The following is a 134048-nucleotide window of genomic DNA, read 5'->3' on the forward strand; positions in this document are numbered from 1 at the left end:
TTAAAACAAAAGTATTTTACTTTTAACTAACAACATGTTTTCTTTGTATTAATCTGCATTTTAACTGTAACACTTAATGTACTTACATTATCATTATCATGATCAAGGTTTTTTAACCTTGCTTTGTGTGTTCACATGAAATATGTCAATACACTAGAACTTGAAGAAAGAATAAGATAACATTACTTCCTTCTATAACAATAGTCCTTAAATTTGCTCAATGAGTCTCTCAGGAGGCTTCACGTGTCTTGAGGATTTTCTGATTGATTGTCCTTGAATCTGAGTTGTTGCCTCAGATGATTGGTTCTCAGCTGTGTGATCAGGTTGTTCAACAGTATCAGTCTCTTGACCTGCTGTGGCTGGTCCCATGAGAAGATCTCGACGATTTCTTAGAACAGCACCCTCATCTGTCTGAATGGTGTATGATCTTGGTTGAACTTCACTCAGGACAGTTCCCTTCTGAGTCCATGTGTTTGTTTTGTCTTTGAACCTTACTTGGTCACCAGTGTGGAGTTCAGGTAGGTTTTGTGTTCCTCTGTCATAGTAGTACTTTTGCTTTTCTTTCTGTTCTTTGAACTTCCTCACTTTCTCCCCCTCTTTTGTTTTCAGGAGGTTCTCCGGGATGGGTAGGTTTGACCTTAGCCGACGTCCCATCAGGAGTTGGGCTGGTGACATACCACACTCGAGTGGCATTGTGCGGTATACAAGCATGCTCTGGTAGAAGTCAGTTCCACTGTCTTTTGCCTTGTACATCAGTCTTTTCACTGTCTGGACCGATTTTTCCACTAGTCCATTGGACTGTGGAAAGTGAGGACTTGACGTTGTGTGGACAAAGTCCCACTCTTTGGCAAAGTGTCGGAAACTTGCATTGTAAAACTGAGGTCCGTTGTCTGTGAAGACCTCGCTTGCCACGCCATGTCTGGAGAATATGGCTTTCATACATGTTATCACAGCATCTGCAGTGGTGGTGTGCAGCCTACAAACCTCTGGATACAGGGAGTAATAGTCTGTGACTACAAGATAGTCCTTCGAATAGGTCAGCGCCTACCTTCTGGTAAGGTCTGTCTGGTGCTGGGTGTGGCTTTAGTGGTTCTACCGGATTGCTTGCTCGATATTTCAGGCATATTGTGCAGTTTGACACCTCATTTGTCACATCTTGGTTGATTCGTGGCCAGTACATCACCTCTCGTGCTCTTTTCTTACACTTTTCGATTCCCAGATGTCCTCCATGGATCTTTTTTAGCATCTCTCTTCTCAGACTCTTTGGGATAACTATTTTACTTCCTTTGTAGATGATGTCTTCGACCACTGATAGTTCCGCCCTGCAGTTCCAGTACTCTGCTATATCAGGTGAGCAGTCTTGCTTCATGTTGGGCCATCCATCCAAGATGCTTTTTCTCAGTCGTCTCATTGTTTCATCTTTGTTTGTCTCAGTCTTTATGAGCTCCATTTTTGCATCTGCTATGGGCAGTGCACTTGTGATCATGTCCACGTAGGCGTTCACTTTGTCATCCATTGTGGTGTTTGCGGGCTCACTTGGGTCTACCGCTCTGGACAACATGTCTGCTGTATACATCAGCTTACCCGGTGTGTACGCAACATTCAGTGTATAGCGTTGCAGCCTGATCATCATTCTTTGTATTCTAAGCGGACAGCTATTTAGTGGCTTTTGGAACAATGCAATCAAGGGCTTATGGTCAGTCTCTACACTGATTGCTTGTCCTGCCACAAACTGGTGAAATCTTTCACAGGCGTATGTGATGCTGAGCAGCTCCTTTTCTATTTGAGCATATCGCGTCTCCGCGTCTGTCATTGAGCACGATGCATATGCAATAGGTTGCCAGTAGTCATATTGTTGCAGAAGAACGGCACCGAGCCCACTCTGTGATGCATCTGATGATATCTTGATGGGTCTCGCTGGGTCATAAAACCTCAGAACTGGTTCCTCTGTGAGCAGTTTCTTTAGATCGCTCCATGACTTCTCATGCTCATGATTCCATTCCCATTCTATGTTCTTTTCAGTTAGTCTTCTCAGTGGCGCCATCTTTTCTGAGAGGTTGGATATGAATTTCCCCATGTAGTTGATCATTCCATTAAACCTCTGCACGTCCTTTTTGCATTGTGGCTTTGGCATATTCTCAATGGTGGACACCTTTCTGGGATCTGGTCTGATGCCCTCACTGCTAAGGATATCTCCCACGAATGTCAGTTCTGTCACCCCGAGCTGGCATTTCTCTCTATTCAGCTTCAGGTTTGTTTTCCTTGTTGCTTCCAGCACTTTTTTCAGTCTCTCGTCATGCTCAGTTCTCGTGGTTCCCCATACTATGATGTCATCCATTGATGTATCAACTCCCTCCAGGTGCTCATAGATCATATGGATAGTCTTGTGATACACTTCAGGAGCTGAGGCAATGCCAAATGGTAACCTTAGGAATCTGTATCTGCCAAATGGACTGTTGAATGTGCACAGTCTTGAACTTGCTTCGTCCAGCTTCATCTGCCAAAATCCTGATGATGCATCTAACTTGCTGAAATATTTTGCATTTGCAAACTGTGCCATGATTTCCTCACATGTAGGAAGCTTGAAGTGCTCTCTCTTTATTGCTCTGTTTAGATCTCTTGGATCCAGGCAAATTCTGAGCTTTCCATTCTTTTTGTCCACTACGACGAGGGAACTCACCCACTCAGTTGGCTCATCTATCTTCTGAATCGTGTTCAGGCTTTCCATCCTGTCCAACTCTGCCTTCAGTTGCTTTTGAAGAGCAAACGGAACTTTTCTGCATGGATGTATGACCGGTGTCATACTTTTATCTACTCTGATCGTGTGTTCTCCTGGAATGCAGCCTAGACCCTTAAATAGGTCGTTGTACTCTTTCATGAGTTCATCATAGACTGTCGCTCCTTCGCTTTCCACAACGAGGACTCTCTTTACCAGGTTCAGTCTCTCACAGGCTTTTAAACCTAGTATGGCTTGCACATCCTTTGGCACCACGATTAATGCTAGCGTGTGCTCTCTGTCCTTGTGTGTTACTTTGACAATGCATCTTCCTTTCACTGGTATATCAGTACCTGAGTATCCTGTCACTTTCACTTTTATTCCATGTATCTTTGGTCTGGGTCTAATTTTCTTAAAATCAGTCTCTGATATCACATTAACTTGTGCTCCAGTATCCAATTTAAATGGAATGTGTATGTCATTCACTTTTAGTGTCAACATCCAGTCTCTTTCTTCTTTTTTGTTTTCAGACACAACATCTACATAGAACTCCTCTATCTCGCTTTCATCTACTGCATGGACCTTGCTTTGTTGCACTGGTTCTTGCAGCAACGGGCATAATGGTTGTTTTTGTTGCAACTATTGCGTTTTTTACCATATGCTGGACACTTTTTTGGTGTATGCTGTGTACCGCATCGACTACATGACTTTCGATTGTCCCTTTCATTTTCGTTCGCTGGCCACGCCTCTTTTTTCACATTGGCGCTCGTTTTGTTAAACGGTTTGTATCCGTTCTTTCTCACTGCATCCACGTTGCAGCTATTGTCACTGAACAGCTCCTTTGCCTGCAACTTCACAGTCTCTGTAGCCCTACACAGTGCTATGGCTTTTCCCAGGTCTAGATCTTGCTCTCTTAGCAGTCTTTCCCTTAGACCATTATCCGGAATACCACACACCAGTCTGTCTTTTATCAGCGAGTCTGCCAGTCCCCCAAATTCACACGATTTGCTTCTGTTTCTCAGTTCAGTCACATACTGATCAATAGTCTCACCCATTTTCTGTACGCATGTGAAAAATCTGTGCCTCTCAAACGTCACGTTACGTTTAGGTATGCAGTAGGCCTCAAACCATTCCATTATTTTATCTAGCTTCATTTTGTCTCCGTTAGCAGCGAATGTGAAGTTATTATACACCTCCAGCACTTCATCACCCACGACATGTAAGAACAGTGATGATTTCTTTTTATTACTTTTCTCGTCAGCTCCGATTGCCGCTAAATACAATTCCACACGTTGTTTGAATCTCCTCCAATTTTCAGCCACATTACCTGTCAACTGAAGCGTCGCCGGTGGGTGTAAACCTTCCATTTTTTCACTTCGTTAGCTATTCTCTAATGGTAAGCAACGATGTTCTCTTTTGGCTTGCTAATTTGTGGAGAGCTGATTTAACTTCTGATTTTTTCTCTTCATCTCTTTCAGCCACTTCTGACACCATGTATTGATTTCTTTGTGGGTTCAATGATGAGACATTTATGAAAGAGAATGAGTTTTAATCTAAAGTCTGTTCAACTCTTTTATACAGCTTTTACAGGAGACAACAAGCTTGTGATGCATCGAGAACGAAACCGAAACTAAACTAACTGCCTTGCTTCTCTCGGTCACATGCCCTCTGCTGGTCAGGCACAAGCAATCAATACATACAAACATGCTATTAAGGCATCATAATCGAACAGGCAAATACCATCTCTATTTGCTGATATCATTACAAGCCCTACCTGGTTTAATGTAGTTAAGGATGATATTTTCTTATGCAGACACATAACTATTTCAGTTTTGAATGAAATTAGGGTTAGGTTATTCCCTGGAGTTTCTCATCAGACCTCTTGAAATATCATTACTCTGGTACACTCTGCTAACGTCACTGACACCCACACAAACTGCCACAGCTATAAAATAGAATTAGCTGCAATACAGTCAGAGGCATTTTCAAGCTGCACAGCAGTGAGTCGCGCTAACTCAAGTTTCCTCTTGAGTCTAAAGACAGTGTGTGAGTATAAACATCTTCCTGCCTCGTATTCAGCTATTGCGGTTGAGGTTTGTCTGATGTAACCCTTCTGATTTTCTTTCCAGTACTATCCACGCTCTATCATGCTGAAAGTGCAGGTTTTTACTTTCTGTCTAACTGTCTCCCTCGTGACTTTGGTCCATACAATTCCCCTGGAGTCGAAAGATGCTTGGAAATCTTTAGAAAACCCGAGAAACAGGGAGCTGGTAAGAGTTCAATTTTGACCTGGACCCGGTAAAGTGCATGTGTAGGGCCAAGTCTCAGCAACTAAGTAATGTTAGTTTACTCTTTTACACACATTTGGTCTGATTCACTATGGTTTATTTCTGGGATTAAAATAACTTCTCTGTTATTAAGACTGGGGATGTATTCACATATTGTCCACCAGAAATGTTTTACTGTCGAATTATTTTGTTTTTGTTTGCTGAATTGGCATTTTTAGTCAGTTATGTCTGTGTCTGTATTGTGGATGGAAGAAACGGCTGCAGCGTTTATCTAATTCACACACACAATAGCGTTTACTTTGATAGCTGCAAGTTGTGTCGAGTGTCAGTACGGAAGATTTTGAAACTTGACATCTGATAAAGCGCTTTCTACTAAGTGAGAGAAGCTAAATGTCAAGTTTGTGCAAGCCGATCTGAGCTGCATCGACTGATTGAATCCTCAATCCAATTGGCATAACTGCTGTTGCTGTCGGTCTCACGCAGAGGGAGGATATTTCTGTTAGAATACAATTTTGTGACCTTTTATATTTTTACTTACCATCTACCGAACCTCGAGTTACTATATTAAGGTGGTAGGCAGTAGTTATGTATTGGGAGCATGCAAATGCTGTGTGCAATAGACCTGATATAAGGACATCGCTGCCGGTCTCCTACCTAATATATGAGAAGTGTTACGAAGTCTCAGTTAGCTCCTGTTACACAGGTTTGGATGTATCCCGGCAATTGCAACAGGACAATATTTCGTCACTTAATAACAACATTAAAGCATTGCAAACCTATTTCTCACAGGACACTTGTTGAAGGTGCTCCGTTTCATTGCGTTTCGTCCTTTGATGTCGGCAGTTTGTATTTAGATAAGTTTAATTTGTCCGAATTTAACAGACCCACCGATCATTATTTCCTGGTGTAATCTTTGCAATCAGATAAGGCCAGACTACAGTTAATAATAAAACATCTTGCAAACAAACGCATAAGTTAATTGTCTTAAACTGGAGCTTTGGTTCTTTTTCTCTCTCTCTAGTTTTTCCGAACACTTCAGGCTTATTTTTCTGGGCGAGGTGTTGATGTTGGGAAGTTCTCCAAATCTTTCAGGATGGACAACAGGAGACCATTCGGAGCAGCCTCTCTTTACCCGGACCACATCTCCTCTGCCTTTTCAGACTATGAGGGGCAGAAAGATTCCTTTGCAGCGTTCTTGAAAGGATGACTATAATGACGTCCACTAACATCATCTGATTATCTCAGCAGTAGCCTAGAATTAATTCCTCATCAACTCAATAAAGTCACAATCTCCTTAACGTTATGTTCACAGTCTCCTGTTGGCGTCGTCTTTTTCTTTTGTTCCAACATTTTTTTTAAATTACCCTTCGCATTTCACGTAGTACTGAATAGGCCTTACCTACCAAGCGTTGACTTCGAGACGTTACTTTCTGTATGTTTCAATGGTATTTTGCTTTAATTAATGTCCCTTTATTTTCCCTCAAGCGGTCATGTGATGCAAAGTGTGCCTCCTTTCATGGTGACATTTCAATGCAATGAAGACCGGATTTTTATTTGTCCCGCTGTAAATAAATATTAAGCAAAGTTAGGGCAATGTAAATAAATATGTAAAATCATATTAAGTTCGTCCCTGTTCTTTCTTGATCTCTCTTCCATTTCTCTGCGTTGCATCAGACTGGATTTTTTTTTTGAAGGAAACAACGTGCAAGATGTTGACGTGCCGTTAAAATAGCTTGGTGAGGAAGTTAGTGATGACATTACATTTTGAGACATCAGGCATTGTCAGTTTAGAACAGGTTCAAACTATTAAAAGGTAAGGTTAGGACTGATAGCAGAAAGCGTCCACACAAAAAAAATGGCGAAGGGCCTCCTGGAGGGAGTAATGAAGGTGAAATCATTTCAGAACCAATTGGATGCGCAAAAGGGGGCAGGGTCTGGATCGATGAATTTAGATGGGCCCAATGGCCTTCCTTATCGATAACTACCTTATGATCTTTGTGATCTGTAATAAAGTCAATTGAAAGAAGTACTTACATTTGTTGGGGGTGAGAGGAACCCATGGTATTTTAATTCCCTATTTTATTTCGAAATAAATCAATTAAAATAAATTGCCAGCCTTTCCCAGGTTAGAGCGGGAATGCAATGGTTTATGATATAGAACATAAGAACACCAGATGTAGGAGCAGGAGTAGATCATTTGGCCCCTTGAGCCTGCTCCGCCATTCAATAAGATCATGGCTGATCTGATCTTGGCCTCAACTCCATTTCCCTGCCCGCTCCCCATAACACTTGACTCCCTTACCGTTCAAAAATCTGTCTCCACCTTAAATATATTCAATGACCCAGCCTCCACAGCTTGCTGGGGAAGAGAATTCCAAAGATTCATGACCCTCTGAGAGAAGAAATTCCTCCTCATTTCCATTTTAAATGCTCCCTTATTCTGAAATTATACCCCCTAGTTCTAGATTCCCCCAAGAGGGGAAACATCCTCCCTGCATCTACCCTGTCAAGCCCCTTCAGAATCTTATATGTTTGAATAAGATCGCCTCTCATTCTTCTAAACTCCAATGAGTATAGGCCCAACCTGCTCAACCTTTCCTCATAAGACAACCCCTTCATCTCCGGAATCAACCTCGTGAACCTTCTCTGAAATGCCTCCAATGCAAGTATATCCTTCCTTAAATAAGGAGACCAAAACTGTATGCAGTTTTCCAGGTGTGGTCTCACCAACGCCCTGTACAGTTGTAACAGGAATTCTCTGCTTTTATACTCCATTCCCTTTGCAATAAAGGCCAACACTCCATTTAAAATAACAGAAAATGCTGCTCAGCAGGTCAGGCAGCGTCTGTGGAGAGAGAAACAGAGTTAATGTTTCAGGTCAATGACCCTTCGTCAGAACTGGAAAAAGCTGGAGATCGAACAGGTTTTTAAACAAGTGCAGGGCAGGGAAAGGGGGGAGGGGAGGAAAGAACAAAATGAAAGGTCTGTGATAGGATGGAAGGCAGGAGAGATTAAGAGATGGTGCAAGGCAAAAGGAGATGGTAATGGGACAAGTTAAGAAACAGAAGATGGCTCTAGTTGAAGTGTAAATTTTTTTTTTTAATTTAATAAAATGAATGGAAAATAGGGGCAGAGGTTATGGTCTGAAATTGTTGAACTCTATGTTGAGTCCAGAAGGCTGTAAAGTGCCTAATCGAAAGATCAGATGCTAGAAATATAGAAAAATCGGAGCAGGAGTAGGCCATTCGGCCCTTCGAGCCTGCTCTGCCATTCAATATGATCATGGCTGATCCTCTATCTCAATACCATATTCCCGCTCTCTCCCCATATCCCTCGATGCCTTTTGTGCTGTTCCTCTAGCTTACATTGAGCTTCAGTAGAACAGTGTAAGAGGCCAAGGATGGTGAGGTCTGAGTGGGAGTGGAGCAAAGAATTAAAGTGACAGGCGACCGGAAGCTTGGGGTCCCCCTTACGGACTGAACAGAGGTGTTCCGCAAAGTGGTCACCCAATCTGCGTTTGGTCTCCCCAACGTAGAGGAGACCGCATCATGAGCAGCGAATACAGTATACTAAATTGCCAGAAGTACAAGTAAATCGCTGTTTCACCTGGAAGGAGTGTTTGGGGCCCTGGACAGTAGGAAGGGTGGAGGTAAAGGGGCAGGTGTTGCATCTCCTGCGCTTGCACGGGAAGGTGCCGGGCGAAGGGGAAGGGGTGTTGGGGGTGATAGAGGAGTGGACTAGGGTGTCGCAGAGGGAGCAGTCCCTTCAGAATGCTGAAAGGGGAGGTGAGGGGAAGATGTGTTTGGTGGTGGGATCATGCTGGAGGTGGTGGAAATGGCGGAGGATGATCCATTGAATGTGAAGGCTGGTGGGGTGAAAGGTGAGGACAAGGGGAACCCTATTGTGGTTCCAGGAGGGAGGGGAAGGGGTGAGAGCAGAAGTGCGGGAAATGGAATGGACACGGTCAAGGGCCGTGTCAACCATAGTAGTGGGGAATCCTCGATTGAGGAAAAAGGAAGACATGTCGGAAGCACTAGTATGGAAGGTGGCATCATCAGAGCAGATGCGGCGGAGATGGAGAAACTGGGAGAATGGAATGGAATCCTTACAGGAAGCAGGGTGGGAGGAAGTGTCGTCCAGGTAGCTGTGGGAGTCAGTGGGCTTGTAGAGAATATTTGTCAAGAGCCTATCCCCAGAGATGGAGACAGAGAAGTTGAGGAAGGGAAGGGAAGAGTCGGAGATGGACCGTGTGAAGGTGAGGGAAGGGTGGAAATTAGAAGCAAAGTGAATGAAATGTTTTAGTTCAGGGCGAGAGCTGGAAACAGCACTGATCATCAATGTACCAGAAAAAGAGGTGAGGGAGGGGACCTAAGTAGGACTGGAACAAAGAATGTTCCACATATCCCACGAAAAGGCAGGCATAGCTGGGCCCCATGCGGTTTCCCATAACAACACTGTTATGTTCATAAATAAATAGACGTTTTCATTATGAACAGCTAGCTTGAGCTAGTCATTTATTCAGCCATGTGGACTAGTGTACAGGCATCCATCTTGACGACCGCCTTGTGGGTAGCCCCACTACTAAACATACAGCTCCACCTAGTGTACCATTCTAGAATGACATGTTACTGATCATTACATCCCCCTTCCTTAGAGGTTAAACAAAATCAATATCAATCAATCATAACGACATAAACATCTTCACAACAGTCAACACATTTTCAAAGCTTTACTTTATGAACTCTAAGCTTTTCATTCTTTTATTATAGTTTTCTTTGTACTCCAAGATTAAGTCTATCAGGCTTTTTTATTTCACGTGTGGATCTTCTCAGCACAGGTAAGTCTGATGTGTTTTCATGAGAGCTTGTATGTGTGTTTGTGTTAGATTGTTCTGGTGGTGAGTGACAAGATTCAGTTGCGGCATTGTCATCGATTTGCTCTTGGATAGTTTCTTGTGTTTTCAGGAGGGAACGGCGGTTCCTCCTGAGAGTCTGTCCTTCCTCAGTTCTAACAGTGTATGACCATGGTCCTACTTCCTCAAGAACTATAGCTTTCCTGTTCCATGCATCTGGATCCTCAATCCTGACAACATCATCCCTTGTCAATGGTTTCAGAGTTTTGGATGACGTGTCATAGTGTGATTTCTGTTTCAGCTTTAACAGTTGAAGTCTCTGTCTCAGTTCCTTACTCTGCTTTTCTTTTGCACAGCAGGGTAGCGTGGTGCGCAACTTGCGACCCATTAGGAGTTCAGCAGGTGAAGAACCACAGTCTAAAGGGGAGGCTCGGTAGCTCAGCAGGGCGAGATAAGGATCAGACTTGCTTTCTGTTGCTTTCTTCAGTAGCTGTTTGAGAACTTGAACACCTTTCTCTGCCTTACCATTCGACTGAGCATACAGAGGACTGGATGTGATGTGTTGAAAGTCATAATGTGCTGCAAACTATTGCCACTCCTTACAGTTGAAGCACGGACCATTGTCGCTAACGGCAATCCTGGGAATTCCATGTCTGGCGAAGATGGATTTAACATGCATTATGACACTGTTTGCTGATGTGCTTGAGAGCAGCGCCATCTCAGGATAGTTAGAATAGTAGTCAATCACTAATAGATAGTCTTTACCATTCAAATGAAAAAGGTCCATACCAACCTTTTGCCATGGTGCTGTTGGTAAGTCAGCTACTATCATTGGTTCCTTTGCTTGTTTGTTTTGGTGTTTCTGACATGTCTCACATTTGCCTATCATGTTCTCAATGTCCTTACTTATGCCAGGCCAATAAATAGTGTCTCTTGCTCTCCTTTTGCATTTTTCAATTCCGAGGTGTCCCTCATGAATCCTTTTGAGCATGTCTCGACGTAGAGCCTGTGGAATGACTATTCTGTTCTGTTTTAGTAATAGTCCACTTGCGACACTCAACTCTGGCCTGATGTGATAGTACTTTGGACAGGAACCTTTTGGCCAACCATGATGAATGTTCTCTATTACTGTTTGTAACACTGTATCTTTTACTGTTTCTTCTGCTATTTGCTTTGATTTTGTGTCTGACACGGGCAGCGCAGCAGTGACCATACTCACATGAACATCCACGTCTTCCTCAGTAGAGCTCACATGACTCATTGTGGGTGCTCGGGATAGTGCATCTGCTAACACTATGTGTTTGCCTGGTGTGTAGATCAGTTCAAAGTCATATCTTTGCAGCTTCATCATGGGTCATTGAATCCTTGGAGACATCTCATTCAGGTTTTTTTTTTATGATGGCAACCAGTGGGCAGTGGTCTGTCTCAACTGTGAAGGTGGGAAGTCCATATATGTAGCCATGGAACTTTTCTAGTCCAACTACCAAGCCTAGACATTCCTTTTCAATCTGGGCGCATCGACACTCAGAATCAGTCATAGATGTGGAGGCATAGGCAACAGGCTTCCAATCTTCACCCTCTGCTTGTAGCAAGACCACGCCTAGGCCATCTTTTGATGCATCCGTTGACACTTTGATTCTCTTTGTTGGGTCAATGAAGGTGAGTATAGGTGTGGTTGTCAGCACTGTTTTGAGGTTCATCCACTCTTGTTCATGTCTTTCTGTCCATGCGAACTCATTTGTTTTATGTAACAGGTCTTGCAGACAGGCTGTCTTGGCTGACAAGTTAGGAATGAACTTTCCAATGAAGTTTATCATCCCCATGATGCGTAGCACTCCTTTTTTGTCAGTGGGTCGGGGCATTTTGAGTATGGCGTTTACTTTTTCCATATCTGGCTCTATTCCTTTACCAGATAGATTATCTCCTAGGAAAGTGACTTCCTGGACGCCAAACTGACACTTGGCTTTGTTGAGCTTCAGTCCATTCCGGCATATGCTCTGTCGCACTTTAGTCAGTCTCTCATTGGGCCAGAAATTGGTGAACGGGGCTTGCCGCGCGTGCAAGCCCCATATATGCACTTACCCCGCACTACTGCCGATCAGCTCCAGGGACGCCTGGACTTGGTGTTTGAAAAAGAAGAATCCCGGGCAGCGTATGACGTCACGCCTCCCAGGAGTGCAGCCAGCGCGAAGCCAGGAGCGTGCAGTGTAAGTGAGACACGCCCCTTGAGGTCTCAGTTTCACTGGACACGCCCCCAATGTTTCTGTCAAGCTGCTAAGCATTTTTGCATGCAAAGCAGCAGTTTAAATAGGTTTTTGGAAGTTTTTTGAAGATTTTGGTAACTTTTATAAACTTTTTAAAATGTTTACATTATTTTGAGTAATCTGAAGTAGTTTTAAAGAGAAATAAAGCAATTTAAAGACTTTTAAAAGCCCTAAAAGAATTTTTTTAATTCCATTTATTTATTTAGCAATGTCGTCGTCATACGTGTCTTCACACTGTTCCCTTTGGGGAACTGTATGAAGTGGTGGAAGGATTTATGGCCATGATTAACGCTCATTCCGTGACCGTAACCATCTTTGAACCAGCCATTAGGGCGGTTAGTCCTATGGCGGGAGGGTTTTACGGGCTCCCACAAGCTATACAAGGAGGGGGGGCCACCCACACCCACGGACGCAAATATCCCACTGGATGTCAAACCAGAATTTAGAGCCGGAGCTCCGACTCCACTTGCCGGGACTGTCTGGAGCGGGGTTCGAAACCCTACCCTGATCTGGCCCAGCGGCGGGGATCCTACCGCTATGACAAAGGCCCAATCCGATTAGCAACGTGAAATGGCAGCATAGGGCTCCAGTCACGGGGAGGGAAAAGGCGCAGGAAACGTATGGGTGTCACCTTTTGTGCAGAGTGGGCCTTTTGCGTAGCAGTAAGCATCCCCGCCGCTGGGCCAGAAGGAGTAGGGTTTTGAACCCCACTCCAGACAGTCCCGGCAAGTGGAGTCGGAGCTCCAACTTTAAATTCTGGGTGGACATCCAGCGGGATACTTGCGTCCGTGGGTGTTGGTGGCCCCCCCCCCCCCTCAGATGGGTTGTGGGAGCCCGTAAAACCCTCCCGCCATAGGACTAACCACCCTAATGGCTGGTTCAAAGATGGTTACGGTCACGGAATGAGCGTTAATCACGGCCATAAATCCTTCCACCACTTCATACAGTTCCCCAAAGGGAACAGTGTGAGGGTGCAGAGCATTCTGAAGGGGGAGGGGGATCAGCCAGTTGTCGTGGTACATGTAGGTACCAACGATGTAGGTAAAAAGAGGGAGGAGGTCCTACAAGCTGAATTTAGGGAGTTAGGAGCTAAATTGAAAAGTAGGACCTCAAAGGTAGTAATCTCTGGATTGCTACCAGTGCCACGAGCTAATAAGTTTAGAGAGAGTAAGATAGATAAGCTAAATACGTGGCTTGAGCAGTGGTGCAAGGGAGAGGGATTTAAATTCTTGAGGCATTGGAACCAGTTCTTGGGGAGGAGTGACCTGTACCAAGGGGACGGTCTACACCTGAACTGTGAGGGAGCCGATGTCCTCGGGGTAATATTTTCTAGGGCGGTTCGGGAGGATTTAAACTAATTTGGCAGGGGGATGGGAACCTAGGTAGTGGAAAAGAGGGAAGTCATATGAAGTCAGAAATAGATGGTAGAAAGGTGAGAAGCAATAAGCAAAGGAGAGAAACACAAAGGGCCAAACTAATTCATAATGAGAGTGTGAAAAAAGCAAGCCTGAAGGCTTTGTATCTTAATGCTAGAAGCATTAGGAACAAGGTGGATGAATTAGTTGTGGAAATAGAGGTAAACAAGTATGATTTGATTGGGATTACAGAAACGTGGCTGCAGGGTGGGCAAGGCTGGGAACTTAACATCCAGGGATATACAATATTTAGGAAGGATCGGCAAAAAGGTAGGGGAGGTGGGGTAGCATTGCTGGTAAAGGAGGGGATTAATGCAATGGAAAGGAAGGATATTAACTCAGATGAAACGGAATCTGTATGGGTAGAAATGAGAAATAGCAAGGGGAGGAAAACGTTAGTGGGTGTGATATATAGGCCTCCAAATAGTAATATGGAGGTGAGGGAAGGCATAAAAAGGGAAATTAGAGAAGCGTGCGATAAGAGCACAGCTGTCATCATGGGTGACTTTAATTTACATATTGATTGGACTACCCAAATTAGTAAAAATTCTGAGGAGGAGGAATTCCTGGAATGTTTTCGGGACGGTTATCTGGACCAATATGTCGAGGAGCCGACTCGAGATCAGGCCATTTTAGACTGGGTATTGTGCAATGAGAAGGGACTTATCAGCAATCTTCTTGTACGAGGCCCCTTGGGTCAGAGCGATCATAATATGATCGAGCTCTCAGTCGAGATGGAGAGTGAGGAAATTGAATCAGAGACTAAGGTCCAGAACTTAAATAAAGGGAATTACGAGGGTATGAGACGGGAATTGGGTAAGATTGATTGGGTGGTGTTTCTGGGGGGATTGACAGTGGAGAGACAATGGCAAGCATTCAAAGATAGAATGGAAGAATTCCAGAACATGTTTATACCGGTTTGGCATAAAAATAAACCTAAAAAGGTGACTCAACCGTGGATAACGAGGGAAATTAGGGACAGCATAAAATCAAAAAAAAGGGCATATCAACTGGCAAAAAAAAGCACCAGACCGGAAGATTGGGGGCAGTACAAGATACAGCAAAAGAGGACAAAGGGATTAATCAGGAAGGGGAAAATAGAATACGAAAGTAAACTTGCAGCAAACATAAAGACAGACTGCAAAAGCTTTTATCGGTATATCAGGAGGAAAAGACTGGTAAAATCCCAAGTCGGTCCCTTGCAGTCCGATTCGGGAGAATATATAATGGAGAATAAGGAAATGGCAGACCAATTAAACTCATACTTTGGTTCTGTATTCACAAAGGAGGACACAAATAACCTCCCAGGAATATCGGCAAACATAGGGACTAATGAGAGGGAGGAGCTGACAGAAATTAGTATCTCTAGGGATATGGTGTTGGGTAAGTTGAGGGGACTGAAGGCCGACAAATCCCCGGGGCCTGATAAACTACATCCTAGGGTACTTAAGGAGGTGGCCCTGGAGATAGCAGATGCTCTAAGGATCATCTTCCGGAACTCCATTGACTCGGGAACAGTACCCGTGGATTGGAGGGTAGCTAATGTTACCCCAATATTTAAAAAGGGGGGTAGAGAGAAAGCAGGGAATTATAGACCAGTAAGCCTTACATCGGTTGTGGGCAAAATGCTAGAGTCCATTATTAAGGATAAAATAGCGGAGCACTTGACAAATGGGGAAAGGATCGGACAGAGTCAACATGGATTTACAAAGGGTAAATCGTGTTTGACTAATCTGCTGGAATTTTTTGAGGAAGTAACTGGTAAAATAGATGGGGGAGAGCCAGTGGATGTGGTGTACCTTGACTTCCAGAAAGCCTTCGATAAGGTTCCACACAAAAGATTATCATGCAAAATTAAGGCTCATGGGATTGGGGGCAAAGTATTAACGTGGATAGAGAACTGGCTGGCGGATAGAAAACAGAGAGTTGGAATAAACGGCTCGTTTTCGGAGTGGCAGGCAGTGACCAGCGGGGTGCCGCAAGGATCTGTCCTGGGACCCCAGCTGTTCACAATATATATAAATGATCTGGATCAGGGAATTGGATGCAATATTTCCAAATTCGCTGACGACACTAAACTAGGAGGAGGGGTGGGCTCTGATGAGGATGTCAGGAGGCTACAGTGCGATTTGGACAGGTTGGGGGAATGGGCAGATACGTGGCAGATGCACTATAATGTGGATAAATGCGAGGTTATCCACTTTGGGGGTAAAAACAGGAGGGTAGATTATTATCTAAATGGCAATAGATTGGGAGATGGGGAAGTGCAGAGGGACCTGGGTGTTCTTGTGCACCAGTCACTGAAGGAGAGCATGCAGGTGCAACAGGCGATCAAGAAGGCAAATGGTATGTTGGCCTTCATATCAAGGGGGTTCGAGTATAGGAATAGGGATACCTTACTACAGCTGTACAAGGTGCTGGTGAGACCGCATCTGGAGTATTGTGTACAGTTTTGGTCGCCCCATCTGCGGAAGGATGTTCTTGCCATGGAAAGAGTGCAACGGCGATTCACCAGGCTGATACCTGGAATGGCGGGAATGACCTACGAAGAGAGATTAAATAGTTTGGGCTTGTACTCACTGGAGTTTAGAAGATTGAGAGGGGATCTCATCGAAACATATAAAATTATGGCAGGCCTGGACAGGCTGAATTCAGAGAGAATGTTTCCAATGGCCGGGGAGCACAGAACCAGGGGCCACAGTCTAAAAATAGCGGGCAAATCATTTAAAACAGAGATGAGGAAGAATTTCTTCACTCAAAGAGTGGTGAGCCTGTGGAATTCCCTGCCACAGAGGGCTGTGAAGGCTAATTCAATAAATATTTTCAAGAGAGAATTGGATATATTTCTGAAGGCTAAGGGGATTAAGGGTTACGGAGAAAAGGCGGGGACGGGGTACTGAACTGGTAAGATCAGCTATGATCTCAGACGAAGATCAGCCATGATCTCATTGAATGGCGGAGCAGGCTCGAAGGGCCGAATGGCCTACTCCTGTTCCTATCTCTATGTTTCTATGTTTCTATGATACGTAAGATGATGACCTCTTGCGCAATGCACCTCCTTGGACCCTCAGTCGCAGATGCGAGGGGGCAAGTCGTGCAATTGTTAAATTTTTCATTTTATTGACATGTAAAATGTTGGCCCAGTAATTCCCTTCCAAATGCGCGAGTACGGTCGGGGTACTTACGCATCTGGCCGGATGAAATGCCGGTTTTCAGCATGCACAGTGCATGTGGGGAAAACTGGCATTTCCTGTCCTCTGAACGAAGGGGTTCAGAGGCAGAACGCGTGCGACTGCACAGGGAGTGCGTGCGCAGTATAATTCGCCGCTTTCATTAATGCTTTCAGTGAGGTCAAGTCATTACAACTTACACATGAAAAAACCATGGGTACAGTTGCTCCAGAGGCTGCGGAGGAAGATATTTATTATCGTGGAGCTTCTGAAAGTATGTATGTCTGTATATATTCCTTTGCGTGTTATGTATATATTCCTTTACTTATGTGTATGAATGTATTATTTAATTATGACTTTCAGAGAAAGTAACTTATTGGAAAATCATAATTAAAAACATACATTCATACACATTAGTAAAGGAATATAAAACATACATACATATACGTAAAGGAATATATGTGGACATACATACATAACTCATTCTCACATTCCATTCACACAGCCACAATTGCTCCTTCTACCTACCGTTCTGAAAACCCTTTAAAAAAAAAAAAAATTTAAACTTTAAAACCTACTTAAAATTTCTTAAAATAACTTCCCTCCCATTCCCAAACAAAAATATTGCATTTCAGAAGCTCCACGATAAAATATATCTTCCTCCGCAGCCAATGAACAACTTTACACTTGCTTTTTTCAAGTGTAACTTCTAAGGACTTACCCTCACTGAATCCATCATTGAAATCCACAAAGTTCACTGCGCAAGCGCTGCCTGTGCAGTCGCACGCGCTGTGAATAGACCTCGGGTCTGGAAATGCCGGCGTTCCCCGCATGCGCTGTTCCTGCTGAACGCCGGCATTTCCAACGGCCAGATGCGTGAGTACCCCGACCGTACTCACGCTTCTGGCCGCGAATTTCTGGCCCATTGTGTTCTTTCAGTGTGGAGCCCCAGATGATGATGTCATCAACATAGACCCAAACTCCTTCCAGACCTTCAATTATGTGTTCCATCGCTCTATGAAAGATTTCAGATGCAGATATTATCCCGAAACGCATTCTGAGGAAACAATACCTGCCAAATGGTGTGTTGAAGGTACAGTATTTGGTGCTCTCTTCATCCAGTTTTAGTTGCCAAAATCCTTGTGAGGCATCGAGCTTTGTGAAATATCTTGCACCTGACATTTCACTGGTGATTTCTTCTCGCTTGGGAATCTGGTAGTGTTCATGTTTTATGTTTGCATTTAAGTCCTTTGGATCCATGCATACTCTTAGATCATTGTTCTTTTTCTTTACACATACCATGGAGTTAACCCAGTCTGTTGGCTCTTCGACTTTCCTGATGACTCCTAGTGTGGTCATTCTGTCCAGTTCTTTCTTGAGCCGGTCACACAGGGGTGCTGGAACTCTCCGTGGAGAATGTACCACTGGCTGAGCATCCTCCTTTAGCTGGATCTTGTAAGTGAATGGTAGAACTCCAAATCCTTTGAACACATCCTGGAAATTACTCACTACGGAATCCACTGAGTCATCTGGTCTGCTTATGGCACAGTTTATACGGTAGACTCTCTTGACCAGTTCTAAGTCCTCACAAGCTTTGTTACCTAGTAGTGAATCAAGTCCTTCAGCCACAACAGAAAACATGAGATGATGCACTTTGTCTTTGACTGTCACTTTAAGTGTGCATACACCTAAGCTATCTATTTTCTGTCCATTATAGTTATTCAGTAGTACTGACTTTTTCTGTATTTTGGGCTTTTCTTTCATATTTTTAATGTCACTCATACTGGTTAAGTTTGCTTTTGCCCCAGTGTCTAGTTTCAATGTAACTAATGCTCCATTTACCTGCAGTGGCATCATCCATTTGTCCTCTTTTACTGCATTAACTTTATGTTCAGCATTGTCCATTCCTGAGGGCTGCACATTTTCTGTACCCTTTTCTATATTGTCACATGACACCATTCCTACAAAAAATGTCTCACTTAAATCAGTGTGCTCAATCACATTGACTTGTTGCCCTTTCTTTGTTTTTACTTTTGAAACGCATTGTTTGGCAAAGTGATTCTTTCCATTACATTTTGTGCACATTTTTCCAAATGCTGGGCATTGTCTTGACTGGTGCTGGTAACCACAGCGTTTACAATTAAAAATTCCATCCTCCGATTGCTTTGCATTTCTGTTCTGCTCCTGTTTCTTCCCCTTGCAGAACACAGCACCGACAGCATCACAGTCACTTATTCCCCCTGGTACCATGTTATGTTCATAAATAAATAGACGTTTTCATTATGAATAGCTAGCTTGAGCTAGTCATTTATTCAGCCATGTAGACTAGTGTACAGGCATCCATCTTGACTACCGCCTTGTGGGTAGCCCCACTACTAAACATACAGCTCCACCTAGTGTACCATTCTAGAATGACATGTTACTGATCATTACAAACACCTTTAATTTGGAGGAAGTGAGTGGAGTCAAAGGAGAAGTTGTTCAATGTGAGAACAAGTTCAGCCAGGTGGAGGAGGGTGGTGGTGGCTGGGGACTGGTTGGGCCTCTGTCTGTTCAAGGAAGAAGCAGAGCACCCTCAGGCCATCCTGGTGGGGGATGGAGGTGTAGCGGGTTTGGACATCCAACATTCCATTTGCCTTCCTAATTACTTGCTGTACCTGCATGCTAACTTTTTGTGATTCATGTACAAGAACCCCCTGATTAGGCTTATATTTGCTAGAGTTTAGAAGAATGAGAGGGGATCTCATTGAAACTTATAAAATTCTAACAGGACTAGACAGACTAGATGCAGGAAGGATGTTCCCGATGGCGGGGGAGTCCAGAACCAGGGGTCACAGTCTAAGGATAAGGGGTAAGCCATTTAGGACAGAGATGAGGAGGAATTTCTTCACCCAGAGAGTGGTGAACCTGTGGAATTCTCTACCACAGAAGGCAGTTGAGGCCAATTGATTAAATATATTCAAGAAGGAGTTAGATATATTTCTTAAGGCTAAAGGGATCAAGGGATATGGGGAGAAAGCAGGGACAGGGTACTGAATTTGGATGATCAGCCATGATCTAATTAAATGGCGGAACAGGCTCGAGGGGCTGAATGGCCTACTTCTGCTCCTATCTTCTATGTTTCTATGTATCTATCCCTCTGTACCTTAGCATTTTGTAGTCTCTCCCCATTTAAATAATAATTTGCTTTTTTATTTTTCCTATCAAAGTGGATAACCTCGCATTTTTCCACATTATATTCCATCTGCCAGATTTTTGCCCACTCACTTAGCCTATCTATATCCCTTTGGAGATTCTTTGCGTCCTCCACACAATTTGTTTTGCCACCTATCTTTGTATCATCAGCAAATTTGGCTACATTACACTCAGTCCCTTCATCCAAGTCATTCATATAGATTGTAAATAGTTGAGACCCCAGCACTGATCCCTGCGGCACCCCACTAGTTATAGTTTGCCAACCGGAAAATGACCCATTTATCCCAACTCTCTGTTTTCTGTTGGTTAACCAATCCTCTATCCATGCTAATATGTTACCCCCAACCCCTTGTGTAGTAACCTTTTATGTGGCACCTTATCAAATGCCTTTCTGCATTCTAACCCTAACCCCAACCCTAACCCTAACCCTTATCGAATGCCTTCTGGAAATCCAAATACAGGAATCTCTTTGGTATCCGGCACCAGCGGGACCACCGTGTTGCCGGTTGATCAAAAATTCCGGATGACGGAGAGGGTTATGTACCGAGGCTATTTTTAACAAAGAAAAATAAAAAAATCAAGAAATGTGCAGTATACAGTAATTGGGTACTCACCTACAGAATGTTGTGTTAAATGGATGGTGGAAGATGCTTGATTAAGTACAGTACTGCCAGCTGAGGGTAATGCAATGCAATGACTACCAGCAGCGTGGGAGACACACAGTGCTCCTGTAAAATGGCAGATCAGAAGAGACTACTGGCAGCGCGGGAGAGTCAGACTCCTGTTACAGGGGTATTGAGGTGTTCTGACTTCCGACAGCGCCAAGAAGCCGAGTAGTGGCAGTTTGGAGAACTACCCCCACTGACTGACTCGGCCACCGCGGGAGACTCGGACTCGGCAACATTGCCGGTTATTGAGGTGTTGTTTTCGGAGTGAGAATTTTACCGGTTAATAGAGAATTCCGGATATTTAGGTGCCGTTTAAACGAGAGTTTCCTGTACACGACATCTACTGGTTCCCCTTTATCCACCCTGCTTGTTACATCCTCAAAGAACTCCAGCAAATTTGTCAAACATTATTTCCCTTTCATAAAACCATGCTGACTCTGCTTGAATATATTATGATTTTCTAAATGTCCTGCTACAACTTCCTTAATGATGGACGCCAGCATTTTCCCAATGACATGTTAGGCTAACTGGTTGATAGTTGTCTGCTTTCTGTCTCCCTCCTTTCTTAAATAGGGGCACTACATTTACGGTTTTCCAGTCCGTTGGGACCTCTCCAGAATCCAGGGAATTTTGGTAGATTTGGTAGATTTTGGTAGATATAATTGATTCTTACCATATCACCAATTGGCATTACAGTTAATTGTGCTGGTTGTGGCCAATCATCTGTTCCATTCAGCCACTTTCTCCTTCAATTCTTTTCTTCTTCACTTCATGCCAGGTTGGCAATTTACTTTCATGCCTCTACTAAAGCTACTCTGCAATTAACTAGTAGGTAATGCGAAATAATAGCCGAAGGGAGGAACCGCCCTCCAATTTTCCTTCCCTCACTGGAGGGGCAGGGCGGGGCGGGGTGGGGGTTATTCAGCCTTTACTTGGTGCACTGCCACAGTGGCATGGCTGAGACTTGTGCCTCACCATGGTGTGGCGTATTAAGGCTCCAACATTTCGTGCTCCCAGAAACAGAATCACAATACTTGAATCAGAAACCTTTCTTGATCACAGTATTGTATCATGATTATGAACATCATGGTTTCCTTGCTGGCATTAAAAGACATGTTGGAAACAATAAGGGTGACATGCTTACTCATGGGCATTTGTGACTTACAGGTCGTCATGTAAAGGTGTTGCAAAATTAGCATTGCATTCTTCAATACTTAAAGATCAGACTGTTTCATGTATCAAAGATAAAAGTGCTTGGTTTCATGGCCTTAATTATATATCTAAGTTACTATTCGATCTGCTTCCTCCGCTCTTTCAGGCAGTGCATTCGAGATCATAACAACTCGCTTTGTAAAAAAAATTCTCCTCATCTCCCCTCTGGCCCTTTTGCCAATTATCTTAAATCTGTGTCCTCACTGCCAGTGGAAACAGTTTCACCTTATTCACTTTATCAAAACCCCTTATAATTTTGAACAGCTCTATTAAATCTATTAAATAAAATAATGGGGCATCCAAAACTGCACACAATGGCCCGTAATTTCCGATAGGAGGCTTCCTGCGTGCGGATGCCTATCGGAAAAAAATCTACGCACTTGCCTGAGGGCTCCCGAGGTCCGGACACTTCCACTCCTGGGCCTCTCCACAGTCGAAATGCGCAGGGCTCACATATCCCAGGGGCTCAGGCAGTTCACAAGCGTCCCTGGGATCACGTGGGCCAGGTGAGCCAATGAAAGAAGTGAATCTCCCTTCATACTTTTGACAGACGGACCTGTCAAAAGTATGAATGGAGATCACCCCAAAAAGACACTAAAACATTAAATAATTTTTTTTTAAATCACGTTTTTAAAATGAGTTAAAATTACATTAAATTAAATATTTTAAACAAAAATTAAATTTTTTGAAAAAAATAATTAAAGTTTTTTACGGGGCTAAAAATAAACTTACCTTTTTTAAAAGTATTTTAAAATTATAAATGAGTGAATTAAAAAAAAAAACTTTTTAAAACTCTTTTACCAGGCGTAAAATTTCTAAGGGTTTTCAGCGGGCGGAGGTTCTGCAGAAAGCAGAAGTCTCCACCCGCAGAGGCCCTTCTCCAGGGTAGGCGTCCAATCTGTCAAGAGCATTCTTGACAGATCGGAAATGCCGGTTTTCAGCCCATGCACTTCGCATGCCTGAAACAGGCATTCTGATATCCCTACGGGTGTGTACACAGCTCGTATACACCCATAGGCATCGGAAAATACGGGCCATTATTTTAAACTGTGGCCCAACCAATGTTTTGTATAAATGTATTCTTACTTCTTTCTTCTTCTTAGGCAGTCCCTCGGAACCGAGGATGACTTACTTTCACATTAAAAATGAGTTCTCGGGTGACTGATGAGTCCAATGTGGGACCTACAGCCTCTGTCATAGGTGGGGCAGACGGTGGTTGAAGGGACGGGTGGGTGGGGTGCTTGGGTTGACGTGCGCTCCTTGCGCTGCCTGTGCTTGGCTTCTGTTTGCTCCCGGCGAAGAGACTCGAGGTGTTCGGCGCCTTCCCGGATGCTTCTCCTCCACTTTGTGCGGTCTTGGGCCAGGGATTCCCAGGTGTCAGTGGGGATGTTACACTTTTTCAAGGAGGCTTTGAGGGTGTCCTTGAAGCGTTTCCTCTGCCCACCTGGGGCTCTCTTGCCGAGCTGGAGCTCCGAGTAGAGCGCTTGTTTTGGGAGTCTCGTATCGGGCATGCGGACAATGTGATCCATCCATCGGAGCTGATCGAGCGTGGTCAAAGCTTCGATGCTGGAGATGTTGGCCTGAGCGAGAACACTGATGTTGGTGCGCCTATCCTGCCAATGGATTTGCAGGATCTTGCAGAGGCAGCCTTGGTGGTACCTCTCCAGTGCTTTGAGGTGCCTGCTGTACATGGTCCATGTCTCTGAGGCATACAGCAGGGCAGGTATCACTGCTGCTTTGTAGACCATGAGCTTAGTGCCGGGTTTGAGATCCTGGTCTTCAAAAACACTCTCTTCCTCAGGCGACCGAAGGCTGCACTGGCACACTGAAGGCGGTGTTGGACTTCGTCGTCGACATCTGCCCTTGTTGACAGTAGGCTCCCGAGGTATGGAAAGTGGTCCATGTTGTCCAAGGCCTTGTCGTGGATTTTGATAATCGGGGGCAGTATGTGTGGCGGGGGCAGGTTGTTAGAGGACCTTTGACTTACGGATGTTTAGTGTAAGGCCCATGCTCTCGTATGCTTCGGTAAAGGTGTTGACGATGGTTTGGAGTTCGACCTCCAAGTGAGCGCAGACAGAAGCATCGTCTGCATACTGTAATTCAACGACAGAGGATGGGACGACCTTGTTACAGCCTGCTAATCTGAAAATGACCCGTTTATCCCTACTTTCTGTTTTCTGTCTGTTGACCAATCCTTTATCCATGCTATTACCCCCAACCCCATGCCCTTATCTTGCTTAACAACCTTTTATGTGCCACTTTATCGAATGCCTTTTGGAAATCCAAATATGCTACATCCACTGGTTCCCCTTTATCAACCCTGCAAGTTACATCCTCAAAAAACTAATAAATTTGTCAAACATGATTTACCTTTCATAAAACCATGTTGACTTTGCCTAATCATATTATGATTTTCTAAATACCCTGTTTCCACTTCCTTAACAATGAATTCCAGCATTTTCCCTACTGCAGAGGGAGTAACTGGTAGAATAGATGGGGGAGAGCCAGTAGATGTGGTGTACCTGGACTTCCAAAAGGCCTTCGATAAGGTCCCACATAAAAGATTAGCATGGAAAATTGAGGCTCATGGGATAAAGGGGAAAGTTTTGGCGTGGATAGGGAACTGGCTGTCAGATAGAAAACAGAGAGTTGGAATAAACGGCTCATTTTCTGAATGGCAGGCAGTAACAAGTGGGGTACCACAGGGATCTGTCCTGGGCCCCCAGCTGTTCACAATTTACATTAATGACCTGGATCAGGGAGTCGGATGCAGCATTTCCAAATTTGCAGACGACACTAAACTAGGAGGTGGGGTGGGCTCAGAGGAAGAGACCAGGAAGCTCCAGAGCGATTTGGACAGACTGGGCGATTGGGCGGATAAATGGCAGATGCACTATAATGTGGACAAGTGCGAAGTTATCCACCTTGGGTGCAGGAACGGGAGGGCAAATTATTATTTAAATGGCAATAGATTGGGAGAGGGGGAAGTACAGAGAGACCTGGGTGTTCTTGTACACCAGTCACTGAAGGCGAGCATGCAGGTGCAACAGGCGGTCAAGAAGGCAAACGGTATGCTGGCCTTCATAGCAAAAGGGTTAGAATACAGGAACAGGGATACCTTGCTGCAGCTGTACAGGGCACTGGTGAGACCACACCTCGAGTACTGTGTACAGTTTTGGTCGCCTCATCTGAGGAAGGATGTTCTTGCCATGGAGGGGGTGCAGCGGCGATTCACCAGGCTGATACCAGGAATGGCGGGAATGACCTATGAGGAGAGACTATGTAGTTTAGGGATGTACACACTGGAGTTTAGAAGATTGAGAGGGGACCTCATAGAAGTGTATAAAATTCTGACAGGTCTAGACAGACTGGATGCAGAAGGAATGTTTCCCTTGGCGGGTGAGAACAGAACTAGAGGACATAATTTAAGGATAAGGGCTAAACCATTTAGGACAGAGATGAGGGGGAATTTCTTCACTCAGAGAGTGGTGAACCTGTGGAACTCATTGCCACAGAGGGCAGTGTACGCCAGCTCATTAAATATATTTAAGAGGGAATTAGATATATTTCTACGGGCAAAAGGGGTTAAGGGTTACGGAGAGAAGGCGGGGACGGGATACTGAATTAAAGGATCAGCCATGATCTCATCGAATGGCGGAGCAGGCACGAAGGGCCGAATGGCCTACTCCTGCTCCTATCTTCTATGTATCTATGTATCTATGTATCATTAAATAAATTTAAAACAGAAATAGATAGTTTCCTAGAAGTAAAGGGAATTAAGGGTTACGGGGAGCGGGCAGGAAATTGGACATGAGTCTAGGTTCGGAATGGTCATGACCCTGTGGGTAGTGGAGTGGGCCCAGGGGCCGTGTAGCCTTGTTCTGCTCCTACTGTGTTCTAATTCTGTGTTAGATTTCAGGAGATGGTTTTATTCCTGTTCCTGGCTGGGGTGGAGATCGCCTTTACAGAAGGTAAGTACTGTAGAAAATATAGGGACAGAGTGATCTCCTGGAAGAATTTCGATCGCCTAGATGGGTCGGAGAGGAATTTCCCAGATTTTTTTCTCCCAAATTGGCCATTGGGTCTTTATCTGGTTTTTCGCCTCTCCCGGGAGATCACATGGGTTCGGGTGGATGCAGAGTGATAGAAGATTTGAGGTTAGGATCAGATCAGCCATGATCTTATTGAATGGTGGAGCAAGCTCGAGGGGCCGATTGGCCTACTCCTGCTCCTATTTCTTATGTTCTTATGTTCTTATGTAGCGTACACCGTCATTCCGCCATCAAAACTTTGGTATTTGGTGTATGCGCAGGCGCATGCGGAAATGCTGAAGTTGCGGTCTGTCATTAACAGCTCCAAAACAGGCTGCGCTGTCGTCCCCACCGCCACCCCCTCCACAAAGCTGGCAATCTGTGTAATCAGCCAAATCAGGGAAACTGATGATACCATCAGCTCTTCTGCAGTAAGTACGCTGTTAAATTCCCCACTAAAAGTTAGACCCAAAGGGATTAGGTATAACTGGGGTTTTAACAGCGTTATTACTGCTAAACAAATGGTAAGGGCCGGAAAATTAATTTAAATTTTGTGCAGCATGAAATTTGTCTATTTTAATAAAAATTGTCCATTTTTAAACCTTCCAAAAAATTAAAAAAACATTTTTTTAAATCGTTTGTCCATCTTTATTTCCGGTTTGCCTTTTCCCCATGTGAGAGCCCCAATCTTTGTTTTGCTCTCTCTAACATTTGTAAAGTTAGAATTTTAAGAGCTTACTCACTTCCTCATTCGCTGCCTGTGCGAATTCTGCTTTTTGATTGGCTGCTTAGACAACCTATTGATGTCACAGCAGCTCGAACTTGGGGATCCCCATTAACGTCCATTGATTTGAATTGAATGTCAGAAAACCCGAAGTTCTCGACACAGGGATTGCGAGATCTTTGTGCGAGGTATGCTTCAGGGCCAGCAGCGAATGCCTTCGCTTCACTGCTGACTGCAAATTTCAGGCCCAAGTCTAGTCTTCAGGTGTAGCGGGATGTGAGGGAGGGGATAATTGAACCAGGATTCACAAGTGTAATTCAGTTTTCATTTTAAAGTCATAAATTCTGTCCTTATTTTGATATAATACTTTGATTTTATGTGTAATTAGATATCAAAACTGACAGCAGTTTAAGAAACAGAGTTGTGGAGTTATTTGCAGCAAAGGGGTTTCTCACAGTACAGGCGGAGGAGCTGGGAGTTGCGACAGTGCCACCACTGGTGGGAGGGTGTGATTACAATGTGAGAAGTTTCCTGTGGACAATGGAAATTATAGTATTACATAGAATGTACAGCACGGAAACAGGCCATTCGGCCCAACTGGTCCATGCCGGTAGTTATGCTGTACACAAGCTTCCTCTTCATCTAACCATATCAGCATAACCTTCTACAAAAGCAAAATACTGCGGATGCTGGAAATCTGAAATAAAAACAGAAAATGAAAAATAAAAACGAAAACAGAGTCTGTTTCTCTCTCCACAGATGCTGCCTGACCTGCTGAGTATTTCCAGCATTTTCTGTTTTTATTTCAGATTTCCAGCATCCGCAGTATTTTTCAGGTCGATGACCTTTCTTCAGAACTGGAAAAAGATATTAATGGGACAAGTAAAGAAACAAAAGATGGGTCTAGAAGAGATGCAAATGGGTATAGCAGCATCATCAAAAGCTGCCAGCTGAAAAAATAGGGGCAGAGGTTATGATCTGAAATTGTTGAACTCAACGTTGAGTACAGAAGGCTGTGAAGTGCCTATTAGAAAGATGAGGTGCTGTTCCTCGAGCAGCGAATACAGTATACTAAATTGCAAGTAAATCACTGTTTCACCTGGAAGGAGTGTTTGGGGCCCTGGATGGTGGGAAGGGAGGAGGTAAAAGGGCAGGTGTTGCTTCTCCTGCACTTGCATGGGAAGGGGAGGGGGTGTTGGGGGTGATTGAGGAGTGGACCGGGGTGTCATGATGCCATCTCCTCTACACTGGGAAGACCAAACGCAGATTGGGTGACCGCTTTGCGGAACACCTCTCTTCTGTCTGCAAGCATGACCACGAGTTTCCGGTCGCCTGTCACTTTAATTCTCCACTCCTCTCCCACTCTGACCACTCTGTTCTCGGCCTCTTACACTGTTTCAATGAAGCTCAACGTAAGCTCGAGGAACAGCACCTCATCTTTCGATTAGGCACTTTACAGCCTTCTGGACTCAACATCGAGTTCAACAATTTCAGACCATAACCTCGGCCCCTATTTTTTCAGAAGGCAGCTGTTGATGATGCTGCTATACCCATTTACAACTCTTCTAGACCCATCTGTTGTTTCTTTACTTGTCCCATTACCGTCTTTTTCCAGTTCTGACGAAAGGTCATTGACCTGAAACGTTAACTCTGTTTCTCTCGCCACAGATGCTGCCTGACCTGATGAGTATTTCCAGCATTTCCTGTTTTTGTTCCAGCATAACCTTCTATTCCTTTCTCCCTCATGTGTTTATCTAGATTCCCCTTAAATGCACCATATGTAGGATTCTCAAAACTCCCACATTTCCCAAGTTATTAATAAGGGACCCTGAAGGACAAGTTATCGATAAGGGAACCCTGAAGGGAATGGCTTTTGGACTTTATGGCAAAAAACTGCAAGGTTAAAGTAGGACCCTGCAGACAGGATGTCAAGTTCAAAAGCTTAAAACTTGACATGCCTGGGCCTGTGGGAGACAGCTTTGATTTGTTATTTCGAAACCAGACAACTGGAGGAGACAGAACACGCATTCTTTCCTTTAAACAAATCAACCCAGGAAAAGACTTAATCTTGCACAAACCTAAAGCCCATCAAAACTATGCATATATAATCGCTTACAGTTCGAACTAGCTACCAAGCCAGGAAGACACCGATTAACATTATGCATAACAAACACCCAAGACATTAAAAACCATTTAGCAATGAGACCACCGCCCAAAACCCAGTTAAGGTGAATGGCTATAATCACCTTAACGAGCCCGCCAAAAATCGAACAAAGAACTAACACTGATTTGGCACGCAGATAACAAACTCAAAAACAGTATAACTGTAGGCTCACCTGAAACCAAAAGAGAAGCATTCGGGAGGCACGCTAGCTATCGACACGACACCAGAGGGGGCCAAGTGAAGCCAACAGGAAGGCTCACGCAACATCACGGCGAGGGGGCACGGTGGGGCAGGCTCGACCAAAGACAACAAGGCCGCAACCGCAGCCCTACACGAGGACCGACCACGAGCACCGCGGTAACAAAAGGGGCCGGGTAAACCATACCTTCAGATTATTACCACTACACAGGTAATGCCGACACCGAAGACCGCCAACCGAACCCCAGCCGCAACAAAACCTGATGACCAGACCACCACCGGAAGAACAAAACCCGAAGTTTTCCACTCTACAAGCTAAAGTACCCAACAAAGATTTTATTCTCCCTATTTCTAACTGAGAAAAGTGGGTACACACCAGACAAATCCACAACCGCGCCTAAACTGCATCAGCGGACTCCACCAAACTGAAGAACCTTCGCAGATTCTAAGACTAGTACCACGTGGAGACGGCAGGCCCCAAAGGACACAAAGAACGAACCCCAAAAACGCAACCGGCTTAACTGACAGGATTCGAACTGTCAAGAAACCCCTGTTGGTAAGCATGATCCCTGGCCCCTTTTAGCACAATTTAGTTAGATATTGGGGGTGGGACAAGGGTAGGGGGATTATTAATGTGATTTTTCCCTCGTTGTGCCGTGTGTTCCCCATTCCTAATTAAGTGTACTCTTGAATGTCTGTAACTATTCCAGTAATCTAAGTGTAATTTTTCAAAGTTATAATTTTATTGTGACTAATAAAACACAGTTTTCTTGCACCAAACCAGTTGTCTACTCCAATTTTGTATCGCAGCCTGTACCTAAGTCCAGAGTCTAGAACCAAAGGGTGTGGGAGCGATTTGAACCGCTCAAAACAGTCAGAGGCAAAGCTGACTCAAAACACCACCCCCTACACATATAATGAAAAAAGATGGCACAAGGTGTGGGCAGATGTAAGGTTTTTAATATACAGAGAGATGCATGCAGTATAGTATTTATCAGGTTTGTCTGAAAATTATATTTCAAAGAAAACCAATGGAAAAGTTGGTTATGGGACCAGGTTAAATGCTGGAATTTGAAACAAAGCTGAAGTTTTTTTCAATTCTGGTACTTCATCAAATAAAATCCAATTTCTTCCCTGTTTGTGGGAGGTGATGTATTACCATATGGCCGGCCAGTACCGAGTATTTTACAAACAGACAAAACCAATTGAGTTCACCAAGTGAAAAACCTGGACTTTCTAATTGTATGCATGTGTATAGATATTGTACTTTGAATATTTGCTAGATATCTCTTTCATATTGCTATCTAATTGTAAGTAAATACATGAGTTAATTTAGTCTGTAAACTTCTGGTCTTGTGGTAATACTCACCATCTCAGTTGATGGTGATCAAATATATATACACATGCACATATCAAATAATTAGGACTAAGATGCTAGAACTGGAGTCTGTTATGGCAGGAGGGAACCACAATGTTGTGGGAATATCTGAAACAATGCTAAATACTGAAGATAGAAATAAATGTAACATTCAAGGGCATAGAGTGTTCATCAGAGAGTGGACAAAAAAAATAATGCAGCCACAAAAGGCAGGAACACCTGGAGAGCGAAGAGTTAATCCTGTGGAAACAGGGTTGGATTGATGCACAGGCCTACGGGGCCCGTGCCCCAGGGTACCCAGCTACAGTACACTTGCTAAAGACACTTGATAAAGTCCTTCATGAAATGCCATTAGTCAAACTCAAACCTGTGAGGATTTAGGGTAAATCCCAGGCATGGAGAAGAAAATGGCTGAAGGGTATGAAGCAATGAGTACTCGTTAGAAGAGTTGTGTTCTAAGGGGGGAATTACTGAGTAGGGTGCCCCAGGGCTCAGTGTTAGGACCATTACTGTGCCTCATTTACATAAACAACTTGGATTCAGAAACTCAGTGCACAGTGGTCATATTTGGCTGATGATACCAAATTGGATGGGGCAGTGGAACTGGAGGAATCACAGAGTAAATGGACAAAATAAATATGTGGGCAGATCAGTGGGCGATGAAATTTAATACAGATTAGTGCTAAGTACTGCACATCGGATACAAAAATAAGCAACACACCTATCCCGTGAATGGTGTTGAAATAGCTAAGTAGGAATTGGAGATCAAGGTGGCTCAGGAGACTTGATGCTAAACATGTCCAATCAATGGAGAGCTGCAATCAACAAAGCCAACAGGATGATGAAGTATAGAGCCAAACCGATAGAACATAGTCAGAGGAAGTTGTAATCAGTCTGTGCAGTGACCTGGTCAGACCACGCCTTGAGTACTGTGTCCAGTGCTGGTTGCCAAGACACATGAGAGACATTCAAGTGCTGGAGATAGTGCAGAGAAGAGCCACAAGGCTGATATCTGGTTTCAGGGGTCTGAGTTATGAGGAAACATTAGGGAGACTTGGGCTTTTCAGCCTGGAAAGCTGGAGTTTGAGAAGTCATTTTTTTTAAGGTGTATAAGATAGTAAATGGTATGGAAAAGGTAAATCTGGAATATTACTTTAAATTGTGGGTGTACGGCAAGGAGTCTTAGGTTTAAACTATTAAAAGGAAACTTTAGGACTAATGTCAAGAGGTTTAGGTTCATGCAGAGAGGGATCAACACTTGGAATCAACTTCCCAGTCGAGCGGTGGAGGCGAGAAACCTGGATGCATTTAAGAAATAATTGGATGCTGCAAGGGGAAAACTGTCGGGTTTTTCTGGAAGGATGAACAAATATGGGATGAAAGGTCTATCTCACCTGCAATTATTTTGTGATCTTGTGAAGAGTAAGCGCTCACAGAATTGGATACAACAAATAGTGACATGTATGCTAATTGAATCAAACAGTGATATTAATAACACCAACTGGGTGGATTGCATTGACTCACCCTCTAGTATTCCTCACCATTGTTTCCTTTGGTTTTATATTTTTATATAATATTCCCAACAGTGAATCTTTGCAAGCCTGCACATAATCTCCGAGAAATACCTTGCTGTATTTTGAAATGTTTGCAAGAATCTTCAGCCAAAAGGGCCAAGTGGCTGCACCTACACGGCCTCCTCCTGAGGTCCCCACCATCATAGATACTAGTGTCCAGCCAATTCGATTTACTCCACGATATTAATAAGTGGCTGTGTACAATGCACACAGCAAAATTTATGGGTCCTGACAAAATCCCAACTATAATGCCAAAAACTTGTGCACCAGAGATAGCCACTCCTCTAGTTAAGCTGTTCCTGCATAGCTATGACACTGGCAATTACCTGACAATGTGGAAGATTGCTTAGCAATGTCCTTTCCATAAAATGCAGGACAAATCCAACCAGGCCAATTAGCGACCCGTCAGCTGCCTCCAAATAATCAGTAGTGACTGAAGCAGTCATCAATCGTGCCATCAAGCAGCAAATTGTCCCCAATAACCAATGCTCAGTTCAGGTACTACCAGAACCACTCAGTTCCAGACCTCATCACAGCCTATATACAGACCTGGATGCAATAGCTGAATGCCAGAGGAGAGGTGGGATTGGTTACCTTCAACATCAAGGCAGCATTCAACTGAGTATGACACCAAGGAACCCTAGTCAAACTAAAGTCAATGGGGGTCATGGGGAAAACTTTCCAGTGGCTGGAGTCATACCTGATGCAAATAAAAATGTTTGTGGTTGTCAGAGGCCAGTCATCACAGCCCCAAGACTTCACTGCGGGAGGTCCTCAGGGAAGCGTCCTTGGTCCAACCATCTTCAACTGTCCCTCCAACATAAGGTCAAGAATGAGGCTGTTTGCTGATGATTCCACAGTATTCAGCTCCATTCACAACTCCTCCAATAATGATGCAGCCCATGCCAACTTACGACAGGACCTGAATAATCTCCAGACTTAGGCTGATAAGTAGCAGGTAACATTCATGCCACATAAGTGCCAGATAATGACTATCTTAAACAAGAGAAATCCCAGCCATCCCTACACTTGACCTTCAATGGTATCACCATCGCAGAATTCCCCACCATCAACATCCTGCAGGGTTACTGTAGTGTATGTACTTTGCAGAAGGAACTATATTCTGCAGCCCCTGTATACTGCAGTACCAGTAGTGACCACCCCTGTATATAAGCCTGTGTAGTAACATTTGCATAGTAGTTCCAGGTTGCCTCCATTCAGTAAAGACCTGTTATAACCAACTCCTGCAGTCCGTGTCTCAATTATACACGGACACAATACTGGCGACGAGCAGATACGAACTTACCTACAGTCTGCACCACCTCATGGGGATCCATCCCTGAAGCGAAGTTATCAGAGGTCGAGGCCAGAAGGAAGAAAGAAACAGAAGAAACGGGCGTCGACTGTGGGCATCCGCCTCTGAGTCAGCGGAGTTGAAGAATTGCAGGAGAGGCTGTCGAGAGCGGGGCTTGGTTATCCTGTCGATGGTGCTTCAGCTAATCGGGCTGGTGGCAGGCAGTACACTGATCCTTCCTGGGCTGCGGCGGTCTAGAGCTCGAGCGGGTGGCTTTGCAATGGGGCCAAGCAGCGTTGTCGGGAAGAGAGAGAGAGAGAGGGTGGAGCACACAGGGCGCAGCCGGTGCTACGAAGCCGGGCAACGCACAGACCCGAGAAGAGGGAGGCAAGAGTCCGCAGGGTTGTTCTGACGACGGGGAAATAATAAAAATTAAACGCGCAGAAAGCCGCGAGGAGCTGCAGTTTGCCACGGGAACCGCGGAGAGCGGCGTTAGCAGCAGCGCGGGGGGAAGTGCGTGAAGACCATAGGGCGTCGCCATCAAGGCATAAAAACGGCAGCAACAGTGCTAGCAACAGCGGAGAAGACAGAAAGCGCGGGAGGCGCCATCTTAATCCAGCGGGGAAGAAAGCAAAGCGCGGGAGGCGCCATTTTGTTAAATCGGGGAAGAAGGCAAAGCGTGGGAGGTGCCATCTTAGATTTCCAAGATGCCGAAGACTGGCAATATCACTGCCTTCGATAATGCAATAGAAGACTGGACCACGTATGTGGAAAGAGTCGAAGTATATTGCGAGGCAAACGAAGTAGCCGATGAGAAAAAGGCATCGGTACTGCTAAACTTAATGGGCGCAAGAACGTACGGCCTATTGCGGGACCTGATTACTCCAGCCAAACCAAAGGCGAAGAGTTTTAACGAAATTGTTGCTATCCTACAGGAACACCTAAATCCTACACCGCTGCTGATAGCAGAAAGATTTAAATTCCACAGGAGAAATCAGCATAAAGATGAGAGCAATGCTGATTACCTTACGGAACTACGCAAGCTATCAAAGCACTGCCAGTTCGGAGCAGGACTGGCAGATACCTTACGGGACAAATTTGTCTGTGGACTCCTGAGTGAAGGAACCCAGAAGAGGTTACTCTCAGAGAAAGAGCTGACGCTAGATAAGGCTTTCAGCCTGGCAGTATCGTATGAAGCAGCAGCAAGGGGAGCTGCGGAAATACAGCAAAAGCCACAGGAATACGGCACCCACGAAATGACACGGGAATTTGCAAAATGTTATTGCTGCGGCAGAACAAACCATGACCAGAAGGATTGCTAGTCCAAGGACAAAATATGCAGGCAATGCGGAAAGATGGGACACATTGCACGAGTTTACAGGTCTGGGAAGAAGACCAATGACAACAAAAAGGCTACTAAGGAACCGTACAGGAAAGTACAAAAGATGACGGACAGTAGTTCCGAAGACCAGATGAGCGATAGTGAATCCGGGAACAAGAGACTAAGCTGTCTCAAACTTCACAACGTAATCGCAAAAGAGGATCACCGAACCATTTGGGTCACCCTCACGATAGCAGGGTCCTAAGTCAAAATGGAATTGGATACAGGATCAGCTCTAACCGTCATGAATCGACGAGACTACGAGCGGCTATTCTCACACATACCCTTGAAAGAGACATCCATTGTCTTGAAGACGTATACGGGGCAAAAAGTATACCCAGAGGAAAATTAAGGGTGCCTGTCGAATGCAACGGCAAGGAAAGACAGAAATTGTATCTGTACATACTGCAAGATGGTGGACCACCGTTATTGGGACGTGAATGGATCAGAAAGATAAGTTTAGACTGGCACTCCATTCAGGCACTGACGGTGGCTGGTAGAAAGGATGACGACGTCACTCCTGGACGATTGTCAACAATCTTAGCTAACGCCAAAGAGCTATTTCAACAAGAACTGGGAACTCTTAAAGGCGTAACTGCCTCGATGAAAATAGAAGAGAATGCAATTCCCAAGTTTTTCAAAGCAATTCGCCCAGCCGTCGAGGCAGAGCTGGAGAATCTGAAGAATGCAGGCGTGTTATCTAAGGTAGACTGGAGCGAGTGGGCGACACCCATCGTTCCTGTCATGAAGAAAACGTTAGACAATAAGTCTGAGGAGCCAAGGAAGGTTCGCATCTGTGGGGACTTCAAGGTGATGGTGAACCCAGTCCTTCACACAGTACAATATCCTCTTCCAAGGATAGAAGATATCTTCGTCTCACTATCTGGAGGGAAGCGTTTTACAAAAATTGACCTAGCACAAGCATATTTGCAGATGGAGGTTGAAGAATCCTCTAGGAAGTATCTCACGATAAACACTCACAAAGGTCTTTACCAGTATAATCGACTGGTATTCGGAGTAGCATCAGCTCCGGCGATATGGCAAAGAGCGATGGAACAAGTCCTGCAAGGAATTCCGGGGACTCAGTGTTACTTGGACGACATCCTAGTGACAGGTGAAGATGACAGTGAACACCTTGCCAACCTAGAGCAGGTGCTCACTAGACTACGTGAACATGGGCTACGGGCCAATCGCCCCAAGTGCAAGTTTTTTAAGAAACAGATATCGTATTGTGGCCACGTGATTGATGAAGAGGGGTTACATAAGTCCCCTGACAAAATTGAAGCGGTAGTTAAGGCTCCAGCGCCTGAAAATGTGTCGCAACTGAGGTCATACCTCGGATTGGTGAATTACTACCATAAGTTTTTGCCGAATTTGTCCACAATTCTGCACCCACTGAACGCCCTACTACAAACGGGAGTAGCATGGAAATGGAGCGATGAATGTAAGCGGGCCTTTCAGAAGAGTAAGGACCTAATCACTTCAAGAGAAGTATTGGCTCACTACAACCCATCACTACCGATAAGACTGGCGTGTGATGCGTCTCCCTACGGCATTGGGGTGGTACTGTCACATAAATTCCTTGATGGTTCAGAGAGGCCGATAGCTTTTGCGTCACGCTCGTTAACTTCAGCCGAGCGTAACTACGCCCAGATTGACAGAGAGGCCCTCAGCCTGGTGTGGGGGGTGAAGAAGTTCAATCACTACCTGCACGGTCAGAAATTTACTCTACTTACTGATCATCAACCTCTTGTCTCCATTTTCAACCCTCAGAAGGGAGTACCGATAATGACAGCACAATGGCTACAGAGGTGGTCCCTTTTCCTAGGGGCACACCAATATGACATCGAGTACAAAGGAACTAAACAGCATGGGAATGCTGATGGATTGTCGCACCTACCGTTGCCGACGGTGGAAGAAGAACTTGCAGTGGATCCAGTGGAGATATTCCACTCGACCATAGTCGAATGTCTCCCTGTGACGAATGCAAACATAGAAAAGGAAACACGAAATGACCCGACACTCTCCTGGGTCTATGATTTAACAGTGAAGGGATGGCCAGCACATGGCGAACCACTGCTGCCAGCATTCTCGCCGAGAAGAGAACAGCTGTCAGTGTGCAGAGGAACCTTGATGTGTGGATCCAGAGTAGTAATTCCACCCAAATTGAAGGATAGAGTGCTCAATGAGCTTCATGAGGGTCATCTGGGAGGGGTAAAAATGAAGAACTTAGCCAGAGCGTTTGTGTGGTGGCCGGGAATCGATAGAGAAATCAAAGAGATGACCAAGAGCTGTACAGGATACCAGAAGGTCCAAAACACCCCACCACAAGCCCCTCTACATCCATGGGAGTGGCCCTCATCTCCATGGCAAAGGGTGCACATTGACTTTGCTGGTCCATTTATGGACTCGATGTTTTTAATTGCGGTGGATGCACATTCAAAGTGGCCAGAGGTAATAAAAATGTCCTCAACCACCACAGAAAAAACTATCACAGTCTTACGAACCATATTCGCCAGGAATGGGCTGCCTGAACACATTTGCTCCGACAATGGACCACAGTTTGTGTCTGAAGAGTTCCGGAGGTTCTTAAAGAACAATGGTGTTAAGCATTACACATCCGCCCCATATCATCCGGCCACTAATGGATTGGCCGAGAGGTTCGTTCAAACATTCAAGAAGGCTATCAAGGCAATGTGTAATGAAGATATACCCCTACAGCACAAGGTGGATAACTTCTTGTTTGCCTACCGGAATGCGACACATGCGGTTACCAACCAAACTCCAGCCATGATGTTCTTCAATCGAAGACTACGATGCCGCTTGGATTTGGTTAAGCCAAACATCAGAAGAGATGTGGAGAACAGGCAGTTTCAGAATATGAATGAAAGGCCGACCAGGAGTTTCAAGATAGGTCAACCAGTTTTGGCCCGGGACTACCGCACAGAGAAATGGCAGCCAGGAACGATCTGTACACGGCAAGGACCTCTAATGTATACCGTGGACGTTGGAGAGAGCATTGTAAGACGCCATGCTGACCAGATTCTAGAGTCACTGGGAAATGTCAACTCCACACCACGATCTGATACACCTGGCGATGAAACCGAAGTACCAATTGCATCTACCTCAGAATCGGTGATATTGGAAGCAGACGAACCAAACAACGACGTTGATCCCGACTCAACGTTGCCAGAAGAACCTGATACCCCAAAGGGGCGTTATCCGGACAGAATCAGAAAGCCTCCTCAAAGACTGAACTTATAATTGCTTAACTTCAACTAATGTATCTAGCAACTGTAATTGTAAATATGTTATTTCATTGTTAATTGAATGTTATGTACTGTTTAGCTAAAAGGGGAGGAATTGTAGTGTATGTACTTTGCAGAAGGAACTATATTCTGCAGCCCCTGTATACTGCAGTACCAGTAGTGACCACCCCTGTATATAAGCCTGTGTAGTAACATTTGCATAGTAGTTCCAGGTTGCCTCCATTCAGTAAAGACCTGTTATAACCAACTCCTGCAGTCCGTGTCTCAATTATACACGGACATAATAGTTACCATTAACTAGAAGCTGTACTGGACCAGTCATATCAACGCCATGCAACAATTGGCTCACCTCCTGACCCGTGAATGTCTTTCCACCATCTCTCAAGTCAGGAGCTGGAATACTCATCATTTGCCTGAATCAGTGCAGCCACAACAACACCCAAGGAGCTCAACACCAACCAGGATAGCAGTCTGCTTGATTGGTGGCCCTACCACTGGACTTGATATCCACCCCTCCACAACCATTGCACTGTGGCTGCAGTATTTCCAATCTACAGGAGGCACTGCAGAAACTCACCAAGGTTACTTCAACAGCACCTCCTTCGCAAGACCACTACCACTGAGAAGGACATATGCAGCAATGTTGTGGGAACACCATCATCTCCATGTTTCCCTCCAAGTCACACACCACCAGGACTGGGGAATTTTAGCTATGAGGGAAGATTGGATAGGCTGGGGTTGTTTTCTTTGGAACAGAGGAGGCTGAGGGGAGACTTAATTGAGGTGTATAAAATTATGAGGGGCGTAGATCGAGTGGATTGGAAGGACCTATTTCTCTTAGCAGAGGTCAATAATCAGGGGGTATAGATTTAAAGTAGAAACATAGAAACATAGAAGATAGGAGCAGGAGTAAGCCATTTGGCCCCTCGAGCCTGCTCCGCCATTCAATGCGATCATGGCTGATCATCCAAATTCAGTACCCTGTCCCTGCTTTCTCCCCATATCCCTTGATCCCTTTAGCCATAAGAAATATATCCAACTCCGTCTTGAATATATTTAATGAATTGGCCTCTACTGCCTTCTGTGGTAGAGAATTCCACAGGTTCCCCACTCTCTGGGTGAAGAAATTCCTCCTCATTTCTGTCCTAAATGGCTTACCCCTTATCCTTAGACTGTGACCCCTGGTTCTGGACTCCCCGACCATCGGGAACATCCTTCCTGCATCTAGGCTGTCCAGTCCTGTCAGAATTTTATAAGTTTCAATGAAATCCCCTCTCATTATTCTAAACTCCAGTGAGTATAAGCCCAATCGACCCAATCTCTCCTCATAAGTCATTCCTGCCATCCCAGGTATCAGCCTGGTGAATCTTCGCTGAACTCCCTCGTCAAGAACATCCTTCCTCAGATAAGGTGACCAAAACTGCACATAATACTCAAGATGTGGTCTCACTAAGGCTCTGTACAACTGCAGCAAGACATCCTTGTTCCTGTATTCAAACCCTCTCGCTACGAAGGCCAACATACCATTTCCCTTCTTAACCGCCTGCTGCACCTGCATGCTTACCTTCAGCAACTGGTGCACAAGGACACCCAGGTCTCGTTGCACTTCCCCTTCTCCCAATCTATTGCCATTCAGATAATAATCTGCCTTCCTGTTTTTGACACCAAAGTGGATAACCTCACATTTATCCACGTTATATTGCATCTGCCATGCTTCTGCCCAATCACCCAGCCTGTCCAAATCATCCTGGAGTTTCTCGGCATCCTCCTCACAGCACACACACCCACCCAGCTTTGTGTCGCCTGCAAACTTGGAGATATTACATCTAGTTCCCTTGTCTAGATCATTAATATATATTGTGAATAGCTGGGGTCCAAGGACCGATCCCTGCGGTACCCCACTAGTCACTACCTGCCACTCGGAAAAAGACCCGTTTATTCCAACTCTTTTCTTTCTGTCTGCCAACCAGTTCTCTCTCCAAATTAATACCTTGCCCCCAATCCCATGTGCCTTAACTTTACACGCTAATCTCTTATGCGGGACCTTATCGAAAGCCTTTTGAAAGTCCAAATACACCACATCCACTGGTTCTCCCTTATCTATTTTACCAGTTACATCCTCAAAAAATTCCAGTAGATTAGTCAAGCACGATTTACCTTTTGTAAATCCATGTTGGCTTTGTCCGATCCTGTCACTGTTTTCCAAGTGCTCTGCTATTACATCTTTTATAATGGACTCTAGCATTTTCCCAACTACCGATGTCAGGCTTACCGGTATGTAATTCCCCGTTTTCTCTCGACCACCTTTTTTGAATAGTGGGGTAAGATTAGCTACCCTCCAATCCATGGGTACTGTTCCAGATTCCATCGAATGTTGGAAGATGATCAGCAATGCATCTACTATTTCTTGGGCTACTTCCTTAAGTACCCTAGGATGTAGATTATCAGCCCCAGGGGATTTATCGGCATTCAATCCCGTCAATTTCTCGAACACCATTTCCCTACAAATACTGATTTCTTTCAGTTCCTCCCTTTCATCAGACCCTATGTTACCCGACATCTCTGGGAGATTATTTGTGTCCTCCTTTGTGAAGACAGAACCAAAATATGTATTTCATTGGTCTGCCATTGCTTTGTTCCCCATTATAAATTCCCCTGATTCTGACTGCAAGGGACCTACGCTTGACTTCACCAATCTTTTTCTCTTCACATATCTATAAAAGCTTTTACAGTCAGTTTTTATGTTCCCTGCAAGCTTACTCTCATATTCTATTTTCCCCTTCTTAATTAATCCCTTTGTCCTCCTTTGTTGAATCCTAAACTGCTCCCAATCCTCAGGTTTATTGCTTTTTCTGGCCAATTTATATGTCCTCTCTTTGGATCTTATGCTATCCCTAATTTCCCTTGTTAGCCACGGTTGAGTCACCTTTTTTGTTTTATTTTTATGCCAAACTGGGATGAACAAATTCTGTAGTTCATCCATGCGGTCTTTGAATGTTTGCCATTGCCTATCCACCGTCAACCCTTTGAGTGACATTTCCCAATCAATCCTACCCAACTCGTGCCTCATACCATCGTAGTTTCCTTTATTTAAATTCAGGACCCTAGTCTCTGAGTCAACTGCTTCACTCTCCATCTTAATGAAGAATTCTACCATATTATGATCGCTCCGACCCAAGGGGTCTCGTACAAGATTGCTAATTAATCCTTTCTCATTACATAATACCCAGTCTAAGATGGCCTGATCTCCAGTTGGTTCCTCGACATATTGGTCCAGGAAACATCCCGTAAACACGCCAGGAATTCCTCCTCCACAGTATTGTTACTAATTTGGTTAGCCCAATCTATATGTAGATTAAAGTCACCCATGATGACTGCTGTGCCCTTATTGCACGCTTCTCTAATTTCCCTTTTAATGCCATCCCCAACCTCTGCATTACTGTTTGGAGGCCTATGTACCACTCCCACTAACGTTTTCTGCCCCTCGGTATTTCTCAGTTCTACCCATACAGATTCCTCATCATCAGAGCTAATATCCTTCCTTACTATTGTGTTAATCCCCCCTTTAACCAGCAATGCTACCCCACCTCCCTTTCCTTTTTGCCTATCTTTCCTGAATATTGAATACCCCTGGATGTTGAAGGATGAGAGGGGAGTTGAGAACTTTTTTCACCCAGAGGGTGGTGGAGGTCTGGAACTCACTGCCTGATAGAGTGGTAGAGGCAGAAACCCTCATCGTATTTAAAAAGTTCTTGGATATGCACTTTAAGTACCGTAACCTACAAGGCTACAGACCAAGAGCTGGAAACTGGGATTTGGCTGGATAGCTCTTTTTTGGCCGGCAGACACGATGGCCTCTTTCTGTGCCGTAAATTTCTATGATTCACCCTAACTTGGACATATATTGCCATTCCTTCATTGTCGTTATGTTAAATCCTGAAATTTGATACCTAATACCATTGTTGGTGCATCATCAGCATAAGGACTGTAGCAGTTCAAGAAGAAGGTCCACCACCATCTTCTTGGATGAGGCATTCTTTCAGGGGGACGTAAAAGGTGCCACAGCACTATTCAAAGTGAAGGGGAGTTGTCCTGGTGTCATGGCCAACATTTAACCCTCGACGAACACCTAAAACAGATGAACTGGTAATTTATTTCATTGCTCTTTGTGGGAGCTTGCTGTGTGCAATTTGGATGCCGCGTTTCCTACAACAGTGACTACATTTCAAAAGTACTTAATTGGCTGTGAAGCGCTTTGGGACGTCCTGAGGCCATGAAAGGCACAATATAAATTCTTTCTTTTTGTTCTTTTTCTCAGGACAAATATGGACTGGCAATAAATGTTGTCTTGCCAGCATCGCCCACATCCTGAGAACAAATATAGAAAAAAATCGATTGTGCCAGTCTCTTCAATTGCATCTACAACTTTCCATTTCCCGAGTCACAGGATGTTAAAGAAACAAATGATTTTGCCTATTTTATTGATCAACGGCAGAGTTCTGACGTTTTTAGTTTGACATTTCAAGTTTATTAGTCTTGAAGAAAATGCAGAATTGCAACAAAAGATCACGTCAACATTTGAACCGGGCCCTGCTCACAATAAATTGTCAGACAGCAAAGGAACAATAATAAATTAATTTACAAATTTCTTGCGATATCAACGTTTGAAACTCTCGCGCATGAACCAAGCAGCGATTAAATTGAATCGAAGCAAAACAGGGTTGGAAGGAGCTACGATCAGAGCACAACAGGAACAGCGAGCGCCGGATTTCCGCCGGACTGTTTTAGTGGACGGACTGAGTGAGTGTCCGCCTGTAACTCACCCGGCTCCAAGATGTCGGGCTTCAGTCCAGAGCTCATCGACTACTTGGAGGGAAAGATCTCATTTGAGGAATTTGAGCGGCTCCGGGAGGAGAGGAAAGCCCGAGAGCGGGTGAGAGGAGGGAGGCTGTGAGAGAGACGGACCACCGCCAATGAAGTAGTTTTTAGTCCTTGTAATGTGACGGACAAAGCGCATGGCAAGGTCCCACAAACAGCAGTGAGATAAATGGCCAGTTTTCAGTTTGGTCACCACACAAGGAGAACTGAAACAAAAGCAGAAAATGTTGGAAACACTCAGCGCCTCAGGTCCAAAATCAGTGGAGAGAAATGACAAGTTAACGTTTCAGGCATTGCCTTTCCTCAGAACGGCACCAGGAGAACTCCCCAACTCATCTTTCAATAGTATTATGGGATCTTTTATGTCCCACCCTGGAGGACCGAAGGGGCCTCAGTTTAAAGTCTCCTCGCACCTCCGACAGTCACACACACTCCCTCAGTACTGCAGTGAAGTGTCAGCCTAGATTATGTGTTTAAATTGCTGGAGTGGGGCTTGAACGCACAACCTTCTGACTCAGAGGTGAGCCTGCTACTAGTGAGCTGGGGAGGGAGGGAGCACGAGACACAGACCTACCCACCAGATAGACAAACATGCAACCTCTATCAGACACCAGACACTCCTGCTCCCTGCACTCATCAGTTGCATGTTGCCATCATACACGTCCCCCTATCCACGCCCCTGAGCAGATACACATACACCTGCCAGATACTCCCACCCACAAAGCATACACACATTGCAGTCCTACCAGAAAATAATTATCTTTCTCTTAATATACACACACACACACACACACACACACATATACTCTTTCTCTGATATGGCCCTGGACAGTGGAACACCTCTCCAGACAGGCAGAGGGAGAGACACACCAACACAGAGAGACTGCAGATCACCAGGCATGCACTCACTGTATCTGCCAGACACATATGCAAAGTAGATTAGCCGGATGCGCTCACTGACTTGGTGTACCAAACTTTCTCATGTTACAGACTTAAAGCGGAGGTGTATTGATCTTGCTTTCTCTGTCTCCCTGACGCAGGCAGGCATCAAAAGAAAGTTTAGACCAGCTAACTAGAAAAATGGGCCTCTACTGGAGAGATAATATTTGTCCCATAACCAGGGAATATAAGAAATTGCTGATTCTCACTATGAAAACAGGATACTGATCATTAATATATTTTATATAAAATACATCAGTGGTTGATTTGAAGCTGTGCTTGTCTCAATTTTCAGTCTGCCTTCTCTAGTGAGAGATGAATGCATGTGTGATGTTTCATCCTTCTGTATAAGGAGTAAACGTCCTCTATATGCAGGATTTTAATTTATTATTACCTTTTCCCTGTAATGAGGGTCCTTGCATTTCTGATACGTCGTTCTGTCCTTGGATGAAATTCGGAGCTGGGTAAACAATATAAAATGTAAAGCATTTAGGAATGTGGGTATAACGTGTGTTTTATTTGGATTGTATGCATTTAGTGCTGAATCAGAAATATAACTGAATGTAAAGTGATTTGGTAAATTGAAATTTTGTTCAGGATCAGCTGAATTGGGTATCTTTTGTGTGAGGTAACTGAGCCTCAGATTGCTGATGAGAGGCTGCATTGTGAAATTTTTATAGTTGGGGATAATATGCATCAAGTGCAATCTTTTTAAAAATCCTTTCATATATGATTTTTATGCCATGAATATAATGTAACGAGTGTTAAGGTTTTTTGCTTTTTTTTTTAGGAAGCCATAGGTGATGGAGTGACTGAAGATGAGGGCGAAATCACTGCTGCAGAAGATCAGGATGGCCCATCCAAAGCTACACATAGCCGTGCCAAGCAACAGGCAGACGATTCAGGTACATTATTCATCTAATTTAGGAAAAGGTTGATTCTTGTCAGTACCACTTTTCAGGCAAACAGTTGTAGAGGCTGGTTATAGTAGATAAACAGAATAAAAAAGAAAGACTTACATTTATATAGCGCCTTTCATGACCTCAGGCGAGTGTCTCACCTCCTGACTCCCCAAAGCCTTTCCACCATCTACAAGGCACAAGTAAGGAGTGTGATGGAATACTCTCCACTTGCCTGGATGAGTGCAGTTGCAACAACACTTAAGAAGCTCGACACCATCCAGGACAAAGCAGCCCTTTTGATTGGCACCCCATCCACCACCTTAAACATTCACTCCCTCCACCACCGGCGTACCGTGGCTGCAGTGTGTACCATCTACAAGATGCACTGCAGCAACTCGCCAAGGCTTCTTCAGCAGCACCTCCCAAACCTGTGACCTTTTCCACCTAGAAGGACAAGGGCAGCAGGCGCATGGGAACACCATCACCTCCAAGTCACACACCTGACCTGGAAGTATATCGCCAATCCTTCATCGTCACTGGGTCAAAATCCTGGAACTCCCTACCTAACAGCACTGTGGGAGTACCTTCACCACACGGACTGCAGTGGTTGAAGAAGGCGGCTCACCACCACCTTCTCGAGGGCAATTAGGGATGGGCAATAAATGCTGTCTTTGCCAGCGACGCCCAGATCCCATAAGTGAATTTTAAAAAGACATCCCAAAGCGCTTTACAGCCAATGCAGTACTTTTGAAGTGTAGTCGCTGTTGTAATGTAGGAAACGCAGCAGCCAATTTGCGCACAGCAAGGTCCCATGAACAGCACTGTGATAATGACCAGATAATCTGTTTTAATGATGTTGATTGAGGGATAAATATTGGCCAGGACACCGGGGATAACTCGCCTGCTCTTCTAAGAAATATTGCCATGGGATCTTTTACGTCCACCTGAGAGGGCAGACAGGGCCTCGGTTTAATGTCTAATCCGAAAGACGGCACCTCCAACAGTGCAGCGCTCCCTCAGTACTGCACTGGAGTGTCAACGTAGATAAAAACTTAAAAATGTTCTAGGTTATTCAGTTAAATGTTAAAATTTGTTTATTGTATATTATTAAATGGTAAGACATTTGGCAAACCGAATAATACAGATTTAGCAGGTTCTGCTATAATGTGATGTGGGTTACGTTTGTAGTGTTTACATCTGTCTTCATGATGTTTTGCATTTAAGACAACAACTTGCATTAATATAGTGCTTTTAACACAGAGAAACATCTGCAAACGCTTCACAAAGGCATAATAAAAAACAATGGATGCTGAGCCTAAGAAGGAGCTGTTAGGAAGTGTGACCAAAAGGTGGATTTTTAACGAGGGTCTTAAAGGAGAAATCACAGAAATCACAGAAACCCCACAGTGCAGATAGAGGCCATTTCGGCCCATCGAGCCTGCACCGACACATATCCCACCCGATCCCCATCACCAACACATATCCCACCCTATCCCCGTAACCCCACGTATTTAATCCCCCTAACACTAATTTGGAAAGGAATTCCGGAATGTGGGGCTTGGGCAGCTGAAGGTGAGAAGCACAAGAGGCTGGAATGAGAGAAACAGAGTTTTTTGGGAAGTGGGCTGGAGGGTTGTTGCAGGGAAACAGTGCAGAAAGCAATACTTCTATTTGACGCTACATAATTTTTGGAAGGCAGTTAGTGAAAAATGGAGTTGAGCTGGCCTGGACTAACAATTTGAGGAAACGCTGTTAAGGGATAATCTCCTTTAAAGACATTTTGACATTGGTAGCCTCTGACATTGATCAATATCCCTGTATTTAAAGCATTAGCCCATTTCCCCCCCAGTAGAACAAAAATGGTCACCTTCTCTGTGTGCTCTCAACCATCTCTCATTGATTGAAACTTCACTGGGATATTTGTGTTGCTATTTTCATCATACCATTCAGGCCTATCTCTGCCTACATTACTGCGTATACTTGGGGGGGAAAAAATTGAAAAATGTTTTGTGAAGTCAGGTAATATTTTTAACATGAATAGACCTTCCCTGATCCAACCTTGGAGTTGCTTGACACCTGATGCAAGCAACAGGGTCGTGCACTGATCATTCCAAGTGGATGTGCTTGATGTTGATGTCCAGGAACATGCATCTTGGTTACATTTGTTCGGGCTTCCTCGGGAATTGTTGCAGCTATTACAGATGCTTCTTGACAGAAAGGACTCTTGGGTGAAAAATTGTTGGGGGACTTCATATGCCACGAACTGGACTTTGGAGTATTTGCATTGCCCAGGAGGTAAGGATCTTTTACCGTGAAGCTTGCAATTGTCGGCCAACATAGGAACAGTAGTCGGCCATTCAGCTCCTCCAGCTTGTTCCGCCATTCAGTGAGGTCACGGCTGACCTGTATCCTAACTCCATCCACCCGCCCTGGCTCCATGTCCCTTAATACCCTTGGCTAGCAAAAATCTATCTAGCTTAGATTTAAAATTATTAATTGAGCTAGCATCTACTGCTTTTTGTAGGAGAGAGTTCCACACTTCCATCATGCTTTGAGAGTAAAAATGGTCCCTAACGTCTCTCCTTAATGGCCTGGCTCCGATTTTAAGGTTATGTCCCCTTGTCCTATACTCCCCACCAGCGGAAAAGGTTTCTCTCTAGCTATCCTATCAATTCCTTTCAAAATTCAGAAAACCTCAATAAAATCACCCCTTAACCTTCTATATTTCAGGGTATCAGATCACATGCTGAGTAAACCATGAGAAAGGACAACCTTAATATATTTTTAACATCAACACCTGTCAATGTTGAGTCATATCTTTACATGTAGTATCATTCTCCTGTGCAGTATACTGGGATGTTACTGCAACTGGAGATAAGAGAAAATTTGTGATTCCTCCTAGTGGGTAGCAGAAGAATTTCATAACTTTTTTTCCCTCCTGAAATGATATGGGGGTAGAACTTTAATCGCATGTACCTTTTCCCCATATTACAGTAATATGTCCTCTTTAACTTGTTACCCTTTGACTTGTTCAGACATAATGTCATATTTTCAGCTGTCCTTTATCATAGATGCTTTCATGTACATTAAAATCATAGAATCTTACAGCACAGAAAGAGGCCATTTGGCCCGTCGTGCCTGTGCCAGCTCTTTGAAAGAGCTATCTAATTTAGTCTCACAGCCCAGCTTTCTCCCTATAACCCTTGATGCGCTATCAATTACTCAAAAGACTGAGGTTAAGCGAGTAACTAACAGGCTTTTATTAACAAGAGAATGAAGGTGTGCCTCGAGTGGTCGACCAGTCCAGAATACAGAGGGACTGTGGAGCAGTCACCTTTATACCTGGACTCGTGGGAGGAGTCAGCCGAGGCATGTACAGACATGTACACAGTGGAATACAAACACACACACAGGCAGGTATAACAGTGGTTTACCACATTCACCCCTTGTTTAAAAATGAGTCCGGCGGGGTGAAGTGTATTAAAAGTTTGTGTATTGGAGTCTCTCCGGAGGTCTTGTCTGCCGCTGTGATCGACGTGGCGACGGCAGGGGTAGTGAAGCTTCCGGCGTCGAGTCCCGCGTAGGCTGGGGCACTGGTGTGTAGTCCTCGTGGGTGTCGAGCGGGTCGCGGGGCCCAGGCGTGCCGTCTGCTGGGGTTGGATATTGGATCGTGGGGGGTTGTGGTAGTGGGTTACTGGGGCCCCCGAGGGTGCGAGGTCTCGTATGGAGACTGTGTCCTCCCGCCCGTCCGGGTACGCAATGTAAGCATACTGGGGGTTGGCGTGGAGGAGGTCGACCCTCTCGACCAGGGGGTCCGTTTTATGGGTCCTCACGTGTCTTCTCAGGAGGACCGGCCCTGGGGACGTCAGCCATGGCGGTAGCGATGTCCCCGATGTGGACTTCCTTGGGAAGACAAACATTTTCTCATGAGGGGTGGCGTTAGTGGCAGTGCAGAGCAGTGACCGAATAGAGTGGAGCGCATCGGGGAGCACATCCTGCCAGCGGGAGGTTGGAAGGCCCCTAGACTTTAAGGCTAGCAGGGCGGCCTTCCAAACTGTCGCATTCTCTCTTTCCACCTGTCCGTTCCCCCGGGGGTTGTAACTGGTGGTCCTGCTTGTGGCAATACCCCTAGCGAGCAGGTACTGATGGAGTTCGTCGCTCATAAACGATGAGCCCCGGTCGCTATGGATATAGCTGGGGAAACCGAACAGGGTGAAGAGGTCATTCAGACATTTAATGACCGTGGCACTGGTCATGTCCTGGCAGGGGATGGCGAACGGGAAACGGGAGTCCTCATCAATAATGTTGAGGAAGTACACATTGCGGTCGGAGGAGGGGAGAGGCCCTTTAAAATCAACGCTCAGGCGCTCGAAGGGGCGAGTGGCTTTTATCAGGTGAGCCCTGTCTGGTCTATAAAAGTGCGGTTTGCACTCAGCGCAGACTTGGCAGTTCCTGGTCATGGTCCTGACCTCCTCAATGGAGTAAGGCAGGTTGCGGGCCTTGATGAAGTGGAAGAACCTGGTGACCCCCGGGTGGCAGAGGTCATTGTGGAGGGCCCGCAGTCTATCGATCTGCGCGCTGGCGCAGGTGCCACGCGATAGAGCATCCGGGGGTTCATTGAGCTTCCCGGGCCGGTACAAGATCTCGTAGTTGTAGGTGGAAAGTTCGATTCTCCACCTCAAGATCTTGTCGTTTTTGATTTTGCCCCTCTGCTTGTTGTTAAACATAAAAGCAACTGAATGCTGGTCAGTGAGCAGGGTAAATCGTTTTCCGGCCAGATAGTGCCGCCAATGACGCACAGCCTCCACAATAGCCTGGGCCTCCTTCTCAACAGCGGAGTGTCTGCTCTCCGGCCCCTGGAGGGTTCGTGAAAAGAAGGCCACGGGTCTCCCCGCCTGATTAAGGGTAGCGGCCAGGGCAAAGTCGGACGCGTCGCTTTCCACCTGGAAGGGGATGGATTCGTCCACTGCGTGCATGGTGGCTTTGGCAATGTCTTCCTTGATACGGTGGAAGGCTAAACGGGCCTCTGCCGTCAAGGGAAAAGAGGTGGACTTGATCAGCGGACGGGCCTTGTCCGCATAGTAGGGGACCCACTGGGCGTAATAGGAGAAAAACCCGAGGCACCTCTTCAGGGCCGTGGGGCAGTGGGAGTTCCATAAGGGGACGCATCCGGTCGGGGTCGGGACCGATGACTCCGTGTTCCACAACACAGCCAAGGATGGCGAGGCGGGTTGTGCGGAATATGCACTTCTCCTTGTTATACGTCAGGTTCAGGAGTTGGGCGGTGCAGAGGAATTTTTCGAGGTTTGCGTTATGGTCCTGCAAGTCATGGCCGCAGATGGTCACATTGTCCAGATATGGGAAAGTGGCCTGCAACGCATTTTGATCGACCATCCGGTCCATCTCCCTTTGGTGATGCCAAAGGGAACCCTAAGGAAGTGGTAGAGGCGGCCGTTTGCCTCAAAGGCAGTATACTGGCGGTCCTCAGGGCGGATAGGGAGCTGGTGGTACGCTGATTTCAGGTCAGTGGTCGAGAAGACGCGGTACCGCGCGATCTGGTTGACCATATCAGCTATGCGGGGGAGTGGGTAAGCGTCCAGCAGGGTGTAGCGATTTATTGTCTGGCTGTAGTCGATGACCAGGCGCTGCTTCTCGCCGGTCTTAACGACCACAACCTGGGCTCGCCAGGGGCTGGTGCTGCCCTCAATAACCCCCTCCTTCAGGAGCCGCTCCACTTCAGTTTTAATGAAAACCCTGTCCCCGGCACTGTATCGCCTGCTCTTTGTGGCGATGGGCTTACAGTCGGGGGTGAGGTTAGCAAACAGTGGGGGGGGGGGGGTGACTCTGAGTGTGGAGAGGTTGCACCTGGTGCGCGGCGGGCAATTTGGAAGCTGCTGGCTGCGGACTGTGAGTGGGGGGAGGGGTCCACCGTACGCCATCGTAACACTTTGAAGGTGGCACTGAAAATCTAACCCCAGTAGAACGGCAGCGCAGAGGTGGGGCAGGACCAGAAGTTTAAAATTATTGTACACAGTCCCGTCTACTAAGAGTGTCACCACGCAGTAGCCGCCAATGTCCGCCGACTGGGACTCGGAGGCCATAGAAATCCGCTGGTGCGCAGGCAGGACTGGGAGAGAGCAACGCCGCACCGTGTCGGGGTGGATGAAGCTCTCCGTGCTCCTAGAGTCAAAAAGGCAGGTTGTTTCGTGACCATTTACCTTAATGTCCATTGTGGACCGGGCCAGCTGGTGCGGTCTCGCTTGGTCCAGTGTAACGGAGGCCAGCGTAGGGGTCGGTGTGTCGCTGCGGGTATCAGATGAGGCGGTGTTGGGGGCCTGCTGCGTCCCGGCTGGCATCCAAGATGGCGGCGTCCATGATCCCCATGTGGCTGGAGGCATCCAAAATGGCTGCTGTTCCGGTGGTTCGCACATGGCTGGGGAGGCCCAAGATGGCGGCCCGCACGGCCCACACGTGGCGCTGCTGGGGTTCGGGGTGGCTTTGGCCCTGCAGACGCTGGCGTAGTGTCCCTTCTTCCCGCAGCCCGAGCAGATCGCATTTTTTGCCGGGCAGCGCGCTCTGGGGTGTTTGGCCTGGCCACAGAAGTAGCATTTCTGGCCTTGGGACACTGCTGCGGTAGTTGGGCCGTTGCTGGGATGTGGCTGGGGTGGCACGGCGCTATGAGACGGTCCTACCGTGTCCCAGGCTGTCGTTCCCCGCGGCGTCCACGGTGCAGAGGAGTAGGCATCCATGCCCCGGTAGGCTGCGCCCAATGATAGTGCGAGTTCAGAGGCCTTGTTGAGGTCGAGGTCACTCTGCTCCAACAGTCGCTGTCGGGTGTAATTGGACCTGTGGCCCGCAACAAAAGCGTCCCGGATAAGTTCCTCTGTGTACACGGCGGCCTTTACATCCTTACAACCACAGGCCCGGCCAAGCACAGACAGTGCCTGAAGGTATTCCTCGGTCGATTCCCCAGGTTGTTGTTTACGACTCCCCAGGAGGTGCCTGGCGTACACCTCGTTCACTGGGCGCGTGTACTGGTCCTTGAGGAGCTTGAGAGCAGCCGTGTACGAGGTCGCGTCCTGGATGACCGAGTACGCTCGGTGGTTCACTTTGGAAGTCAGGACATCCAGTTTGTCCTCATCCGATTTGACCGTTGCAGCGGAGGCGATCAGGAATCTTTCAAAGCACTTAAGCCAGTGAGCAAACTTGGTGGATGCGTCTGCCTCCCGATGGTCTAAGTCCAGGCATGCTGGTGTGAGGATCTTCTCCATTATAAAAAATCTTGTTAATAAAATTGATGCGCTATCAATTACTCAAAAGACTGAGGTTAAGCGAGTAACTAACAGGCTTTTATTAACAAGAGAATGAAGGTGTGCCTCGAGTGGTCGACCAGTCCAGAATACAGAGGGACTGTGGAGCAGTCACCTTTTATACCTGGACTCGTGGGAGGAGTCAGCCGAGGCATGTACAGACATGTACACAGTGGAATACAAACACACACACAGGCAGGTATAACAGTGGTTTACCACAACCCTGCAAAATAATCCTCTTCAAGTACATGTCCAATTGCCTTTTGAAAGTTCCTATGGAATCTGATTCCACCACATTTTCAGGTAGTGTGTTCCAGATCATAACAACCCTCTGTGTGAAATAATTTCTCTTCATTTCCCCTCCAGTTCTTTTGCCAATTATTTAATATCTATGACCTCTGGTTATCGGCCCACTTGCCAGAGGAAACAGTTTCACCCTACTTGCTCTATTAAAACCCCTCATAATTTTGCATACCTCTATTAGGTCTCCCCTTAACCTTGTCTGCTCTAAGAAGAACAATCCCAGATTCTCCAATCTCTCCACATAACTGAAATCCCTCATCCCTGGTATCATCCTAGTAAACCTCCCCTGTATCCTTTCCAAGGCCTTGATATCCTTCCTAAAGTGTGGTGCCCAGAATTGTACACAATACGCCAGCTGAGGCCTAACCAGTGATTTGTAAAGGTTGCATGACTTCGTTGTTTTTGTACTCAATGCCCCTATTTACAAAGCCAAGTATCCCATACGCTTTCTTATCTACCTTATCAACTTGCCTTGCCACCTTCAAAGATTTGGGTGAGTTTCAGAGCATTTCCACACGGTAAGTTGTTGTAGGCATCTGCAATCATGGGGAAACATACAGCAGCATCAAAATCCAGTTGCTCCCAGGAAACAATGTATGTTGGTCAGCCTGGCTGAGCATATGATTCAATGTGAATGCAGGCTCCTGTCTGCAATTCCCCACAAAACCTCTTGCAATCTCAGCTCTGCTGGAGGCGAGGTCTTCATACACTTCCCTCCAGGGAGGGAGGAAACCAGTAAAAGGAGGTGCAGTCACTCTCAACAACTCTTGCACACTGACTAGCGCCTGGTTGGAGAGCATGACTGTCGGAAGTAGAGGAGCAGATCACCTGAGAGAGCGTTGCTGGTGAATGGTGCATGCCATGGAAATCAGGGCAGGGAGAAGAAATAATGTCAGCAGAAAGTTCTTGCTCTCCTGCTTCAGCTTGAGAGCAGCTTGGACCTGTTCTCCACCTGCTGCACCAGTCGGCGTTTTCTGGCACTCGCCAGTTGCTGCTGCATCATTGCCCAAACGCTCACCGTTGGAGGCTGTTTGTTCTTCAGCATGTTGGTAAAGTTTCGAGATTAAACAGAAGTGATTTAAACAGGTTTTAAAAAACACAACTTTTAAAGGCAATTCGAGCCCCTCAGCTACGATGCCACAGTTCCCAGTGAAAACCTCTTTTCAGTATAGAGAGATCCAGCACATTTTTTTGTTGTTAAATGTATTTATTCCCCTGTGAGTCTGGGAATGCAACTGTTGCAGGCTGTTTTATCAGAGATTGAAAGGTACAAACTATTAGTAACAGAACCCTAAATTACTACTAGGAATAGGAAGTCCTAATTACATATTGCACATTTGTGTCAAATATATATAATTTACGCAGTCTTGATAAATCGACTTTGCGGTCTGTAATAGTGAAGTGGTTGCAAAACACTTGATCGTAACTAAAGTTAAAATGAAATGTAAGACATATAAGTGAAGGAAAGAACTTGCATTTATATAGTGCCTTTCACATCCTCAGGACATCCAAAAGCACTTCACAGTCTATGAATTATTTTGAAGTATAGTCACTGTTGTTATGAAATGTCAGCCTGGTGGAAAAAGTTATCCTGGGTCAATTTCTACGGTTTCTCTGTCTTGGATTGGCTGCAAAGAAGGCGACAGAAATGTCATTTTGTAAATTGGGATAGTATTAGCACTGTAAAATGGCAGATGATTTTGTGATACCTGAATAACTCTGGTATATAGGGAAATGAAAATGAGTGAAGAAGCTACATTTTCTAGAGTGTGTAAAAGGCTAAAAGTCTGATGTGTGTTATAAAATACACTGAGTGATGAATTGTTAACTGTCCTGCTTTTATTTTAAATCAAGTTATGAATGTTCAACTTTTTAAAAGCAAACATGGATACAAAATAATCAATTGTTTATTCTGCAGAGGAAACCTCTGATGGTGTGAGCAAGTCTGTCCATCGAGTTTTCGCTTCAATGTTTGGTGATCGTGTAAGTGATGACGATGAGGAGGAACAGGAACAAAGTGAACAGCTCTCTGCTGGAGAGGTTTTCGCCTTGGAGATGGAGTTACACCGAGAACATAAGAAAATGCAAAGGGTGAGCAGCAATGTTCCCTTTAATTTTTTTGGGGTGTGCGGCCCCTTTAATTGGCTGCACGTCCCATTCAAATTCCCGTGCAGGTGCGGTATTTCCTATTGTCAAGCTGGCAAGCGGCCTGCGCGGCTTAAGGGGAACTTTGATGAGCAGCATCATAATGCTATGCACACAGAAAATACTACATTGAGATTAGTTGAATACAAGAAATACCTTATGAGGAAAATGGCCCTGTACAATAATAAGTCATTAAATTGGGTAGTTTTTTCCTGAAATATTTTCTCTATTCAATTAAATTTTGTCTAATTGTTTTTCAAGTTTTTTGTGCTAAATAGTTTGAATGTGGCTGCAGGATGGAAGATGATTCTGAAAGGATACTGAGTTCAGTTTTCTGTTGCATGAGAATGAACTAATTAATTTTGTTTTCCTCTTGTGGATTGTCATATTGAATGATGGTTATCTTGTTTGTAGATGTGGAAGGAAGTGTTTGCCTGCAGATGAGAGTTTATTAAGATCGTGTGTGTGCCACCCAAATTAAATTGACACAGTTGCAGTTGTTTGCGTTAAGGATCTTTCATAGATATCCATATTCAGTGACTCAGACCTGCAAAATAATGGTTTAAACATTAATAGTTTGAGCTGTTTAAGATATTGTTTCATTCAAAGCAAACAAAATGTATTTTAGTACAGCTAAGTACTGGTTTTTGTGCACTTTTTATATACTAGACATAGTTCACTTAAGAGGATTAATGAATGTGACCTCAAGGTAACCAGTAAGTAAGCTACAGTTGATATCTGACAAATTCTGTTATAATATGGAGAATAATGGATACCCAGGAGTGATTAAACAAAATTACTCCTGGAGATGTCAAATGTCATAAGCCACAAGAGAAAAACCCAAGCATTTTAACACTGGGAAGAGATCAGTATCAGCTCTCTGTGTGTTTGTGGCCCGTGACTTTGCACACAGGAAGTGACAACCAAGTGCAGTGTTCAGGTCAAGTGGCGTTAGGGAGGAGGAGGGGAGAGGAAGAAGGGAAGAGAGGGGGACAGAGGGAGAGGAAACTGGAGGGGAATAGGGATGGGGGAGAAGGAGAGACAGAGAGGAGAGGGACGGAGTTGGAGAGGGAGATACAGAATGATAGAAATTTACGGCACAGAAGGAGGCCATTTGGCCTTATGGTGAAGAGTAAGAGAGGAAGTGGGTGGTCAGGAAATGTCTTTAGTGGGGAGCAGGGAAAGACTGGGTAAAATTTGATTGTGATGTGCAAAATGCTGCGGAGGGGGAGGACTTGGGATGGTGGAGAAACGCCTGCTTCTGATGCAGAGAACGATGCACAGTGGGTGGGAGCATCCACAAAATGATGCTCAGGTAAAAGGAGAGATCAATGGACCGTCGGGTGGGGGGGGGAGGAGTTTGTCGACACACAAAATGTAGCTGAATAGGAGGGAGTCCCTTCCAAACAAACACTGGTAAGTGGGGGTGTGTATCCACAAATGTTAGACTGCAGGGTGATGGGCTATGCAGGCCAAGTTTGGGGTTCCCATCTATGGATTGCTGAGGCGGGCCGGGCCAGGCTTTTGGGGCAGAGTCATTAGGAGAGTGTGCTATGGCCATCATGCAGTGCTTTAGGTGGGGTGTCAGTCACAGAATCAGGATATCCAGAAAAAAACTAATCTCATACTTACTTCGTACCTCTCTGCTCTCAACTACACTACAATAGAGATCAATAAAAGCAGCATAATTAAGCAAGAACCGGAATGGCCAGTGACATTACCAAGTTCAGTCTCTGATCTATGCTGCGTTAGCTAATTTTGACCTGAGAATTGGCCTGGGCTGGTGTTGAGTCTGTGCTTTCAAATGTAGTTATGCTGAATAACTGGACACAGACTACAGAATACTTAAACAGGTCTTTAGTAACTGAGGGTCAGGGCTGAACTGAAATACACTTTGCTCCACAGGGTTTATATACCGGTGTGGTCACCACCGGTACTACAATGTACAGGAGCCATCAGAAAGTAGTCCATCACCTTAAGGTATCCTCTTAAGGTGGTACAGGTTACATACACTACAATTCCTCCCCTTTTAGCTTAACAGTGTACACCCCAATTTAAACATAACATGGATAACATATATACAACTTTCACACAAAACTGTTCAAAGATTCAGTCTCTGAGGAGGCCTCCTGATCCGGGCCGGATAACGCCTTTCAGGGGTCTCTGGTTCTCGTTGCTGGGGTGACTCATCCATTTGATCTCCTATGGATTGAACATCATCATGTACGTTCGAGTCTGAGGTAGATGCTACAGGCTCAATAACTTCTTCAACTGGTGTCTCTGCCGTAGACATGGGGTCGACCCTTGTTCTCGATTCCACAAGTTGGTCAGCATGACGTCGTATTACGTTCTCACCAATGTCTACCGTGTACATCAAGGGTCCTTGTCGGGCACGAATTGTTCCGGATTGCCATTTGTCATTCCTATAGTCCCTGGCCAACACTGGTTGTCCTATTTCGAAACTCCGAGTGGCCTTGTTATTTACGTGCTGGAATTGCTTGTTTTTGACTTCCCTACGCACATTGGGTTTTAACAAATCCAACCGGGACCGCAACCTCCTGTTATAGAACATTATGGCAGGGCTTTGATTTGTCACTGCATGTGTGGCGTTTCGATATGCCATCAGGAAATTGTCCACCTTGTGTTGTAGTGGAATATGGTCTTCGCTCATGGCCTTTATCGCCTTTTTGAACGTTTGTACAAATCTCTCGGCCAACCCATTTTTAGCCGGATGATATGGGGCAGATGTATAGTGTTTCACCCATTCTTTTTCATGAATTTCTGGAATTCTTCTGACACGAACTGTGGTCCGTTGTCTGAACATATTTGTTCCAGCAACCCATTCCTTGCAAATATGGTTCTTAGAACTGCGATCGTCTTTTCAGAGGTAGTGGTCGACATCTTAATCACTTCTGGCCATTTGGAATGTGCGTCTACCGCTATCAAAAACATGGAATCCATGAATGGACCTGCAAAGTCGATATGCACACGTTGCCATGGGGTTGAAGGCCATTCCCACGGATGCAGCGGTGCAATTGGAGGTGCGTTTTGAACTTTTTGGCACCCTGAGCAGCTTTTAGTCAGATCCTCTATTTGTTTGTCGATACCTGGCCACCACACATAAGCCCTAGCAAGGCTTTTCATCTTGACTCCCCCCAGATGACCTTCATGCAGTTCCTTCAGAACTCTCTTCCTTAATTTAGGAGGAATAATCACCCTTGTTCCATACATCAATGTTCCTTGACAGACGGACAGCTGTTCTCGTCTGGCTGAGAATGCAGGTAACAGTGGTTCGCCATGTGCTGGCCATCCCTTCACTGTCAAATCGTAGACCCGAGACAGTGTCGGGTCGTTTCTGGTCTCTCTCTCAATACTCACATTGGTGACTGGTAAGCATTCGATGATGGTCGAGTGAAATATCTCGACAGGGTCAACTGCCGGTGCCTCTTCCGCTGTAGGTAGTGGCAGGCGCGACAGCCCATCAGCATTACCATGTTGCTTTGTACCTTTGAATTCGATATCATATTGATGTGCCCCTAGGAAAAGGGACCATCTCTGAAGCCTCTGCGCCGTCATAACCGGAACACCCTTCTTAGGGTTAAAAATGGAAACCAACGGCTGGTGATCTGTCAGCAGCGTAAACTTTTGGCCTTGCAGGTAATGGTTAAATTTCTTAACTCCCCACACGAGACTGAGAGCCTCCCTATCTATCTGAGCATAGTTGCGCTCTGCGGAGGTCAATGATCTGGATGCGAACGCGACTGGCCTTTCCAAGCCATTTGGCAACTTATGTGAGAGCACTGCCCCGATACCATATGGAGAAGCATCACAAGCTAAGCGAATAGGCAGCGTTGGGTTAAAGTGAGCCAACACTTCCTTAGAGGTGATCAGTGCCTTGCTTTTTTGAAAAGCCTGCTTACAGTCCTCGCTCCACTTCCATGGTACTCTCATTTGCAAAAGAGCGTTCAGTGGGTGTAACACCGTGGATAAATTTGGAAGAAACTTGTGGTAATAGTTAATCAACCCAAGGAACGACCTCAACTGGGATACATTTTCCGGAGCGGGAGCTTTCACAACAGCTTCGATCTTGTCAGGTGACTTACGAAGCCCCTCCTGGTCAATGACATGGCCGCAGTACGAGATTCGCTTCTGAAAGAACTCACATTTCTGGCGATTAACTCTGAGTCCATATTCTTTCAATCTGGTGAGCACCTGCTCCAAATTCGCGAGGTGTTCCTTATCATCATCTCCTGTAATCAGAATGTCGTCCAGGTAGCATTGAGTGCCTGGAATTCCCTGCAATACCTGCTCCATGGCCCTTTGCCAAATCGCTGGAGCCGATGCCACTCCAAAAACCAGTCTATTATACCGATATAAGCCCTTATGTGTGTTGATCGTGAGATACTGGCGTGACGCTTCATCAACTTCCATCTGTAGGTACGCCTGTGCCAGGTCTATCTTGGTGAAGTGTTTCCCGCCAGACAGCGAAGCGAAGATATCCTCAATCCGCGGAATCGGATATTGCACCGTGTGAAGAACCGGATTAACAGTGATCTTGAAATCGTCACGGATGCGAACCTTCCCAGGTTCCCGGGCCCGGCTTGTTGCTCAACGAACGCTTCATGACGGGAACAATGGGTGTGGCCCATTCGCTCCAGTCCACCTTTGACAGTACTCCTGAACGTTCTAGCCCTTCCAGCTCTGCTTCCACAGCAGGTCGTATCGCATAAGGTACCGGTCTGGATTTGAAAAATTTTGGGTTTGCATGTTCTTCAACCTTGATGTTTGCCGTAATTCCTTTCAGTGTTCCCAGTCCCTGTTGGAACACCTCCTTAGCATCGTCCAATATTTTGGACAGTCGTTTAGGTTTGACGTCGTCCTCTTTACAGGAATCTACAGTTAGTGCTTGTAAGGAATGCCAGTCCACATTTATTCTCCGGATCCATTCCCGTCCCAGTAGTGGCGGACCTCCCTCAGGTAACACGTACAAGTCCATTTCCTGACTTTCTTTACCATTGTAGACTACCTTTACCTTTATCTTTCCGATGGGGTATACTCTTTGCCCCGTGTATGTTTTCAATACAATCTCCGTATCCCTCAGGGGAATGTGTGAGAATAACCTTTTGTAATCTTGCTTATTCATGACCGTCAATGCCGATCCAGTGTCCAATTCCATCTTCACTTGGACTCCTGCTATCCGAAGCATGACCCAGATAGTTTGGTGGTCTGCTGTGTTACCCACATTATGTATTTTTAGACAACCCAGTTCCTTACTGCTGGAGTCTGAATCCGTCTTCTGTTCATCCGAACTGTTCTCTGTCACCTTGTGTACTTTTTTTGTACTTCTCCTGCGGCGACTTTTTGCTGCTGGTCTTCTTTCCTGACCGGCATACTCTCGCTATGTGACCAAGTTTGCCACATTGCCTGCATTCTTTATCTTTGAACCAGCACTGGTTCTGGTCATGCGTTGTCCTTCCGCAACGATAGCACTTTACTGCGCCCAATGCCATTTCATTGGTGCTGAATTCCAATGGCCTTTGCTGCATTTCTGCAGTGCCTCGTGCTGCTGCCTCGTGCGATGCTGCAATGCTGAAAGCTTTGTCCAGCGTAAGATCCTTTTCCTCTAGCAGTCGCTTCTGGGTTCCTTCCCTTAGTAGCCCACACACAAACTTATCTCTCAGAGCGTCTGCTAGTCCTGTACCGAACTGACAGTACTTTGATAACTTGCGCAGTTCGATTAAGAATTCAGCGTTGCTTTCCTCTTTAAGTTGAATTCTTTTGTAAAATTTAAATCGTTCCGCTATCAGCAGCGGCGTGGGGTTTAAATGCTCTTGCAGGATAGTAACAATATCCGCGAAACTCTTTCCTACCGGTTTATCTGGTGTTACAAGGTGCCTTAATAACCCGTACGTCTTCGCACCCATCGAGTTTAATAGGGTTAGTGCTTTCTTATCCACCGGTACCTCATTCGCTGTACAGTAAACTTCAACGCGTTCCACATAAGTAGCCCAATCTTCCACATCGCTATCAAAAGCAGTGATGTTACCCGTTTTTGGCATCCTTGTTAAGTTTCCTTTATTTTATTTTATTTTTCAAAATGGCGGCTTCCCGCGCTTGGCGGCTTTTCCCGCGCTTGTCTTTTTCCCCCGCCGACTAAAAATGGCGATTACCGCGCTGTTGCCGTTCTCGCCTCCCAGCGGTCCTTTATTTCCCCCGACACTGCTGCTCTTATTCCCCGCCGCTCCCGCGGTCCTCGTGGACATCAACGCTTTTCTGGCTGCTGCGCGTCTCTGCCCCGATTGCAGTCCAGCCCCTGACACCGGCTGCGGTCGTGTTCTCCGCCCTTTTCTTCGTTTTCCCTCCCCTTCTCCCACTGACAACTCGGCCGACTTCCCCTCCGTGCCGCTCGATCGGGCTTACCCGCCACTGTCGTAGAAGGGATGATCACTGCCTGTTGCTGATGGTGGACTTCGTGGCCAGCAAACCAACCCGGGTTCCCGATGGCCTCCCGTGCGATGCAGTGCTCAGCAGGATGTTGAGGGCGGATGCCCCTTTTCGACGCCCGTTCTGAGGACGAAGCTTCCTTGGATGCAAAACTGCCGCTAGGTACGATCAGACTCGTCGCCACTGTTGAGTCTGTGCTTTCAAATGTAGTTATGCTGAATAACTGGACACAGACTACAGAATACTTAAACAGGTCTTTAGTAACTGAGGGTCAGGGCTGAACTGAAATACACTTTGCTCCACAGGGTTTATATACCGGTGTGGTCACCACCGGTACTACAATGTACAGGAGCCATCAGAAAGTAGTCCATCACCTTAAGGTATCCTCTTAAGGTGGTACAGGTTACAGACACTACAGCTGGGGTTCATTGAAGAAAAAAAATATCATCTGGGATTCTCACTCCTAATTGCCTTCCAGTAGTCTCTGCTGGACGTGTCTGTGTGTTGATGGTGGGCAAAGACAAGATTTGGCTCAGTTGTAATGTCTTCCTCAGCTAGCTATCCTGCTGATACCATTAACCAGACCCTAGCATGAAACACCACCAGCAAAACAGATGGGCCACAGGAAGAAAGGGGGTTGGAAGAGGTGGATAAAGAGGGTGGCCTGTCTATGCAGCAACTCAGCGGGGTCAGTTGTCTCTTACAAATCAGATGTTATTGCTAATTTATATTGGGAGCATAGGCTTACTGACAGAGTTGGCAGTGAATCTTTACTATGGATTTTACAAAAGCAAATAAATGATCCAAGCCCCTTTTCTGTAGAAACTTTGGCCTAGAAATTCATTGACGCCACTTTTGGGGCGCTAAAGTGGGGCGTCCGCTAAAGTTAGCGTCCGCCTCCAAATCTAGGCCACTTCTCCGATATTCATTAGCTTCGCCCTACTAGTTCGGGCGAGCGTTAAAACTGCTGTTGGACGCCTCTCTCTGGGCGCTAAGCCGGAGGTGGTGATCGATAGCGCCTAGGCCGGGCGCAGCGCAGGTGCGGCCATCTCCTGACTGACAGCAGACACCCTGGCGCCGGCCAGCTCTTAAGGGGGAAGGGTTGACTGTGTCTGCTGCCATGCCCTGGATAGTGGAGCCCTCCAGCTAGGCCTGAACACTGCTGCTGGACCCAAATAGCGCTTGAAGACATGGAGAAGGCCTGTGAACGTGCGCAGCGCTTCTCAGAGCGTGATCTGAGTGTGCTGCTTGCTGCTGTGGAGAAGAGGCGCCATGTTTTGTACCCGGACAATGGCAAGAAGGCGACGGTCCGCGTCTACAGGAGAGCCTGGAGGCATGTCGCCACCAAGCTGTCAGCCAACAGCGACGTCCCCAGGACCGGTGCCCAATGCCGCAAAAAGATAAATGACCTCACACGCATTGTCAGGGTGAGTACCCTTTCCAATGACCTCCTCATCCTTGCATGTGCACCTCACATTATGGGCAAAGGGACCTGAAAGCTCTAATGGCCAGCCTTCATCCAGCAGCTATGGCACAGGCATGAGCATCAATTGCACATTCTGCACTGAACACACTGGCCAAGCTATTCCACCATGGGAGGCAGTGCACAGCAGATCATGGCGACACACTGGCCAGGCTATTCCACCATGGGCGGCAGTGCACAGCAGATCATGGCGACACACTGGCCAGGCTATTCCACCATGGGAGGCAATGCACAGCAGATCATGGCGACACACTGGCCAGGCTATTCCACCATGGGAGGCAGTGCACAGCAGATCATGGCGACACACTGGCCAGGCTATTCCACCATGGGAGGCAGTGCACAGCAGATCATGGCGACACACTGGCCAGGCTATTCCACCATGGGAGGCAGTGCACACAAGATCACGGCGACACACTGTACTTAGAGGCCGTCCTTTCTCTTGCAGGCCAAGCTGGCGAATAATCGCAGGAGCCGGACTGTGACCGGGGGAGGACGACCCCATTTCCAGCCACTGACCGACCTGCAACATCGCGTGGAGCGCCTCATGGGTCGCCGGGTGATTGGGCCCGTTGCATGTGGAGATGCCGACCCTGTTCTGGGAAGCAATGGTAAGGACATCACCTTTTGCACCTCTCTCGTCCCACTTGCGCATCAGATCTACATCCTTTGCCACTGTCCGACCAATGCGCTGAATGCCACCACTCATGCATCCCGCACTGACGCCCTCTCCTCACTCTAAAGCTACTCTTGTGCCTTCCTGCTTTCAGATGGTCAAGAGGAGGTCCCTCAACTTGCCAGTGACAGACCCTCCGAGGAGGAGCAGGAGGAGGAGCAAGAGGAAGGTGGCCCATCAGGGGAACCCTCAGCCGCGGCCACCCAGGCCAATGTAGGGGACACGTCTTCCCTGGAGGGCAGCGTGGCGGAAGTGTCGAAGGGGAGGGGAGCTCCTGGAACCTGCGTGCTGCAGAAAGGCGGGAGGGGGGGTGGAAGCTCGGTGGCCTTCTCCCCAGAGGGGGGATGCGTCAGAGGGGAGTCCAATTGCTGGGCCCAGCGGCCTCCAGCAACGCAGGAAGGGTCGGGCAGCTCGGCGGCCTTCTCCCCAGAGGGAGAGTCCGGCCTCCAGTCAGGAGATGCTCTTCGCCGAGGAGATGGAAGGCCTCGAAGACTTGTCCGCGGACTCGGAGCGCCGGCACACGGAGCTCATGGCGGTAGTGTCACGATTGCCTGAGTCCATCGATTCCCTCTCTCGGAGTGTGGCCGAGTTCGGGCCCTTAGAGGCCACCAGTCGGGCGGAATACCGGGCAGATCTTGCAGTGACTGGCCAGGTGATTAGTGGTGCCGTCCAGTCACTGGCTGCTCTGCTGCGGGCAGTGAACAGGTCAACATGGGCACTCACTGCTGCCACACTCGCTGTGTCAGCCAGGCATCGCCAGGGCACCCGGCGCGCTGCAGCAGCACATCGGTCTGTCCCTCGGCAGATTGGTGCGCATGCTGCAGTGCTGGCCCGGGCGACTGCCAGTGTCTCAGGCGACCAGCGAGCGCCTGCCATCCGCCAGCTTGCCGCCATTCCTCCAGCCGCCACTGCCACTCCCCCAGTGGAGCTGCCAGGAGCTGCTGCAGCGACTGATGCTGGCCAGCCACAGCTGCAGCAATCAACAGCCGGCCGCTCGACGCCCAGACCTCGACTAGGCCGACCCCCAAGGGCATCTGCCGTCACGACATGTGCCCCTCAGGAGCCTGCCCCCAGCCTTGCAGCAGCCAATGGCCTTACTTTGAGGCGGAGCAGCAGGGCGGGCAGGGGCCAGCCAAAGATGGCCAAGGCACCGCCCTAGCGGGCCAAATATTCGAATGTGTGGCCATTTGTGTTTGTTTCTTGAGGCCGAGAATTGGATGTTAGTTTTTTGAAGGCCGATGATGTGATGTTTGTTTTGGACAAAGGCCGACAATGACGGCCATTTTAGTTGCCCTATTTTGTTAATCCTCCCCAGGTTGTGGGAGCAAGTAATGTGTTTGAGTGTTTTTTGTGGGTTTCCTCTGTTTTTGGTTTTCATGTGGGAAGGGCCCAGAGTTTGTACAATAAAGCATTTTATTTATTCACATTGTCCATGTTTGATCTTTGAAGTGTTTGTTGCCTTAACCGGCTGCGGGCTTGCGGAGCGGCTGCAATCATGTTCTATCATTGGCGCAAGCCATTCCCTGACAGGGGGCCTAGAAGTGATGTTCAATAAGCCGACGACGGGCGGCCCTTGGACCTTGTGCGTCCCTCCTGGGCTGGTCCTCGTCGTCCTCCTGCTCCTCCTCCTGAGGTGGTGGTCCAACGTGAGGTGGCAGTGCCTGAGTCCTGCGGATAGCCAGGTTGTGCAGCATGCAGCAAACGACGACGAATTGGGAGACTCGATCCTGCGAATACTGGAGGGCTCCCCCGGAGCGATCGAGACAGCGGAACCGTTGCTTGAGCACGCCGATTGTTTGTTCTATGAGGTTCCTCGTCGCTTGATGGCTCTCATTGTATGCCTCTTCAGCAGGGGTCGTGGGCGCGCGGAGCGGAGTCATGAGCCAGGTACACAAAGGATAGCCTTTGTCCCCGATAAGCCATCCTCTTGGGGGAGGCTGTGCCTGGAACATGTCAGCCACAGTTGTCTGTCGCAGGATAAAGGCATCGTGGCTGCTGCCTGGAAAGCGGGCATTGACAGCTAGGATGCGCTGCCTGTGGTCACACACCAGCTGTACATTGAGGGAATGGTAGCCTTTCCGGTTGCGGTAATCCTCGGCATGCTCAAGAGGTGCCCGCAAAGCCATATGCGTGCAGTCGATGGCGCCCTGCAACATGGGGAAGCCCGCTATTCTTGCAAATCCCAGTGCACGCTGCTGCTGCTTGTCCAGGGTCATGGGGAAGGAGATGAATTGATGTCTCCTTCTGAAAAGGGCTTCGGTCACCTGGCGGATGCAGCAATGCACGGCGAACTGGGAGATGTTAGCGATGTCCCCAGTAGCGGATTGGAAGGAGCCGGAGGCATAGAAGTTGAGAGCCACCGTCACCTTCACTGCCACCGACAGAGACGTCCTGCGCCTCAGCTGTGGCTGCAGATCTCTCTGAAGCAGCCGGCAGATGTCTGCAACCACCTCCCTTCGGAATCGCAGCCTCCTAACACACATCGCGGCAGACATGGTCAGATAGGAGGTCTGCTGGCGGTATACCCTGCGTGGGTAAGGCCTCAGTTGGCGACGCCTGTTGCCCCCTCTGCGTCTAGCCAGGGCTGCCACTCTCTCACGGCGTCTGTAAGCCCTTCTGGCATAAGGCTGAAATTCAGCGTTGCCACCCAATGCAGCCCCCATTATATGCTGGCAAACACTGAGCTCTGAATGAAGGCTAAGATAATTGGTAAGCTCTGGCCTGAGCCAAAAATACCTGTCCAAGTGTTGGTCCAAACCAGTAAACTCTCCTCCTTGGTCTCTGTCCAAAAAACCGTTGCACAAGAGTGAATGCTGCAAAATGGCTGGCCTTTATACTGCTGGGTAAGTGCCCTTTAATTAGCGCTCCCCCCCAGCCCGGCTGGCCTGTGTACCGTTCCACTTCACAGTCGCTCGGAACGCCCGGCGCACAATGGGCCGGCGCGAGTGAAGTTCCGGTTTGGGGCGCACAAAGGGCGTTGCACTATTATATGACGTCATGATCTGCGCGCGCAGCAGGGCGTGCGCTAAGACTTTGCGCCGGCGCTAAATGTGTCCTGAAGTTGGGGAGAGGCGCAGATCGCGCTGCGCCCGGGCGATAAGCGCCTAGCGCTCGAGATCTACTCCCCCTAAGGCGCTAACGGCTGGCGCGCCCAACTGAATTTCTAGGCCTTTGTACTTATACTTGTTAATAGAAAGACTAGCTGCAGTAATCTGTTTATTGCTGTATTTCGGTAATATAAAGACACAAACATAAACACAAACATCAACACCCCTGTCCCCACCCCATTCCAGATCATATCCCAAAGTAAACTGCGAGTCATTGCACTGGAACAAGCTTTATATATTTTACACCTCTGATGTCAGGAGCATATTGTTCTCTTGCACACAGAGATGCTATTACTCTTCATTGTGGACAACCTCTGGCTCCAGTTCAACTTGACATGCCACTGGTGATTGGTAAGTACAGAAGTCTGTAGGTTTGAAAATAAGCAGGGCCAACTCCGAAATGCTGAGGCAGCTCATTGGGCTGGAATTTGGGAAGGCTATTGGGCTGGAGCGGCGGAGCCATCAGAAGAGGTTTCACAAGGGTTAGGTGGAGTGTCCGGCCTAGACTCGGGACATCTGTCAGCTTACACTGTCGTTCTTGAGGGCTGTTGGGCTGAGGTTGGTTCCAGGGCCCAGGATTACAAAGTGTTAGAAAGTATTTACAGCACAAAAACAGGTCATTTTGCCCAACAGGTCCATGCCGATATTTATGCTCAACACAAGCCTCCTCCCACCCCTCTTCATCTAACCCCATCAACATATTTCTTTCTACCTCGTGTGCTCATCTAGCTTACCCTTGAATGCATCTATGCCAGTTGCCTCAACTGCTCCATGTGGCAGTGAGTTCCATATTCGAACCACTCTCTGGCTAAAGAAGTTTTTTGTGAATTTCCTATTGGATTTATTAGTGACTATCTTATAATTATGGCTCCTAGTTCTGGTCTCGCCCGCAAGTGGAAAGTTCTTCTCTACATTTACCCTATCAAACCCTTTCATAATCTTGAAGACCTTTATCAAGTCACCCTTCAGTCTTCTCTTTTCTAGAGAAAAGAGCCCCAGCTTGTTCAATCTTTCCTGATAGATATAACCTCTCAGTTCTGGTATCATCCTTGTAAATCTTTTTTGCACCTTCTCCAGTGCATCGATATTCTTTTTATAATATGGAGACCAGAACTGTTCACAGAACTCCAAGTGTGGTCTAACCAAGGTTCGATACAAGTTTAACAACTTCTCTGCTTTTCAACTCTCACTCTAGAAATGAACCCCAGTGTTTTGTTTGCTTTTTTTAATGGCCTTATTAACCTGTGTCGCTACTTTTAGTGATCTGTGTATCTGTACCCCCAGATCCCTCTGTTCCTCTACCCCGTTTAGACACTTATTTTCCAAGGAGTATGTGGCCTCCTTATTTTTCCTACCAAAATGTATTACCTCACACTTACCTATGTGGAAGTTCATTTGCCAATTACACACCCATTCTGCAAGTGTCTTTGAGGATCACAAAGGCCTTCAGGAAAAATATGGCAGGGCCTTTGGAGCTGTCAGGGTGATGTTAGGCGAGGTTCATAAATTATTTTTGTAGGCAGGATGGACCGCAAGGCCTGGACAAAGCGAAGAACACTCACTCACCTTTACTAAGATGTCCACAGTGCTCTAGCAAATGTATCGGTGCAATGCCACATAGCAGTAAATATTCAGAATTACACTGAAAGTTCAAATAAGCAGATAAACAGTAGTTTATTGACAGTCATGTAATATTAAGGGGAGTCCCGCATAAGTTAGAGGCCCAAAACATGACACTCACAGTACCACCTACATATATCTGTTTATTTCACTTCATTGCATTTTTTTCTCACAGATGTTATGGACATGACAGCAAAGATATTTGGTGCATTTGATACGTGATCACTTTGTCCCTTAAGCAATAATAATTATGATGTAATTGCTGTAAGTTTATTAATTGATGATCTAAATTTGGTTCTAGAAAAATGACTATGGCCCAGAAATTGGTGTCGGGGGCTTCCCGCGGGTGCAAGCCCCCGACCTACACTTACATAGCGTGCCGACAGTTGATTCAAGATTCAAAGATTCAAGATCATTTTATTGCCATATGTAACTAGTACAATGGAATGCTTACTCCCCACTCACTCCCACAATACAAGCATATAATATAAAAGCAAAAAAATAAAAACAAGTATAAATAAAAACAATAAGCAAATAAGCAAAAAGTATAGCAATAACAGTCCAAGTTGCAGGATATGATGAATAGTGCAAAAAAGCCTCAATTACCACTGGAAATAATAGTAATGTAATATGATAAATATATGGTAATATAAGTATATAATATATATATTTACATAAACATATAACTATAATATATGGGGCAATGCGATTAGCACTGCCTGTGGATAGAAACTGTTCTTAAACCTGCTGGTCCTGGTTCGGATGCTGCGGTACCGACGTCCGCACCGCAGGAGGGAGAACAGTTTGTGCCCAGGATGATTGGGGTCCTGGATGATAGAGCGGGCCTTGTTCCGGCACCTGGTCTGGAGGATCTCCTCGATGGACGGAAGTGCGCACCCGATGATCTTTTCTGCCGTATTCACAACTCTCTGGATGGCTTTCTTGTTCCGTGCAGTGGTGTTACCATACCACACATTGACACCACTCGTCAAGACACTCTCTATGGTGCTGCGGTAAAAGTTCACAAGCCACTGTGTGCTTATGCCGCATTTCCTCAGGCACTGTAGAGGGTAAAGGCGCTGGTGTGCCTTCTTCAGCATAGCCTCAGTATTATGGTTCCAGGCCAGGTCATCAGAGATCTGCAGACCCAGGAATCGGAAGCAACTGACGACTTCCACTGGTGTCCCGTCTATGCTGATGGGACACCAGTGGAAGTTGAAGCCTGGCCCTGCGTGGATATCCTGTCAGTGGCCCGGTTCAGCTCCCGGCGCGCTGTGTTTGCGTGATCCAGCGGCGTAGTTAGTTCGATGAGCCTGCTGGGATCACGTGAGCACTGGGCAACCAATCGGAGGTTGCAAAAGTTCATTCATGAGTTTGATAGTAAGAACTATCAAACTCATGAAAACTCCGGGCGCCCAAAACAGTACTTAAACTTCAAATAAAAGTTTTTAAAAATCCCACTAATTAAATGAACTATTAATAACTGTAAAAAACGAATTTAAACAATTAATCAAATTTTTGAAAAAAATAATTTTTTAAAAAATCGTGTCTAAAAATACACTTACCTTACTGTAAAGTCTTTAAAAATAATAAACCTGTGGAAAAAAATTTCTAGCTTTAATTAATAGACCGCTTACCTTTTAAAACTAAGTACTTACGTCTGCTTTTTTCTCGTGTAAAAACTGGAGGCCTTATTGCACGGGCAATCCTGTATAAAAAAAAAAAAAAAAGGAATTTCAGCGCGCACGTGCAGACTCCTGCGCACACGCGTTCCACCTCTGAACCCCTTGGTTCAGAGGAAAGGAAATGCCGGTTTCCCGCGCATGCGCTGTGCATGCTGAAAACCGGCACTTCCATCGGGCCCACGCGTGAGTACATGGTGCTTACTCACGCGTTGGGACCCGAATTACTGGGCCTATATGTTTATATGGAACATCACTTATAGCCTGCACGCGCTGCAAGTATTGAGGGTTTGAGATAATTTAAAGTAGAGAGCAAAGCTTGAATGGTTTTTCAGCAACATCCCAACTCTGAAATAAGTTCATGTGTTTTGACAAGAAAGTGAAGTGATATTGCACAATTTAATTTGCCAAGGATTAGGATCTGATTTCTTTAATTGAATGTCACAAGAATATTGATTGATATTACACGTATTTCTTCTTTTAAGATTTAAAATTAACTGGGACATGGAGCACACTGATAGCTAGTGTCTATACAAAATGCTAATGGGTACAGAAATGTAAACTATATACTATATGTATTATTAGCAACAATAGATACTGTGGTATGATTTGAGACTTTAGTCTGAAGTTTGGAATTTATAAACCTTTGATGTTATCTGGAATTGTTCTCTGAATTACTGCTTAGGAATCTCTCCCAAATATCCATTGCTCTTTATTTTGTAAACCTTTAAAACCGATAACTTTAGGAAACCTTTTGCTGTCATCCCAAGCTTTATATATTTTATTGTATGCCAGATTATTTATGGTAAATTATTAATATGGTGAGGCCAATTCTGGACTATGGTGTGTAGTTCTGGGCACTCTGCCTCATAAAGGATGTAGGTGCATTAGAAAGGGTTTGCATAAGCGACCAGGATGATTCCAGACCTTATAAGTTATGAAGAAAGGTTCAAGTGACTAAACTTATTTTTGCTGGAGAATAGAAGATTTAGAAAAGGCATGGTACATGGTTGAAAATAATGAAAGATATGGATATGCTTGAAGTAAGCAGCTATTTAACTTGAGCAATGAAGACAGGACAAGTCGACACAATTACAAAGTTTACAAGCTTTAAGCAAAGATAAAGATTGGAAAAAATAATTCCCTACAAGATAGTGGAAATGTGGAATTGTCTCCCAGAGAAGACAGTTGATTTGGGGTTAATTGAGACCATTAAATGGGAGTTGGATTAGCATCTGTTGAGAAGGAACCTTGAGGGTTACAGACATATTAATAGCACTGTGATTTTTTTTCTGGGGAGGTAGGCAAAGGCACTTGATTTTGCTTAAATTAGGGGTGGTTGGTGGAGGGGTGCCTATGCTTGAAGTCCATGATATAGAATAACCATGGAGTGAGCTTGATGGGCCAAATGGCCTATTTGCACTCTGGACTTCATTAATGTTCAAACACTCAACATGTGGAAAAATTGCTTCAATCTTAACTACGATATAGATCACACACATATATATATGAAAAATTGGATTTTAACTTTTATCTTTTTGCTTTTCTCCCTCACCCCTAAAATCTTTTAGGAGAGGCGCCCTCGGAGTAAACTCCCTAAAGCTTTAAGAGGTCTCATGGGAGAAGCTAATATCAGGTTTGCGCGAGGAGACCGTGAAGAAGCTGTGATGATGTGTATGGAAATCATTAGACAAGGTACAAGAGTGCTTTGTTTATATACTGTTTGAAGGTCAAACTTTAGTCTGCAAAGTTATAGATCTCTAAACTCATTGAAGTTGCTGAAAGGTACACCCAAGTATGAATTTAGAATGTTGCCATCAAGCAAGGAAATTGTTAGAATTCATAGAAAGATTTTCCGCAACTGTTCTTGTGTTTTACATTCTCCAGAAAACAGAATCCATTCAGTTTGCTTGTTTTATCCAGCATTCAGAAAATCTTTGTTCTATAATCTCTGGACCGAATTTATAATTTATAGGCGCCACATATACTTTGCCATATTATTAAATTGTGTAGTCATACTGTGCCTAAGAATTGATGTACAGATTTATATTGAGACCTAAGTGCATGTTCACAAGATAGTTATGGATGAGGAAGGCCATTTGGCCCATCTTATTCATCTATTTATTCAGAAAGATTCTAAAGTTCCCCTCATTCCATTTCAGTTGTTTCTTAAAAGATTCCAGGGTTTCTGTCTCCAGTACTTTTTTTGGAAGTTCATTCCATAAGTTGTTTATTTTTTGTGTGAAGAAGAATTTCCTGATATCAGTCCTAATTTATCTTTTACTAGTTTGAATCTATATTCCCTTGTTCTACTTTCGTAATTTAGCTTAGAGTAATGTTTCAGATTTACCCTTTCCTTCCCTTAACACATCACCTCTCAGATGCCTTATTTCCAGGTTGAAAAGCTGATGTTTCTCCAGTCTGCCCTCATAACGCAGACCTTTGACACTCGAGATTAGCCTTGTGGTTCTTTGCTGCACTGCTTCCAGGGCTTGAATGTCTTCCTTTTGTCACAGCGTTCCGACCTGGATGCGATACTCGAGGTGTGGTAGCGCACCTGTACAGTTTGATCACGTCTTCCTCTGACTTAATGTTTTGGTTCTGTAGTTCAACATTCCATTGCCTTTGTTGATTGCTGCTCTGTATTGATTGGACCTGTTCAATGTCTTGTATACGAAGACTCCTAGATCTCTTTTGGCTTCATCTTTAGCTATTTCAACACCATTCATAGAGTATGTGTGTCCCTTATTTTTCTTTTCTTCCTATTTGCAATACTTTACACTTATCCGCATTAAATTTTGTTTGCCATTTCTTGGCCAACTTTCTTATTTTATCCAATTAATTTTGTAATTTCTGAGCTGTCTCCACTGCCCGTCCAAGTTTGGTATCTGCAAATTCGACCATTTTGCATTGGGTTTCATTATTATATATATATATTTTTAAACTTTCCTTGCCACGTTTTATTGTATTATTCATGTGTGCCTTGACAATGAATATCAGCAGGCTATTCAACTGTGGGGGGGGGTGGGGTGGTGGGGTGCAGGGAAAGGTGATGGTGGACACCAGAGCTTAACCTGATCTTATCCATGGCAGAATCCCACATGCACACTTTCATCAGTTGTCACTGGGTAACCCTGGCTTCTTTTCCTCCCCCCCCCCCCCCCCCCCCCCCCACTAAACTGAGGGTGGTGAGACCAATTGTAGAGCCCATGCCCCTGTCCTGTTTGTGAGAACTGCAGACGCTGTACAGTCCTCCTGTTGGTATGTCTTGGCTATGTTATGGTTAAAACTCACTTAGATGTCATGGGAGAAAGTGCATCAGTTATTTCATGACAAATAGAATTTGAAATTTAAAGCTGTACTCTGGAGTTTCACATGCAAAATGCAAGCAAATTTAAAACAAAACAGAAAAAAATCTTGCTGTGTTATGCTGACATTCCTGAGGATGTGTACTGAAACATGGTTAGTCGCTTAGCCGTTGCTCTGAGCACCCTTCCCCCTCCCCACTGCTCAGTACTTTTAACAAGTAGCAGGTGGCTAATTGGTGAAACGTGGCAACACCTAGACTTAGAATTATGTAAGCCAGCCATCTCGCAGTTTTTTATTATATTAAAAGTTCAGGGCTTATTTTGGAGACAAATACAGGCCATTGTCGGACCTTTAAGGATTACATTCAATTGAAGAAAATGTTTCAAAATCAAAATTTGCTACACTTAGTTAAAAAGAATTCTAAATTATTATTTTGTTTTAGATTATACCTTTTACTTCACAAATCAAGTGACAATAAGGATCTACATTGGGCAAGTCTGTTGCATCATATCACTGGTGATGATCTTGTAACTGTCATGACTTATGTAGGTGTTCGTCACTACTGAAATTTATATGGCCCATACATATTCTGTTTATTTCATTAAGGCTCTTCAAATATAATTTGGATGGAGATTATTTTTCCTGTATTTAAAAAGTTGGAATGTAAAAGGTATTGCGATGTTATGGACAGTTTACTGTAATAGACTACTTACATGTAGACAACACAGACAATGAAATAACTGTTCATGTACTGGTTAAAACATTCTCACTTTTGATACATATCTCATCACTTTGCTTTCTTTTTTCTAGCTCCTCTTGCCTATGAGCCCTTTTCGACTCTTGCAATGATTTATGAGGATCAAGGAGACATGGAGAAATCATTGCAGTTTGGACTAATTGCAGCTCATCTGAATCCCAGCGACCCAGAGGAGTGGGTGAAATTGGCTGAAATGTCCCTTGAGCAAGACAATATCAAACAGGCTATTTTCTGTTATTCAAAAGGTACTGCAAGTTCAATTCTTAGGTGGAAATTAGAGCTTGTATGGATACTTCAGCCCAGTGGTTGTCAGTTCAAATCTCACCTCAGCAAGTTGTGAAATTGTATTCAATAAATCTGGTAATTTATGGGCTAGCACCAGAAAAATAACCACAACATTTACCAGATTGTCATAAAAACCTAACTGGTTGACTGCCCAGTCTGGTCTACATGTGACTTGTACACTATGTGGTTGACTCTTTAATGCCCTCTGAAGGGACCCAATTGTAAACAATAGCTACAAAATCGGATCGACCTATCGGAAATGACCTAGGCATCATATCAGGATAAGACTACGGTAAATCCAGTCAACCCTGAAAAGTCCTCCTCACTAACATGGTGCCCAATTTGGGAGAGTTGCCCCACAGACTAGTTGAGCAACAGCCTGACGTTGTCATACTCATGGAATCATATCTATCAGCCAGCAGCCCAGACTCTTCCATTGCCATCCATGGTTATGTCCTGTCGCAGCAGTGAGATAGGAACAAGAGTAAGCCATTTAGCCCCTCGAGCCTGTTCCGCCATTCAGTGAGATCATGGCTGATCATAGAAGCGTACAGTACAGAAGGAGGCCATTCTGCTCATCGAGTCTGCGCTAGCTGTTTCGAAGAGCAATCCAGTTAACCTTCTCGAGGGCAATTAGGGATGGGCAATAAATGCTGGCCTTGCCAGTGACGCCCACATCCCAGGAACGAATTTTTAAAAATCCCACTCCTCTGCTCTTTCCCTATATCCCTGCAATTTTTTCTCCTTCAAGTATTTATCCAATTCCCTTTTGAAGGCCACTATTGAATCTTTCAGGCAGTGCATTCCAAATTGTAACCACTGGTTGCGTAAAAATGTTTTTCCTTAAGTCACCTCTGGTTCTTTTGCCAATCACCTTAAATCTGTGCCCTCTCATTATCAACCCTTCAGCCATTGGAAACAGTTTCTCTTTATTTACTCTATCTAAACCCTTCATGATTTTAAACACCTCTATCAAATCTCCTCTTAGCCTTCTCTGCTCTAAGGAGATCTGTGACCTAACTCCATATACTGGGATAGACCCACCAGAGGTGAAGGCCCAGTGATATACAGTCAGGTGGGAATGGCCCTGGTTGTCCTCAACATTGATTTCAGACCCCATGAGGGCTCATGGCTTCATGGGCAAGGAAATCTCCTGCCAATCACCATCTACCACCCCCTCCCTCAGCTGATGAATCAGTACTCTTCCATGTTGAACATTAAGCTCTGAGGGAAGCAAGGGCACAGAATATACTCTTGAGTGGCAGACTTCAATGACCAAGCTGGCCGAGTCCTGAAAGACACAGCTGCCAGCCTAGGCCTGCGCCAGGTAGTGAGTGAAGCAACGCAAGTAATTAACCTACTTGACCCCGTTCTCACCACCCTACCTGTTTCAGACTCGTCAGTCCACGATTACATTGGCAGAACTGACCACTGCACAGTCTTGGCTTCACTGTGACGCCATCCTCCAATGTGTGTAGTGTGGCACTGCCATCATGCTAAGCGGGACAGATGAGAGACAGATCTAGAAGCCCAAAACTAGGGATCCATGAGGTTGCTGTGGGTCATCAGCAGCAGCAGAATTGTATACTACAACAATCTGTAACTTCATGGCCCAGCACATTCTCTGTGATCATCGTCAATCAAGGAGACCAATCCTGGTCCAATGTGTGGTGTAGTCCCCACTATCATAGATGCTAGTGTAAAGCCTTGTATTTATTACTGCTGTTGTAAAATGTTTAAAAGAGTTTTACATTTTTATGGCAGGTCTATATGTTCACTTAACTAAATTTCCACCATCAAAGCTAGCACTTTGTATCTTTATAATAAGTCTCTGAATATTAAAGATAATCATTTTGGACACGGGAGTTATACAACTAGATTTGTTTATTTTTTTATATTAATGCCCTTAGCTATTCAAATTATTTTCAATTATTGGCTTTGTCCCTACTGCCACGAATTCAAACTTTTTCTTTGTGTCTGACCATGTACTTCTAAATCCTTCGTGCAGAATCTTCAGTCATTTTTCTGACTGATTTCAATTGAAAGGTTTATAGTCTTAAGCTCCAAGGTCAATATCAATCAAACTTCCAATCCTAGCTCTACTGAGGTACTTGGGTTTTATTAAATGGAAAAAATCCTGGCCCAGTCATCGTTTTGCCTGCATTTCTGGAAGCAGAATTTTTGCTGCAGTCGGTGTGATCTTTTTGTAATTCTGCAAACCCATCCTTGTGAAAATGAAATTGCATGAAAGTCAGCATTTCTTTTCATTGTTACATGATAGGATATTTAAGCTTTAGATCAGTAATCTAAAGGTGGAGATAGGGATGTATTTAATTTCTGCTAGAATTGACCAAAAGTATTTGTGATATATTCATTAAATCGCACAACATTTCTGTTACCTGTGTAACGCTATCATACTAACAGAAAAATTCTTGGACAACTTGTGTGGAAAAATACATGGGAGAAAATTGAGCTGAAGTCTTGTCACTTAATTCCTAATTATTTATAATGCATTTCTTATATGAGTTTCACGCTTGTAGTTGTGTGGACATAAGGAATGTGGTTTGGAATGTGTAATCTTAAACGGTACAAAATATTTATTGTACACATAGCTGATTTGTTTTTAACATGTAGCCATAAAATATGACACAACAAACGTCCGGTATCTGTGGGAGCGTTGCAGCCTGTATGAACAATTGGGTGAACACAAGCTAGCTATGGATGGATATAGGCGCATCCTTAACATTCTGCCACCTACTGATGGGGAACACTTCATGCAGCTGGCCAGAGACATGGCAAAGTAAGTTTTTACAGACTTAGTGGTTGTTGGTTCCTTCATCAAAAAGTACACTGATCTACCTGTCTACTTAATTTGTGTACATTTTGCTTACTGAAACTCTTCAGAAATTATACTAGCTGATTTGGTTCTTGATCATTCTTTGTGACTTGTATTCTGGGAAACCGGATAGGAATGCGAAAAAGTAAATGCGCTGTTTAACGATGTGAAACTCATTTTTAGTTTTGAGCTTTCAGTACTGTCATATAAAAATATATACTTTAAAGTCCTTATGAAAATAAATACTAACATCTGTTTTTGTGCCACACAATTTGAAGTAAGTTTTTACTTGAATAAGTTTGTCCAAAAACTTTCTTTAAAGTTGCAGTCAAACTTCTGCTGAAGGAGTTGGAGTGTTGCATTCCTGATCTGGGTGTCGATGCTGCCTGGGCAGCAGCAGCCATTTAATTCCTTTCCAGATAATGATTGATCTGAATCAGGTTAACCATCTATCCCAAGTTATGTAATAGTGATGTATGAGTAACACACCTTTTTTCAGTTTTTAAAAGAAATTTTTATCCATGTGCAGCAGCATGAAATCCACTCCTTTATGAAATACATCAAACATTTATAGTGTATATAGAATTTTGCATAGAGAAATACAGGTGTGCATCGTACGTTACTCCAGTCAGTGATATCCCATAATTTTTTTTAAAACAATGTTGATAAGATTTGTGCCTTAATAACTATTTACAAATCAATCTGTCAAAGTTAATTTTCAAATTACCCATTTTTTTTGCAGTTTTACTAAATCAATGTGTAAGGAATTCACCGTGTTATATTTCAACACACAGTGCCTATCTTTGTGTTGGAGGGATGTGTGTGTTTGTATATTTTTCTATAACATTTGTTCACTGGTTGTGAGTAAAGTTCGCAAAGCCGCATTTATTGTCCATTGCTAGTTGTCCTGTGAAGGTGCAGTGGGGCTTCTCCTTGAACCACTGCAGTCCTTGTGGTGCTCCGGCAATGGTGTTAGCTAGGGAATTCCAGGAGAGTGACCCAGCAATTATGAAGGAATGGTGATGTATGTCCAAGCTAGGATGTGAATTGGAGGAGAACTTGAGGATGCTGATGTTCCCATGACATTGTCCTTCTGATTTATTACCCCCACCCTTCTGTTCTGCCTCCTCTTTGCACCCTCAGGACCTGCAATTCATCCATCCAGGAGCCTACAGCCATCGTCTGTCTCCCAGTCCCTCCTGTGGTGTCTCCTGTCATTGCCCTGCAGCTTCTGCCCTCAAGGCTTCTCTTGGCATTGGGCCACATATCTCTCCCAAGGTGCTGTTTCTGGCCACACAGCTCCCAAAAGCCTCTTCTTTACTGTGTGGTCTTGCTGCTCCATGAGCACCCCACTTCTCCTGCTGTCAGACTCCGTGCCCTTTCTTCCTTGTCTCGCCATCCTTCTTTTGGTCCTTGCACAATGTTGCTCTCACTTCCTTTTCTATCGACCATTTACATTCTGTTCCTGTCAGTTGCTTCTTCTCTACTGCCTTGCTACTGAGCCTGAGTCTGCACCTGCACTCCACTGATTGGACACACACTGAGCATAGAGTCTGGCCTCTATCCCTTTCTTCAGTCGGTCCTCCAGCCTGGTACCGCGCATCAGCTCCTGACCTGAACCTAGCCTCCCGGTATTAGGCTGGGAAGCAGCAATTTAAAAAAGGAACTATAGAACTAACATTTGTGTTTATAGTCCTATAACCGCTTCCCAGCTCAGTGCTAGGAACGAGCTTAAAAATATGTTATGGTTCGAATGAGGCCCGAGTCTTGACCCCTGTCACGATCCTATCCCACACCTTTCTTACTGAAGTTGAAAACAACGGCTGAAGGGAACGTTTAACTAGATTTTGTTAATTTTAAGAGCAATCCTGTAGGAACTAGGTTTTTGGTCTGTAAGTAAAACCATAAAATACAACTTTTTTTCAGGAGCTATTATGAAACCAATGATATTACATCAGCTATTGGCGTGATGGAAGAGGCCCTCAGCAAACATCAAAGCCTGGTTTCTGCTGAGGATGTTAACATGGCAGCTGAATTGTACCTGTCAAGCAAACAGTATGATAAAACATTGGCGGTAAGGCATGTGTGAACAATGGAAAAGATGGATGGAGTAGTGCTTTCCGTGTGCGTACTCCTCTCTAACTATTGTACCCCAAACCAGCAGCTTTGCTCAGTCGGAAACCAGATAAATCAAACCAAACTACCATGTCACCGCAATGGTAATGGATCTTTTAACAAAGATTCAAATAAAGTTGAAAATATGGAGTCACTGCTGTAATGTGAATACTCTTCTGCTATATCAATGATATTAAGCCAAAATTAAAATTTATTTTTCTTTTATTTCTTCCCACCCTATTTGCTTGATAGCCAACTGCTCAAAGACTGTCTTTACATCAAATTGCAAGTTATTTTGCTTCGCATTTTCAGCCTATTTAGTGGATATAAGCAACAAAAAATGTGCCGTTCATTCCTTTCAGCTACCTTGCATCACCCGCTTACATTATGTGTGTCAATGAAAGCTGAATACACATCTTAATAGATTTTTAATTCTATCATTACTGAAACAGTTACATTTTAAAGTAACAAAATAAAATTGAGCCCCACTACGTGAAAGAGAACTTGCAGGCTGGAGCCTGTTGCACACTGAAGGCATCTTAAACCACAAATCGTTTATCAACATCACCTCAATCTCAAGTTGTTATTGAAGAACAAGATACCAAAATTCTGTAATCAGATCATGTGATGTTCTATCTATCCATTTATTAGGAAATATACCCTGTAGATATTATCCAATGTTAAATATGTTTATTTACATAAATAAAGATCATCTTGATTTAAAATTGAAGCTTGTTTTTGAAATTGTCTGGCATCCGACTGCCTTTTTATTCATGTCTGTCTGACCACTCCTGGATGAGTCAAAATTTCCTACAACTCAACCTTGTACAGTACTTGGATTAAAACTGTAGCTCATTTTTGGATGGTCTGATATTCCACCATATTTCATTGCTCCCTTCTTCTATCTGCCTCTCTGAAATCAGGTCCTGGTTTAGTCAAAGTTTCCTACAGCTGAACAACACGGTTAAACCAAAGTCATACTGTTCAAATCTCGCCAGTACCAATGTGCAATTGGTTTCAACTCCATAAACCTCCCTGTCAGGGTGAACCTGGTGGTGCATAATCTTAGGATTTTGCTTAACTCTGAGCTAAGCTTTCAAACCCACATCCAGTCCATCACCTTCCCACCTTCAGCATGTTGCCAATGCTTAAACCCCATCGCGGCAGAAAATCTTCATCCCTTCCGTTCTCACTTTGGGGTTTGATTTCTCCAGTGCCTTCCTTGCCAACTTCCTTAGGTGCACCCATCATAAACTCCAGCTAATCCAGAACTGTAGTCCAAGTCCTCTTGTACACCAAGTCTTACACTTCTGTCACCTAAATCTTCCCTCAGGTCCTCTGGCTCCCTGTACCCCAACAAATTAATTTAAAGATCCTTGTTCTTATTTTCAAAGCCCTCCACGGCCTTGTCCATCCTACATGGGGAATCTTCTCCAGCCATGTTATGTCCCAGCCTGCACAGTTCTTCTGATTGTAGATAACTGTGTATTCCACGCTCCCTCTGCTCCTGCAGTGCAGGCTAATCTTCCAGCAACAACTTCTCTGTCTTCTGGAATTTTCTTTTTAAATTTCTCTCCCTGTCTTCAAAAGCCTCCTAAAAACCTAACTGCTTCCTTCCCCTCCCCTTTTTTTTAGAATAAAAATCTAATTTCCTTTTCTTTGTCCATCTGCTCTCCTTTGAATAGCCACTGACAAGTTCAGGAGTGTGATATAAATGGAAATTGTAGATGGTATCACTTGTTTTATGAAATTCTATCTGTTTTTCACCCAGCCTCTTCCATTTTTCTTTGTTTTATAGATTATAACTAAGTTTACTGAAGTTGTGATTGAAAAGGTTTCCACAAAACAAGATCTTTCGGAGGAAACTGCAGAAGGTAAAAGTGTTTTGAACTATAAACCACTTCTGGTAGGTGATGAAGGTTACGTGCCAATAGACAATGTATTTGTGAACTGGATGGTGCAGTGGGTTAGACACTGGTCTTTCACCATTAGGACCTGGTTTAAATCCAGCTCAGGCTGATGGGATGAACGTCTCCTCTGTCCGCTTGCTGTAAGGGTCCTACATGAAATGAATTCCTACAGTCTCAATCCAATTAATGGACTTGGGCCTACCCTCATAAAACTTTCCCTCACAAATTGGCAATCTTCCTCGGAGAGGCCATTGTGTGGAAAATGGGAGAAAGTGTCACCCTGTTGTAGTAAGAAATGCTCCTCAGAGGTTGGGGTTGCGGAATGTTGTTGGGGCAGAGTAGAGGAAACTTTACTCTGCATCTGGCTGGCAGTACTTGATGCTGACACTGGGTGCCTGAAGTAAGAAGATTCCATTCCCTCATCTTGCTCACCATTTAAAACATCCTTTACATTTAAAGAATGTTTTCCCACATTATGATATAGTTTTCCTTCAGTGTTCCCATTGTATTTGTTAACAATATGGTACAGTACATTGGTACACTACGGCACAGTGCACTGCTATATAAGGCATTGTTTTGAGTACAACTGTTCCTTGTATAAAATGTAATGTGTTTTCTAGTATCTACGTTATAGATAATTTTTTGCTTTTTATTTTTGGTGAGGCACTGCTTGAGTTAATTAACACAAAGTTGTTCTGTTTTCAATAATCCTGATACCATTTTAACCCTTACTGGATACACTGTATCTACAATAGTTGTTATGATAAAATTGGAGACAAAATGCCTAGAAATCCAGATGCTTCTTCAGTTTCTAAAATAATAGTGCACTATATGTGTTTTGGACAGCCAGACAAAATTTAAATGAGAGTTAAGCAACAACTTCTATTTGTGTAGTGTCTTCAACGTCGAAAAAGTCTGAAAGTGCTTACAGAGTGAGGGGAAGAATAAAATAAAGTGAGAGTTAAAGAAACAGACACCATTGGGGGAAATATTAGGGGAATGGTAAGAATGGTAGATTGTAATATGTTGGTCTACCAATGAGCTGAACCACAGTTGAATGGTATTTCTTAATTCCCCACATAGTAAGTTCCCAATCTTGGCTATATTGCTGGGAGGTGATAGAAGGTTAGACGGTGAGCCACTCATGACCATTTTGAAGAACATGAAATAGCCTGGGAATAGATTGGTTCTCTGCAGCCTGGGCCTAGTGTATGCTGCTGAGGGACCTAGAAATGGGGAGAAAGTAATGAAAAGTGAGCGTGGGTAAGAAACAAAACTGTGGAAAGGTATCTGGTTTTCTTTAAGAAGCTGATTCAAACACAACTGTTTGCTGTGCTTTATCTGATTATAGATGTTACTTACAACTGTCAGATCCCAGAAGTAGTTCCCATAGATATCCGAGTCAAGCTGATGGTGTGCTTGATCCATCTACATATCCTCCAGCCTCTTGATGTAAGTTTCAACTCGACCTAATTTTTATACTAAATTATGACCAGTCTAGGATTTAAGTAAACTTCAGGTAAGCAATATCTTAATCTAAATTGTTTATGTAATGATTCAGTTTAAAGAAATGGTTCAGCATTTGTTACTAATATAAAAGAGAATGAGGAAATAACTTCTTTCATCAGAGAAATAGTTTGAATACATTTTTTGTGCTTTTTCCTAAGTGAAGGATACCAGGGCTGGGAAAGGGATTTTTTCCCCATTTTTTGTGTCAAGCATCAAACACTCTAGGCCTGGTGTAGTACAAGTTATGTATAGGTGAACAGTCCCTGAATACTGTTCCAACAGAACACTCGAACCCCGCTGCACCAGTGTGGTTTTCGGTTTCCCATAGCAGCCATAATGTCTCTGGCAGACTGTTAGTTGGTGCTAAATAACAAACAGGTTTGCTGCTGTGGATTCATTCAGATTAAGAACTAGATCAAAATGAGATAAACTGATTTCAGTTTGGGCCTTTTCAGCAAACAGTGAGAATTTTGTCCCAGCAACCCAGGAGAAACCCAGTCCCAGACCTTAAAGGACAATGTTTTAACCTTCTGCCCCACCCAGTTCTCTTTACCCTTTGCAGTTTTTTTGAATACCTGGAAAATTAAATTTTCCCCAATAAAATATATTCAGCATGTTCTAATGAACATACATCTATTATATGATAGTTCTTAAATACATGACCAGCTTATAATTTTTACTGATACATGTGAATATATAATGTTACCATTAAACATTTACAAATGCGCTAATGCCATTTTTTGAGAAAAAATGGATTTGCTTTATGGAAGGGAATCCAGTGTTTTGATTTGGATGCTAAATTGTCATCTTAACCGATGGATTCTCTCAATTAATTCAGCTTGCTAAAATTGGAATGAACCAGAGTATTTGTACTTCATCTGAAGTTCCAGAATACAGACTTGTTTTTGGTTGTAATTAAGAATAATTGCAAGTCCCAAAAATGACCAAACTTATTTTTGTAAACTTGCATTGTGCTAAAAGCTGTTAAGTCTAGCTACTGTTAACTAACCCAATCAAATTCTCTATCTGTAGATTTTAATGACCAACTTAATGGAGCAGAACCCTGAAGAAATGGGAGACCTTTATTTAGATGTGGCTGAAGCTTTCCTCGAGATTGGCGAGTATAACTCTGCATTGCCCCTTTTGAGTGCCCTTGTCTGTTCAGAACGGTACAACCTTGCAGTTGTGTGGCTTCGTCATGCAGGTAACTAGACCTAAAAACTGAAATCCTGAACCTCGTTATTCAAAGTAAATCTTTTTACAGCGTGATGAAATTTATTGAAAGGACCATAAACTGGTGAAATAGGCTGGAATTGCACTTGCATTGAACCAAGGGTATGCTGCATGTGACAGAACGAGATCCAGTTTCAAGTTATAAGGAATTCTATATTGTCTTTATATCCAGTGGTAGCTTGGCCCAGGAAGCAAGCTGTTTAAAGCAAATGTCATAGCTGCAATGATTAAGCATCCCTTCTTATTGACGAGATCTAGAGTCAAAGTGAAATATACACTACTGTCATGGAACATTTTACTTTAATGAGCAATTTAAAGTAATATTGCTAACTACTGTACTTGATTAAGAAGAAATGATTGGTTTCTGAGTTGTAAAAGGCAAATTCATAAACTGTCAAATTTAGTAGTTGAGGTTCATTGCTGGTTGAAGTTGCTTCCATTCATTGATTCCTTTTATTTCTGATCTCTCACTGCAAATCTTTTACGCCCACCTGAGAGGGCAGACTGGACCTCCATTTAACGGCTCACCCAAAAGACGGCACCTTCAAACATAGAAACATAGAAGATAGGAGCAGGAGTAGGCCATTTGGCCCCTCGAGCCCGCTCTGCCATTTAATGAGATCATGGCTAATCATCCAAATTCAGTACCCTGTCCCTGATTGCTCCCCATATCCCTTGATCCCTTTAGCCTCAAGAAATATATCCAACTCCTTTCTTGAATATATTTAATGAATTGGCCTCAACTGCCCTGTGTGGCAGAGAATTCCACAGGTTCACCACTCTCTGGGTAAAGAAATTCCTCCTCATCTCAGTCCTAAATGGCTTACCCCTTATCCTTAGACTGTGACCCCTGGTTCTGGACTCCCCCGCCATCGGGAACATCCTTCCTGCATCTAATCTGTCTAGTCCTGTTAGAATTTTATAAGTTTCAATGAGATACCCTCTCATTCTTCTAAACTCTAGCGAATATAAGCCCAATTGACCCAATCTCTCCTCATACGTCATTCCTGCCATCCCAGGTATCAGTCTGGTGAATCTTCACTGCACTCTCTCCATGACAAGAACATCCTTGCTCAGATAAGGCGACCAAAACTGCACACAATACTCAAGGTGTGGTCTCACCAAGGCCCTGTACAACTGCAGCAAGACATCCTTGCTCCTGTACTCAAATCCTCTTGCTATGAAGGCCAACATACCATTTGCCTTCTTAACCGCCTGCTGCACCTGCATGCTTACCTTCAGTGACTGGTGCACAAGGACACCCAGGTCTTGTTGCACTTCCCCTTTTCCCAATCTATTGCCGTTCAGATAATAATCTGTCTTCCTGTTTTTGCCACCGAAGTGGATGACCTCGCATTTATCCACATTATACTCCTTCAGTACTGCATTGAAGTATCAGCCTAGATTATGCGCCCAAGGCTCTGGAGTCAGACTTGAGACCACAACCTTCTAACTCTGAGGCAAGGGTGCTACTTCTGAGCCTAGGCTGATACGTAATAACCAGTTTTGAGAGGGTGACTAATGAAAGGTTGTTTCCACCGGTTAATGAATTGGTAACAAGGAAGCATAAACTCATGATTATCGTTAGAAGTAGAAGGGGGATGTTAGAAAAGAAAATCATGCAGTGTTATTATAACATGGAATGCTTTACCACAAGTGGCTATTGAGGCAGAGACCATAATGTCCAATTCCATGTTAATGATGAGTATTTGAAAGGGAAGAATATAAACGGACACGAGGAAAGGATAGGGAAATGGAAATATAGTAAGTAGCTCCAGTTGAAGAGTATCTGGTAGGGGCACAATGGGTTGAACAGCCTCCTTGTGTGCTATAATTTATAGGATTGAATGCTCCTTTCTGAGCCATGGGTCTTTGGCTATTGGAGGGAGTTAAACGTGATACATGGCCACTTGATTGTACATATAAAATAAATCAGTTGGTCTAATTACTTGAAGATGACTTTTGATATACAGGCCAGAGTCTTTTGAAATTGAGTCAGAAGTATGTTAATTTTAAGAACGCTGTCTCTGTCCTGGAAAGATAGGATTGTGATGACCATTTTGATTATTCTCATAAATAATGCTTAATATGGGTAGAATTGCATTGTGCAGGTGTGGTGCACCATGAAAATTCTGTATTTGCAAGTATTTGGAGGTCAAAGTGGGAGGAATTTTTAACAGCCAAGGGAAGTCATGAGCCCATTGTGGTGGCTTTTTGTCTTAGTTGATTCTGACTCCTAACAGAAGTGTTCACGGTTGAGTATAGGTCATGATGTATCGGTGGGACAACAGTGGATTGGAAATGTGCAGGAACACAATGTCTGCATACAGGGATATCTCATGTTTCTGGTGAAATGTCCTTGTATGGTTTGGTTGACCTTTGTACTAATAGTGAAGGACTTTCTGCAGCCGGGGCAAATAATCAGGAGACTTTAGATCAGAAGATGGAGACAGTCACAGTAATGGAATTTGTGTATAACTACTTTAAGCCTTTCTTAATAAAAGTACCATTACAATTTGCATAGTCTACCACTTCATCTAGAAAATTCTATTTGATTTGATCATAGGTTTTTACTATGCCAAATGAGAACCACTTGGTGTCCTTGAGCTGTAAACAACATGCAAGTGACAGATGTAGTCAGACTACTTTGATATAGATCCAACCGTACATCGGTACTTTTTAGTGGAAAACATTTGTTCCTTGATAACATTAAGTTTATGCCCTTGATGTAGGATTTTGAGTGGCAGAGGGAGCATTGTCTTGTAGATATGGAACTGCTTGACAGTACTTGTTTGAAGGGACTTCTTCCACTGTCTAGATCTGAATGGAGTGAGCATGGTGGTGAGTTTTTGTGTTAGGGCAGTTGTGGGTGATAACACCGCTAATAGGCAGCGTCCTGTACCATATGTGCCAACCTAGTAAACTAGCAAAAGCTGAGTAACAGTTTCAGAAAAGCTTACAACCTCAAAAAAAAACCAGGCAATTCAAAAACAGACCTGAAAAATATCCTATGACATGAAAGCAAGTAATCACTCTAGAAGTGAGCTGCGACCACTGGCGGGAGGGTATACAGTAATTACAACATGACAGGTTTACATGGGCAGTTTCCATTGTAAATATGGACATTGCAATTTATGATGGAGAAAGTTGGCACAAATCTGTGACAAAAATGTGAAAACTAGAAATAAGATTTTGTATACATGAAGTGCTCCTAGATGTAAGATTTTAAATACATTGAATGAGAGCAGTCCAACCATTGGCCTGAGTGAAACATTAGTCACTACATTTTTCTAATATGAGGAACTTCCCTTTAAACCTACGCTTTTGTGGTACTCTCCAACCCTCTCTTTCTCCATGTGGTCACATTCCCTTTAACTCCATATGCTATTATGTATCAGCTTGGTTCAGGTGGTCATATTCAGATATTGGTTCAAGCCCCACTCCAGCACCTAAGCACATAATCTAGGATGACATTCCAATGCATTACTGTGGGAATGCTGCATTGTCAGACGTGCCATCATTCAGATGAGATGTTTAACCGAGGCCTCTGCTCGAGTCGACGTTCAAGATCCCATCACACGATTTTTGAAGAAGAGTAATTGGTTTTCTTTGTCCCTCAACCACCAAAACAAATGAATTGGCCATCCATTTCATAGCTACTGGTGATATATTGCAGTGTGCAAAATAGCCTCAGCGTTTGCCTACGTAACATTTTCGCTGCATTTTCAAAATAGTTCTATATGAAGTGCTTTGGGATGTTTCTAAGACATGATGTATAAATGGAAGCCTTTATTTTGAAAGCCATTCACGTTTTCCTCAAAATGATTCTGAGAGCATTGCTAGCAATCTCAAAACAAAATTAGAAAAATTACATCACTTATTTACATTTGAAGGAAATATTCAAAAGGAAGGAATACTTACGGCAGCAAAATGGTGCAGATTATCTAACTTTTCTCCCGAGGAGCACCCCTACTCCTCATGCCATGCACCGCTTACATTATTGCAATGTGTAGTTCAACTAGCCTTGTGCAAGGAATTATAGTGACAGATTCCTGTAGTACTTAAACTGTCAGTTGACACCTTTACTGTGTTGTATTCTATTAATATTTGCCTTATTTATGCTCTTCTGCTTGATTGTAAGGGTACAAAGTATGTGACAAACTATAATGGGGAGGGCAGTGAAGAGAGTAGGGAACAATTTTGAGAAAAGGCAAGATGTTTTTGCTCAATTCTAATTTTTATCTCATAACGTCAGAGTGTTTGAAAGCCTTGGGACACATGGAGCTGGCGGCAGAGAGCTATGCTAAAGTGGTGGCAATGGCACCTTTGCACCTGGATGCACGTATTTCCCTCTCGACCTTACAACAGCAACTGGGGCGACCAGAGAAAGCTCTTGAGGCACTGGAATCGATGCATGACCCAGAAACATTAACACATGACGCGAACGCAGCTCAGCAGGTACAAAATGTAGTAACCGGTTAATTACAGTTACAGGACATATATTTCAGTGTAGCTGGAATGCCAAATGCCTATTGCAAAATAGTAATTTACTGGCAACATGTTGGATATATTAAAATGGCAGTGAATGTTTGGTTTGCCACTGTAGAAATTTGCTTGGTGGTGCAGAGGCAAGGATTTTGAGCCTAACTATATTTCACACAAATTCCAAATAAGCATTACTTAGCACACTAAATGTGGATTACGGCATAAAGCATAATGGAAGAGTTGGCTTTCCATCCATCAGCCGATCGCAAGTGCCTCTCTGTTTCTAAAGGTATCAAGTGAATATTCACTGCTGCTCACTAACCCTTCCACTTGAAATGCAGAGAGGGCATAGCTGAATAATGGCTTGAATTAAAAATGACTATTATTCAATCTATTCAATGAATGACTGTCAGCCAAAAGGTTGTCGTGGCAAGTCTGCCTGACAATATTTGTATTCCTTAGTTGGTGAGATTTGCAATTTGGTAGTGCTGCTAAATGAAGTACAATCTGTGACTGAGGTATCCCATCTAAAGAAGTCGGGGAAAGAGAGAAAGTGACACTGCCCTGTGAAAATGATGGCTCTTGTTAGCTGATCAAAGTGGCATTGATGATACTCATAAAGAAAGTGTCAAAGCACCTGCAGAATGGTTGGGGTTGGGGCTACAGGGCAAGTAATAGTACTTTCAACAATAACAGCCACTTATTCTGTAGAATTTATAATGCTTATTATAACCTATTGTATGAAAGATTGTCAGTAAGCCATTTATAAACAGTATTCTTCAAGAGAAATTGGGCCGGGTTTCATTTTTTTTCTCCTCTCATTAATGCATTTAATTGTCAGGTTATCTCATACTCCAGTAATATCTTGTATATCATTCAGGAACTGAAGCTATTACTCCATCGTTCTACCTTACTGTATTCCCAAAAGAAGTTGCCTGACTATGTGGATGCTTTACTTGCAATGCTAGCAATGCTTCTAAAGGTGAGTTGCAATTTCACTCTTGTTTCACAAATCCTCAGAGAGAATCTTTGTAAACCAAAAAGAAAATTGATCTGCAACTTACAATACCAAAGTAAAGTAGCCTCTTTTACTTGCATTTATGCTCATGAATCCTCTTAATATTGCACCTGTTCAAGTCTGCAGAATGAATCTTTTGTCTGTAGTAATTAGCAGAGGCGAAATGTTCAAAAGGCTGGATTATTAGAACTGTATGGAAAAATAGCAAAATTTTGTGCCAGTTAGATGCACATAACATTGTTGTTACTGCAAACTTTGATAAAGTGTGTGTATTTGTATGTATATATTTTTGTGTATGCAGTTTCCCCAGCTCAGAATCTTCATGTCAGCACTAGTAAAGATTAAATGGTATGTAAACCTACATCTAATCAAATGGCAACAATAAAAAGTTCTGTTGCCGATTCTCATTAGGGTTAATGTTAGCACTCACCATTATCCTATGCCAAAACATTGCTAAACTTCCGAGTAAACGCAAATCACCTTGTTTTTGCATAATAATGCACTGTACAATAATGTAACTGTTACGTCCGTGTATAATAAGACACAAACTGCGGAGAACGGTACAACAGGTGCTTACTCAACGTGGCTCACACTGCAACTGATCTGTACAGATTACTACTCCGTGCTATATACAGGTGTGGTCACTGCCGGTACTGCAGTAAACATGAGCTGTAAAAGATAGTTCCCCCCTTAAAGGTATATACATTACAATTCCTCCCCTTTTAGATTAACAGTACCATAACACTCATTTAACAATTAAATATCAAACTAATTACAATCAACACTTTTAGCATGCAACATTAGCTGAAAATAGTCTATTTATATATTCAGTCTTTGGGGAGGCTTCCTGATCCTTTCTGGATAGCGCCTTTCCCGAGTGTCTTGCTCTTGGTGCGGAGGCGATTCTGGCCCCCTGTCGTCGGTTGGTTCATCAGCTTCCGATGCTACTGTTTCTGGGGTAGATGCGACCTGTACGTCGGGCTCATCACCAGGTACGTATGGGCGAGGCATGGGGTTGACTTGTTCCTGTGACTCTAGGATCTGGTCAGCATGGCGTCTCACGATGCTCTCCCCAACGTCCACTGTGTACATTAGTGGGCCCTGCCGTGTGCATATCGTTCCTGGCTGCCATTTTTCTGTTCGGTAGTCGCGGGCCAAGACTGGTTGCCCTACATTGAAGCTCCTTGTTGGCTTCTCATGGATGTGCTGGAATTGCTTACTCTCAACATCTCTTCGTACGTTTGGTCTGAGCAAATCCAGGCGAGATCTTAACCTTCGGTTGAAGAACATCATGGCTGGGGCTTGGTTGGTGACTGCATGTGTCGCATTCCGGTAGGCGAACAGGAAATTGTCCACCTTGTGCTGCAGCGGAATGTTGTCATTGTACATAGCCTTTATTGCCGCCTTAAAGGTTTGTACGAACCTCTCAGCCAATCCATTTGTGGCTGGATGATACGGGGCGGATGTGTAATGCCTTACCCCATTCTTTTTCAAGAACCTCCGGAACTCTTCGGACACAAACTGTGGTCCGTTGTCGGAGCAAATCTGTTCTGGCAAGCCATTCCTGGCAAAAATGGTCCGTAGGACTGCAATAGTTTTCTCCGTGGTGGTGGAGGACATTTTGACCACCTCAGGCCATTCGAGTGTGCATCCACGGCTATTAAAAACATTGAGTCCATGAATGGACCAGCAAAATCAATATGCACCCGTTGCCATGGAGATGAGGGCCACTCCCATGGGTGTAGAGGGGCCTGTGGTGGTGCATTTTGGACTTTCTGGCATCCTGAGCAGCTCTTGGTCAGGTCCTCGATTTGTTTATCGATTCCCGGCCACCACACATAAGCCCTGGCTAGGCTTTTCACCTTTACCCCTCCCAGATGACCCTCATGAAGCTCATTGAGCACTCTATCCCTTAACTTGGGTGGAATTACCACTCGGGATCCACACATCACAGAATCACAGAATCCTCACAGTGCAGATAGAGGCCATTTCGGCCCATCGAGCCTGCACCGACACATATCCCACCCTATCCCCGTAACCCCACGTATTTAATCCCCAAACACAAAGGGTCAATTTATCATAGCCAAATCAACCCAAATCAACCTAACCCGCACATCTTTGGACTGTGGGAGGAAACCGGAGCACCCGGAGGAAACCCATCAAGGTCCCCCGGCACACTGACAGCTGTTCTCTCCTTGTCGAGAATGCTGGCAACAGTGAGTTGCCATGTGCTGGCCATCCCTTCATCGTCACATCATATACCCGAGACAGTGTCGGGTCATTTCAGGTTTCCTTTTCGATACAAGCGTTAGTTACCGGTAGGTATTCAACTATAGTCGAATGGAATATTTCGACAGGATCCACTGCTGGTGCTTCCTCCGCAGTAGACAGTGGCAGGCGTGATAGCCCATCAGCATTTCCATGCTGTTTCGTGCCCTTATATTCAATCTCATAGTGGTGCGCTCCTAGAAAAAGTGACCATCTTTATAGTCGTTGCGCAGTCATCACCGGAACGCCCTTCTTCGGATTAAAAATGGAGACAAGAGGCTGGTGATCAGTCAGCAAGGTGAAGTTCTGCCCGTGCAGATAGCGATTGAACTTTTTCACTCCCCACACTAGGCTGAGGGCCTCCCTGTCAATCTGGGCGTAGTTACGCTCGGCTGAGGTTAGTGATCGTGACGCGAAGGCTATTGGCCTCTCTGAGCCGTCCGAGAATTTGTGCGACATCACCGCTCCAATGCCGTAGGGTGACGCATCACATGCCAACCGAATTGGTAATGCTGGGTTGTAATGGGCCAGTACCTCTTTCGATGTGATTAGTGTTTTGCTCTTCTGGAAAGCTCGTCTACATTCGTCACTCCACTTCCATGGCACCCCAGTTTGCATTAGGGTGTTCAGTGGGTGTAGTATTGTAGACAAATTTGGCAAGAACTTATGGTAGTAGTTTACCAGCCCGAGGAACGACCTCAGTTGTGACACATTTTCCGGTGCTGGAGCCTTGACTACTGCCTCAGTCTTCTCTGGGGACTTATGTAACCCCTCTTTATCGATAACGTGGCCACAATACGAGATCTGTTTTCTAAAAAACTCGCATTTGGGGCGGTTAGCTCGGAGCCCATATTCCTGCAATCTAGTGAGCACCTGCTCCAGGTTAGCAAGATGATCACTTTCATTTTTGCCCGTGACCAGGATGTCGTCCAAATAACACTGGGTCCCTGGGATCCCTTGCAGGACTTGTTCCATTGCCCTCTGCCAAATAGCCAGAGCTGATGCTACCCCGAATACCAGCCGGTTGTATTGGTAGAGACCTTTATGGGTGTTGATTGTGAGGTATTTTTTTGATGCTTCTTCTACCTCCATTTGCAGATACGCCTGGGCCAGATCAATCTTAGTGAAGCGTTTCCCTCCAGATAGCGAGGCGAAAACATCTTCAATCCGCGGAAGTGGATATTGTACGGTGTGAAGGACCGGGTTCACTGTTACCTTAAAGTCCCCACAGATGCGAACCGTCCTTGGTTCCCCAGGCGTGCTGCTCAACGACTTTTTCATCACAGGGACGATGGGTGTAGCCCACTTGCTCCAGTCTACCTTGGACAGTACACCTGAACGTTCCAGACTCTCCAGCTCTGCTTCGACGGCTGGGCGGATCGCATAAGGTACCGGTCTGGCCTTAAAAAATTTTGGGCTTGCGTTTTCTTCAATTTTAATCGTCGCTGTCATGCCTTTTAGTGTTCCGAGTCCTTGCTGGAACACTTCTTTCGCGTCAGTTAGGATTTTTGACAGTCGCCCAGGTGTGACATCGTCATCCTTTTTGTCAGCCACAGTCAGTGCCTGTATGGAATGCCAATCCAGTTGTATTTTCCGGATCCATTCACGTCCCAGTAATGGTGGTCCTCCATCTTGCAATACATACAGGTCTAGTTTTGGTGTTTCCTTACCGTTATATATAACGGTCACCCTTATTTTTCCTTTGGGGTAGACTTTTTGCCCCGTGTACGTCTTCAAAATAATTTTTGTGTCTCTCAAGGGTATGTGTGAGAATAGCTGCTCGTAGTCCCGTCGGTTTATGACTGTTAGGGCTGATCCTGTGTCCAATTCCATCTTTACCTGGACTCCTGCTAACTTGAGAGTGACCCAAATGGTTCGGTGATCCTCCGTTGTGATCACATTATGTAGTTTCAGACAACTCAGTTTCCTGCTTTTGGAGTCGTTATCACTCTTTTGTTCGTCTGAACTATTCTCCGTCATCTTATGTACCTTCTTGTACTTTCCTTTGGTCGGTTTCTTATTGCTGGTTTTCTTTCCCGACCTGCAGACTCGTGCTATGTGTCCTACTTTTCCACACTGTCTGCACACTTTGTCTTTGAACCAGCAATCATTCTGGTCGTGTGTTGTTCTGCCGCAGCGATAGCACTTCTCTGTTCCATATGACATTTCGTTTGTGGCATATTCTTGCGGTCTCTGTTGTATCTCTGCAGCGCCCCGTGCTGCTGCTTCATATGATACCGCAATGCTGAAAGCCTTTTCCAGCGTAAGGTCCTTTTCAGATAAAAGCCGTTTCTGGGTTCCTTCACTTTGAAGCCCACACACAAACTTGTCCCTTAAGGTATCTGCCAGTCCCGCTCCAAACTGGCAGTGTTTCGATAGTTTGCGCAGTTCTGTTAAATAATCAGCATTGCTTTCATCCTTATGCTGGTTCCGTTTGTGAAACTTGAATCTTTCTGCTATCAGCAGCGGTGTGGGGTTTAAATGTTCCTTTAGTATCGTTACTCTGTCTTCAAAACTCTTTTCCGTTGGCTTCGTTGGGGTTACTAGATTTTGTAATAAACCATACGTCTTTGCACCCATTAAATTTAACAATACCGACGCTTTCTTGTCATCTGACACCTCATTTGCCTTGCAGTACACCTCTATTCGTTCGACATATGTAGTCCAATCTTCGACTTCATTGTCAGATGCGGTGATACTGCCACTCTTCGGCATTTTGGGTGTGGTTTAAAATGGCATCTCCCACGCTTTCCTTCCTCCCCCGCTGCTGCCAACGCCGCTCCCGGCGGTTCTCGTGGCAATGGCGGCACCCTGTAGGTTTTGCGCGCTTCTCCTGCGCTGCTGCCAACGCCGCTCTCGGCGGTCCTCGTGGCAATGGCGGCGCCTCATGGGTTTCTGCGCGTCCCTCTCTCCGACGCTGCTCGGCCCCTGAACACCGGCTGCGCCCTGTGCGCTCTGCTCTCTCTCTCTCTCCCCCGTCGACGCTGCTCGGCCCTTTGCTGTGCCGCTCGGTCGGGCTCTAGCCCGCCGCTGTCCGGGAAGGGTCTGCGCACTACCTGTTGCCAGCCCGTTTCGCTGGACCACCTCGACTGGAAAGCCAAGCCTGGTTCTCGACAGCCTCCCCCGCAATTCTCGAGTCTCTGCTAGATGACTGGGCGGTTGCCCGTGGTCGACGCCCGAGTCTCTGGCCTTGACCTCCAATCCACTGATCTCCAGGAACGAATCCCCGGGAGGTGATGCAGAGTTGCAGGTAGGTTCGAACCTGCCTCGCCGCCAATGTTACGTCCGTGTATAATAAGACACAGACTGCGGAGAACGGTACAACAGGTGTTTACTCAACGTGGCTCACACTGCAACTGATCTGTACAGATTACTACTCAGTGTTATATACAGGTGTGGTCACTGCCGGTACTTCAGTATACATGAGCTGTAAAAGATAGTTCCCTCCTTAAACATTACAATAACTACAGTATATCTCATCTTCATTGGTGTGGTGAGGCTTCGTAAAGATCAAATTAAATGAGGAGTTAAGCTATACAGACTGCGATGGCCCCAGGATTAATCCTGCTCTGTGCTGAGTTAGCAGAACTCTGCTTGGGCAGCAGTAGAGGTACTACAGTTGACCTCAACACCCTGGGCTAGGGAAAGGAAAATCAGCCAGGGCTCCTGTACGTGATCACAATTCAATAATGATACCAGAAATGCACTTGTGTGGATATCTGGTGAAGATAAGGTGGAGATTAGCTGTGATTTTCCCCTTGCTGCCAAGGCTGACACATGAATAATGGCTGGTTGGGTGAGCTATCACAGGGCACTAATAGAACAGTGAACCTTCAAAGTGTCAAGATCTTCAGAAGGGAAAAGGGACAAAATTGGAAGAAAAAGAAGTGGGGCAAAATTTAAAAAAAATAAGTTGCACCATCAAGTTCCCTTTTAAGATGGTAAATATTTTATATATTTTTTTTAATATTCTGTCCTCTAGCGTTCCTTTCCCATTATGGTGAAGAATTGAAGACCTGCTTCTCGACCTTTAGTTGGCTGCTAGAAAGTAAATTAGAATGGTCTGGGTTGACTGACTAGTTTAATTTTTTTTCACATTTTATATAATTGCAAATTAGAAGATTACAAGTTGAAACAGTAAAACTAGCAAACATTTACCGATTAGCTGTCCAGGATAAAAACAGTTACATTTGAGATTTTCATGAATATTCTCAACATGTCATTTCCAGAAGGGTACAACATGGTGGCGTAATAGTGCATATTTGTACAATAAATCAACACGCTTAAACACCGAATGCTGATAATATTGTCCGACAGAATAAAGGAATAAAATTAATATGCAGAGTTCAAACAACACAATTGCTAAGGCATCTTGCGTTGAAAATGAATGTTAAGTGTTCAGTTTGACTCCCACACACTGCACTTGTGTGGCTATCTGGTGAAGATAAGGTGGAGATTAGCTGTGATTTTGTGCCTCTGAATGTTGCTCCTCTTTGTCATTAACACTCACTGTTTTGGAGTGAAGGAAAACAGCCAAAACTGCCAGACAAAATTAAAAGATGCCAACAATTTGTAACTTTTTGTTTAGATTATTGAAGGCAGGACTCCCTCTTTAAGGAGACTTTGTTTGGAATGGAGTAGAAACGTCATTGCCTTGGAACATTAGCTGTTATTGAATTTTTTTTTTGTAAGTAAAAATGATTTACGGAGCAATTTGTGCCTAAATGAAGAGCATATGAAATTGATTTTGATTGTAGGTAGCAATGAGCAGAGCTCAAGTTTCATTGGTTTCAAGGTCCAAAAATGGGGGAAAACACCTGTATCTTGCAAAGGACTCGAGAGATAAAGTTAGTGACATTGATGATCAGGAAGCTGCATATTTGGATGTTAAAGGTAAGGAATAAAACTTGTAACCATGTGGTGTTTTGACTTCAAACCACTCATCCCAGACAAACTGGTCTGGTGCTAATCTACAATGAGATCTATCACTAAACTGATATAATCAGCTGTATGTGTCACTAGGTCAGTGATACTAAGTGAGAACTCTTCAATTGTATGTGTTTGATTATCTACAACCCCTCATGACATTTCCATTCTTTGCAGTCTAACTTTCAGAGCTCCATGCTGATTATGTCAATTAAGTTGATGGACAGTAATTTCATTACTGTGCTGGGGGCTTGTGTTCTATGGAAATTGACAAACTGTCTGAACTCAGCACACTTAAGAGCTGTGAATCAGGAGGTGATACAGAATCCTACAGGTCTGCCCCAGAGTGGTCCTAAGTAATGTGCACTGCACGTAACTGTTTGTTTGTTTGTTTTCCACAATCCCATTCCACATCACACACTCCTACGCGGATATTATTTAACCTCATGAACTGTCAGTCCTCATTGAGTGTAATCCTCCTTGAGGACTCAAGCAGATGCCCACCATGATGGCATATTTTACCCAAGAGCCTTCCTGATATTTTTTGGACACCCTGAAAATTACAAAGGCCCCTGGTGAATACATGGTGTGCACCGAAGTAGGGTAAGGAAACGCAGCCTCTCTAATTCCATATCTTGTATTCCATTTGTTCACAGTGACCAATCTAACAACTGCATCAGGCACAATAAGAGGAAGAATGGTATTTTTTGTAGTAAACTTTAAAAAAAACACTGAAGGTATAGTCAAAGAGAGAGATTTGAGGAAGCTTTTCAAGAAGAGAGAAATAATTAGTAGACAGAGGCAGAGAGCTTGAGTGCAAATGAGGATGCATTAGCGAATAGGGCACTAATGGAGGTGTGCAAGGACAGGGTTGCTCAGGGAGCAGAGTGTAATAACAGAGTTTATGAAGAATAGAAATTGGGGAGCTGGCAAGGAGACCATTGGAGTAATTGAGCTTAACAAAGGCGTGAAGAAGCCTCTCAGCAGCACAGGGTTTGAAGCTCAGTTAAGGGTCAAACAGATACCACGGTTGCCCATCATTGGGTTCAGCCCCAGTGAACAGCAAGGTGGGGGAATGGAATCATGAATTGGAGTGTGGAGTTCTTGGTGGGAGCCAGGTAGGATTTGTATCTTCATTTCAAATACATTAATTAGAGCACTTATAGAAATACAGTTGATGATTAAATAGTGAAACCTAAAGAAAGTGATTTAATTTCAAATTGGTCAATGAAGGCAACTTGCGTATAAGTGCAATGAACCTGAATCTGATCATTGTTCATTTACTATTTCACTGCAGAAATTAGTTAAATGTTGGAAAGAGCAAAGGCTGTGTATGTTTTTGGATCAACCAGACATTTATCTACTTTATTTGTTGCTGTTCACTAAACATTGAATTCCAACCAATGATTATCAGATTTTTCTTCTGAATGAATGGAACCTCAATGTTAATCTCCCTGATTTTGAGAGCTCAAACTCACCCTTGTTAGTTGTCCGAACAACTAGTAATATCCTAATTTGGTAAGGTAAGTGGGGTTTGTTTGGGGTTGTATTGGCTCCAAGGTGACATGTCTAGTTAAAGAAAGTTGGAACATAGATGATCCTGTGTGGCTAATCTAATACCTAAGCCAGTAGGTCTGCACTATTCCAGGGCACTGCTATTGATTGACCAGCCAACCTGGCTTATTGATTGGACATGGAGAGGTAGGCCTATTGTTAGGATTCTGAATTCTTCCCAATTGATACAAAATACCTTGCAAGCCAGTGCCCTAGCTGTTGAAGTAGTCCTAAGTGGACAAGCAGTGGGAAGCTTACCAGTCAACCTGTGTGCTTTTAGAAAACCTCTGTTCTCGTGCCAATGTACAGCTAAGTTCTCTGGGTTTAGGTACGTAGGTTGTGTTCCTACAGGGAGAGAGAGTGCTCTCCATATCACAAAATAAAAATTGTGCTTAATTGTGGAAACTCTGAAGCATGGTGACGGGTATCAGTTGCTCAGCTGGCCAAATAAAAATTAGCAGGAATCTCCAGCCTGTGGTGTAGTTTTTGGATTGGACAGCTTCAGAGTGACCTCGGCCTGTTTAAAGAGTCAGCCCTCCCAAAAGCTGCTTTCAGTGGTGCTTTTCCAGGACTCGTAGTGGGTGGCCTAGCAAGGAGGAACATCATACGCAAATGTGTCCGTGGCAGCAACAAAATTGACATTTGAATCCCTTACACTGCTTTCAAAGTGCCCCCTCTGTTGTTTTCAGCAGTCACTCCAGGATACATGGGATTGTTCCCTGTAATTGATGACACTGCATTGGCTTAGCAGGATGTGAGATCCCACTGGAGCAAATGAAATCGGAATATTTTTAAATTTCAAATCTCTTCGTAAGGGCATCATTTTGTTCTGCAGAAAAAAGGGAAGTGCTTTGAACAACAGTACCTGTACACTTCCTTTCCCCTTTAAATTATGCCTTTTTAATTGGCATTGTGTAATTCGCTTATGCTGCTACATCATTTTGATTTCATTTAAGTTATACACATTATGCTCTTTTTTTCCAGTCGTAAACAGATAACTTATATACTTCCGTATCCTTTTTAAACCAGGCAAAACTAGTGTACTGAATAAGGATGACTGGTGGAATTTATTGTTAAAAGCCATTTACACCTTGTGTGACCTCAAACGTTTCAAAGAAGCTGAACTCTTGGTTGATTCTTCCTTGGAGTACTACTCGTTTTATGATGATAGGCAGAAACGGAAAGAGTTGGAATACTTTGGCCTGTCAGCTGCTGTTCTGGATAACAACTTCAGAAAAGCATACAATTATATCAGGTACTTCAGATCAATCCATTCTTAACGGCAAAACCTGGTGAATTTTAATGTCAGGAAAAGCACATTATTTACATGAAATATGGATCATTACAGTGAATCTCTAAACTAAGTAACATGGCCCGGAATTTGCGGTCTTAATGACAGCGAACTGGCAGCGTTCCCTGTCATTTTGCCTTTAAAACTGACTGCAACTTCAGGAGGTAGCGCATAAGCAGCCTAATACGGAAATCCTGATGTTGCGGTCTGTCATTCACTGCTCCTCCACAGGCTGCGCTGTTTCCACCGCACCCCGCCCGCCCGCCCCAGAGCCGGCAATCAGTGTAATTTCTCAAATCATGGAAACTGACAAAAACCTTGGCTCTTCCACAGTAATTACACTGTTAAATACCCCATTAAAAGTTAGACCCTTTTGGATTGGGTGTAACTGGGGCTTTAACAGCATATTGACTGGTAAGCAAAGGTTATGGCCCTGAAAAATGAATTTTACTATTGTGCAGTGTGAAATTTATCCATTTTAATAAAAATTAAAAATTTTAAGAAACTTTAATGAAAATTTTCATTTTTTTAAAACTTTGTTCAACTTTATTTCAGGTATGCCTTTTCCCCATGTGAGAGCCCTAATCTTTGTTTTGCTCTCTGTAACATTTTTTAAAAGTTTGCATTTTAGGAACTTACCCACTTCCTGGTTAGCTGTCTGCGAGAATTCTGCGTTTTGATGGACTGCTTAGACAGCTTGTTGACGTCACAGCAGCTCTTCGCTGGGACTCCCCATTAACTTGCAACATTAACTAATGTTCTGACTTGACTGAATGAATGAGGCTGAAGCTCGGTCGATGAAAGGAATGCTGTTGAAATAAATCAAAGCTAAATAATTCATTGAATCCACTAGAGGGCTGACTTGCACAGCTTTCATAAGAGAGGATGTGCCTTTTGAAGTTTGGGCAATATGCTGATTTCAATTACATGTCGGAAAACCCAAAATTCTCGCCACAGAGTTCGCGAGATCTTTGTTCGAAGCTTACTTCGGGGCCAGCGACGAAAGTCTTCACTTCGCCGCTGACCGCAAATTTCGGGCCCATATTTTGGAGTGTGGTTGCAAGGTAACATGGGAACTCACAAATAGGCCTGTGGTTTCCATTAATGCAGCTCCCTGTCTACAGGAGTGGCCTACAGGAAGTATATTATTATGCTTCAACATGTGGCCCTGTTCGCTGCTGTTCCTTTTCTGTCCCATTTTCTTTCTCTCCCTCCACATCCCAGACATTGTGTGTTGTGACTTGACTGAATGAATGAGGCTGAAGCTTGGTCGATGAAAGGAATGCTGTTGAAATAAATCAAAGCGAAAGAATTCAATGAATCCACTAGAGGGCTGACTTGCACAGCTTTCATAAGAGAGGATATGCCTTTTGAAGTTTGGGCAATATGCTGTTTGTCTGTGCAGTTTGCAGTGGTATGATTTCTACTTACCTTAATGTCGCAACCTCTTGAATTCTTAAACTATGTGGTCTTCAAAACTGGGAACAAATTGCCACAGCATTTTTTTTTGTGCTTAAAAATATATAAGAAACTGTGAAATACTTAAATATATGAACAAGTAAAACAAGCTTTGGCCCAATATTCAAAATTGCAGTTTTTTTGTCAAAATTACAAATTTGGAGTTAAGAGAATAACAAGGTTCTGAATCAGCCCATTGAAAGGTCTATAACTGAAGAAAAAATTAAAGTAGAAAAGCATTACTAAACTTCTATACTGGCTCCTGGTCCGACAACACCTCAGTTTTAAAATCCTCATCCTTGTTTTCAAATTCCTACGTGGCCTCACCCCTCCCTATCTCTGTAACCTCTTCCAGCCCTACAAGCCTTCGAGATCACTGCCCTCCTCCAATTCTGGCCTCTTGCACACCCCCGATTTTAATCGCTCCACAATTGGCGGCCGTGCTTTCAGCTGCCTTAGCCTTAATCACTGGAATTCCTTTCCTAAACCTCTATGCCTTGCCACCTCTCGCTCCTCTTTTAAGATGCTCCTTAATACCTGCCTCTTTGATCAAGCTTTTGATCATCTGTCCTGATATCTCCTTCTATGGCTCGGTGTCAAAAATATTTTTATTGATAATGCTCTTCTTAAGCGCCTTGTGACGTTTTGTTACGTTAAAGGCGCTATATAAATGCATGTTGTTGGTAACATTGATGTATTTTCAATTTGGGCCAGCTGTCCATTCTGAACATATCTGAATGTGCACATGTAGCATAGTAAAGCTATGGATCGAACATTTCTGGCCTACAGTGAATGTTTCCTTTCATTACAATTCATCCCTGTTCCTAGCCTAGTAATCTGGAACATCTGAAATCATTAGAATGATTTAAAAAAGCAATTGAAAAGTCTTTGCCAATCTGACCATGGTCTATGTTCCTGCCTTAAACACTTGTCTGTTAATTGGCAACTTATCTGCTGTAAATAAAAAGTTAGATTGTCCAGAGTACAAATGGAATTTTCCTCAAAGTTTGAAAAACTAAAATAATGTGAGCTTTCTTCATTTCACCCGACTTTGTTTGTGCAAGTAAATCGATAAGCTTGTGTCCAGCCACTGCCCTTGGATTTCTGTCCATGGACACTACAACTTGTAACAATGATTCCTTTTATATAGTACAAGCTTGATGATGGTCAGTTATTTTGTCTTAAATATAAAGTAGTGAATACTGACTCAGTAATTAAATGTGTTTGTTCTTTCAACTTGGCCAAAACTGGAATTTGAACTTGAAGGGGTAATTAGTATGATACTGGGCCTACGCAAATTGTCTTCACAATGATTTCAAACTACTGTTCAAATGTTGATCAAACTCAAATGCATACACCTATCAACGACTAAATTTTGTTTGGTTCCTTTAGTGCATTGTGACTTATAAAGTCAGTAACTGTAAACACATTGTAAGGAACATTAACTGTGTCTTAATGCAAGGAGCATTCATAATAAGGTGGATGAATTAGCTGCGCAAATAGAGGTAAACGAATATGATTTGATTGGGATTACGGAAACATGGCTCCAGGGTGGCCAAGGCTGGGAACTCAACATCCAGGGGTATTCAATATTCAGGAAAGATAGGCAAAAAGGAAAGGGAGGTGGAGTAGCATTCCTGGTTAAAGAAGGGATTAACACAATTGTAAGGAAGGATATTAGCTCTGATGATGTGGAATCTGTATGGGTAGAACTGAGAAATACCAAGGGGCAGAAAACGTTAGTGGGAGTGGTATATAGACCTCCAAACAGTAATGCAGAGTTTGGGGATGGCATTAAAAGGGAAATTAGAGAAGCGTGCAATAAGGGCACAGCAGTCATCATGGGTGACTTTTATCTACATATAGATTGGGCTCACCAAATTAGTAACAATACTGTGGAGGAGGAATTCCTGGAGTGTTTACGGGATGGTTTCCTGGACCAATATCACAGAAATCACAGAAACCCCACAGTGCAGATAGAGGCCATTTCGGCCCATCGAGCCTGCACCGACACATATCCCACCCGATCCCCGTAACCCCTACACCAACACATATCCCACCCTATCCCCGTAACCCCACGTATTTAATCCCCCTAAACACTAAGGGTCAATTTATCATAGCCAATCAACCTAACCCGCACATCGAAGAACCAACCAGAGATCAGGCCATCTTAGACTGGGTATTATGTAACGAGAAAGGATTAATTAGCAATCTTGTTGTACGAGGCCCCTTGGGTCGGAGCGATCATAATATGATCGAATTCTTCATTAAGATGGAGAATGAAGTAGTCGACTCGGAGACTAGGGTCCTAAATTTAAATAAAGGAAACTACGATGGTCTGAGGTGCAAGTTGGGTAGGATTGATTGGGGAATGTCGCTCAAAGGGTTGACGGTGGATAGGCAATGGCAAATATTCAAAGACCGCATGGATGAACTACAGAATTTGTTCATCCCAGTTTGGCATAAAAATAAAACAAAAAAGGTGACTCAACCGTGGCTAACAAGGGAAATTAGGGATAGCATAAGATCCAAGGAGAGGACATATAAATTGGCCAGAAAAAGCAGTAAACCTGAGGATTGGGAGCAGTTTAGGATTCAACAAAGGAGGACAAAGGGATTAATTAAGAAAGGGAAAATAGAATATGAGAGTAAGCTTGCAGGGAACATAAAAACTGACTGTAAAAGCTTTTACAGATATGTGAAGAGAAAAAGATTGGTGAAGTCAAGCGTAGGTCCCTTGCAGTCAGAATCAGGGGAATTTATAATGGGGAACAAAGAAATGGCAGACCAATTATAAATACATATTTTGGTTCTGTCTTCACAAAGGAGGACACAAATAACCTCCCAGAGATGTCGGGGAACATAGGGTCTGATGAAAGGGAGGAACTGAAAGAAATCAGTATTTGTAGGGAAATGGTGTTAGGGAAATTGATGGGATTGAAGGCCGATAAATCCCCAGGGGCTGATAATCTACATCCAAGGGTACTTAAGGAAGTGGCCCTAGAAATAGTTGATGCTTTGCTGATCATCTTCCAGCATTCGATGGAATCTGGAACAGTACCCATGGATTGGAGGGTAGCTGATGTTACCCCACTATTCAAAAAAGGTGGTAGAGAGAAAATGGGGAATTACAGACCGGTAAGCCTGACATCAGTAGTGGGGAAAATGCTAGAGCCCATTATAAAAGATGTAATAGCAGAGCACTTGGAAAACAGTGACAGGATCGGACAAAGTCAACATGGATTTACAAAAGGTAAATCGTGCTGGACTAATCTACTGCAATTTTTTGAGGATGTAACTGGTAAAATAGATAAGGGAGAACCAGTGGATGTGGTGTATCTGGACTTTCAGAAGGCTTTTGATAAGGTCCCGCATAAGAGATTAGCGTGTAAAGTTAAGGCACATGGGATTGGGGGCAAGGTATTGACTTGGATAGAGAATTGGTTGGCAGACAGAAAACAAAGAGTTGGAATAAACGGGTCTTTTTCCGAGTGGCAGGCAGTGACTAGTGGGGTACCGCAGGGATCGGTCCTTGGACCCCAGCTATTCACAATATATATTAATGATCTAGACAAGGGAACTAGATGTAATATCTCCAAATTTGCAGACGACACAAAGCTGGGTGGGGGTGTATGCTGTGAGGAGGATGCCAAGAAACTCCAGGATGATTTGGACAGGTTGGGTGATTGGGCAAAAGCATGGCAGATGCAATATAACGTGGATAAATGTGAGGTTATCCACTTTGGTGGCAAAAACAGGAAGGCAGATCTGAATGGCAATAGATTGGGAGAAGGGGAAGTGCAACGAGACCTGGGTATCCTTGTGCACCAGTCACTGAAGGTAAGCATGCAGGTGCAGCAGGCGGTTAAGAAAGCAAATGGTATGTTGGCCTTCGTAGCAAGAGGGTTTGAGTACAGGAACAAGGATGTCTTGCTGCAGTTGTACAGGGCCTTGGTGAGACCACACCTTGAGTATTGTGTGCAGTTTTGGTCACCTTATCTGAGGAAGGATGTTCTTGCCATGGAAGGAGTTCAGCGAAGATTCACCAGGCTGATACCTGGGATGGCAGGAATGACGTATGAGGAGAGATTGGGTCGATTGGGCTTGTACTCGCTGGAGTTTAGAAGAATGAGAGGGGATCTCATTGAAACTTATAAAATTCTGACAGGACTGGACAGACTAGATGCAGGAAGGATGTTCCCGATGGTCGGGGAGTCCAGAACCAGGGGTCACAGTCTAAGGATAAGGGGTAGGCCATTTAGGACAGAAATGAGGAGGAATTTCTTCACCCAAAGAGTGGTGAACCTGTGGAATTCTCTACCACAGAAGGCAGTAGAGGCCAATACATTAAATATAGTCAAGGAGGAGTTGGATATATTTCTTAAGGCTAAAGGGATCAAGGGGTATGGGGAGAAAGCAGGGACTGGGTACTGAATTTGGATGATCAGCCATGATCGCATTGAATGGCGGAGCAGGCTCGAGGGGCCGAATGGCCTACTCCTGCTCCTATCTTCTATGTGTATGTCTAACTGTTCTGATAGTGGTGTTCATAAAAAGGTAAGTTGATAACTATCAAACTTCACATTGACATTGGATGATTTACTGAAGAGCTACAGGTGAAATATTTCTAACAATGCTCATTGCCATTATTCTGTTTGAGTCTGTATTCTTTGTCTTATTTTTTTCAGTCCTAGTCCTCTGCAGTAAAATTGATGATTTGAGTTGCAAAATGCTTTGATTGTCTGTAAAAAAATAAAAACTTTCACAAAAGGTTTAGGAGGAAAAGTTCGGTATCACCCTATTTGGGGCACCATTATTGGCCTTGCGCAAAGTTTAGCGCCTGACGCTAATTATCGCCTCCGACAGCAAACTTGGCTTTTATCGCCCCTGGAGGTGATTGGAGCGCTAAATCAGGCGCTTCACACCTGTCTTAAGGCGCAAAGGCCGAGGTGCAAGGCGCTACCTCAGAGCGCTGGCGAAGCAAGGAAGGGCAAATCAAAATAAACTTGCAAAGTGCTGCTCAGTACTCAAAACTCCTTCACACAGTATTGAATCTCTCCAGAAGTCTCTCTCTCTCTCTCTCTCTCAGAATGCGTGGTGCAAAAATGTCACCGACAAAAAAAGGCAGGAAGCGGTCGCCTTTAAATAGCGCTCCCCTAGACCCTTTCTGACAGCGTAACACTCCCCTCAACCTGTCATTGCTAGCAGCAGGGGGTGCCATTCAATATCCAGTCCAGGGCGCTAACGGAGCGTTGCGTACTCGACTGACATCACAATCTGCCGGCACAGGAGATCGTGGCAGTAGTGTTTAGCGCCGCCGCCGCAAAATGTCTAATTAATTTCGCGAGCGGCGCAAACATCGCCGCGCCCGGGCACTAGTTGCTTTGCGCCCCATTAGCGCTCTCTTAAGGCGCTAATGGGAGGCGCAAACAACTGAATTTTCCCCCCTTACTCTTTAAGAAGCACATCTTATTTTTTATCTTTGCTGAAGAATCATCGTGCTTTTTCTCCTCTTCTTTCAAGGGTCATGGTGATGGAAAATGTGAACAGACCTCAGCTGTGGAATATCTTTAACCAAGTTACGATGCACTCTCAAGACCTGAGGCACCATCGTTTCTGCCTGCGCCTAATGCTGAAACACCCAGACAACCATGCACTCTGTGTACTTAATGGGCACAATGCATTTGTGGCTGGAAGCTTCAAGCATGCTTTAGGTAATGAGCATTGATCATTTTGTAATATATAATCCCAGTATTATTTGTTAGTAACAAACTATCAATCTGAAACCATGCAGCGATTACATTACAGTTATTAATCTTTCTACATGGACATCACCATGCAGCAATGATGCTTGGAGTGCCTGGTGTTTGCACTGGTGGTTGGGATATAGCCATATCCGTGATCTTGACCGTATAATCAAAATAGCAATTATAAAAGCTACTGGCAGAATTATTTCTTGAGCTTCAGCTGATTTTTATAAATAGCTCAAGCTTTGCATCAAGCTTAGCTTTTGTTGTTAATTACAGTTTACAAACTGTCCCCCACTATCTCTTTGTTTCCAAACGCTCAATGAGATTATAATCTTGTCTATTTTGTCATTTGACTAAATCTCTGGAGTAAGTAAGAATAACAGGCTGCCTTGTAATTTTTTTATACAGTGCCAACCTGTGGGGGAAATAAGAATAACAGGCATTACTGTTACTACAACACTACTAACTCTCTATTTATCTGCTTCTCTCTCTATTTATCTATCTGTCTCTTTATATCTATCTGTCTTTTTATTTAATATGCCTATCAATACCAGTCGATCGCCTGTAGCATTGCACGAGGTGTTAAAAATCAAGTGTAGTCTTCAGGTGAAGCAGAGTTAAAGGGCATGGTGATGATTTAAGATTTTTAAGAAGATATAGGTGGATTATATAAAATACATATACGTATTCAAGCCCCATTTTAAACTCAGACATTTTGTCCTTGTTTTTATTTATTTTTATTTTTCTATGGTTCTTTATAGTTTTCTATGGTTCTTTATATTTTTCTATTATGTGTTTTTGAGTCTACACTTGTAATGGAACCTGCCTATGTAAACTTATCAAGCTTTAATTACATCAGTGTTGGCACTTTAGCACCTTCCAGCTCCACAGCCATCGCTGCAGAGAAATTCTTATGCTGCAACCAACGCTACTTCTCTGCTTCCCAAATTGCTATAAGTTTTGCTATTTAACTATAAATCACCCTGAAAAATCCAAGTACTACATAAAAATAAGGACAGCGCGTATAACTTTAAAATAGGGCCTGAATTATGTCTGTGCCCTAGTCCCTACTAAAAGTTATCCGCTCTCACCCTGGCCGTTCTCCCCGGTACGACCCTCATCTTCGCTCCCTTACGTCCAAGGGGCACAGATTTGAATGGATATGGCAGACAACTGGTTTAGCCATTCACTGCCAGATCTGGCTGGACCACATAAAACACAATCGGGCCCTTCTCTCGTCTGCCAAAATTGCTCACTATTCCAGAACCCTCTTCTTAAACCCCTCTCCTCTGTCTCCTCCACCCTCACCTCCGACAACAAGTGTGAGGAGCTCATGGACTTCTTTGTCTCTAAGATTGAGACCATCTGTTCAGCTGCCTCTGCCACTTCCCTTCCTCCCCCTAGCCCACTGGGCCAAACTTCCTCTAAGGTTCCCCTCTGCCCTAGCCCTGAACTCACGTCTTTGTCCAGTTTCTCTCCGATCTCCCCTCATGATCTCTCTGCGATCATCTTGTCTATGAGACCCACCTCCTGCTCCCTCGACCCTATGCTGACCACCCAACTTCCTTTTCTGGCTCCCATGTTAGCTGATATTGTTAACGATTCTCCTCAGGTACTGTTCCCCTCTCCCTCAAATCTGCCGTCATCACCCCTCTCAAAAAAACAAACCTTGATCCCTCCGTCCTTGCAAACTACCGCCCCATCTCCAACCTCCCTTTCCTCTCCAAAGTCCTTGAACGTGTTGTCGCCTCCCAAATCCGTGCCCGTCTTTCCTGCAATTCCATGTTTGAATCCCTCCAATCAGGTTTCTGCCCTTGCCACAGTACTAAAACGACTCGTCAAAGTCACAAATGACATCCTTTGTGACTGTGACAAAGGTAAACTATCCCTTCTCGTCCTTCTTGACTTGTCTGCAGCCTTTGACACGGTTGACCACTCCATCCTTCTCCAACGCCTCTCCACCGTCGTCCAGCTGGGTGGGACTGCACTCGCCTGGTTCCTATCTATTTAATCGTAACCAGAGAATCACCTGCAACAGCTTTTCTTCCTGCTCCTGCATCGTTACCTCTGGTGTCCCCCAAGGATCCATCCTTGGCCCCCTCCTATTTTTCATCTACATGTTGCCCCTTGGTGACATCATCCAAAAACACAGCATCAGTTTCCATATGTATGCTGACGACACCCAGCTCTACCTCACTACCTCTACCCCACTACCTCATCTCTCGACCCCTCCATGATGTCTAAGTTGTCAGACTGCTTGTCCGACATACATTAAATATTGGGAAGAAAGAAGCCATTGTTTTCGGTCCCCACCACAAACTCCGTTCCCTAGCCACTGACTCCATCCCTCTCCGTAACATCTGTCTGAGACTGAACCACACTGTTCGCAACCTTGGTGTCATATTTGACCCCGAAATGAGCTTCCGACCACATATCCGCAGCATAACAAAGACCGCCTACTTCCACCTCCGTAACATCACCTGTCTCCACCCTTGCCTCAGCTCCTCCATTGCTGAAACCCTCATCCATACCTTTGTTACCTCTAGACTTGACTATTCCAATGCACTCCTGGCTGGCCTCCCACATTCCACCCTACGTAACCTTGAGGTCATCCAAAACTCAGATGCCTGTGTCCTAACCCGCACCAAGTCCCGTTCGCCCATCACCCCTGTGCTCGCTGACCTACATTGGCTCCCGGTTAAGCAGCGCCTTGATTTAAAAATTCTCATCCTTGTGTTCAAATCCCTCCATGGCCTTGCCCCTTCCTATCTTTGTAATCTCCTTCAGCCCCACAATCCCCCGAGATATCTGCGCTCCGCTAATTCTGCCCTCTTGAGCATCCCTGATTATAATCGCTCAACCTTTGGAGGTTGTGCCTTCTGTTGCCTAGGCCCTAAGCTTTGGAATTCCCTCCCAAAACCTCACAGCCGCTCTACCTCTCTTTCCTCCTTTAAGACGCTCCTTAAAACCTACCTCTTTGACCAAACTTTTGGTCACCTGCCCTAATTTATCCTTATGTGGATCGGTGTCAGATTATTTTGTCTTAAAATACTCCTGAGCAGCGCCATGGGACGTCTTACTTGGTTAAAGGCGCTATATAAATACAAGTTGTTGTTGTGCGCCCTGGTCTAATTATCTCCTGACCTCTAACCCCGCCTCATCTGTAGATTACACTTGGTCTCGAATCCCCATGTACAGGAAACTTCGCGATATCCGGCACCGACGGGACTGGCGTGATGCCGATCTCTGAAAACTTCCGGACAGACCAGCGCTAATGTTGAAGGATACGGAGGTTTTCATCTCCGTATCTGACAACAAACACTGTTGCTTAGCAACAGCTTCAGAGAGGCTTTCCAGAGACTGACTGTTTAAAAAAAATGCTAGGAGAAAGAAAAAAAAGAAAAAAACCTAACAAAACGGCTGCTGATTTCTGCCGTTAGATCGAGGTTTCCGGACATACAACTTCCGGATAAACCAAAGTTTCCTGTATAACATCCCCGGAGGATAAATTTGGTGCGTGAGTCAACAGTTAGCCGTCACCATGCCTTGTCTTGCCTGTAGGTGCTGCTTTAATAAGATTTCCCATTGTAAATTGAGCAGTGTCACAGATCCCTATCATGCCATTAGATTCAGCTGTGCCACTAGGTAGAGCTGTAAAGCCTACAATCCTTTGATATATCACCCAGCGCAGCTATCACAATATTTCAGCCTCTCTGCTTGACTACAGATAAGGTTAAAAATTTAATTGTCTTTATTTACTGTTTTCAGTTATGTATGATATTCTGCTTCTTTTATCTGCTTCATATTTCCCATCCGCTCCAGTTCCACATCGTACCCCACTGTGGTCCATCCCTCTCCTAGTATGTTTCACCTACTGGCTTCAGCTTCTGCTCTAGGCTTCCTGTTGCACCTTCATTCTAACAGCTGCTTCCGAGTTGTAAAAAATTAATTTACCCTCTCAGCCTCTTCCCCTGCTGCCTGCAATTTTTACCTTCCCACCTTTTACCCAGCTTGCTGCTCCTCGCTCCTGGCTGCGAGAAGAAAATTTTAATGCCTGAAAATTTAATTCCCAGTGCTACCTTCCACAAAGTTATTCTTCCTGTCTTAATAGTCTACTTATTACATTCCCACTGATTCCCTTTAATAAATATCCAACCCCAATATATCTATCTATAACCGTTGCTCCCCTTCAATAAATAACGAACCCCAATATATCTATCTATAACCGTTGCTCCCCTTCAATAAATAACGAACCCCAATATATCTATCTATTCTCCTGGGTCATGCCCGATGGCATTTGCAACATTTAAAAAAAAAAAAAAAAAAATTCTCCTTCTATGTCTGTCCAAATTATGAGTGTGTGTGTTTGTGTATATATCTCCACACATCACTTCCTACCCTTTGCCAATCTGAGCAACACCCATTAACCCTGTCTGTTTATGTTGCTTCATTTCTTGTACCATGTCTCTGAATTTTTGTAACAAGAGACATCTTGTGAACTGCCTTCCAGAAATCAATATAAACCACATTGATTGCATTAAATTAATACTTTTAAGATAGTATTAAATGGTTCCTAAAAACAATCATTTAACTATATCTTGTTCCTTCTCATTTTAAATTTCAGGTCAGTATGTTCAGGCTTTCAGGACTCAGCCCAGTGAACCCCTCCACAGTCTATGTGTGGGCCTTACCTTTATCCACATGGCATCTCAGAAGTTTGTTTTAAAACGACATCCTCTTCTGGTGCAGGTTTGTTGAATTCATTGAGTCAAGATTTAAAGTTTGAGGTTTTTCCTGAGTGAAAATCTGTGTGTTGAAACTATTTTGATCCAGTATTTTATAATTAGGATGTGCTCTTATCTAATGCAGCACAAATTATCCCTTTTGTTGAAACTTTTGCCCAAGTATGGTGAGTTGTAGATTCTATTCTGGATAATCTCAGTATTTACAAGAGATATGAAAATGTAGTGAAAAGATAATTTTTTATATTTACTTTGTACATCAAGATGTATCACATCATATCAGTGTTGCTTATAGACAGTGCAGCATTGAATTTAATACAATGACCTATAACCTGCTGCATTTCAAATTTGGACTTTGGAGTGGTGGGGGGGGGGGGCGGGGAGTCTACTTTCAAATGAAGAAAATTTTAATTTGAATGAGTAGGGAAGAAGTAGCAATATTTAATGTGGAGAAACATTGAAGGGGATATGGGAATTTGAAGGCAGAGTATAACCAAGTAGTTTTTACTGGTTTTATTTTCCTTCTTGCGCTTGAAGGGCAGTGGTCATACAAGTCATTTCAGCATAGAGAGAAAAGTGCATTAAAAGCAACTGTATTGCACCATTGAAAGATATTACATCAAACGTGCTGGTTCTGTTAGTGGTGTGACGTGGGTTTGAGTTGCATTTAAAATTAGTGGTTAACATAGCAACAACAACTTTAAATTATATAATGCCTTTTAAGTAAAAAAAAACACCTTGGGCCCTTCACAGCGAGTGGAGCCATGAAGAAAGAGATTTGTGGAGGCGGGGGGTGGTGAGCAAATGCTTGTTTGAAAAAGATGTATTTTGCAAAAGTTTTTAAAGGTGGAGCAAGAATTTGAAAGACTGAGGGATGTTGAGAGGGAGTTCCAGAAAGCAGAGTCAAGCCAGCTGAAAGCTGTGCCATCTGTGGATTGGCAAGGGGGATGAGGCGAGATTCACAGAAGGCCAGAATTGAGGATCACAGAATGTGGGAGGGGCATAATGCTGGAGAAGGTTGGAGATAGGATGGGGTGGACCATGAGTGATTTGAAGACAAGGATGAAAACTTTCAATTTGATGCTTTGTAGGTCAGTGAGGATGAGGGAGATTCGTGAGCAGGACAGGATGGCAATCAAACTAGGTCCTGCAGATACCCGCTATGTGTTGCTTTTCATTAAATCTGTACGTACTTTTCTAGGGATTCTCCTTTTTAACGCAGTATTTGGAACTTCGAGGACCTTGCCAAGAAGTGTACTATAACATAGGACGTGCATTACATCAACTGGGGCTCGTGCATTTTGCAATTCATTATTATGGAAAGGCACTGGAGCTCCCACCTCTTAAATTAGAGGTACGTAGTATGCTAGAAATCTAAATCGGTAAGACTTTTTTTCTCTTGCTCACACAATGATACTCACAGGGTAGAAGACCCAGATTACAAACTGAGGCATCCACCAGTTCATCTTGGTTTCAGGAATAACTTCTACATACTTAAGAGTTGTTGACTTACAGGATCACTTGCTGCCAAGGGCAGTAATGGGTTGTGCTAGATTTAGTGCTAAATAGGTTGAATGGCTTTTTCTTGTTCCTACATTCTTAATTTGATGCAACAGTTGTTTGTGGCTTTAACTTTAGCAGACGTTGGTAATTTAAGAGTAAGGTTTTGGCCTTCCACATGGCTTAGTAGGTGAAGTCACTGTGTAACAACCATACAGACCAGGAACAGGCACAATTTCATCCCCGGTCTGTGCTGGGTTAGTCTAAACTTAGCCAGGCAGCAATGATGGCTTTACAGCCTCTGAGCTACAGAAGCAGCCAAGGTTCCCACTGATTGCTATCCTATGATATCCTTACTGGTATCTAGTGGCTCCTGGTGGAAAGTATGTGTATGTAGGTTTGGTGAGGACAGAATTGGGCTCTGTTGTGTGGACACTGACTGTCTTGGCTTACAGCTGAAGACTGGTCTCTTGGGAAAATGATCAGAATTGATACCTGTGGAACCATTACCCAGCAAGAGTTGGTGTCTCCCGGAGAGGAGACTTTTATTTTTTTGACTGTAATGGTCATTCCCATATTATTCAGATTTTTTTTGTTGCACAGGGATTTGGAAAAAAAAGTTACTGTACATTTAAGGGTTGTGTTTAAAAGCAAAGTGTATTCACACACGCTTTTTTAAAATAAAGGGCACCGAAATAAAAGGTAGTTAAAATGCTAATGAGCTGGGCTTTGAAGTTGTTTCCCCAAAGAACATAAACAATAAACAATTCATCAGCCTGCCTTGGTAATTGATAAACACCTCACACTCACTGCATTAGTAGGCCCCTGGTCCAGAGCGCTCATTGGGGTGGTCTTGGGTTGTGAACAAAGGGAGACCAAAAATAAAATGGACACATTATGCAGAGTGATCAAGCTGCAAGGGCAAGCTTTCCTCAGGCACAAAGGATTAGGATACAGGGTGATGGTTAGAAGGTGTTTTGTTAAGTCGAGCAAGATGAAGCGTAGCATCTCCATTATTAACGTGACGATAACCAGTATTAATGGAATTAAGTGACTACAATCATCACTTTGCTCTATATGTTCACTTGTTGTATGTGCAATGAGTAGCTTAATGATTTGTATCTGGCCTCGGTCTACCTTCCAAAATATTGAAGTAGAACCTATGAGGACATCTTGGAAAGACACAGTAACCAGTTTACATGTTAAGGTGGGATGCACTGCTATATCCCGAGTTACGCTATTTTATAAAAGGATATTTATAAATCTTGTCCATGAGACACACCTCCTGCTTCCTCGACCATATTCACACTAAACTGCTGACCACCCAATTTCTTTTTCTGACTCCCATGTTAGCTGACATTGTTAATGGTTCGCTCTCCTCAGGTACTGTTCCCCCTCTCCTTTAAATCTGCTGTCATCACCCCGCTCAAAAAAACAACCCTTGACTCCTCCGTCCTTGCAAACTACCGCCCCATCTCCAACCTCCCTTTCCTCTCCCAAATCCTTGAACGGGTTGTCGTCTCCCAAATCCGTGTCCATCTTTCTCGGAACTCCATGTTTGAATCCCTCCAATCCGGTTTCCGCCCCTGCCACAGTACCAAAATGGCTCTCATCAAAGTCACAAATGACATCCTTTGTGACTGTGACAAAGGTAAACTATCCCTCCTCTGTCTTTCGGATGAGACGTTAAACCGAAGCCCCGTCTGTTCTCTCAGGTGGACGTAAAAGATCCCATGGCACTAGGGTTGCAAAATTCTGGCAATTTTTAAAAGAGGAAACTTTCCATGGGAATTTTTTGGGAATTTTGAGTTTTTTTGCACACTGATGGTTTTTGACTCTGACCCTTATATTATCTTTGTCATCAAAATAGACATACTGTTCCGTACAAATAAAAACAGGCTTTCAAAACTTTATTTAGGTTATAATTTTGAACTTTATTGAACCCCTACAAAAAAGACCCATCTAAAATAAAATAAAAAGAGCGTCTGCTTATTTAGCCTGTAATTTGTCCTTATTTTGTCCCTTTGAGTCTTCTACTCATCATTGCTCCTCCTGATTCTCTGACGTGTCCATTTCCTCCTCTGTGTCACTGTCTAGCTGTGTGGTGGACACTTCTGTATCTGGCTCAATAAGTTGTCGGTTCGCCCGGATAGCCACCAGTTTCTCCACTCTCTTGTTAGTCAGCTTGTTGCGCACCTTTGTATGCGTATTCCCAAAAAGTGACCAGTTTCGTTCAGAGGCCGCTGATGAAGGTAGGATTTGGAGTATCACCGATACAATGGGTGACAGGGCCTCAGATGCACCAGGTATGTGCACTGATGTGCTTGCATGATTCCCATATCCCGTCCCCATTCCAAAGACCTTGCTTGGTAGAGAACTTTGCCAGACTTCCCAGAACTTTGCCCACGTCCAGATTGAGGTGGCGTGAGAGGGTAGAAATCACACTAAGCGCTGTTGATCCGTTCTCCAGAAAGTATTGGTCTCCCAACATGCTTTGGGTCCCGCATGTATGCTGCAGCATGAATCGGCTTGACACAAAACTCTTGACGCGTCTGTATGAATTGAACAATTGCCTTCTCCTCTGCTTTGAGCAGCAGGGGTGTGGGTAGAGCAATGCTGATTTGTTCTTTTAAATCAGCAAAAAGCCTGAGAACATCTGACAAGACAGCGTCATCTTCAATCTGAGCAATTGCAGATGCTACTGGTGAGAGTAGTTTAAGGCTGCTAACCACTCTTTCCCAAAACACATCATCGAGCAGTATTTTCTTGATGGTGGTTTCCATATCCCCAGACTGTGACAGACCTTTACCTACCAGTATTGTACCCCAGTGTTATACAGTGACAGATCTGTACCCACCAGTACTTTTAAGAGAGGACCTGTGGGGAAAAAAATGAAATACAAAAAAACCAGTATTATGCTACCATGTGCTTTTTTTGGGCAAAATTCCCCACATTCCCAAGCTAAACTTACCGTGGAAAATTTCCGGAAATTTACCAGAAACTTTCCACCCCTTCACAACCCTACATGGTACTATTTCGAAGAAGAGCAGGGGAGTTATCCCCGGTGTCCTGGCCAATATTTATCCCTCAACCAACATAACAAAAACAGATTATCTGGTCAGTATCACGTTGCTGTTTGTGGGACCTTGCTGTGCGCAAGTTGGCTGCCGCGTTTCCCACATTACAACAGTGACTCCACTTCAAAAGTGCTTCATTGGCTGTAAAACGCTTTGAGATGTCCGGTGGTACTGCGTACAGTTTTGGTTTCCATATTTAAGAAAAGATATACTTGCTCTCGAGGCAGTTCAGAGAAGGTTCACTTGGTTGATTCCGGAGATGAGGGGGTTGACTTATGAGGAAAGGTTGAGTAGGTTGGGCCTCTACTCATTGGAATTCAGAAGAATGAGAGGCGATCTTATCGAAACATATAAGATTGTGAGGGTGCTTGATCAGGTGGATGCGGTGAGGATGTTTCCACTGATGGGTGAGACTAGAACTAGGGGGCATAATCTTAGAATAAGGGGCTGCCCTTTCAAAACTGAGATGAGGAGAAACTTCTTCACACAGGGTAGTAAATCTATGGAATTTGCTACCTCAGAGAGCTGTGGAAGCTGTGACATTAAATAAATTTAAAACGGAGATAGACAGTTTCCTAGCTGATAAGGGAATAAGGGGTTACGGGGAGAGGGCAGGGAAGTGGACATGAGTCGAAGTCCGGATCAGCCATGATCCTATTGAATGGCGGAGCAGGCCCGAGGGGCCGTATGGCCTACTCCTGCTCCTATTTCTTATGTTCTTATAAATGCAAGTCCTTCTATTCTTTTCCTCCTCATCCTTCGACATGGTTGACTACTCCATTCTCCTCCAACGCCTCTCCACCATCATCCAACTGGTTTCATTCTTATTTATCTAATTGTAGCCAGACAATCACCTGCAATGGCTTCTCTTCCCGCTCCCGAATCGTTACCTCTGGGGTTCCCCCAAGGGACTATCCTTGGCCCCCTCCTGTTTCTCATCTACATGCTGCCCCATGGCGGCATCATCCGAAAACACGGCGTCCATTTCCACATGTACACTGACGACACCACCACTTCTTTTGATCATCTGCCCTAATTTCTTATTATATGGTTCGGTGTCAGATTTTTGTCTTATAACTCTCCTGTGAAGCCTCTTGGGACTTATTTTACTACGTTAAAGGCGCTATATAATTACAAGATGTTGTTGTTATATTGCGCAATGTGAGTCAACTCCGGCAATTAAGTGGTGTGGTATACACTTACATGAATGATTGGTGCCACTGAACACGAGAGCAGACCAAAATTTGATTTTTATCGAAGTGATTTTAAATACAATTCAACAGAACTAACTGTCCATTAGAATCCTAAAAGCCATGATCCTGTGCCGTCAGCAGGCAGTCGCACAAATCTCAAGCGCAAGATTAGTTGCCATTAGGAAATGACAGTGCCATTGAACTGAGGTATTTGAAAAAATGGATTATATTTCATTGATCAGAGTTCCATCCAAGCCTTTGTTAATTCTGCGCTTTTTGTTCAGTTGTTTATCTCCTTGTGTTTGTATGCTAATTCACCATACACTAACTTATCTGGAGCCACTAGCAATAATTTGGGTCTTATGAGGAAAACAAGTAAAGATGGGTGACAATATACTGTCAAATACTGTTGGCCATCATAATACAAGAATAAAAAAACAAAATTTAAAAATTATAATTTTCTTCTCTCTACATTTAGGCCACAACAATGGTAGGCACTCTGTCGTAATGTGCTTACTGCTGTTAAGACAGCTGCTCGGAGGTATGACAAAGTGCCCAGTTTGGGGAAATTGCAGGCATGGATTGTGACCTTTTCTATGCCATAGCATGTTGGAGTCACCTTACTGTCCAATTGCACCTCAGAATTTTGTAAAAATTTTAACCCATTTTGGGAACTGTTACAGTGCAACAAAAATGTATATATTTTTTTTTGTTGTACAAATGACAAGAAAGGAATTTTAAAGTGATTTGGTTTCACAGAAATTTATTTTTCTTTGCAGGGTATAGACGATGATCAAGTGGATCTAAGACGAGACATTGCTTATAATCTATCACTAATTTATCAGAATAGTGGAAACATTGATATGGCTCGAAAACTTATATATACACATTGTGTTGTTTGAAGACTGGGACTCCATATTGGATTGCCCAGTACAAATTGAGAAGTTGTTTAAAGGATAAAGGTTAGCTCGCATCATTTATGTATATAATTTTATTGTTTCAACTGTTGTGAAATTTTTAAATTATTACTTAGACCATTAAAACATTTCTGAAAATGCTCAAATGACTTTACAGTTTTGTCACACACGGTGCACAGAGGAAATCTGTTAAAAGTTCTACCACAGAACTGTGATTGTACCAGCATACTGCAACTCAGTGCAAGATCTGAGGTGGGTTGTACCTTATACTGCTTTTTATATTTAAAAAATCTTCCACTGCTTGTCTGTTAGATCTGCCATTATTTTCCAACCAATTAATTTGGGTTGGGTTACCTTTCATCCTACTGAAATTAGCTAATTTCTAGTCCAACATCTTTATCACAAACTATGTTAGGATAAACCTAAATTGTAACAATGTGCACTTGAAGGTGCACAGTATAATGGTCTTATCTCTCCCTGTAACTTCATTCTCCTAATGGTCCATCTTGGGTTGAGAATTCACTTGGAGGAATCATGGGCACCAAATAGCACCCAATATATTGCACCACTGGGCTGTCCAATGTTTAATAATCTTGTGGTCACATCAATAATTCGTTGCATATTTTGTGTTAAAATCACAAATGGCACCATGGAATCCACAATCCATTATTTTTAATGGAAGTATTACTCATAAAATGAACATCCATTAGCTTTGATAGTGTTCACAGAATTAGGGACTGATTTTTAAAACATATTATAGGATATGTGAAACAAGATATCTACATCTTACAAGATAAACATCACCAAACATTTTTTCCCACTTCAGCAACTGAGAATACATATGAAAGGTCTATCTGCTTTCCCCCCTCCAACTATTTAAAATATTGTTAAATCTCACTTTCAAATTCATGGGGTTCAATTCCCACTACATGCGGCCCTTTCTGGAAGTGGCACTTGAGTTATTGAGGTGCGTGCCTCAACAAAGTGTAACTATTTCTATTTAGCAGAATTCAATATATTTTTATACTTTGGGCATTTTCACTGACTTGAATGAATGGGAAAACCACAAATGAAGTGTAGAAATAAAGTGGGGAAAGTTTGCTTATGAACTGGGAATGTAGGTTTGTACTTGAACATAAACAGAACCTTAGCTGTAACCAGATACAAACTTATCGCTGTCACACACCATTAATAAACAGCATTTATAGCTATGTGACTAACTATTTATAGCTAGGTGACTGGTGAAAGAGTAGCTGGAATTCTAGTTATTGATTTGAAGATACCAGTCTTCTGTAGAAACAGTTTCCACAGAAACTGTATTGACAAATGCAACATTTCAGGAGAAAATTAAGATTGAAAATGAACTATTGTTTCAGTTAGAGTGCAGGGTGAAATCTGTTTCTTGAGTTCTGACAGTAAGGTTCATTAACCTTTTTTAATGAGTAAATGGAAGGCCACAGCTAAAAGTTTAAATAAAAAAGCAAGCTTTGGGTAATGTGGGATTGAGTTCCCAACTCAACAAGGCTGCTGATTTCATTTCAGAATTATTTTGATTTGCTTAAACTTCCTGTTGTTTTTTTTTCTTCCCTTTTATAGTAAATTGGAAAATGTTACTGATGTAGAAATATGTTCTGAACACTTTTCTTGAATACTGGGGGAGGGAACTTCAATGTACTAGTACTCTGCACATAGTTATGAATCCTAAACCATTGACTTAACAATTTGCAGGAAGGTTTGGGCTCAATGACAATGAGGTAGTTGTTTTTTTATCAACAGACTGGTGAATCACTAGCGGGGAGGAAGTCAGTGTCATAACCCTCTCCCAGCTGGGAACACAGAGAAAGGGACACATGAGCAGTGAGGTTTTAAACAAAAGACAGAGGTGTAGCCCTGAGGCCCAGAGCTAGAAGCTAAAATGCAAGTCATTTTTTTGCAGTTCGAGGTAGTCTAGAAAGAGAGGTAATGCCCAAAACAATTAAGTCAGCCCACAAAAGGGACTGGGCTTATTATTTTTTCCAATTTTTTTTTTAAAGAGAGAAGTGAAAAATTCAGTAAGTGGAATTTGCTTTTATGGTTACTCTATGTTTCCAGTCTCTCTGTGAAATAAAGCAAGTTAACGATTTGTATCTGGCGTTGGAAAGATTGGAGCAGCCCATATAAGGACATGTAGGAAAAAAAAAACATGATATCCCGTTTAGATCACAAGTGAGTACTGTTGTTGCACCCATGGGTTACGCCATCGTAAAATTAGATATTGGGCAGTACAGGCGCACTCCTGAATGTAACATGCTCAGGCTGCTTATGGGAGTGACCAGTACCACTATACCCAAAAATATCTAAGGCAAACCTGAAGGAGCAGAACCAGGCGTACCTAAAAATGAGGTGCCAACCTGGGGAAGCTGCATCACAGGACTACATGCATGCTAAATAGCAGAAGCAGCATGCTATAGACAGAGCTAAGTGATCCCACAATCAATGGATCAGATCAAAGCTCTGCAGTCTTGCCACGTCCAGTCGTGAATGGTGGTGGACCATTAAACAACTAACGGGAGGAAGAGGCTCCACGAATATCCCCATCCTCAATGATGGCGGAGCCCAGCTCGTGAGTGCAAAAGACAAGGCTGAAGCGTTTGCAACCATCTTCAGCCAGAAGTGGCGAGTGGATGATCCATATCGGCCTCCTCCTGAGGTCCCTACCATCACAGAAGCCAGTCTTCAGCCAATTCGATTCACACCACGTGATATCAAGAAATGGCTGGATGCACTGGATACAGCAAAGGCTATGGGCCCCGACAACATCCTGGTTGTCGTGCTGAAGACCTGTGCTCCAGAACTAGCCGCGCCTCTAGCTAAGCTGTTTCAGTACAGCTACAACACTGGCATTTATCCAACAATGTGGAAAAGTGCCCAGGTATGTCCTGTCCACAAAAAGCAGGACAAATCCAATCTGACCAATTACCACCCCATCAGCCTACTCTCAATCATCAGAAAAGTGATGGAAGGTGTCGTCGACAGTGCTATCAAGCAGCACTTACTCGCCAATAACTTGCTCACCAATGTTCAGTTTGGGTTCCGCCAGGACCACTCAGCTCCAGACCTCATTACAGCTTTGGTCCAAACATGGACAAAAGAGCTGAATTCCAGAAGTGAGAGTGACTGCCCTTGACATCAAGGCAGCATTTGACCGAGTGCGGCATCTAGTAAAACTAAAGTCAATGGGAATGAGAGGGAAAACTCTCCACTAGCTGGAGTCTTACCTAGCATAAAGGAAGATGGTTGTGGTTGTTGGAGGTCAATCATCACAGCCCCAGGACATCGCTGCAGGAGTTCCTCAGGGCAGACCATCTTCAGCTGCTCTATCCATGACCTTCCCTCCATCATAAGGTTAGAAGTGGGGATGTTCGCTGATGATTGCACAGTGTTCCGTTCCATTCGCAACTCCTCAGATAATGAAGTAGCCCATGCCTGCACACAGCAAGACCTGAACGACATTCAGGCTTGGGCTGATAAGTGGCAAGTAACATTCACGCCACACAAGTGCCAGGCAATTACTATTTCCAACAAGCGAGAGTCTAAACACCGCCCCTTGACATTCAACACCATTACCATCGCCGAATCCCCCATCATCAACATCCTGGGGGTCAGTATTGACCAGAAACTTAACTGAACCAGCCACATAAATACTGTGGCTACAAGAGCAGGTCAGAGACTGGATATTCTGCGGCGTGTGTCTCACCTCTCGACTCCCCAAAGCCTTTCCACCATCTACAAGTCAGGAGTGTGATGGAATACCCTCCACTTGCCTGGATGAGTGCAGCTCCAACACTCAAGAAGTTTGACACTGATGTGGAGTATTTATTCAACACTCGACACAAGTCTGTCAGGTACAAATCAAAAGTCTTTATTACACCGGTGGGGAGACAATCTCTTACTGGCGCACCAGGAGACTTCTCCGCTGTTACAAATTTTAAGAAATCTTTTATACACATAATCATACAAACTCAACCTCGTGCACAATCCCGTTACACTGTTTTAATTTGCCTAAGGCCCGGGTGCACAGTTGTTGATTGGCTAATTCCCTATCTCGCGTCACACAACCGTTCGCCTATATTTATTGTCGCATGATCTTTATGATCTCACCTGTTATAATTTTGTAACCTTCAGTAAAACCACATGTCTGCATTTCTGTCTCGCTGTGCCCAGTGTGGTTTTACTTATCTCTAGGTTCCATAGTTTGTGGTTAATCATAGATGGTGCTTCTGAGCTAATTTCATCTAATCTTGCAAAAGCATCAAGACCTTGTGGTCAGCATGTCTGAACTATCTCTGCCGGTCTCTGTCTCAACCGTTTCTAGTGTGCAAGCTGCATTGTTAACCCCTTAATTCCTGAAGGGTGTCGCTGCCCCACTTCACCATCCAGAACAAAGTAGCCTGCTTGATTGGCACCCCATCCACCACCTTAAACATTCACTCCCTCCACCACCGGCGCACCGTGGCTGCAGTGTGTACCATCTACAAGATGCACTACAGCAACTCGCCAAGGCTTCTTCGGCAGCAGCTCCCGAACCCCCGACCTCTACCACCTAGAGGGACAAGGGCAGCAGGCGCATGGGAACACCATCACCTGCAAGTTCCCCTCCAAGTTACGCACCATTCTGACTTGGAAGTATATCACCGTTCCTTCATCGTTGCTGGGTCAAAATCCTGGAACTCCCTCCCTAACAGCACTGTGGGAGTACCTTCACCTCATGGACTGCAGCGGTTCAAGAAGGCGGCTCACCACCACCTTCTCAAGGGCAATTAGGGATGGGCAATAAATGCTGGCCTTGCCAGCGATACCCACATCCCATGAACGAATAAAAAAAAAATTGTAAGCTTCTACACCATCATTTACGTCATTACTGTTATAGTAATGCACAATTTTGTTTCTTTAATCTGCTAGGAAAATTTTTGTGGCAGTTGTTATCCACAGTTGTATAAGGCCCATTATTACATAGAATTTACAGCCCTGCAACAGGCCATTCGGCCCAACTGGTCTATGCCGGTGTTTATGTTCCATATGAGCCTCCCCCCCCCCACTATATTTCATCTAACCCTATCAGCATATCGTTCAATTCCTTTCTCCCTCATGAACATATCTAGTTTCCCCTTAAATGTATCTATGCTATTCTCCTCAACTACGCCTTATGGTAGCAAGTTGCACATTCTAACCATTCTCTGGGTAAAGTAGTTTCACCTGAATTGCTTATTGGATTTATTAGTGACTGACTGAAATTTATGACCCCTAGTTTTTGACTCCCCATAAATAGAAACATCTTCTTTATGTCTACCCTATCAAACCCATTCATGATTTTAAAGACCTCTATTTGATCACCCTTCAGCCTTCTCTTTTCTAGATAAGAGCCCCAGCCTGTTCAATCTTTCCTGATAGATATAACCTCTCAGTTCTGGTATCATCCTTGTAAATCTTTTTTGCACCTTCTGCAGTGCCTCTATATTCTTTTTATAATATGGAGACCAGAACTGTTCACAGAACTCCAAGTGTGGCCTAACCAAGGTTGTGTACAAGTTTAACAACTTCTCTACTTTTCAACTCTCACTCAAGAAATGAACCCCAAAACTTGTTTGCATTTGTTATGGCCTTGTTAACCTAAGTTGCTACTTTTAATGATTTGTGAATCTGTACCTCTAGATCCCTTTGCTCCTCTACCCCCTTTAGACGCTGTGGTAAACCACTGTTACCGTTCACTATTGTTACACTGTTGTTATCACTGTTTACACTGTTGTTATCGCTACACAAGGTTACCTCTTGCCACGCACACTGCTATACCTGGGCTTACCTCAGCTGACTCCGCCCATGGCTCCGCCTGCTTGCCCAGGTATAAAGGTGACCGCTTGGCTAGTATTCTCCCTTGTTGGAACCGATCGCCCACGAGGGTGGGCTGTTATTTAGCCAATAAAAACCTATAGTTACAATCTTAACTCGTCGCTTTTCATGGAATGAATTGATAGGTATATCAATTTTATTGGCTAAATTTTGAAATGAGTGGATCGGAGCAGCCAAACGACCAGCCAAACGGCCAGCTACAACAGCCACAGCAGCCGGCCTGGCTGCGAGCCCTCCGACCGCCGTACCTGGATCTAAACCCACAGGCAGTGAACTCAGCCCTCGACTTCGAACACTGGCTGAGCTGTTTCGAATCCTACCTGGGAGAATCCGGCATGCCTCCGGGATCCAAACTAAGAGTTCTGACCGCCCAGGTGAGCCCTAAAGTATTTGCATTCATCCGGGACCTTGCTACATACGAGGACGCCCTCAACCTGCTAAAAGAGCAGTACCGGAGCCCTGTAAATTCTATGTATGCCAGACATCTCCTAAGATCCCGCTCGCAACAGCCAGGAGAGTCTGTAGATGAATTTTTACGGGCGCTACAAACACTCGGCAGGGACTGTGACTTTAAAGCTGTAACGGCTGCAGAAAATACTGAAGGAAATATCCGCGATGCCTTCGTGAAAGGCCTTCGGTCCAACTACTCACGGCAAAGACTGCTCGAATCAAAGGACCTCGACTTGAATACAACTGCAGCCCTCGCTCGCTCTCTGGAAGTGGCCCATCGGGACCTCGAGGCGTACTCCAGGTACTGTGCTGCGCGACCCTGGGACTCGGGCCCGACTCCAGCCGCAATTCCCCTCGCACCGCCGCCCCTGGGACCCACCACGGCGTTGGTGTCCCGGAATCAATCGGGACCGCCACCCCCGGGACCCGCTGTGGCAGCGGACCTCCGCGATCGGGCCGCCAGCTGCTTCTGTGGCCAGGCGAGACATCAAAGGGCGCGCTGCCCTGCAAGGAACGCGACCTGCTCCGGCTGCAAAAAGAAAGGCCACTTTGTAAACGCCTGCAGGGGGAAAGCCACAGACGCCAGCATTGCCTCATGTGAGTTGTGGGGGCGGCCATCTTTGATCAAGGCCACAGACACCAGCATTGCCTCAGGTGGGTCGTGGGGGCAGCCATCTTTGATCAAGGCCACAGACGCCAGCAGTGCCTCATGTGAGTTGTGGGGGCGGCCATCTTCTCCGCCATTTTGTCCAACTTCGCGGGGACCCGCGTCATGGGCGCCGCCATTTTGTTCGCCGCACTTGGCCGCTGTTTTGTCTCCAGACCCGACCACCGCCTCGCCTGCAGACTACAGCAGCTCGCTCAGCCATACACTGGCCTCCGTCACGCTTGACCAAGCTCTCCCGCATCATCTGTCCAAGTCCATGATGGACATCGAAGTAAACGGCCACGCCACGTCCTGCCTGTTCAACAGCGGAAGCACGGAGAGTTTTATTCATCCAGACACGGTGAGCTGCTACTCCCTCACTGTCCGGCCAGCGCGCCATCGGATCTCGATGGCGGTGAAGTCCCATTCAACAGACATTAGCGGCTGCTGTGTAGTGACCCTGTTGGTTAGGGGCACGGAATATAAAAATTTTAAACTTCTCGTCCTGCCCCAGCTCTGCGCTGCCGTCCTACTAGGGCTGGATTTCCAATGCCACCTTCAAAGTGTCACTTTGGCTTACGGTGGACCCCTCCCCCCACTCACAGTCTACAACCAGCAAATTTTAAACCGCCCACCGCGTACCACCTGCGGCCTCTCCACCCTCAAAGTCCCGCCCCCCTCCTTGTTCGCTAACTTCACCCGTGACTGTAAACCCATCGCTACCAAGAGCAGGCGGTACAGCGCCGGGGACAGAGCTTTTATTAGCTCTGAGGTGCAGCGATTCCTGACGGAGGGCATCATCGAGGGGAGCACCAGCCCCTGGCGTGCCCAGGTCGTAGTCGTTAAGACCGGCGATAAACACCGCCTGGTCATCGACTACAGCCAAACCATAAACCGGTACACCCAGCTGGACGCATACCCCCTTCCCCACATATCTGATATGGTCAACCAGATTGCACAGTACCGGGTATTCTCCACCATCGACCTCAAGTCAGCCTATCACCAACTCCCTATCCGCCCTGAGGACCGCCAGTATACCGCCTTCGAGGCGAACGGCCGCCTCTACCACTTCCTTAGGGTTCCCTTCGGCGTCACCAACGGAGTCTCGGTCTTCCAAAGGGAGATGGACCGGATGGTCGACCAGAACGCGCTTCAGGCCACGTTCCCTTATCTAGATAACGTCACCATCTGCGGCCGCGACCAGCAGGACCATGATGTTAATCTGGAGAAATTCCTCCGTACGGCCCAACGGCTGAATCTCACTTACAATAGGATAAATGTGTGTTTAATACCTCGCGCCTGGCCATCCTCGGCTGCGTAGTAGAGAACGGAGTCATCGGCCCCGACCCCGAAAGAATGCGCCCCCTCATGGAGCTTCCCCTCCCCCACTGTCCAAAGGCGCTGAAGAGAACCCTGGGGCTCTTCGCTTACTATGCCTAATGGGTGCCGAATTATGCGGACAAAGCCAGACCCCTCATGAAGTCCACCTCCTTCCCCCTGACAGCAGAAGCAGGCGCAGCCTTCTCCCTCATAAAAGGAGACATTGCGAAGGCAACAATGCACGCTGTGGATGAGTCCATCCCTTTCCAAGTGGAGGGCGATGCCTCCGACTTCGCCCTAGCGGCAACCCTTAACCAGGTGGGGAGACCTGTGGCCTTCTTCTCAAGGACCCTCCAGGGCCCTGAGATCCGACACTCGTCTGTCGAGAAGGAGGCCCAGGCGATTGTGGAGGCGGTACGACGCTGGAGGCATTACCTGGCAGGCAAACGATTTACCCTCCTCACCGACCAGCGTTCGGTTGCTTTTATGTTTAATAACAAGCTGAAGGGCAAAATCAAGAACGACAAGATCTTGAGGTGGAGAATTGAGCTCTCCACCTACAATTACGATATCTTGTACCGGCCTGGTAAACTCAACGACCCCCCGGATGCTCTATCACGAAGTACTTGCGCAAACGCGCAAGTTGATAGACTACGGACCCTCCACAACGACCTCTGCCACCCCGGGGTCACCAGACTTTACCACTTCATTAAGGCCCGCAACCTGCCCTACTCCATCGAGGAGGTCAGGACCATGACCAGGAACTGCCAAACCTGTGCTGAATGCAAACCGCATTTCTATAGGCCGGACAGAGCAAGCCTGATCAAGGCCACCCACCCCTTCGAGCGCTTGAGCATCGATTTTAAGGGGCCCCTCCCGTCCTCTGACCGTAATGTGTACTTCCTCAACATTATTGACGAGTACTCCCGTTTCCCCTTTGCCATCCCCTGCCCAGACATGACCAGTACCACGGTCATCAAATGCCTGAACGACCTCTTCGCCTTGTTCGGGTTCCCGAACTATATACATAGCGACCGGGGCGCATCCTTCATGAGCGAGGAACTTCGCCAGTTCCTGCTCGCGAGAGGTATTGCTGCGAGCAGGACCACCAGCTACAACCCCCGGGGGAACGGCCAGGTGGAAAGAGAAAACGCGACAGTTTGGAAGGCCGTCCTCTTAGCCCTAAAGTCTAAGGGCCTCCCAATCTCTCGCTGGCAGGAAGTCCTCCCGGCAGCACTCCATTGCACTGCCATTAACGCCACCCCCCATGAACGAATGTTTGTTTTCCCCAGGAAGTCGACTACGGGAACCTCGCTACCAACATGGCTGACTTCTCCAGGGCCCGTCTTGCTGCGGAAGCACGTGAGGGCCCATAAAATGGATCCCCTGGTCGAGAGGGTGGACCTCCTGCACGCCAACCCCCAGTACGCCTATGTGGCATACCCAGACGGGCGGAAGGACACTGTCTCCTTGCGAGACCCTCGGGCACCCCCGAGATACCTCCGTTACCCCCCACCACTCCCCCAAATCCAGCTCCTGTAGACGGCATGCCGGAACCCCAGGAGCCTTCGTCGACCACGCAGACACCAGCATTACCATCGGATACTGCACCACCGCCGCCGCTGCTGCGCCGATCAGAAAGGCTTACGAGGCCTCCTGAGAGACTGACATACACGAACTGGTAGTACACTTCACCCTGCCGGACTCAATTTTAAACAAGGGGTGAAAGTGGTAAACCACTGTTACCGTTCACAACCGTTCACTATTGTTACACTGTTGTTATCACTGTTTACACTGTTGTTATCGCTACACAAGGTTACCTCTTGCCACGCACACTGCTATACCTGGGCTTACCTCAGCTGACTCTGCCCATGGCTCCGCCTGCTTGCCCAGGTATAAAGGTGACCGCTTGGCTAGTATTCTCCCTTGTTGGAACCGATCGCCCACGAGGGTGGGCTCTGTTATTTAGCCAATAAAAACCTATAGTTACAATCTTAACTCATCGCTTTTCATGGAATGAATTGATAGGTATATCAGACGCTATTATTAAATGCAACAGCAATGTTTTACTGGTAATAAATAAAAAAAGTTTAATTGTCTAACTGGCTCTCCTTGCCCTCCTGGCTTACTCACATAGGTAATCAAAGTACTAATGTGATGTGTGACAGAGTAGCCGATATGTACATTTGTGCCTGAGATTTCCTTACATGATGAGCTTCTGATCTTGGCTGGGTTATTCAGGAGTGTGATTGTAGAATTTTATAGCTCTGGAAGCCATTTGTCCCCTCACACCTGCTCTAGCTTACTGAAAGACCTATCCATTTACCATTTTCACATACTCTTCAAAATATATATATACTAGCTGGGGGAGCCCGGCTTTGCCAGGGCTGTTTTGGGCCGGGCGGTTTAAATCGAGTGCCAGGCTTTGGGGCCTCTCTCTGTCCCTGTGTGAATCTGGTGCCGGGCAACATTTTAAATCGAGTCCCAGGCTTTTGGTCCCTGTCTCTGTGTCCCTGTCTCAATCTGCTGCCGGGCAACATTTTAAATCGAGTACCAGGCTTTCAGGCCCTGTCTGTCTGTCCCTCTGTGAATCTGGGGCCGGGTAACATTTTAAATCAAGTCCCAGGCTTTTGGGCCCTGTCCCTTTGTGAATCTGCTGCCGGGCAACATTTCTACCTTTTAATACCTTCAAAGATGAAAGTGAAAGTACTTATAAAACGTTTTTGGTAAATCTTTTAAAAATAACATAAGAGATACTAACATTTTCGAAGCTGCATCAGCAGATTTTGAGCTGGAAGTAAATGGTGTTTTTAGAAATGGTGTTTTTAGCTTGAGGCAATGGCTGGCACATCCCTGAGATGAAAACGATTAGTCCCACCCACACACACACACCGATTGGCCAACCATCAGGGGACTGTACTGTAGGATTGGTCAATCGTGACGGCACAGGATTGGTGGAACCTTGACGTCAGTCAATCAATGCTAAGTAGCAGATAATGAGTTTAATTTTGAAGGTTTTTTGCATAAGGCGCGAACAATTTTCGTCCGACCGAAAAGTAAATACGCTTACGACCGTCCCGGAACCGTAAGCTTTCTTCGGAGGTAACGCACGCGTAGGTAGGCTCTATAACTTTCGAGCGCATAGCCGGACAGACGCACACCCGAGGACAGACAGACAGACAGAACGATTCGTTTATATATATTGACTAGCTGAAGTGCCCGGCGGTGCCGAGGGTCTTTTGAGGGCATGTTGTTGTTGGAAGAGAGAGAGAGAGCGACGGGGGGTAAGAGAGAGAGCGACTGGGGGAAGAGAGAGAGCGACTGGGGGGAAGAGAGAGAGCGACGGGGGGAAGAGAGAGAGCGACTGGGGGGGAAGAGAGAGAGCGACGGGGAAGAGAGAGAGCGACGGGGAGAAGAGAGAGAGCGACGGGGTAAGAGAGAGAGCGACTGGGGGTAAGAGAGAGAGCGACTGGGGGTAAGAGAGAGAGCGACTGGGGGTAAGAGAGAGAGCGACTGGGGGTAAGAGAGAGAGCGACTCTGGGGGTAAGAGAGAGAGCGACTGGGGGGTTAAGAGAGCGAGCGACTGGGGGTAAGAGAGCGAGCGACTGGTGGTAAGAGCGAGCGACTGGGGGTAGAGCGAGCGACTGGGGGGAAGAGTGAGAGCGACGGGGGGAAGAGAGAGAGCGACGGGGGGGGAAGAGAGAGAGCGACGGGGGGGAAGAGAGAGAGCGACGGGGGGGAAGAGAGAGAGCGACGGGGGCCGAAGAGAGAGAGCCGACGGGGGGAAGAGAGAGAGCGTGGGGGGAAGAGGAGAAGCGCGACGGGGGGGAAGAGAGCGCGACTGGGGAAGAGAGAGCACGACTGGGGGGAAGAGAGAGCCACGACTGGGGGAAGAGAGAGCGCGACTGGGGGGAAGAGAGAGAGCGACTGGGGGGGAAGAGAGAGAGCGGACTGGGGGGAAGAGAGAGAGCGACGGGGGGGAAGAGAGAGAGCGACTGGGGGGGAAGAGAGAGAGCGACTGGGGGGAAGAGAGAGAGCGACTGGGGGGGGAAGAGAGAGAGCGACTGGGGGGGAAGAGAGAGAGCGACTGGGGGGGAAGAGAGAGAGCGACTGGGGGGGAAGAGAGAGAGCGACTGGGGGGAAGAGAGAGAGCGACGGGGGGGGGGAAAGAGAGAGAGCGACTGGTGGGGAAGAGAGAGCGACTGGGGGGGAAGAGAGCGACTGGGGGGGAAGAGAGAGAACGACGGGGGGGAAGAGAGAGAGCGACGGGGGGGGAAGAGAGAGCGCGACTGGGAAGAGAGAGCACGACTGGGGGGAAGAGAGAGCGCGACTGGGGGAAGAGAGAGCGCGACTGGGGGAAGAGAGAGCGCGACTGGGGGGAAGAGAGAGAGAGCGACGGGGAAGAGAGGAGAGCGACGGGAGAGAGAGAGAGAGCGACGGGGTAAGAGAGAGAGCGACTGGGGTAAGAGAGAGCGACTGGGGGTAAGAGAGAGCGACTGGGGGTAAGAGAGAGAGCGACTGGGGGTAAGAGAGAGAGCGACTGGGGGTAAGAGAGAGAGCGACTGGGGTAAGAGAGCGAGCGACTGGGGGTAAGAGACGCGAGCGACTGGGGGTAAGAGCGAGCGACTGGGGTAAGAGCGAGCGACTGGGGGGAAGAGAGAGAGCGACGGGGGGGAAGAGAGAGAGCGACGGGGGGGAAGAGAGAGAGCGACGGGGGGGAAGAGAGAGAGCGACGGGGGGAAGAGAGAGAGCGACGGGGGGGAAGAGAGAGAGCGACGGGGGGGAAGAGAGAGAGCGACGGGGGGGAAGAGAGAGAGCGACGGGGGGGAGAAGAGAGAGCGACGGGGGGAAGAGAGAGCGCGACGGGGGAAGAGAGCACGACTGGGGGGGAAGAGAGAGCACGACTGGGGGGAAGAGAGAGCGCGACTGGGGGGAAGAGAGAGAGCGACTGGGGGGAAGAGAGAGAGCGACTGGGGGGGAAGAGAGAGAGCGACGGGGGGGAAGAGAGAGAACGACGGGGGGGAAGAGAGAGAGCGACGGGGGGGAAGAGAGAGCGCGACTGGGGGGAAGAGAGAGCACGACTGGGGGGAAGAGAGAGCGCGACTGGGGGGAAGAGAGAGCGCGACTGGGGGGAAGAGAGAGCGCGACTGGGGGGAAGAGAGAGAGCGACGGGGAAGAGAGAGAGCGACGGGGAAGAGAGAGAGCGACGGGGAGAAGAGAGAGAGCGACTGGGGTAAGAGAGAGAGCGACTGGGGGTAAGAGAGAGAGCGACTGGGGGTAAGAGAGAGAGCGACTGGGGGGTAAGAGAGAGAGCGACTGGGGGTAAGAGAGAGAGCGACTGGGGGTAAGAGAGCGAGCGACTGGGGGTAAGAGAGCGAGCGACTGGGGGTAAGGAGGCGAGCGACTGGGGTAAGAGCAGAGCGACTGGGGGGAAGAGAGAGCGACGGGGGGGAAGAGAGAGAGCGACGGGGGGGAAGAGAGAGAGCGACGGGGGGAAGAGAGAGAGCGACGGGGGGAAGAGAGAGAGCGACGGGGGGGGGGAAGAGAGGGGAGAGCGACGGGGGGGAAGAGAGAGAGCGACGGGGGGGAAGAGAGAGAGCGACGGGGGGGAAGAGAGAGAGCGACGGGGGGGAAGAGAGAGCGCGACGGGGGGGAAGAGAGCGCGACTGGGGAAGAGAGAGCACGACTGGGGGGAAGAGAGAGCACGACTGGGGGGAAGAGAGAGCGCGACTGGGGGGAAGAGAGAGCGACTGGGGGGGAAGAGAGAGAGCGACTGGGGGGGGAAGAGAGAGAGCGACGGGGGGGAAGAGAGAGAGCGACTGGGGGGGAAGAGAGAGAGCGACTGGGGGGAAGAGAGAGAGCGACTGGGGGGAAGAGAGAGAGCGACTGGGGGGAAGAGAGAGAGCGACTGGGGGGAAGAGAGAGAGCGACTGGGGGGGAAGAGAGAGAGCGACTGGGGGGGAAGAGAGAGAGCGACGGGGGGGGAAAGAGAGAGAGCGACTGGTGGGGAAGAGAGAGCGACTGGTGGGGAAGAGAGCGACTGGGGGGGAAGAGAGAGAGAACGACGGGGGGGAAGAGAGAGAGCGACGGGGGGGAAGAGAGAGCGTGACTGGGGAAGAGAGAGCACGACTGGGGGGAAGAGAGAGCGCGACTGGGGGGAAGAGAGAGCGCGACTGGGGGAAGAGAGAGCGCGACTGGGGGGAAGAGAGAGAGCGACTGGGGGGGAAGAGATTGAGCGACTGGGGGGGAAGAGAGAGCGACTGGGGGGGAAGAGAGAGAGTGACTGCGGGGGAAGAGAGAGCGACTGGGGGGAAGAGAGAGAGCGACTGGGGGGGAAAGAGAAGGAGAGCGACTGGGGGGGGAAAGAGAGAGAGCGACTGGGGGGGAAGAGAGAGCGACTGGGGGGGAAGAGAGAGCGACTGGGGGGGAAGAGAGAGAGCGACTGGGGGGGAAGAGAGAGCGAATGGGGGGGAAGAGAGAGAGCGAATGGGGGGGAAGAGAGAGAGCGACGGGGGGAGGAGAGAGCGACTGGGGGGAAGAGAGAGCGACTGGGGGGAAGAGAGAGAGCGACTGGGGGGGAAGAGAGAGAGCGACTGGGGGGGAAGAGAGAGAGCGACTGGGGGGGAAGAGAGAGCGAATGGGGGGGAAGAGAGAGAGCGACTGGGGGGGAAGAGAGAGAGCGACGGGGGAAGAGAGAGAGCGACGGGGGAAGAGAGAGAGCGACTGGGGGAAGAGAGAGAGCGACTGGGGGAAGAGAGAGAGCGACTGGGGGAAGAGAGCGAGCGACTGGGGGGAAGAGAGAGCGACGGGGGAAGAGAGAGAGCGACTGGGGAAGAGAGAGAGCGACTGGGGGAAGAGAGAGAGCGACTGGGGGAAGAGAGCGAGCGACTGGGGGAAGAGAGCGAGCGACGGGGGAAGAGAGCGAGCGACGGGGGGAAGAGAGAGAGCGACTGGGGGGAAGAGAGAGCGACTGGGGGGAAGAGAGAGCGACTGGGGGGAAGAGAGAGCGACTGGGGGGGAAGAGAGAGAGCGACTGGGGGGAAGAGAGAGAGCGACTGGGGGGAAAAAGAGAGAGCGACTGGGGTGAAGAGAGAGAGCGACTGGGGGAAGAGAGAGAGCGACGGGGGAAGAGAGAGAGAGCGACTGGGGGGAAGAGAGAGAGAGCGACTGGGGGGATGAGAGAGAGCGACTGGGGGGGAAGAGAGAGCGCGACTGGGGTGGAAGAGAGAGAGCGACTGCGGGGGAAGAGAGAGAGCGACTGCGGGGGAAGAGAGAGAGCGACTGGGGGGGAGAAGAGAGAGAGCGACTGGGGGGGAAGAGAGAGAGCGACTGGGGGGGAAGAGAGAGCGACTGAGGGGGAAGAGAGCGAGCGACTGGGGGGGAAGAGAGCGAGCGACTGGGGGGAAGAGAGAGAGCGACTGGAGGGGGAAGAGCGAGAGCGACTGGGGGGGAAGAGAGAGCGCGACTGGGGGGGAAGAGAGAGCGACTGGGGGGAAGAGAGAGCGACTGGGGGGGAAGAGAGAGAGCGACTGGGGGGAAGAGAGAGCGACTGGGGGAGAAGAGAGAGAGCGACTGGGGGGGAAGAGAGAGAGCGACTGGGGGGAAGAGGGAGCGCGACGGGGGGAAGAGAGAGAGCGACTGGGGGGAAGAGAGAGAGAGGGGATGGGGGGGAGGAGGGAAGGGGGGAAGGGGAAGGGGTGTGGTGTGTGGGGGGGAAGGCGGGGTGTGGGGGGGAGGGGGGTGTGGGGGGAAGGGGGTGTGTGGGGGGAAGGGGTGTGTGATGGGGATGTGTGGAAGGGGGGGGTGGGGTTGTGTGGGGGGTGTGAGGTGAAGGGGGGTTGGGGGATGTAGGGGGTGGAAAGGGAGGGGGGAGATATACTTAAAGTACAGGAAACTTTGTGCTATCCGGCACCCATGGGACCGAGCTGCTGCCTTGCCTTAAAACTGCCCTACTCTCCAGAGTTAATGTTGAGAGATACGGAGATTCTTATCTCCGTATTTGACAACAAACACTGTTGCTTTGCAACAGCTTCTAAACACTTGGGTGTGGCCCTAAAGCTCTGCAGCTAAAGCTGTTGCTATAGCTACAGACCTTGCACAGCTTGACTGTTCAAACAAAGGAAAATAAACAAACAAAGAATAAAAAACGGCTGCTGATTTTTGCGGTGGCTCCAGATTGCCGGATAACTCACCTCCGGATAGCACAAAGTTTCCTGTACTTATAAAACATTTTTGGTAAATCTTTCTGTAACATACACTTTACAACCTCACCAAACTTTTTATTAAAAAAGGGGTCCTCACCTCTCAGTGTTGTACCACAAACAATGGCCGCCG

At 45.3% G+C, this 134048-nt stretch overlaps 2 protein-coding genes across 5 annotated transcripts; both read left to right on the top strand.

Annotated features, from left to right (window-relative positions):
* The first annotated feature begins 4657 nt into the window (after positions 1-4657).
* Positions 4658-6307, top strand: LOC147120216 (uncharacterized protein C2orf66-like). 2 transcript variants are annotated; one of them, XM_085983841.1, is made up of 3 exons: positions 4658-4762; positions 4846-4986; positions 6026-6307. In XM_085983841.1, exons 2-3 carry the CDS (start codon positions 4864-4866, stop codon positions 6209-6211), a joined length of 309 nt encoding a protein of 102 aa, XP_085839967.1. In that variant the 5' UTR covers positions 4658-4762; positions 4846-4863; the 3' UTR covers positions 6212-6307. The 2 variants fall into 2 exon arrangements, with proteins under 2 accessions (XP_085839967.1, XP_085839968.1); XM_085983842.1 differs by lacking the exon at positions 4658-4762 and having other exon boundaries at positions 4774-4986.
* A 36188-nt stretch (positions 6308-42495) lies between these two features.
* gtf3c3 (general transcription factor IIIC, polypeptide 3) lies at positions 42496-117552 on the top strand. Of its 3 annotated transcripts, none has more exons than XM_085985824.1 (18): positions 42496-42593; positions 44401-44515; positions 54044-54216; positions 70851-70974; positions 73399-73590; positions 76265-76430; positions 78393-78540; positions 80380-80455; positions 81843-81943; positions 83033-83204; positions 87489-87691; positions 88599-88700; positions 95762-95897; positions 98514-98739; positions 105757-105947; positions 110608-110732; positions 111927-112079; positions 117275-117552. In XM_085985824.1, exons 3-18 carry the CDS (start codon positions 54094-54096, stop codon positions 117395-117397), a joined length of 2361 nt encoding a protein of 786 aa, XP_085841950.1. In that variant the 5' UTR covers positions 42496-42593; positions 44401-44515; positions 54044-54093; the 3' UTR covers positions 117398-117552. The 3 variants fall into 3 exon arrangements, with proteins under 3 accessions (XP_085841950.1, XP_085841953.1, XP_085841952.1); XM_085985827.1 differs by having other exon boundaries at positions 42589-42726; XM_085985826.1 differs by lacking the exon at positions 42496-42593 and adding an exon at positions 42768-43191.
* Positions 117553-134048: the final 16496 nt, after the last annotated feature.

Source organism: Somniosus microcephalus, chromosome 4 (genome assembly GCF_052327205.1).
Source record: "Somniosus microcephalus isolate GS21.2 chromosome 4, FLI_Smic_1.0, whole genome shotgun sequence".
Lineage (NCBI taxonomy): Eukaryota > Metazoa > Chordata > Chondrichthyes > Squaliformes > Somniosidae > Somniosus > Somniosus microcephalus.

Bases quoted from the DNA above. Each gene is read 5' to 3' on its own strand.
- LOC147120216 (XM_085983841.1), top strand. From the start codon at position 4,864: ATGCTGAAAGTGCAGGTTTTTACTTTCTGTCTAACTGTCTCCCTCGTG. The intron at 4,987-6,025 runs GTAAGAGTTCAA...CTCTCTCTCTAG, and splicing joins ACCCGAGAAACAGGGAGCTG to TTTTTCCGAACACTTCAGGC.
- gtf3c3 (XM_085985827.1), top strand. From the start codon at position 42,628: ATGTCGGGCTTCAGTCCAGAGCTCATCGACTACTTGGAGGGAAAGATC. The intron at 78,541-80,379 runs GTAAGGCATGTG...TTTGTTTTATAG, and splicing joins AGTATGATAAAACATTGGCG to ATTATAACTAAGTTTACTGA. The intron at 98,740-105,756 runs GTACTTCAGATC...TCTTCTTTCAAG, and splicing joins AAAGCATACAATTATATCAG to GGTCATGGTGATGGAAAATG.